At 37.6% G+C, this 144179-nt stretch overlaps 2 protein-coding genes across 6 annotated transcripts; one reads left to right on the top strand and one right to left on the bottom strand.

Annotated features, from left to right (window-relative positions):
* Positions 1-58805: 58805 nt before the first annotated feature.
* Positions 58806-111818, bottom strand: ATP6V1A (ATPase H+ transporting V1 subunit A). 3 transcript variants are annotated; one of them, XM_001362844.4, is made up of 15 exons: positions 111057-111818; positions 83045-83139; positions 77425-77553; positions 74364-74578; positions 73925-74062; positions 73272-73423; positions 72789-72951; positions 70871-70979; positions 68747-68869; positions 68538-68652; positions 65684-65747; positions 64872-65075; positions 63667-63761; positions 62527-62698; positions 58806-61448 (listed from the first exon to the last, which is right to left on the bottom strand). In XM_001362844.4, the coding sequence occupies exons 2-15, from the start codon at positions 83124-83126 to the stop codon at positions 61356-61358; spliced, it is 1854 nt and encodes a 617-aa protein (XP_001362881.1). In that variant the 5' UTR covers positions 83127-83139; positions 111057-111818; the 3' UTR covers positions 58806-61355. The 3 variants fall into 3 exon arrangements, with proteins under 3 accessions (XP_001362881.1, XP_056649464.1, XP_007493764.1); XM_056793486.1 differs by having other exon boundaries at positions 111669-111803; XM_007493702.3 differs by having other exon boundaries at positions 111053-111650.
* NAA50 (N-alpha-acetyltransferase 50, NatE catalytic subunit) lies at positions 111802-136343 on the top strand. Of its 3 annotated transcripts, none has more exons than XM_056793487.1 (5): positions 111802-111857; positions 130354-130490; positions 130838-130957; positions 131788-131854; positions 133133-136343. In XM_056793487.1, the coding sequence occupies exons 1-5, from the start codon at positions 111817-111819 to the stop codon at positions 133311-133313; spliced, it is 546 nt and encodes a 181-aa protein (XP_056649465.1). In that variant the 5' UTR covers positions 111802-111816; the 3' UTR covers positions 133314-136343. The 3 variants fall into 3 exon arrangements, with proteins under 3 accessions (XP_056649465.1, XP_007493763.1, XP_007493762.1); XM_007493701.2 differs by lacking the exon at positions 111802-111857 and adding an exon at positions 111910-112297 and having other exon boundaries at positions 130357-130490; XM_007493700.2 differs by lacking the exon at positions 111802-111857 and adding an exon at positions 112156-112297.
* The last annotated feature ends 7836 nt before the right edge of the window (positions 136344-144179 follow it).

Raw genomic sequence — 144179 nt, 5'->3', positions numbered from 1 at the left:
CAGAGAAGGGGTACTAAGATCTCCAGTGCACCCAGGTGATGTTTCTTTCCATGTTCCATTTTGGCAAGCATTGTAAAGTATAAAATTATGGTTGGACTGAATTTATAAGAGTGTGGTTGCAGAAATCAACTGTTCAAGTTGGAATGACTTTTATGGTAGTTTATTCACAAATAGAAAAAGTGAAAGTAAGGGAGAGAGAGAGAGAGAGAGAGAGAGAGAGAGAGAGAGAGAGAGAGAGAGAGAGAGAGAGAGAGAGAGAGAGAGAGAATTACTTCTGTCTGGTCCAAAGCAGACAGGGCTTCAGAGGCCCCAGCAAAGGGGAGGGGGGGGCAGAGGTAAATTAAACAAAGATTCTAGCCATGAGATCTTCCCCAAGATGAAGGACCTCTCCAGAGGCTAGAGTTATAGTTTAAAATTAATATATCTACCATTTATTATTTTTCATAAAGTTTATTAATAGGAAAGGTAGATAAGCATGGAGTTAAATCTCATTCTTTCTCTAAGTTCTCAGACCATGTGTTCCATTCTATCAGCATCTTTTCTCTCTTGCTGACCTCCCTCCCGGGCAGTTGTCCACACAAAAAGCCCTGGTAGACCCTGTCCCCTCTCTTTTATTGATGTTTAGGAAATAAGTCTCATGCAACCCTCACATGTAAAAAAAATTGATGGAACAGTTCAGCAACCCAGGAGGGGGAGGGGATAAGATCACCTCTGTACAAAACGCCCTGTGATCCTTCGGGAGACCAGTCTCCCCAATGGATAATTTAAACATAACTATTTTAAAACTTGAAATACTTTCTAGCTAAAAGTACATACAATATTGAATTTTCTAAGAGGAAGTTACAAGTTAGAGATAAGAGAGAAATATGAGAAGAAAAATACAAAAACTTATTGATAGACACATTGACAAAATTCCAACTAGGGGGAAGTCCTCATTGGCACAAGAGTTTACATTCAGAATAAGTATGTTCAACCCTCTTCAGTTCAGTTCATTATATCCCAAAGTTCATTCTGCATCTTTTGATGCAGTGTGTGGCTTCTTCAGACATCTTTACAGTACCTTCTTCAGAAGGATCTGCTTTCTTTATTCAGGATGGTGGCAAGTTTCTTTTCCTGAAATTTCTCCACAAAAATTTAAATCTTGGATTTTAGGATCATTACATAACCCCCCCCCCCTCCCAAAGAGGGTGTTGACAAACACCAGAATCACTCTGGGATACATGGCTGAGTTATGAGCTATATGAAACAATTGTCAAATGAAAAAACAAACAACCCACCCACAAAAATCCAAAATAAAAAAAGCAAAAATTAAATTCTGTATAAAAATAATAAGTACAAAAATGATAAAAAATAAAATTCTTATGTGCATAAAATTCTGAGTAAAAAGTAAAATAAACCTGTAACAGTTTCTTGAATCAGTAGCAAGACCCAATTAAAATGACTTTTGTTCCACAAGCCAGTAGGACAATAGCAGCAATACATCACTTTACCTATTTGCAGCCAGGACTACAGAAAATTGCCAAACTATAAGAGAGAAAGGACTAGGTTTCAGCAGCAAATGGGAAAAACCATTCACTGGTTTGATTGTACCTTCACTGTCAGGTATAGGGGGAGCCAGGATAATAGCCAAATGGAAGTATTTGACTTAGAATATTGCACAAGGAGTATGGAACATGGAGTCCCGCATCTTAACATATGTCAAGTGCCACAACCTTGAGTCTCACACTAGGTTCAAGTCTTTTTGCATTGGCACAGATGTACAACAATCCTACCTGGATTTGTTTGGTCCTTTTTGACCTCATTCTCCTTGGCACTAAATAGAGGCTCTTTTGTTCCCTTCTCCTGGAATCAGACACAATGATTAAAGAAAGTCCCACAACATTTATCAATAAATGGCAGGTTTCCATAGACTAAAGCTTTTGGGTATGCATAGTTATTAGGGCTAATAGATACTGTAAACTTATACTGCAAACTTTATCCTTCAAGTCAGAAACATTAATACTGATTTCATGTACTTCAAGTATTACCAAGGATGGGAAAAAAAGAAAAAAATCAAATATTCTATTGTGAATATAAAGAGGAAAGAAAAAAACAAAAAAAATTTACTAACAATAAAAAAATCATTCATTCATAGTTCACATTCCATGTGTCAATGTGTTAACCAGGAAGAGGTACAACACAAAGGCTGCTCATTCAAAAATGAAATCTAATTCCCTCTTATCTTGGTCAGGATCCATAGTGTGAATGTACATGATTTTTCTCTAGGTAAAAGCTTTTTAAAAACAGTAATACAACAACTAATACAGATTCTAATAAGTTCCCAAACCCCCAAAATTACAAGAGTCCATTTTAGGACAATAGCAAACAAACCCACTATTATTAGGATTCACATGACTTGCTATATGACATTTAAAAAAAACTTATAAACTCATGAATATGTGTTACATATTCTACGGATTTAGCCAATCTTTCAAGCTTGGTTGAGATATTGTTTACAAAGTCTAATATTACCATTGTTCCAAAATTTGGTGGGAGAAACCCAGAAAAACCTCTATACTGTTGATGAAAACTCAAAATTTCTAAATTTTAGGTTCTAAAATGTCACCAAGAATCTAAATCATTCTGGTGGAAGGGTAGAATAAGCTGAAGAGGTATATATATAACAAGCACATTTTGAGGCTACTAGACTTCACAGGAAAAAGCCCACTTCCCACTCCCCACTTCTGGAAAATATATAGCTAATGCAGAAATTATTACTGAAGTTCTTTCTGCTCTCCAGCTGCCTGAAGCCCTAGCTGTAGTTCATTGCTCTGCCCATACAGGTGGCACTGACCCTGTCTCTAAAGGAAATGATTGAGCAGATGCCACTGCAAAGCGAACAGCCATAGAAGGACCTGAATTAATTTTAACATTAACAACCACTGATGACTTAAATTTATCACTTTCCTATAATGAAAAAGTGGACAAATGGAAACAAAAATTCAAAGTAAAAATGATCAATGGAGTATGGGTGTCATCTGAAGGAAAACCCCTGATCCCTAGAAGTTTCTATCACTAAATTTGCCAATCTATTCATAAAAATGGTCACTTTGGTACCCAGGGCATCATGGACTCTGTTAAGAGAATATGGATATCCCCTGGTATAACTACTATAGCCTCTAAAGTCTGTTCAGCCTGCTCTACCTGCCAAGCATATAACCAACATGCATTTTGTGGCAAAGCCTTTGGTGGGCATCCTCTGGCTTAAACACCCTTCGAGCATCTACAGATAGATTTCATAACAATTCCAAAGGCTGGACATTATAAATTTTGTCTAATCATAGTAGATCAACTAACCAGATGGCCGGAAGCATTTCCTACGCCACAGCAACTTTTGTTGCTAAGGTGTTTTAAAAAGAAATTATTCCTCGCTTTGGCCTGCCAGCACGTATTGATTCAGATAGAGGAAGTCATTTTACTGATTCTGTCCTAAATCAGATATATTCTTGCTTGGGGATAACTCCCAGATTTCATGTTCCATATCATCCCCAGAGCTCAGGCCAAGTTAAAAGGATGAACAAAGTACTTAAAACTATGATTGGAAAATTATGCACTGAGACATTTAAAATGGCCTGAAATTCTCCCTCTAGCCCTATTTTATCTTAGAAGTAGGCCTAGAGGAGACATACACATCTTACCATTTGAGATGCTTTTTGGACATCCACCTATACAAGCTAAGCCTTTCTCCCTTGCATACACATCACTATTAGGGGGAGATACTACTATTGCTTCTCATATTCAGGAATTACAGCACAAACTGCTTGAACTTTATGAATCTGGAACTGTAGTACAAGCCATACAACTAGATTTTTCTCTTCATGACCTGAACCCAGGAGACAAAGTGTATATTAAGAATTTCAAGTGTACTGGAGCAACTCAGCCATTCCAAATATTGTTAACTACTCCAACATCTATAAAGGTTGGAGGGAAGGACTCTTGGATTCATTGATCACATGTAAAGAGAGCATCTTCTGTTGAGACTGATTGACTGTACCCTATCATGATTTTTTTTCCTTCTTATTTTTATTATTATTGCTTTTCTTTTCTTTTTAGAATATTTGATTTTTTTCCTTTTTCATCATTTCTTATACTAAAGGCACATACAATTAATATTATTTTTCTACAGTAATATAAATTTAATATATATGCTTATGTATGTACTTGCTATAATATCAATGCATACCCAAAAGCTTTAAACTATGGGAACCTGCCATTTATTGATAAAATGTTATGGGACTGTGATTAATGTTTGTGTATGATTCCAGAAAATGGGATAAAAAATAAGGAGCCCAAACTTAACCTGAATAGTTCCAAAAAGAGCACACAGGGAAAACTAGTGTGAGACTTGAGGTTGCGACGCTTTACATACGTTAAGTCGTAGAACTTCCTTGTATCTACACTCTTTTGTGAAGTACTCAGACAAGTACCAAAGTTTGACTATCATGCTGGCTCCCTATATCCCTAAGAATGAAAAAAAAAATTCAGACCAGTGATTGAAACTTCCCTAAAAAAATAAAATTCTAGTTCCTTTTCTTCTTATAATGTGGCAACTTTCTGTAGACTTGGCTGCAAATGGGTAAGTGAAATATTACTGCATTCTGTCCTACAGACTTATGGAGTAGAAATTACTTTAAATTGTACCTATACAGGAGTCTGTTAGAAATTTATTAAAACCAAATAAGGGCCTATTTTGGATATCTTTTTTTTCTTTCCTTATGTTTCTTTGGTTGTTTTTCCTCTTCTTTTGATAATTAACTCATACACCCCCATAACTCAACATTGCATCCTGAGCTGAACTGGATGTTTTTTTAACATCCACTTCAGGGGGGGGATTGTATTTTAATAAAATCCAAGATTCTTGATTTTTTTGTTCAAGAAAGATCTTTAAGGAAGAAGCTTCTAACTCCTAAATCCAGAGAATGAACTGTTGCAGAAAGATGCCAGAAAACCTCACACTACATCAAGAAGATCCAGAATGAACTTTTGGTGTAGTTGATTGAACTGAAGTTTGATTGAACATTTATTTGTAAATGTACACTTTTATGCCAAAGGGAACTGCCCCTAATTTGGCTTTCTGTCAATGTAGCTAGCAAAACATTGATTTTGCTTTCTTTCTTTTCAATTCCTCCCTATCTACTGTAATTTCTTCTTAGAAAATTGAATATTGTATACATCTGTAGTTAGAAGTGCTTCAGGACTACAAGATGATTATGTTGAATGATCAATGGGGAGACTAGTCTCCCAATGATCATTAAGGGGATTGTGAATCTTAAAAACTACTCAGACTGTACCTTAGACGATTTGGTTAAGCTATTCCCCTATTGTAACAATGGAGATACTTGATCAGGAATGTATTGGGAACTTTTAAAATTACTCCACCCTACTCAGACAGTGCCTTAGGGGAAAATAAAGTTGTAAACTCCTGATTGAACTATGAAAGTCCCCAACTCATACCTTATAGTAAAGCTAGAACCTTAAGATAGGTCTATTTTTAGATCTAATACAAAAAGGTGTTAAGTACCTGTAAAGTTTAAATTAGTACCTAAAATGTTCAAGTAACTTACAAAAGGCAAACTTAACAAAGAGGTGTGAAGTACTTAGAAGATTTAATCTAACCAGAGAAGGTGAAAACCAAAGAAGGTGAAAACTAAGAAAGGGAAGTCCTGGAAAAAAGCATCTACTGTGATTGGTAGATGTGAAAATTTAGGGGAGGTGACATAAGAGAAAATTTCTTTAAAAGGAAAGGGTAAAAAGTCAATTGATGTAATTCAGTTTGGAGAGTAATTTCAGTTCAGAGTAGAAGAACCCAGCTTGGAGATGGTCTTGTGGTGAGTGATAAAGACTGACTTGCTCTCCCTTAGGCTCAGGCCTAAGCCATTTTGGCCTAGGCCTTCTCTACTACTTGGATCAGCCTGAGCCAGAGCAGTTTAAATTAATTCTCTCTCTCTCGTTCTCTCTCTCTCTCTCTTGTTCTCTCTCTCTCTCTCTCTCTCTCTCTCTCTCTCTCTCTCTCTCTCTCTCTCTCTCTCTCTCTCTCTCTCTCTCTCTCCTTCCCTTAATTCCTTCTTTCTTTATTAATTAAAATCTCCCTAAATCCCAGCTGACTTCAGTATTTTCATATTTGGGAATTTCCTATGGCGACCACTTATTTTAGATTTAAGTCAAAACACTAAAATTATCCTTATAGTTTTGGCATTACACCCTGGGCCTTATAAACAAGAGAAAGAATCTTATTTCTTTCCCTTTCCATTAACAAGGCCTGGAGCAAATCTTCCACATCAATCCATGTAGGATTATATATGCAGAAAATGCTTTCAACCTTATTTATGAGCACTCTAGGCTTAGATTCAAAGGAAGGTAAATTTTCTTTGAATCTCTCAATGTCTTGTGGAGAGAAATGTGTATGATGTCTAGTGTTTCCTAAATCTTCCTGTCTATTTTAAGTAGGAATATCCCTTAAAAGAAATAGACCTTTATTTGAATCATCTATGGTAATTGCTGCTTGGCCTGTTTTCTGGAGTTCAACGGAGTGGGTTGTAGTCAGGCTAGTAGGGGAATAGAGGGTGAATGGAGAGGGAGGGGCTGGTCAGTGGGTGGGGAGACAGGGCAAAAAGATTGGGGGTGAGGCTGGGGTCATGGTGGAGAGGAACAAGGTGGGGTTGGGGAGGAGATGGAGAGGAACGGGGATTGAGCTGAGGAGGAGAGGAGTAGGATGGGTGAGGTCTAGAGGAGGAGTCTGAATAGTGGGTAGGATTGGTCAGGGGGAGGAGGGTAAGGAAAAGGATAAGGCGGGTAGGGGTGGTACAGGTGGGGATAGTGGAGATGGGAGGGCACTGGGGAGTGAGAAGAAGGAAAATCTCGAGGGTATGAGTAGTTAGAAGGTAAGGGAGGGTAGAGAGATAAATTTGGAGGAAAGGGGTTGGGAGGAGTAGGGAATGAGCAAGATCTGACAGGGAGAGAAGCTGAAGGGTTCAAGTCCTGGTTTGGTTAGAATGAGGAGAAACTTCCTCACCAGCCAGGTAGGATGAGAGTGTGTGTTTCTTGCTATATCTAATCAAGGGTTCAGTAGTTGGAACTGAAGGAGTTAAGTTAGAATGGTCTGGTTCCAAAGAAAGAATGGTTTCCTTATTGGAGGGAATAGTTGATTTATCAATATGGTATGCCCACAAGAGTCAGTATTTATAATCTTTGGATTCTTTATTTTTAATGGCTAACTTCAAATCTTTTAAGATCTTGAAGTCAAAAGAGCCATATTTTGGCCATGTATAAGATATGTCCATCCAGGATTTGCAAAATATTTTATCCTCCTTCTTTGTCATCCAACTCTCCTTAGGAAGATTAGGATCACCCCAACAATTAAAAGGTTTGTGCAGGGGTAAATCTGGAGGAATATTTCCTGATTTCACTTGATTTGTTGTAGCATTTCTCATATTGTCTAGTCTGGCTTAATCTGTCTATTTAAGCTAGTCTGAGTATTATTAAATGATCATTTATATAATGAAATATTTCTAAAATATAAAAAAACGTAGACACAAATTTCTTCAATGTTATTGTGGAAGACTGAGAGTAGGTTTAAAATAATAAGCTAATATAAGGAACTAAATAATTGTTGCAAGCAATAGTACTAATAGTGAATGTGTATTTATTATAATTATAGTTGTTTTTAATACTAATAATATGCATTTATTATACTTGTTGTAATTAACTAATAATAGTAAATACTCATAAATAACAAGTATCACTTATCAATAATAATTATTATTAACAATAATAGTTGTTAGTGAGTAATAGTAGTTATAGAAAATTAATAATTATTGTTATTGACAATATTATTAATACTATTATGTTCTACAATTATTAATATTGCATTTAATTAATTTGATTATAATGTTGGCTTTGCTCAATTTAGAAATTTGGTTTTAATTTTTATTCAGTATTATTAATATTTAACTATTAATAATTCTTTTATTTAAACATCTTCAATTTAATGTTATTTTGGATCACTAGGAGCAGTAGGGAAGGTATTTTCTTTCAAATTTCCTGCAGTTTTACTTTTTGACAGTAAGTGGCACTATAACTACATGTGGAGTGTAAGGTGCTTGAGGGTTTAGGTCTTTTCTAAAAGAAGTTACAGAGATAATAAACCCCAGAAGGAATGTGAGGGGGAAGGGAGAAGAGAAAAGAATCTCAAAAAGCACTTCCATTAGCTCAGTCCTAAGGAATGTTTGAGGGGGATAGGAAGAAAAGAAAATTCAAAAGAGAACTTCCTTATAAAAGTGAAGTCCTTTCCTCTCCCCTAGAGGTTAGTCAGAGGCCACATGTTTTCAAAGTTGGGAGGGTGTTGGGGAGGTAGCTCCTATCTACCAGTGATTTGCTTAATCTGTGTTGGATTTTTTTTAACCCAGGTTTTCCTGTCCAGAGGGCTTAGCTCTCAAGCTACTGAGCTAGCCTGTTATTCCTAAATTGAATCAGGATTTGAAAGCACAGGACTGTAGTCCCCCAAATTCAAAGTCTCTGCTTCAATCCCTCATTGGGTACTGGGTCTTAGGGTCTCCTCACACAAATTGGGGGGGGGGGGGCTAAACATGCCCACTGTACCCTCAGTCCCCATGGACCACACTGTGCTGCACTCAGTGGGAGCAGGTAGGACTGTGTCAGTGTCCCAGCAGCTGTGCTCATAGAAGCCTGCATTTTCTCCCATTGTGGAAAACCAGGCAGACACCAGGCTGGGAAAGACCGGGAGTAGTTCCTGTTGGGTTCTAGTGCCCCTTGGTTCTGTACAGAAAGGCTCAGGCCCCATTTTCTACCACCCCGCCCTCATCTAAGCTAAAGGAATGAGGGGGGTAACCACATGGGAGGGTAGTTCCTTACTGATCTGGGTGATAGACTCGAAAAGAAAACTACAGCTTCTGTGTTCCAGTCAAGGTGTGTTGCATATCAGAGCAGATGACCAGTTGGTTAAAAATCCCCTACCCTTTTCCAAGCACTTACACAAAACTCTTAGAAGAATTTAAGAATCTGAAATAAATCTTTCCAGTGGTTGCCATCTGTTATAATGAAAAATTAATATATCTACCATTTATTATTTTTCATAAAGTTTATTAATAGGAAAGGTAGATAAGTATGGAGTTAAATCTCATTCTTACTCTAAGTTCTCAGACCACATGTTCTATTCTATCAGCATCTTTTCTCTCTTGCTCACCTCCCTCCCAGTCAGTTGTCCATGCAAAAAGCCCTGGTGGGCCCTGCCCCCTCTCTTTTATTAGTCTCTTGGCAAGTTGATGGACCAGTTCAGCAACCCAGGAGGGGGAGGGGATAAGATCCCCTCAGCACACTAGTCCTTCCAGAAAAAACTAGGAAAGGGAGTCAGTCTTTTCACTCACCCAAATGGCAGTCCAAAGGGAAGCAGTCTGAGGTCTCAATCCTGAACTCCTCCAAGGCCAAGTTCAGAGGGGAAAAACCTCATCACAGAAAATTACCACAATTTTTAAAGGTAGTTCTTTGCGTCACTTCCTGTGCCTTCCTTCCACTTATTATGTGGATCAATGGCAGCTTTGAATTTGCTTTGGACTGCCCAGGGGACAGTTAGCTGTTTTTGATTTGTCACTGGCTGGCACACATGGGTCATAGTTCCACACACACACACTTTAAGGAATAAGGGGCTGTATACATTCCTGGTGGCTAAAAATCTAAAGAATAAATAGGGGAGAGTTAGTCCCATCTTCACAGCATTCAAAGTTGTTCTAGTGCTTGAATATAATATCTCAGCCTTCAAACTCTTATCAAAAGATAATAAAGTCATAATGATCAACATGTTAACTCCAGTGCTGTCCTCTTCCCTTCAGGCTTGATCTTGCAAGCTCTTCAGCTGGGGGAAGCTGAGAAAGAGTACAGTTTCTAAAATCTGCTAACTAGTGAAAAGCATAAGATCTAAAAGCACTATCATGAAAAAAAAAAAGATTTCAAAGCACTTCTAGAATTTTAAAGCACCATTTCCCACTACCAGCCCTCATTAATCAGAGAAGAAGAAAAGCACTCCAGGCATGGGGGCCAGTCAGAGGAAAAGGCCCAGAACCTAGAGAAGGAGTTTATTGTTCATGGAAGAGCAAGAGGCCAGTGTCAGTGGATCAGAGTACATGGTAGGAGTAAGAGTTGAGTGCCAGGTGGCCACCAAAGGTGGATAATAAGCCCTGAAAAGGGCTCAGCAAGCTCCCACATGAGAAGTGCTAGTCCTCTTTGAATATACATACACCCTAGCTATAGCATGCACAATGGGCACACCTGGGTAAAATATCTCAGCAAATGGGTCAAGCTAAGTTGAGAATGGTCAATGAGCCACAAACCTGTCTGTGCTTTAGAAGGTGTCTACCCCAAGCATGTGAAGAATTACCCAGGTGGAATGCATATTGAGGAAAGTCCTTTATTCAGCAGCCCATGTGTAGTCATAAAATCCATGAACAGTTGAAGTTATCCAAGACTGAGTCTTGGCTGGACATAAATGGTAATACGATAAGGGCACTAGGGATTCAAGAGAGGAAGATAGTGTATAGTTAAAATAATTTACCAATGAGTCAAGATAGGGAGAAGAAGAGAGAATGGTTAGTGCAGGGGGCTGATGACCTAGGAGAAAATGGAGGGCTGAAGGGATTACAGGTGAGGGTGTGGATAAAGAGTAGGGTTGTACAAAGGAAGGTAGAAGGAGAGGTGAAAAGTCAAAAGATGATGGCTGGATGAAGGGATTTAAAAATTCTTAAGCTGGACATTTAGATGAAAGGGATAGTCATTTTTTAATTAGGTGGAATAGAGTAGTAACTCATGGGAGATGAGTAGTGTATCAGTAGTTGCTGAGTGATGAACTAAATTTGTTCAGTGGATTGTCAGGGATGCTTTTTTGAGTGCTCATCATGATATCAGGAACAAGTTTTCACTTGTCACTATGCTGGGATAAAACAATAGCATTCCTGTGCAACTGAAGCACAGTTAATGTGTCAGGCTGTAAGTGAACACTTTTAAATATATATATATATATATATATATATATATATATATATATATATATATATATATATGTGTGTGTGTGTGTGTGTGTGTGTGTGTGTGTGTGTGTATGTATGTATATATATATATATACACACAAAATCCATAATAATTATATTTTTTCATTTCAATGTATGAAGTTAGAATATCCTTTCTATATATAATGTACTATATACACATATGTAGTGTATTTATAAATACACACATATATATGGAACTATATGGAAGTATAAAGAATATAAACATAAAGAATAGTAGTTTATTATATGCATATATTATATAATAATTTAACTATTATGGATATATGGAGAGACAATATTCGAAATCTTTGAACATTTAAACAATAAAATATACCTATTATGGATTTTGTGTATGTATGTATATGTGTATATATATATATATAATTTTTTAAAGGTTCACGTACAGCCTGGAACATTAAGTGCTTCAGTTGCACAGGAATGCTATTGTTTTATCCCAGCATATTGACAAGTGAAAACTTGTTCCTGATATCATGATGAGTATTTTATAGTTTGACATGGAAAAAGGAGGTTGGTGGTCATTTGTGTCTATCACTTCAATAAGCACCAGAGTGATGATGGCTATGGTTCCATTTATTGCCTACATGGTCAAGTTGTAGTTTGATTTCTGTTCTGCATCAAGAGACCTGGTCACAATGATGGTGCCTATGCCCCTGTCAACATCAAAGTGACTGTCATAATTGCCACCAGTGATGTCAAACCACAGTAATGTGCCAATGGGTTCAATAGAAATAACCCCAATCATGTGAGCAACTGGTTCACTTTCCATTACAATAAAAGAAAAATGAGGTTCTTCAAACAAAATTGGCTCAGGTGACGGTTTCAGCTTGGAGATCCATTCATAATGAAGCTGGGCAGTGGATGACTTTTGAGGGTGACCATTATCAACAACTTTAATTGAAAAAATGTCATATTCTTGTGCTCCTGAAAATTTTAGAAGGAACCACTCCAGTTTTGGGTTCAATAAAGAATTTGTCATGTTCATCTCCATCTTCAATGTTATATGAGATCTCTGCATTGAGGTCTTCATCTTTGTCAATAGCTATAACCCGACAGATGGGTTCTAAAACGGTGATGAGACTGGTGTTGGGATTTATATGGAATCTTCCTTTCCCAGGAGTATTTTTAAAAACATATTTTAAGTGTGAATAATCAGATATGGCTTTTACCATGACCACAGGAGTTTAAGGAGGGACAAATTCACTGATTTCTACTCTATAAATATCCTTTTTGAATTGAACTGGTCCTTCCTTGTACTGTAGAGATGTTGTATAAATTACTTTTACAGAGGAGAACTGCTGAGGATTTTCTTTATCTTACGCCTGAAGAGTGAGATTATACCCAAAGGGATGGTTCTCCCAATTCACATTACCAACAGTTTTGATTTTATAATCCTTGCTGCCTGGGAAAGATCTCACAGTTCAGAACAGCTAAAGAGGGTCTCCAGCCATGATGCTCAAAGAAGCTATTTCCCCTTTGGAACCTTGGTTGTCATTTTCCGTTGTCATGATTGTATAGGTAGGATCCTTCTCCAGTTTAGATGGTGAGACAATCACTGTCATAATCACCGGGGTGAATTCATTGGCCTGTTCTACATGAACCGTCAGTTGGGTCATGCTGCTGATGCCACTGCTGCCATATAATTTCATTCCACAGTCCACAGATAGGATTTCCATCTCATACATTTTGGTTTTTGCATAGTCAAGTCTGCCCATCAAAACCACAACAGCACTGGTGGGATGAATGGCAAACATCTGTTCTTTCTTTGAAACTGTAGTAAAATTTTCCATTGGTTCCTATATCAGCATTTGTCATACTGACCCTAGCGATATTGGTCTTGATGATTATGTTTTCAGGCAGAGAAATACTGTAGGAGGTTGGATAAACAAGGATATTTGAGGAGTATTAGTATGTTAAAATTTCCTAGTATAATGGCAGGAGTTGAAGAAAAGAGAAAAATTATAAACCAGGTTTTAAACTCATTGAGGAAGAAAGGGGAGTGTCATGAGAATCTGTAGACAACAATTACCAGTATTTTCATTGACTGGTGGGAGAGAACAGGGAGGCTCTCTCAGGCTTGAGAAGCCGAAGAGAGAAGGTGGGAAAAGACTTTTTCCTGAGGGTTACCCATTTTTCCTGCTGGTGACTGGAAATCTTTCCCCCCAACTCTTCCTAATTGCAGGGACTTCTGAAGAGAAACCGGAGCAGACTTTACCTCAGCTCCTGTTGCCCAGGGGTGAGTCAACTTGACTTTCTCTCAGGGGGCTAAGGCTGCCAAGGTAAAGTCTTCTCAGGTTTCTCTTCAGAAGTCCCTTCAATTGGGATACAAAACTTCCCTCTTTTATTTTCATCAAAAAAAGGAGAAAGTCTTTTTCCACCTTCTATCTTCAGCTTCTCAAGATTGAGAGAGCCTCTCTGTTCTCTCCCACTAGTCTCCTCTTCCTCTAGAATCCACTCCTGGGGCCCCTCCCCCATTGAGGTGATCAATTTCACATACTCCTCAGCCTTGCACTTTCCTCTAGTGCCAGCCTCTGTCACACTGCTGCCTTGGAAGTCCAGGCGCTTCTTTTAAGCAACAATTAGCTTGTAACCCTTCTGACTCCTTTCACCTGGGGAAGGCAACCCTGATCCCCCAACAAGCTACCATCTTGTAGTCCAGAATCCCGAAGTGTTGGAGGAAGATAATAATTTCAGCTCAGTTTTTTTTTTGTTATTAGAAGGTATTAATTATTGGGCTAAATTAAGAAAGTTAAGCATTGTCTTACTCCTAGAAGTTTGCTCTCTCTTTAAGGCCTTTCCTATACCTCCATGTGGGTCTCAAAGGTGGTAGCTGCTTAAATCCTTTTTGCTCTCCCAGACCAGTTCAGCTAAGCACTGTAGCAAGGGAGTGAATGATTGACAGGTCTTGAGACAGAATCTTGCCTGAGCTGGTTGAATCAGAATTCCAAGGAACAGTTTTGCCAACTGCCACGGTGGAGCTGAAAGGTGAAGGAGGAAGGTGTATAGCTGAGACATCCTGGAAATCCATCCATCAAGCAACTGGCCTTTGAGTATCAACTGGATTTGGTAAGAGGAAATCTCCAGTCTTCTGGTGGACAGTTACTGTGAGCAGACCTCTACTTTGCTGAGATCATCTGAGAACATCATACCTGGGATTCCTGTAATCTGATCAATCATTGACTCTGTGTGTGAGATTTGGGGTTTGCTGTGGGATTTAGTCTTGATAGTATTTAGTTAGATAGGTAGTCAGAGTAAACTTAATTAGATAATTAAATATAGTGGGATAAGAGTCAGATGCTAACCTTTTCCCCTTTATTCCATTCCCAAACCTTTCCCTTAACTGTTAATAAATTCAATTTTATTTCTATGTGCCTTTTTTCCTCTGTATAACCTTTCTTTACCCCTTTCCTAAAAATCATAATAACAGCAGCTCTGAGGAGTTTTTAACTTCACTGTGCCTAAAATAGAAAGCTTTTGTTTTCTCTTACTAACTTAGCCTCAGGCTAAAGCTTTCTGGTTGCCATCCATTCAAAGGTGGATTGGGGAGTGTCTCCATCTACTAGCCTTGTGAGGTCTTTACTCCTAGCAAGTACATACTAGGCTAGGACCACCCACTAAAAGGAAGTAGATTTGCAACAAATTTAATAAGTAGAAGTGCAAGCATGGCCCAGTTTCCTGCCTATCTCAAACAGCTCCCGTTCTGGGAGAGCATTACAGAGTTCACACAGCTCAAAGTTTTGGGGTGTCTTTTCTTACTACTGTTCTTGGGTGCACTTGTCCTTGTGATTAGCTTGAGTAATCCTGGGATTCAGGGGGAAGATTCATCTCCCTATAACCTCTTGCCATTTTTGCCTGCCCAATCTCTGCAACACACCCAATATGGGGTTTGTCCACATTATGCCCAGTGTGGGTATGGGGAACCCCAGAGGTGTGACCAAAGGAATCTAGATGAATGATGATACTGGGGAGGGGAAGGAACCTTAGAGTCTAGAGGTAAAATTTTAGCTTTTCAGACTCCATTACTAACTGTTTCAGTTTATTCCCCTCCAAATAGTGAAGAAGTCTGTGTAATGCAGCTATTGTAATTGGAGTAAAGGACTCTTGAATTCAGTGCCTGTGTGCTGTCACATATATTGTATTTGCTGATTATTTGTTTTAAGATTTGATTTTGTTTGTTAAGTTCACATAATCTAAAATCTTCTGTTACACTATGCCATTTGCAGCTACTGTGTTTTGGCCACTAACTATATGTGCTGTTACATTGTTTTTATTTGTAGTTCCCCCTATGACTGGACTGGAGAAAATACCATTGTAAAAGTCCATAAACATCTTGGACAAACCCTTTTCTGTGGCAAGACCATAGGTCCTTATGGATGCTGGGTTTGTCATCAGATCCACTGAGGTCACATATTGCCTAAATGGCCTTTTGTTCCTTTTTGCCTTTGTTAATTGTCACATAGATGATGACTGATGGACTTCATCAAACTGGTTTCAATTTGTGTACAACCTTTGAAGAATTTAATGACCTAAAAATTTAAATTGATTTTAAGAGGTCTTCATAAGTGATTTTTTTAGATATCTAGGAGCACTAGTACCTCTGACTGATCATTTGCCTGCCTTTGAGTTGTTTATAACAAAAGGTAAGGGTCCATTTAGTAGTTGAAGTGAAGTGCAATGGCACTATTGTATTCCCCACCTTCACATTTACAAAAATGTAATGGATGAGACATCAGAAGTGATTTTCACTGTTGTATTCCTTGCCTCCATATTGCAACATATGGGACATATGAAGATATGCCTTTTACAGCTGTTACAGTCTCATACCAAAGGAGGGAGGGTTTCCCAATGGGCTTGGTTACCGTGATGGGTTATAATCTCATCCACAAGTGGGGAGAATTTCCCAAGGGGCTTTATTTTTTTAACTCTTCAGCTTACTCTACCCTTCTATCAGAATGATCTAGATTCTTTTTTTTTTTTAAACCCTAACCTTCCATCTTGGAATGAATACTGTCTATTGGTTCCAAGGCAGAAGAGTGGCAAGGGCTAGGCAATGGGGGTTAAGTGACTTGCCCAGGGCCACACAGCTGGGAAGTGTCTGCGGCCAGGCTCTCAATCCACTGAGATACCCAGCTGCCCCAGAATGACCTAGATTCTTGGTGACATTTCAGACCCAAAAAGTTTTCAGCAGTAGTATAGAAGTGATTTTTTTTTTTACTCCTCTGCCACATTTTGGAATAATGGCAATAAAGGACTTTCTTAAAAATATATCAGCCAAGGTTGAAAGATTGGCTATATTTGGAGAACTTGTGACAAGTATCCATGAGCTTCTGTGGCTATAGAAACTCATGTGAATCCTAATGATAGTGAGTTTTTTTGCTATTATCATTAGCTGAGCTCTTGTGATTTGGGGGATTTTGATACTTCTTTGAATATGCATTTCCTGTAATACTACTGTTTTATAAAGCTGTTACTTGGTGAAAATAATTTGTACTCACAATGTGTATCATGGCTAAGTTAAATAGGAAATGGATCACATTTTTGAATGAGAAACCTTTGTATTATGCCTCTCTTTGGGTAATACAGTGTGTCACTGATTGTGAACTATACATTAAAAAAAATTTTTTTTAATCCTTATCTTCTGTCTTAGAATAAATACTGTGTATTGATTTCAAGGCAGAAGAGTGGTGAGGGCTAGGCTATTGGGGTTAAGTGACTTGCCCAGGGTCACAGAGCTGGGAAATGTCTGAGGCCAGATTTGAACCCAGGACCTCCCATCTCTAGGCCTGGCTCTCAATCCACTGAGCTACCCAGATGCCTCCTATTTTTATTTTTTTCCCCTTGTATGTGCAAGAGTATTTGAGTTTTCTTTTTTCTCTCATTTTTTGTACTTGAAGCACATGTTACCAGTAGTAATCGTTTTTTGCACTAATATAACCGTCTATATATTTTGAGTCACTTCCTCTCTCCAGATTTTTTGGCAATGGAAAGATGGCTGGCGAAACATGCTGAGCATTTCAGTAACTTGGGAGGCAATTGCTATTGTCCGGGTTTAGCAGTGAGTTTTCTTTGATACCGTACCGGAGGAAGCTGAGTAGCCTAGTTCAGGTGAGGCATCTTTAATAAGCTCTATCAAAGTTTAGGTTGATTCTTTCTCCTTTACCTTCCAAACACTATCCTCTTAAAAAGCCACTAATCTTCAGAGGCCTTGTGGCAAAGGACTTTGAACTCCCCCTGGCACAGGCCAGGCTGGAGAAATCCTAAACCCTTTCCCTCTCCCTTCTCCTTAACTCCTTTCCTCTATATTAATTAGACCACCATAAATTTCCAAACTGACTTGGGTATTTTATTCAGGATATTCCCTGGCGACCAAAAATTAATTTAGATTAGGTCACAACCCTAACATTATCCTTACACTGGCCAGATCAAACTATATGAACTTACAAATAGCTATGGTTTAAATTCATATTCCAATGAAGGAGAAAACATTATACACTCTAATATTAATAAAGATCAGTTAGGAAATGATTTAAGCCAAGAAGACTTACCTGGTCCAACCATACATATGTCATTAGCAATTACTTCAATATCTACACAAAAAACAGAACCATATGTATGGATTTAGGTGGGGAAGAAACAATACAAAACTCTTGTAGATACCGGTGCTTCAAAATCAATCCTAAAGACATTTCCAGGAGTTACAACTCTAGGGAGTATGGTTTCATTGACTGGAGTTATTGGAGAAATACAACAGGTCCCAGAGCACAAAAGCACAATGGTTAAGCTAGGTACTCTCACCATTGATCATACATTCCTATTGATTCCTGGATGTCCAGATAACCTTTTAGGATGAGACTTTTTATGTAAGATTGGGCAACCCTGCAATGCAAATGTTCTGGAAGTATATACCTGCATTTACTCAAGCATTCTTTAAAACATTACCCATTTCTATATCTGGAGCAATTGGAGGAAAACCCAACAAATTCAAATTTTAACATAATTATATGAGATACCAGATGACATTCCACAAGGTTTTTTTTTTTTTTGCTAAACATCAGAATGATGTGGGTAGAATAAAATCAGTTGCACCAGTAAATATAGAAGTCAAGGATGGTGTACACCTCCTAGTATTCCTCAATACAAATTGAGCAGAGAAGCCATAGAAGGCATAACACCAATTATAAACAGCTTACTGGAACAAGGCATTTAAAGACCTACAGTGTCTGAATTTAATAGTCCAATTTTGGCTATTAAGAAAAACAAGTTGAATGCAGATGGAACACAATGCTGGAGATTTGTACAGGATCTTAGGATCTTGGCACACAAGGAATGGTACACTGCCTGAGAAGCATTGTTGCAACTGCTCTCATGGTGAACAACTTTATAAAGAAGACATACACTGTGACACCTTCACCAAATGATATGATTACACAGATACCACCAGATGCCTGGTGGTACACAGTGATAGATCTAAGCAATGCATATTTCACCGTACTATTGCACCCTGACTCTCAAAACATTTTTGCTTTCCAGTGGGGACAAACTCAGCTCTATTATATTAGGCTGGTCCAAGGATGTTGTGAGTCAACCTCTATATTTTGCCAACTTATTCAAAGAGATCTAGCTAACATCAGTTTCAAACATAGCAAGCTGGCACACTATGTAGGTGATTTACTGCTAGGATCACCTGACTCAAAGATGTGTTTAGAAGATTCAAAGAGGTTATTGATAGAGCTTTATAAGAGAAGTCACAAGGTCTCTAAGAAGAAAATTCAGTGGGTATTCCCAAAAGTTGAATATCTTGGATTTATCCTGGAAGGGGGCACCAGGAAAGTAAAAGGAGAGCAGATATACAGAAGCTAGGTATCCCTAGTACCAAGAAACAACTCAGGGCATTTCTAGGGGTTGCTGGTTTCTGAAGGCAGTATACTGCAGGGTATTCCCATATTACCAAGTGTTTGACTGATTTGGCAAAGAATGAAGTTAAAGAACCTATGAAACTAACTAAAGAACATCTACATGCTTTGTCAAAGTTGAAAGAAGCCATTTTGACAGCTCCGGCTTTAGGGATACCAGATGACAAAAAGGAGTTCCACTTGTATGTCCATGAAGCTAAGAGCATACCTCCTGGAATATTGGCACAATATTTTTGTCACACAAGGAATGGTACACTGCCTGAGAAGCATTGTTGCAACTGCTCTCATGGTGAAGAAAGCATATGATATTGTACTGGGATTTAAATTGCATATATATTCTGCACATCAAATTGAAACACTACTATGATCACAGAATATGCATTCTTTCACAAATGAAAGGATATCTCAGTATGAAATCATTTTGCTGGGTTAGGACAATATAACCATTCATACATGTGCACTGTTAAATCCAGCTATTCTGATTCCGGATTTGCCATTAGGTGGAGAACCACTGCATGACTGTAACCAAGTGGTGGAAATGATGTATAAGCCCAGAGAAGATCTTAAAGACATGGCTCTTAGTGATCCTGATATGGAATTATACACTGATGGATCCTCATACATCTATAGAGGACACAAGGTCACAGGGGCAGCTGTAGTAAATAATGACAAAATGCTTTGGTATACATCATTACCAAGTCATGTTAGTGCCCAGGGAGCCAAGTTAAAAGCTGTGCTCAAAGCATTGGAAATGGCAAAAGGCAAGAGAGTGAACATTTACACTGATTTCTCTTGTCTTTTTTCGACTATACACACCACTGGTTTTATTTGGAAGAACAAAGGTTACATAACATCACCTAGAAAACCAGTTGCATATGGCAAACTTATTGACCATCTTATAAAAGCTGTAGAACTTCCAAAAGAGTTGGCTGTAATCCAATGCAAGGCACATACTCATGGAAAAGACAGAATATCCCTTGGGAATGAAAGAGCAGACATAACAGCAAAATACACCACTAGATTTGGTCCCTACTGCATGCTGAATTTTTCTCTGGTAGACAGGCATGATCTTACTGAAGCTTATTACAAAGATGAAATTCAGTCATGGAAAGAGCAACTTGGTGCTAAATTAATCAAAGGCATTTGGGTTGTTCAAGTTGGGAAATCAATTCTTCCCATAAAATTGTACAAACATCTATGCAAAAGGTTATTATGGAGTCCAAGCTATTTTAGATGTAGTACAATGTTTCTAGACAGCATCAGGGATAACAACAAATTCCATTAGAATTTATCAGGCATGTAACACATGTAGGAAATACAATGAAGGACATTTCAAGAACATGGTATTGGGAGGCAGACCTCTAAGTTATATGCCTTTCCAATGTCTACAAATAGACTACATAAACATGCCTGAAGACAAAGGATATAAATATGCATTGGTTATTGTGGATAGACTGACGAGATGGGTTAAAGCATATCCAGCTAAGAAAAATGATACAGCCACACTAGTAAGATCTTTACTGAAAGATATAATTCTTAGGTATGGTATTCCTGATACCATCGACTTGAATAGGGGGTTGCATTTCACTGCTTAGATTTTGCAAGAAATATATAAGAACCTGGGTATTAAAAGCAGTTTCCATGATGTCTATAGGCCACAGAGTTCAGGCCAAGTTGAAAGAATGAATAAAGAATTAAAAACATTAATAGGAAAACTCTGTTCAGAAACACACTTGAAATGGACAAATTTTATTCCACTTGCATTGTTTCAACTAAGAACAAGACCTAGAGGTGACTTGTATGTATCCCCATTTGAAATGTTATATGGTCAACCATTATGGTATGGCAGGACTGCAAAATCATCATATTTGTCTATGCTAAAAGGGGAATGTTTACTTTATGAATACCTAATTGAAATACAAAACAGGCTGGAAAAATTAAGAAAGCTAGGATTACTAGTAAAGAGAATACCATTAGATATTTTGCTGCATTAAAAAAAAAACAGAGAGATAGAGTATACATCAAGAATTTTAATAGAGAATCACCTACAGAACCAAGATGGATAGGTCCTCTAGACATGATTATGGTGACTCCTACTTTGATAAAGGTATCTGGGAAAGATCCATGGTTTCATGCTTCACATGTAAAACTACATTATACCCATAATATTACCAGCAATGAAGAAGAATAAGAAGTAACAACTTAAAGAAAATGCATAAGGAAAATCTGCAGTACTGTCTTTAGCCTTAGCAATGTTTAACAATTGTCCCTACAAATGGAAAGCTATACATGAGAAGACAAGAAGAACTAATATGAAAGCACTGCATATAATAACACAAATGAAAGACATGACAATACAAGTTACAACAGAAATAAGCACTGCAGAAGCAATGATGAAGTAGCCCCATATATGAAGATAATAGCTCCAATAAGAATTTGTCTCTGCTTACAACAATGAAAATAAAACAAAATTACTTAACTAAGAATATACATCTCTGCAAAATACATTTATCATGAATCATTTTATCTACACCAAGAACACAGAAACCCATAGGCTAAAGGAAAATTCTATTTCCTAGTAAAACTTAAAAGTCAAGGTAATTTCCTAATATGAACATCTTAAAGAAGCAACAATACAAAAAAATGAAACCCCTTGTGAAATTAAATATCAAATAATATGACAATATTTTATTTCAAAATCATACATCTTGAAAAATTTATATAGTACAACATATTATATACACTGACACTGTTGTACTGAAAATTTCATTTTTGAAGATTTTTATAATATTAAAACTATGGCCGCCAAGGAATTTACTTATGAAATTCCTAAAATGAAACACTCAAGTCAGAATGGAATTTATGGTGGTTTAATCACAATGGGAGTAAGAAAAGGGAGAGGGAGAGAAGGAGAGAGGATAAAAGGGAAAGGGGTTACTCAACCTCTGGCAGGTAGCCAGAGGGAGTTAGGCCAAAAAGGCCAAGATAGAGAAGGAATCAGTCCTTGACTCACGTGACCAATCTGAAGAGAAGCTGTCTGCGGGCCTCCACCTTGCTCCAGCTTCTAGCATGAACTGGTGTCTCACCCTGTCCACAGGAAGTGAGCGAATCCCAGAGCTGCTTTCTCCATCACTTCCTGTGCCTCACAAGTGCCAATGGTGGCTCAAGCTTGGCTTAGGACAGCCCAGGTGGGCAGTTAGTTCTTTCTAATTTGTCACTGACTAGCACATGCCCATGTAGTGGGGGTGTGCACAATTTTGGGTGCTAGATCAAGCAAGATGGAGATTTTAAAATTCACAACACATGAAGATTATTATATGGAAAAACATACTTCCACGCATGAAGAACCAACTCTCTGCTACCATAAATATCCTAATAGGAGCATCTATTACAATTCCCCCCAAAGAGGGTGTTGAAAAACACAGGGATCACTTAGGAATGCATGGCTGAGTTATGAGGTATATGAATCAATTGGCAAGAGAAATAAAAAACATCAAAAAATCCAAATAAATGAGAAAAATAACTTCTGAATTAAATATAAAGTATCAAAGTCCTTTCTGTAAAAAATCTAAGTAAAATAAAATAAACCTATAGCAGGTCCTTGAATCAGGGCCCCATTAAATTGATTTAAGAAATTATGCACTTACTCAATCAGTAGCCAGGACTACATCTCAGTTCCTGAATTGTGATGTTATCATGTTTTGGGAAATAATTCCTGAAGAAGTTCTTTAGATGAGAGTTACAACCTCTCAGGAATTGTCTCCTAACGCGGACCACTGATTCTTTTATTTTTAATTTGGTCAATTTCAAACATTATTCCTTGATTACAAAAATCATATTCTATTTCTCCCTCCCCTTCCCCCACCCTTCCTGTAGCCGATGCGCAATTCCACTGGGTATCACATGTGCCCTTGATCAGAACCCATTTCCATGCTGTTGATGTTTGCACTAGGATGTTCATTTAGGGTCTACATTCCCAATCCTATCCCCCTCAACCCGTGTAATCAAGCAGTTGTTTTTCTTCGGTGTTTTTACTCCCACAGTTTTTCCTCTGAATGTGGATAGTGTTCTTTCTCATAGATCCTTTCCGGTTGTATGGGCCACTGATTCTAATGAGTCTTGATTTAGACCCATGATAGATTCAACCATCTCAGTAAATCTATAAATATAAACTGCAGGATGCTCTTCTTTTTCCTGGATTAACTCATCGAATTTGCTCCAAGCACTGGGCTTGGAACAAAAAGACTTGATTGCTTTCAGGAGATCTTCCCTGCATTTCCTCAGGTATGCCAAACTAGTGGGATTAGTGAAATCAAAATCTTCTCTTTCCTCCACTGTGGGTCAACTTGTCAGGGAATTGTCCTTTCTGGTCTTTTCAATGAACTGTCTATGCTCATGGGGTCTAAATAATTTGCATAAAAGAAAATCCAAATCCTCAAAATCTGGCTCAAAAAATTTAAAGGCCCTTTTTAGCTCCTTGAATGCTCAGTAAGGTTTGTTTAAAAACTTTGGAAATCTGCGTTTTGTTGAATCTAATTCCTGGGTGGAGAATGGTTTGTGGACTTCTGAAAGAATGACACCAGCCGAGTCAGAAATCTTTGCAATATCTCTAAGAGGCAGAATTTTTTTGGTTTCTGTATTGTCCTTATCTTTTCCCTCTGCCCCTTTCTTAGTTTGGTCTTTTGATTTCTTGTCTTTGTCCTTGTTCTCTGTATCTACCAGCACTTTTGTCTTTTTCTCATTCCCAACTTTAACCTGTCCTTTTCCTTGCTTATCTAAATATTCCTCACACATCTTCCTAACCACTTGTTCCATGTTGTTTTCTACTACTAGAATCTGGACTGCCTTTTCAGGTGCCAAGAATTTGAGGATGTTCCTGATGTATGTTAGTGTCTGGATTGCTGCCATGGCAAATACGTAAGCTTGTGTAATTATTTGCCATACTACCGTATTCTCTGTAAACATCACTGTTGTTATAAATGCAGTTGAGTTGGCTATCAATCCTATAGTTTCCATCACCACTCCAGTAACTGCACTATATAAAATGTTATAAATCCAGTAGCAAGCTTGACAGCTAGTACCATAACTCCAAACAATATTTGCAACATCATTTTCTCACTTTAATCTACATCCAGTAGCCAGGGGTGGTTTAGACCTTTCCTGGGGTGCCAAATTATAGAAGATATTGAAACTTGGTGAATTATAGTAGGGGGAATTTTTTGAAAGGTTGCACCAGGAAGCAAGCCAGGGAAAAGACTGAATCTTGAGCCCCTCCCCTATGCTACTTTCTGTTCCTTTTCAGCTGTCTGGGAAATGGTCTTCTCACAGATTGTAAGGTTTGAATATTTTTCCCCCTAATAATCAAATCCCCCAACCAGTCCTTTAACTAAAGAGATTTTTATTCTTTGAGAAGTGGTAAGAAGAGGTTAGGGGAAGGGAAGACAGAAATTGGGTTCTCCCTAATCTCTAAGTTATCTTATTGATTGAAGATTTGAAATATAGTCAGTTCAGAAACAGAATTATTTTCCCCTAACAGTAGATACTCATAACACTGCTGACAAGTCTCTTTGGGCTAAACCAAATTTCTCTGCAGCTCACAGTCTATGTAGAAGGCAATGACTATAGAGGAGATGAAGAGGTCTGTCTTCCAGCTTCTGGTCAAACAGCCAGAGGAGGAATGACTTCTCAGCCAGCTCAAGCTGCTTAACTACTAATTTCAAGGTTCCATTGGTGTTCCAAAGTTCTGAGCTCCTTGCTTTTTTTTTTTTTCCTGCAGATCCATTTGTCATTGCCCAATATCTTCATTTATACCTGTTACTTATGGGAAGAAAAACAGTTGAATGTTTTCCCCTAACTAATACTACATTGTTTTCAAACAGGTCCTTCCTTCCTAAAAATCTCAATTTCAAGGTTCTAGGCTCTAAATTAATAGAAAAATGGCCAGATTCTCTCCCTCTCAGCTGAAGGCTCTAGCTGAAGTATGTTATTCTCTCCTGCTTCTCCTCCTACTCATATGACTTCTCAGTTTCTTTTGCTTGATCACCATCCGTATCAGGTCCCCTCATTTTTTGAGTGTATCCTAAAGCTCTATTCTTGATCCTCTTCTCTTTTTTTGGTATACTCTATCACATTATAACTCTTACATAAGTTTAACAATTTGTCTGTTCTACAGATAACTTCCAGATGTGTGTACCAACCCCTATCTCTACCCTGGACTCTAGCCTTGAATCACCAACTGCCATGGATATGTCAAACTGTGTCATGAAGAGTTCTCAAACACAATGTGCCCCCAAACAAAATCCATTATCTTTTCCTCCCCAAACCACCTTTCTTTCTTTCTGAATATTTCTACTGATGGTGCCACCATTCTTCTAGTCGCCTAGGTTTACAAACCTCAGCATTATGACTCATGCTCCCTTACCTCACAACACAATTGGGTGCTAAATCTTGACATTTCTATCTATTGCTACCCTTCATCCCCTTCTCACTATTCACATAGTTTCCACCTCATTCTAGACCTTCATCATCTCTCACCTGGTCTATTGCAGTGGGCTCCTAATTGTTTCAAGTCTTTTTTCTACTCCAATTTATTTTTCACATACCTTCTAAAGTGATTTTATTTAAATAGTTTTAGTCATAAATATTGATTAGGCACATATTAACTATCAGGCACTATGCTAAGTGCTGAGGATACAAACACAAAGAAATGAATAGAATGCCTGCCTTCAAGAAGCTTACAATCTAATGGAGAATAGACAACACACAAAAGGAAGCTGAAAAGCAGGATGGGAGGTATCTCCAGCATTGTGTCAGAGAAGTCCCAGAGTAGTGCATTCAGGTGTGAAATGAAATGTTCTGAGCTGAGTTCCCTATTTAAATGGAAGTTCTGGAGTTCTTGACTCTGCCTTTATGCCAGTTGGACAGATGGCAGTGATAAGATTGAGTAGCAAAACTGGGTTTTCCCAATAATGAGCTTCTGGGGCATAGTGAACTCCAGGTGAGAAATGGGATGTTCTGTGCTGAACCTCCTTACATGGAGGTTAATTGCAAATCTTACCTTGACTCTTCTTACTCAACAGACTCCAGGGGCTGGCTTCCTATTGTCCCTTAGATCTAAAATAAATGCCTTTAGGGCATTTAAAGTCCTTTATAATTTATTTTTTTCAGCTTCACTAAATATTATCTCCCTTCCTATTCTTTATAATCTAGTTAAAACGGACCCCCCCCACACCTTTTTTCTCACACACAATGCTCCAGTTTCCATCTTTGTGACTTTGCTTGGAAAGTCTTCCCTTCCTTACCTTTGCCACTCAAGAACCCAGAATATTCCTTTATAACTGAGGACTTCAAGTGCTCATGAATTATCCTCTATACGAAGCTTTTCCTGATCCTCTCAGCTGCTAATGGTCTCTCTTCTTACTTACCTTATATCTTGTATCTTGTAATTATTCTGTGTAAACTTAGCTAAATGCATTTCATTAGCGGAGAACAAAATCTAGAAATGAAATAATTGAGAAAGTTATATTAACTTGGGAGAGGGGAGAGGTGAAAAGCGGTTGGCCCACCCTCCTTGAATGCCTGTAAGTTACACATTATATAGTATCCAAACAAAAGAAAAAGGAAACAATAGATGGTTGACCAGCACAAAGGAAGTTTCTAGATGAGATGGATGGCTTGCTTGAGATGTATAACAAGAGAAAACTCCTTATCTTCCTTCAATTGATCTCTGGATCTGATTGGGTTTCTGGTTGGCATGACCTAGGTCCTGAGTTAAGAAAGAAAAAAATGGGGGGCAGCTGGCTAGCTCAGTGGATTGAGAACCAGGACTAGAGACAGGAGGTCCTAGGTTCAAATCCGGCCTCAGCCACTTCCTAGCTGTGTGACCCTGGGCAAGTCACTTGACCCCCATTGCCTAGCCCTTACCACCCTTCTGCCTTGGTGCCTTGGAGCCAATACATAGTATTGACTCCAAGACGGAAGGTAAGGATTTCAAAAAGAAAGAAAGAAAGGAAAAAATCTGATCTTTAAGTAAAAAGGTCTGGTTTCTCAGCCATGCAGTGCTAAGTTCAAACAACAGACTTAAGTTTTCTCATAATTTTCCCCCTTTAGGGTTTAAAGACCAACATTCATAAATTAAAAGAAGCACAATTACAGAAGCATTTAGCTTAAAAGGCCCTAGTCTTCTCCTTCACTGCTCATCACCCATACTTACTTCAATGTCAATAAAATGGAACAAACTTAGTTAAGCAGTTATAAACTCCTCTATCCCCTTAGGAAACAAACCTAGTTAAACAGACTCTATAGGTAAACTAAGTCAGGTTGTAGAGTCAACTTACATTTAATCAACTTACTTTCACCTTTAATCTTCGCTGTCCCATGTAGCTGTCTGATACTTGGAAACATCTTCCTTTAGAAATTAGAAACTCAGAACAAATTCAAATTACACCAAAAGATATTTTCTCGGATCACTAATCAGAACTTATGTCTAGGTACAATTATTATCACGTTGTTGCAACAACAGTTAAAAATAAACTCATACCACTGTGACTTGGCAATATCATGACTAGGTTTGTATCCTAAAGAGATAAAAAACAAAAAAGGGGAAGGGTCTACTTGTACAAAAATATTTAAAATAGCTTATTTTATGGGGACAAAGAATTGGAAAGTGAGGGGATAACCATCAATTGGGGAAAAGCTAAGTTATAATGTATGATTGTAATGGAGTACTATTGTGCTGTAGGAAATGATGAGTAGGACGCATGTTCCTGGAGAAAAATCTGAAAAAACTTACACCAACTAAAGCAGAGTGAAGTAAGCAGAACCAGAACATTGTACACAGTGACAGCAATACTGTATGATAAACAACTGTAAATATGTTAGCTAATTTCAACAATACAATGATCCAAAATAATACTGAAAGGCTCATGATAAAAAAAATGCCATCTGCTTCCAGAGAAAGAACTGATGAAATCTGAATCCTGATCAAAGCAAACTCTTTTCACTTTCTTAATTTTTTTTGTTCAAGTTTCCTTCTACAAAAAGAATAATATGGAAAAATGTTTTATATGATTGCACATGCAAAATTTATATCAGATTGCTTACCATCTCAGCAGGAAATGGAGTGGGGCTGAGGAAGGGAGAGAATTTGAGATTCAAAAGTTTTTTAAATGTTGGAAACTATTTTTATATGTAATTAGGGCAAAAATAAAATAAAATATATTTCAAATCTTATACTATTAAGTCTCCTTTCTTCACATTAAAAAGACACAAATGAGCTTATACATTCTTTCTTGTTTAAATTCATCTTGAAAGCAGACATCAGTTAATAGAAATTAAGAAAAGAATCACATTCTGTGATTATATGCATATAGTGAATACATGATAATTCATTTAAAGTCCAGAAAGACAAGGGCTATTGTAAGCCTCAAGGCTATCAGATAGCCATATATAAAGGTATTACTTATTAACCCCTAAGGCCAAAATAAAAAATTTTAAACTGGGATCTGTCCATATAAAATTAGGTCAAAGACATAACTTCAATCATATTCTTTTTTTTTTTCAATCTTTACTTTCTGTCTCAGTAACAACTTTAAGATAGAAGGGTAAGGCCTAGGCAATCCAGGAAAAGTGGCTTGCCCAGTGTCACTCAGCTGGGCAATATCTGAAGTCAAATTTGAATCCAGGTCTTTCCAACTCCAAGCCTGGCTCTCTAGCCAATGTATCCCTCAGCTGCCCAAAACATACCATTGCATATACACTTTCATAATTTTCATAAGCAATGGCCAAATGATCAGTCAGATAAAAATTCACTCTTTATAAAATAAATTTGTAGGCTCCTTTACTTCAACTGTAAGAGATCCTGGTTCTCATTAAGCCACTTCAGCGATTTTAGAACTTCACAACATTCTTTCAGCAGCTTCTCTCAAAGAGTTAATAAGACTTTATGACCTTGGGAAAGTTAAAGATCTAAGATGATGAAAATCTGGTAAAAGGCCAAAGAACTCCATAGACATTCACAAAGTTTGTGAGATCTTTCCCAAGATCTAAGCAATTATTATTCATTTTAAGCCCAATATACACAAGTAAATGCTTGACAGTTGTTTCTTTTTATTAATCATAATAACAAAAGTCTATCAAAAAGGAATTAATTTTCTAATATACAATTGTATTGCCTTGTGAGTTTCAGTTTTCAAATTAACAGCATTTCTTATACAATGATTTCCCAAAAATCACAATTAGAAGCCTAACAAAAATATAAACAATATCATGAACTTTTAAAACATACCATAGAACTTATTGCCAGTTAAATAACATCCGTTCAGTTGCTGCACTTCTAAATCATATTACATAGTAAATCATTTCATCCAACCATCAGTTTGGCATTCTATACTGTGAAGATGGGATTAACTCTTCCCAGACCATTTTTAGATTTAATCACCAAAAAGTATACACACTCCACTTAATCCTTAAGTGGGGGAGGTCTGTGACCCATGTGTGCAATAATGGGTGACAAATCAGAACTCACTGACTACCCCTTGGGCAGTACTAAGCAAAGCTTTAGCTGTAATTGATACACATAAAATTGGAGGAAGGCATAGGAAGTGATGCAAAAGAAGCGTCTTTAAAAAGGAGTTACAACTTCCTGTGGAGGGTTCTTTATTCTTTGGAGTTCCAAGTTTGAGTTGAAGGCTGATGAAGAATCTGCTTACTGGACCTAAGACCTTGGACTTGGTGAGACTGTTCTTAAATCTCTCCCTTTGAACTACATGTGGGTGAGTAAAAAAACCTGACTCTTTTCCTTTATTTTCTGAAGGTACTAGCCTCAGGAATGGCCTCCCTTTTTGAGAGAGGCTTCATGACTGAAGCCCTTGCTTAATGGATAATATTGGAGGGGGTATATTTGATGGATACTAGATAACTAATAGATCAGGTAGTTATCTTCTTTTGCGTACCCTCCTGCCTCTATACTTCCTCCCTCTTCCAGCCTCTTCTTCAGCTCTCTCTTCTTCCCCTCCCCCCCTTCTTCTTCAGCCTCCTTCTAAGTCACTCAGGGTGAGCAATGATGTTTCAGAAGAAATACTCTTTTCTCTTCTTAATTTCAAGTAAGGGTTTATTGGGGGGAAAATAGGAAAAGATGGAGGATGGAGGTAAGAGGGTTGAGGTTTCTCTATTATCTACAGTGAGCTTTAGGTTGGAGGATATTGAGAGAAATGGCAATCCAGTCACTACCATGAAAAAGAGCAAGTCAGAAAGAGAGATATAGACTATTATCCTTCTTCTTATGCCTTCAAATCAGCCAGGCCACCTCCAGCTTGATTATCCCAAGTCCCAGAGATAAATCCAGCTTCTTCCTTCAAAGTCACCACCATCTGCCAAGAAGCCCAGAAATCAGTATGTAGTCGGCTCTTGCCTTCAACTCTTTCCCAGTAACATTCCAAATGGAATCTTCCTTTGATTGACGGCTGATCAACCTCCAGCTTCTGTCCTTTTGCTTGCCTTATAATTTCTCTCTTCCACAGTCCTCAGCTCAAGGCTGAGGCTTCTCCAGCTAAGGACTAATTAGCCCTGCCTGGTTGAGTCAGGGGCCAGAGCAAAATACTTAGCGTGTTAGTTTAGATATCTTACCCTATCCTCTCTCTGATTTTCTTGCTTTTTTTCTTTCTTCTTTTTTTCTTACTTTCTTTCTTTCTTTCACTCTTCTATATATTATATTATATATTATATATATATATAATATGTATATATACATTTTATAAATAATTTGTTAAAAATCATTTGTAATTAATTAAATTCCTGGCAACCACACTCTGATAAATCCAGTCCAACCATAATTTTACCCCTTACATTCTGGCCCTTACAATACTAATTGCATTAAAAACCCAATATATAATAATTGTACTTTTAATTCTTTTTCATTCACTTTCTAAGCATATCACCTAAATACCACATATCAAGTGCATTTTCCATTGAGGTCTGATCCACCTAGAGAGGGTCTGACATCATAATTATTGCATTTTAAATGGGACTACATTATAATTTAGTTTTGGTTGAAAGGAAAAATTGTTCTATTGCCTTTATATTACTGATTATGAACAGAGTGGTTCCATAGAATCTTTTAGATAAATAACTGCAATTAGAAGTTTTAGAAAGAGTTATACCCAGTTATTTAACTGTGTATAAGACAATTTTAGTAATATAATTTTAATTATAGGATTAGAAATATAGAGCTTGATGTATTAGAATATCATAGCAGTGGGCAGTTGGGTAGCTCAGTGTATTGAGAGTCAGGCTCAGAGACAGGAGGTGCTGGATTAAAATCTGGATTAGTATCAGATGACCAATTTATCAGGGTTGATCAATCAACTAAACTCATAAAGGATTCTTTCCTTGAAGGTCATGTGGTTCAACTTGTGGCTTTACATTTGCTATTGCCATTAAAGTTCCAGTACCAGCAGTATTTGGTCCATTTTCAAATAGTCACAAGAGAGAAAAAGACAAACCAAAAGAAAAGAATGAGAGAGAAAAAGAGAAAAATCTGCTGAAAGACTAGCTGAATTACCAGATGGTGGATGCACCCCCACAGAACTTTTAGTTGATTAGTCCAAGAGAACTTATTCATTTGCTTATGAGGGTAGTTCCAAATCTTCTTGAATCATTTCCCAGATCAAGATGGCACACAGCTCCCTAATTTTCTAGACACTCAAGAGTCCTCAAGCTTTAGACCTAGTCTGGGATAAAAGATGGCTTGACTATGTTCCACCTGAACCATGTGAGGACTCACCCAATTCTTATTGTGCAGAATCATCCCAACTAGGTCAAATCCCACCTCTCTCATAAACCATTGGAGAATCCACTTCTGGAACCATTTATTAGCTAAGAAAAAAATCTAGAATTGACATAATTTAGAATTATGTTTATTAACTTGTCCATCAGAGGGGAGAGCAGAAAAAGGAGTGGCCATTAGCTCTAAATATCTGTTAAGTTAGGTGTTCTATAGGAATGACTAGCCAGCATAGAGGTAGTTTACAGATGAGTTAACACATGGACCTCTTGAGACATATAACAGGAGAAAAGGGAGAAAACTCCTTACATTCCTTAAATCAGTCTTTGGATCTTACTGGGTTTAGGGTCAATATAACCATAGTCTTGAGTTCACTATTCACATGTTCCACTTGACCTGAACTTTGTGGATGATAAGGAACATGATATTTAGGTGTTATTCCTAGATTCCCATAGACTCTTTTCAGGATATCTTGTGTAAAATGAGATCCTTTATCAGAATTTATGGCAAGTGGTACACCAAACCTAGGAACAATTTCCTTAAGTAACACTTTCACCACAAAGCTAGCTGTATTAGTATTAGTTGGAAAAGCTTCAGGCCATTTTGTTCATCTATCCACAATCCACAAAAAAAGACAAAACTTGTGTTTTCCAGCTTTTGGCATGCTGATATATTCAATTTGCAAACTCTCAAATAGACATATGAATAGTCTCAAAAGACAATATGCCAAAAGTCTACCACTCAAACCTTTCTTTCTGAACATACCTTGATCGAATTTTTGGCAAACAGAACAACTTGTACAGATCTTATTTGCAACAGTACTTATTTCTGGTGCTACCCATTGCCATACAAAGTCTACTACAGCTTGAATACCAAAATGATCTTTTGTGTGAATGGCTTGACACAGATAGGTATATAAATCTTTTGGTAACAGTGGTTTTTCAGTGTCTACAACCTATATTCCACGTTCTTTCCTTGCTCCAAATTACTCCTTCCATTTTTGAATTTCTTATCCTACATAAGCTCTTTCTAAATCATCAGACTCAATAGTTGACAAATTCATTATATACACTGGAGCATTCCAGGCTGCAAACTTAGCAATTATATCAGCTCTATGATTTCCTTTAGAAACTGAATCTCTAAGTATGACTTCTATAATGGATCACCGCTAGCTCTTTAGGTTTTTTGATAGCATCCAACAAATCAGTCATTATTTCTGCATGTGCAATTGGTTTTCCCGCTGTAGTAATAAAGCCTCGTTGTTTCTAGATCTACCCTGTTGCATGACATACTGAAAATGCATAACAAGAGTCTGTAAAAATATTTGCACTTTTACCCTCAGCCAGAAGACTTGCTTGCTTCAATGCCACTAACTGCTCCTTGAACACTAAGATTACTAGGTAATGATCCATACCACAATGTCTCAAATTCTGTTACCACTGCAGCACCAGTATATTGAATTTCATCACACAACTATGAAGAACCATCTGTGAATAATATGAAGTCTGGATTTTCAATAGGAGTGTCTTTCAAATTCCATCCTAGGCATATCCACTAAATCAACTACTTCCACACACTCATGTAATGTTTCACTGTTCTTTGGCAAATCAGGAAGAAGTGTAGTTGGATTTAATACACTATACCTCCTCAACTGGATGTTCTCACTACCCAAGAGAATCATTTCATACTTAGAAATTCTTTGGGAGGCGGAGTCAAGATGGCAGACTAGAAGCAGTAGAAGTTCAGACCTCTGGAGAGGTGGAGTCAAGATGGCTGCATAGAAGGAGCAGAAGTTCAGACCTCTGAATACCATTCCTTACCAATAACAAACTGAATGCTCCCAGGTGACTGAAAATCAAACCTAACAACAAGACAGAACCTAGGAACTTTCCTGCTGGACTTAATTTAAAAGGTATGCCCCCCCCCCAAAAAAAAACCAGAATCCAAGAACACTTGGGTTTAAGGGGAAGGCAGTAGGAAGGCCCTATGACCCATCCCCAACCCCCCACCTAGAGGCTGGGCCTCCAGCAGCAGCAGGAACCTCTGGGCAGGCAAAGGCATTGGTCTGGAGGGTGTACCTTGAAGGCAGGGCAGTGCCAAGCTCAGAGCGTTGAGCACAGATGGTGGGGAAGGAGTTGGAGAGGGAGCTGGCAGCCTGGTCAAAGTGGTTGAGATCTTCCATACTGCTCCAGCCTTCCATGAGGTCTTTGGCCTCAGAGCACACCTAGCCCAATCCAGCTGAACTTAATCCCATCAAAAGTCTTCAGAACTCAGGGAAGTCTAGGCTGCAACACTGACTGCTGGACTTTAATCCAATCAAAAGCCTCCAGAGGACAGAGAAAGGGAAATTCCAACACTCCTCCCTCAGAGACTGCACTGAGAGATATGACAAAGCTCCAAGAGGGGAGACTGACAGAAAGCCCCAAAACAAAAAAAAAAAAAAATTAGAGGAGCAAGAGCACAGACAAATATAGGGAGCAAAGTAGGGGTAAATATGAGCAAACAACAGAAAAAGAAGAAAGAAATTACATTTGACAGCTTCTGCACAGGCAATGAGCCAAGAATAAACAATACACAGGAGGATGTAAGTAATAAAACAGAAATCCCAGCGAATTGGACACAGGCTTTGGCAGAACTCAAAATGCAATTCAAAACACAATTAAGAGAGAGGCTGAAGACAATTGGGACAGGAATTTAAAAACTAAGATAAGTCATCTGGAAACAGGAAATAGTATTTTGAAAACTAAAATCAACCAGCTTGAAAATGAGGCAAAGGAGATGAAAGATGAGGCAAAGAAGATGAAAGATGAGGCAAAAGAGATGAGAGATGAGGTAAAGAGAATGAAAGATGACCTCCAAAGAAAATCAGACCAGAAGGAAAAGGATGACCAAAAAGCAGTGTGAAATCCAATCTTTAAGAACCAGAATACAACAACTAGAATCAAGTGACCTCACAAGGCAGCAGGACACTATAAAACAAAACCAAAAGAATGAAAAAATTGAGGAAATTATGAAGCATCTCATTCACAAAACAGACGATTTAGAAAATTGTTCAAGGAGAGACAATTTAAGAATCATTGGTCTACCAGAAGACCATGACAAGACAAAAAGCCTGAACATAATACTACAAGAAATTATTCAGGAAAACTGCCCAGATATTCTAGATATTCTATTGCAAATTGTAATAACATGGAAATAGGTTTTGAACAATGATACATGTAAAACCCAGAGTAATTGCTCATTGGCTCCAGGAGGAAGGAAAGAGGCGAGTGGAGGGAAAGAACATAAATCATGTAAGCATGGAAAAATTTCTAAATTAATTAATTAAAATTTAAAAAAAGAAAACCCCAATGGACAATATTGTCCATGGGATCACACTGACACAATTGAATGACTGAATTACAATGAATGCAAGAGACCTTTTTATTTGGTGTGTAAAGGAAAGCTCCACAGGGAAGATCATGTAGCTTATTAATGGGTGATGCCCAAGAAAGCTGTAGGCAGATGAGGAAAGGGGTCTAGGAGAGCCTGTTGATCCCCTCTTTAGAACCAGCTATCTCTTCTCTAATTCTTTCCCTGCCAACTCCTCCTTTTTGTTCTTCTCAGGTACAGTTCAGGCACTATTTCTGCCAAGAAATTTTCTGTCATGTTTCCATTTTTAGCATTCTCTTTTGCTCCTGAAATGAGCTATTTATCTACATAGATCTTGATCTCCCAAGGAGAATGGAAAAGCAGAAACAATTTTTGCTTTGGTATTGCAAATGCCTTACACAGAGTAGGTAATTAAAAATGCTTCATGAGTTGAATTGAATCATATGCTACTGCAAAGAGATACAAAGTTAAATATTACACGAAGGTAAGGAAGGAAGTTCAGAAGAGAAAATTCTTTGAAGGGTTCATGGGTAGGGAGTACCTTAACTGGTCCTTAAAGGGTAGCCAGAATTTCAATAGAGAGCAACTGAGGGGTCAGGGGAATCTTGGGGGAAAGTGCATGCAGGTCATTGGACACAGTGGAAACAAGAGGAGAAAGGGAGCAAATTGCAAGTGCTTATACCATTGTTACCAATTACCAAATGGTTATACCAGTGTATTAAGGGAAATCATGAAAGATGATGATATGAATTTTTGAGCCACAGCAACTCTCATATGATCTATTAAGTTACAGAGAGGTTGTGATTGAATCATTGTGAGATTTTATCACTGTAATTTCCTCACATTAACAAACTTACAAAACCGTAAAGGATTGAAATAAGTTTTTATATCAGCTTCTACCAATCCATAATATTTTTTGTCCAAATGAAATTTATTAAAGATTATTCTTATTAAATTAATCTTATTAAAGATACAGGGAAACAGTTCTCAAAATGTGATCTGAGGACTCCTCAGGGTCCCCAAGACACTTTCAGGGAATCCACAAGATCAAAAATATTGCTATAATGGGTGGGGGGCTGGCTCGCAGCCCCTTCCATGAAAGGAAAGATAAAAGGTTGACCTTGAGGGAAGGATTGAAACCAAGGAGATGGATAAGGAAGCAGGCACACACACAATATTTATATATCGAGCTCCACAGAATAACCTCAGCTACTTAGCATTCACTAGGACCTGAACCAGTTAAGTAGCTTCAAACTAACATATGGGAGTAAGCAATGAACATGGAGATTAGCTGAGAGAAAAGCCATGATCCCTTACCGCCTGGGCTGCAGGTATGGATCAGTCCAGCTTGAGGAGAGGAGATCAAGAAAAAAATCACCGGTTCCTTAGAGCTGGTACTCTAAGCATGAACCACTTGAGGATAAGAGATTGAGGAGAAAAGGTCTTTCAGGAAGAGAGAGAGAGATAGAGAGGAAGTTAAAGTTAAGCTTGGCCAGAGGCCAAGCCCCAGGAAAGACACGAGACAGGCGAGGGGTGATAAGGTAAAGAGAGCTGGCTCTCTGTGGAGCTCCTATTTATTATTATTGAGATGCAAATATACACAATACATATTGATGAGTACATAGTGGATTGCCATTGGGTAACTGTAAATTATGACAAGGTATAGGTGTGGTTTGTCTCAGCCAGGTGAGCACAAAGAAACCTAATTTCGTGCCTAAAGCTGGGGAACGCTGGGATCAAGGGTCAAAGGCTTTACTTGCCATGCGCAGGACTGAGCATGCGCTCTCCTAAGGCAATCTTTACATTTTAACTATTTCCCTTGTGTGTAGATAGGTGTGGACTGCTACAATTGTCATAAAAATAAAAAACAAAAAAAATGTTTTTACTTGTGTTGGCCTTCTTCTTGGCTTTTTTCATATTTCTTAGTGATATTAAAATATTCTTTTTGGGGGCAGCTGGGTAGCTCAGTGGATTGAGAACCAGGCCTAGAGACAGGAGGTCCTAGGTTCAAATCCGGCCTCAGCCACTTCCTAGCTGTGTGACCCTGGGCAAGTCACTTGACCCCCATTGCCTAGCCCTTACCACTCTTCTGCCTTGGAGCCAATACACAGTATTGACTCCAAGACAGAAGGTAAGGGTTTAAAAAAAAAAAATTCTTTTTGAGGATTTCTGTTAGTTTTGCTGCTTTTGGGTATTTCTATTGCCCTATTTTTTTTAATCTTTTCTCTCAACCATCTTCCTTGAATCCCTTTTCCTGTTTTTCCATTGACTATCACTATTTTTAGTCTTCTACTTCAGAATGATAACATTTCCCATGTTCAAAGCTGGTACAGGCCAGTACAAAGAAGAATTTAAATAACTAGTCAGGATGAATCATAGAGTAACAGCTGCCTTACTATTAACAAACTGTATCATGTGTTATATTCGTGATAAAACAACTAACAATCTGGGGTATGATATTTCATGGTGTCATGGCTCAATGAAACCTTATTCCAATCTAGGTCATACCTACTTTCAAAAAACTCAGTTTTTGTCACTCGAGAAAGGGTAGGAGGAAAGGCGGGGGGATGCCTTGGTCCTATTAGTGAATCTATTCCTGAAATCTCTTTAATACACCCTGTTCAGGACATGTGTTCTGTACACCTGGCCCTGCTTCTAACCTTTGTTGAGTCATTGCCTATGATCATAAAACCAGTAGGACTAACAGCTCAGTGTCTCAGACCAATGGGATTTGTGTCTGCAGATCCTGGCGTTTGTAACCCACAGCACTTAAAAATGAATCTGATATTGTTCCAAACATCGACCCCCAAACCTCAGTTTTCAAGGACATACAAAATCCAGATGGTTATTTAAAGATGCAAAGTTCTAAGCAAAGACTTTAGAATAAAACAAACAAATGAACTGAATTGAAATAGACCTAAGTCAGAGTCATCAGTGACAATATTATGCAAAGAAATAATTTTGCTTTTATAAAGCAAAGAAGGGCCAGTGACAAAATCTAGGAATTGGAACAATACACAGGAAATAGCCAGGTATTGCTCAAAATACAACCTAAATCAAGGAATTTTAACAGAGTGAACATGCTTTTAAAATCTGAGAACAAACCACCACAACAAATCACTTTGAAGAACTAGAAACTTTGGCATTTTCATGTACTCCGAGGGTGACAAATTGCCATAAAATACATGTGCTATAGGATGTTGCTTCCGGGTTAACAGAGAGGTTCAGTCAAGAAGTCACTGACCCATTCAGGCAAGAAATGACAGTCAGGAATGCAATTAATAAGTTGGATAATAATAAAATCCTGGCAAAAGCTTCTAAAGCTATTACGCTGATTAATCAATGTAATGTATGTGTCTTGGCAAACAATCCTTAGAACAAAGGAAGAGGGGGAAACTGCTTTTTGATGTTACGACAGACCTGCTTCATTTTAGGACTAATCCAAGACATTTGATTTACCAAGTGTTCAACCAAAGTAAGGGCCAATCCTGAGATATCTCAGAATGATCAAAAATGGGATGATGTTTACATTAGCTGACAATGCAAATATTGCATATATCCTTTTTTCCCCTGTTTGATATCTTTATTGAATCAGTCATGATTAGATCAATATTCATTGATATTAATCCATTGTGGTATCTTTGGAGATTACATCCAACTAACAAGTAGTTTCTAGTTAAAAAAATTATTATACACTTTATTATTATTATTTATATTTACATTTATTATTATTATATATATTATATATATTAAGTGTATAAATTATTATGCACTTTTAATAGTCATTGGAAAAACTGACTCTGAATTCTTTCCCTCCTTCCTGGCCTTTTCTCCCTTCCATCGATAAGGCAAGAAATGTGATATTAATTACATATGAAATCACACAAGACATATTTCCATCTTGGTTCTTTGTTTCAGTTGTGTCTGCGTCTCTGTGCCCTCATTTGGGTCTTTCTTGGCAAAGAACTCGAGTGGTTTGCCATTTTCTTCTCCAGTTTGTAGAGACAGAATTATAAAAATAAGAGTGAGAGTTAAGTGAAGTTGAGGGTTGTCTTGCAGAGCTAGGAACTCTGAAGAGAGGATTCTGGAATGCAGGAGGGGGAGGAGGGAGAGTTTTGAAGGTGCAGTGGTCATCTTCGCTCTCTTCCTGTCCTGAAGCCTGAGAGGAAAGAGCTGCCTGTTGGTGAGAGAAGGGAAACCATTTGAATTCTTTTAGAAGTACCTTTTTCACAAAAAAGAAGATCTCTATACTATCAACCCTGACTAAGAAGAAGCCTTATCCAGAGTATTTCGGTGTGTGAGGGCTAGGTGTTCACCTCAGGCCTGGTGCAGTCCGGGGGGTTGGACTCAGTCCATTTGAGTTCACCCTTATCCAACCTGGAGACACTATTAACAACCAGATATACCAGCAAGGGAAGATTTTATTGTCAGGTAGCATAGAGAGGGTTTGGGAATAATTAGTTAGAATCAGGGAATGAGAGGGAGCACCATCTCTCAATGGACTTAGAAGGAATAGGGAAGTAGGAGAACTTAGAGATTAGGGCATCTTCGTTCCTGAATCCTTCCTCCTTATCTTTTTAAACTAATAAACCTTTTACTGATACATCAAGAAGTTTTGGAAGGCTGGTTTGTGCTCTGGCCCAATCTGCCTTACTTCACTAAAGAGGAACTGTGATATTTACAACCAGTTCCCTTGGTTGATAACAATATCCACTCACCACAGCTTACCATAACACTTCAAGTTCATTTGACAGATGAGGAAATGGAGGCAACTGGTTCCCTACATATTTGAGAAAGGTGTTATTTAGGCCAAAAATATTAAAAGAATTAATGAAAAAATATGAAGGAAGGTGGCTTAACTGTACTGTATCTCAAACTGCATCATAAAGTAGCAACTTTCAAAACAATCTGGTATTGGCTAAGAAACAGAGTGGCAGATCAATGGAATAGATTAAGCACTCAAAATACAGTAGTAAACGACTATAGTAATCTAGTTTGGTAGACCCAAAGATTAAAGGTTTTGGAAGAATTACTCACTATTTGACAAAACTGATGGGAAAGGGGGCAGCTGGGTGGCTCAGTGGATTGAGAACCAGGTCTAGAGACAGGAAGTCCTAGGTTCAAATCTTATCTCAGACACTTCCTAGCTGTATGACCCTGGGCAGGACACTTAACCCCCATTGCCTACCCCTTACTGCTGTTCTGCCTTGGAACTGATACATAGTATTGATTCTAAGTTGGAAGGTAAGAGTTTTTAAAAAACAAAACTGATGGAAAAACTGGAAAACAGTATGGCAGAAACGAGGCACAGATCAACATTTCATGCTGTAAACCAATGTAACGTCAAAATGGATACATGATTTAGAAATAAAGGATGAAACCATAAACCAATTAGAGGAACTGGAATACTGTATCTGTTAGTTAGAGGAGCTGGAATACTTTATCTGTTAGATCTATAGATAAGGGAAGAATTAATGCCCAAAAAAGACATGGAGACCATTATGAAATGTAAAATAGATAACTGACATTAAATAAAAATTTTTTTTTTCACAAACAAAACCAATAAAACCAAGATTAGAAGGAAACCATAAACTGGGAAAAAATTTTTTTATAGCAAGCATCTTTGAGAACTGAGTCAAATTTGTAAGAATACAAAACATTCCAAATTGACAAATGATCAAAGGATATGAATAGGAAATTCTCAGATGATGAAATTAAAACTATCTTTATCATGGAAAAATGCTCCAAATCATTAATTAGAGAAATGTGAATTAAAATAACTGAGGTTCCACCTCACACCGATCAGACTGGCTAAAATATGACCAAAAATATGACAATGTTCAAGGGGATGTGGAAAAATTGGTTCTGTAATACATTGTTGGTGATGCTGTAAACCAAAAGAATAATTTTGGAGAGCAATTTGGAACCATGTCCAAATGGTCATAAAACTGTGCATAACCCTGTGGCCCAGAAATACCACTGCTAGGTCTGTATCCAAAAGAGATCAAAGACAGGAACAGGACTTATGTGAATGAAAATATTTAGGGCAGCATTTTATGTGATGGCAAAGGACTGGAAACTGAAGGGATGCCCATTAGATGAGGAATGGGTGAACAAGTTTGCTATGATTTTAATGGAATACTATGTCATAAGAAATAATGAACAAGATGATCACAAAAAAACCTGGAAAGATGTCTATGAAGTGTAATAGAGATGTAAACTGAAGGGAACTATTACTACTTGAAACAGAGAGGATAAACTGTTCTCTGGCTTTTGACTAGAGAGGACTGCTACTGGGACCTGAGGCTGCTTATTGGTAATGGAGGGAGAATGGAGAAATGCTGAGGGATGCTGCCACACAGGGAAGCTGGTACACAGGGGAACTACTTATAAAGGAATGCCCTGGGGTTTACTCTGGGGTTTGCCTATTGATCCCTACTGATTGCTGATGGATCAATCTATTTCCTAACCCCCTTCCACCCTCACTCCCTCCCTTAACCTCTCCCTTTTGCCTCCCTCACCTCCCAAATCTTCTTGAAGCCTTTGCTTCTTCCCTCCCTCCTGAGTGAACTATAAAGATACTCCAGTTGCTTTCTCAGTCAGGGGTTTTATTGGGATAACAGGATGAGAAACTGGGGTACGAGGGATGAGGATTTCCCTAGACTACGGGGATAATTTTAGAAAGGTTTGAGGAAGTATTCCAGTCACAAACTGTGACACTGAGACAGTTAGGGAGATGGAGAACAACAGCAGTTCAAATTCTTCTTTCTTCTTCTTCACAAATCAGTAAGGGCTCTCAGCTTAAACCCAGAAAGAAACAAAGTTCAAAGTCTCTAAATTTTCTCCTGGCCAGCTCAACTCTCAAATGGACCACCAACTCAAAAGCTTCTCCCCTGGTCAGCTTCCACTGCTCAGAACCAGAGAAACAGAGACCCAGTCCAAAAGCCCAGTTTCTCTTCTCTGAGTGTCCAGCAAAAGCCCCCAACTGCCCCTCCTGGGAACATTCCATTGGAATCTTCTCTTGACTGACATCTAGAGCTAGATCTCCAGCCCTGCATCTTGGTCCACGAGTCCTGCAAAACTTCTCTCTCTATCTCATGTTTCTATCACAGAAGCGATGCAAAGTGCAGTGAGCAGAACCAGGAGAATGTTATACACAGTTAATAGCAATAATGTATACTGATCAGCTATGAATGACTTAACTATTATCAGCAATGAAAGAATCTAGGGCAACTCTAAGGGACTCATGACAAGAAAGGCTATCCAATGGAGGCAGCTGGGTAACTCAACGGATTAAGAACCAGGCCTAGATATGGGAAGTCCTGGGTTCCAATTTGACCTCAGACACTTGCTAACTGTGTGACCCTGGACATGTCTCTTAACCCCCATTGCCTAGGATTTATCATTCTTCTGCTTTGAAGTCAATACATAGTACTGATTTCAAGAATGTTGAGATGGATTAAAAAAAAGTCTATCAACCACTACTGAAGAAATTTATCAACTCTGAATTGTAATTGAGGTTAGTTTTGGGGATGAGATTAGATGTTTAATTATAAACCAGTATCATGAAGGATAACTGTTTTGGGAAGGCCAACTGTGGGATGACAGGCTAACAGGTTCAGTCCAGGCAGAGCCTGTCCTGAGGTAACAAACACGATGGATGGTGGATTTATTAAACAAGGGAAGGTGAAAGGGGAATTTGGGATAATCCTAAACTAATGTCAACTACCTAAACCCCCCAGATCTAAATGTCCTGTCCCCAGGATTCCTCACACATTTAAACTATACTGATCCTTACCTATCTGTCTAAAGACCCCAGACCCTAATATAAGTAAACTTACCCTAACCCCAAAGCCCTCCTTTTGATGGTAATAGAGGTAGTGGGTTTTGGCAGTTAGGCAGGTTAGGGCCCAGGAGTGGTGCTGGATCCAGATGGACCCCCAGACCTATCTTACAGACAGATGGCCCAGATTGGTTCAGGACCACACCAGGAAGCTGTAATGGGGAAATTTAAGGCTTCTGGGAGAAGGTTATAATATAGTAATGGTTACAAATGTGGCTACAAGATTTATATAATATTTAACAATGGCCGCCAAGGAATTTACTTATGAAATTCCTAAATGAAACACTCAAGTCAGAATGAGGTTTATGGAGGTTTAATCACACTGGGAGTAGGGAAAAGGTTAGGGAGAGAAGGAGAGAAGAGAAAAGGGAAAGAGGCTACTCAACCTCTGACCAAGGCAGAGGGAGTTTAGGCCTAAAGGCCCAGGTGGAAAGAACCAGTCCTTAACTCACGTGACCGATCTGAAGGAAAGCTGTCTGCGGGCGTCCTCTCTCTCCAAGCTCCTAACACCCACTCCCCCTAGCTCTCTCCACAGGAAGTTCCGCCAATCTCAGAGGCTGTTCCCTACCTCTCTTCCTGTGTCTCACAAATCCAATGGTTGGCTCTAGCTTGGCTTAGGACAGCCCAGGTGGGCAGTTAGTTATTTCTGATTAGTCATTGACTAGCGCATGCCCGTGTAGGTGGGTGTGCACAATTTTTGGGTGCTAGACCAAGATGGAGACTTTTAAAATTCACAATCCCCCCTGATGATGATTGGGAGACTAGTCTCCCCAATTGATCACTAAACATAAGCATACTGCACCCCAAAAATTTCTAACTATATGTGTATACAAAAGTTTTTTTTTACCCACTAAGAGGAAAATTATAATAGTTGTAAATATGGGGAAATAGAGGAGAGAGAAAGACAGCAAACCAATGTTTTGCTGGGCGCATTGACAAAAGCCAATTAGGGGGCAGTCCCCTTTGGCATAAGAGTGTACATTCAAAGAATGTTCAATCAACCACACCCCAAGGTTCATTCTGGATCTTCCTGTAGTGAAAAGGTTTAGATATCTTTCTGCAAACAGTTCATTCTCTGGATTCAGTTAGTTAGCAAGCTTCTTCTCTGGAGATTTCTCTCTCGAACAAAATTTAAATCTTGGAATTGATGAAATACAATCCCCCCTGAAGAAAGTGTTGAAAAAACACTGAGTCCAGCTGAGGATTCAAGTTTTAGTTGTGGGGGTGTGTGAGTTAATTCAAAAGAAAAACAAAACAAAATGAAAATAAAATAAAAACTCAAAATCAAAAGAAGAAAAAGGAAAAAATTAAGGGAAAAGAATATAAACCCTTTATATATGCATATTTAGAGAAGAATTCAAAATCAGTATCAAAATTCAAAAAAAGTCTATGTATACAAAATTTGAGAAAGCAAGAATAAAAAAAAAAATTTTTTTTTTCCACAGGCCCCTGTATTAGGGTCCAGTTAAGTAATTTCTAATCCCACAAGTCTGTAGGACAGAATGCAGCATATTTTACTTCCCCATTTGCAGCCAAGGCTACAGGAAGTTGCCATACTATAGGAGAGAAAAAAAAGGACCAGATTCTTATTTTATATCTAGGGAAGTGTCATTCCCTCGTCTGATTTTACCTTCGTTCTCAGGGATGGATGGAGCCAGGATGGTAGCCAACCTTAGGTACTTGTCTGTAGGTATTTTCACGAAGAGTGTGGATACAGGGAAGGCCTACATCTTAACGTCTGTCAAGTGTCGCAACCCCGAGTCTCACACTAGGTTCAAGTCCTTAGTATTGGCTTAGAAATGCATTAATCCTACCTGGATTGGTCTTTTGATTTTTAGACCTGTGAGCTCTTTTGGCATTATCCAGGTTATATCTGTGCTCCTTGTTTGATCTCATATCTAGAATCAGACATAAACATTAATCATAGTCCCACAACAATTATCAATAAATGGCAGGTTCCCATAGTCTAAAGCTGTTTGGGTGCGTATTAATAATAACAACAAGTATATATATATTTAAACTAATATTGTAGAATAAAAATTAATATTGATCATATGTACCTTAAGTACATAGAAATGAGAAAAAGGGAAAAAAATAAAATAATGTAAAAATAATAATAATAATAAAATAAGGAAAAGAGAAAAAAAGGAAAAAAGGAAAAAAATTAAATTTAGGAATTCAATGTGTCAAAAGCAGAATAAAAACAGTTCCACTTGTCAATGTATAGTTATCTCCAATGCATGTATAGGATAGAGTCAATCAGTCTCAACAGAAGATGCTCTCTTTACATGAGAACAGTGAATCCAAGAGTCCTTTTCTCCAACCTTTATAGATGTTGGAGTAGTTAACAATATTTGGAATGGTCCTTCCCAGGAAGGCTGGGTTGCTCCTGTACGCTGGAAGTTCTTTATATACACGTTGTCTCCTGGGTTCAGGTCGTGAAGTGAGAAGTCTAGTGGTCCAGCTTGTACTGCAGCTCCGGATTCATGTAGCTCACGCAGTTTGTGCTGTAATTCCTGTATATAGGAAGCAATAGTAGTATCTCCCCCTAATAGCGATGTATAAGCCGGGGAGAAAGGCTTAGCCTGTATAGGCGGATGTCCAAAAAGCATCTCAAATGGTGAAATATGTAAGTCTCCTCTAGGCCTGCTTCTAAGATAAAATAGGGCCAAAGGGAGAATTTCAGGCCATTTTAAATGGGTCTCAGTGCATAATTTTCCAATCATAGTTTTAAGTTCTTTGTTCATCCTCTCAACTTGGCCTGAGCTCTGGGGATGATATGGAACATGGAATTTGGGAGTTATCCCCAAGCAAGAATATATCTGGTTTAGAACAGAATCAGTAAAATGACTCCCCCTATCGGAGTCAATACGTGCTGGTAGGCCAAAGCGAGGAATAATTTCTTTTAAAAGCACCTTAGCAACAAAAGCTGCTGTGGCTCGGGCTGTAGGAAATGCTTCTGGCCATCTGGTCAGTTGGTCTACTATGACCAAACAAAATTTATATTGTCCAGCCTTTGGCATCGTTATAAAATCTATCTGCAGGTGCTCAAAAGGTGTGTAAGCCAGAGGACGTCCACCAAAGGCTTTACCACGAAAGGCATGTTGGTTATATGCCTGGCAGGTAGAGCAGGATGAACACACTTTAGAGGCTATGGTAGTTATACCAGGGGCTATCCATACTCTCTTAACAGAGTCCACGATGCCCTGGGTACCAAAGTGGCCATTATTATGAATAGATTGGCAAATTTGGTTATAGAAACTTCTAGGGAGCAGGGGTTTTCCTTCAGATGACACCCATACTCCATTAATTTGTTTTGCTTTAAATTTTTGTTTCCATTTTTCCACTTCCTTTTCATTATAGGAGAGTGATAAATTTAAATTATCAGTGGTTGTTAATGTTAAAATTAATCCAGGTCCTTCTATGGCTGCTAGTTTTGCAGCAGCATCTGCTCGGTCATTTCCTCTAGAGACAGGGTCTGAGCCTCCTGTATGGGCAGAGCAATGAACTACAGCTAGGGCTTTAGGCAGTTTGAGAGCAGAAAGAACTTCATTAATAATTTCTGCATTAGCTATGGATTTTCCAGCTGAGGTTAAAAATCCTCTCTGGAGCCATAGCATCCCGACTGAGTGACAAATGCCAAAAGCATATCTAGAATCCATATAAATTGTTGCCTTTTTATCCTTGGCAATTATACAGGCATGTTTCAGAGCTATGAGCTCTGCTCCTTGAGCGCTAATGTTAGAAGGTAGTGAAGCTGACCATTCAGTGGCAAATTCTGAGACTACGGCAGCTCCAGTGTAACGTATGCCATCCCTCATAAAAGAGGAACCATCGGTAAATAAAATCAGATCTGCATTGTCTAAGGGAGTGTCCAAGAGATTATCTCGAGGCTTTTCTGCCATGGACACTAATGTTTCACAGTTATGTAGTGGTTCTCCTGAAGTAGGTAAATCTGGAAGCAAGGTGGCAGGGTTAAGAGTTGAACAGCGTTTCAAGGTAATATTTTCACTATTTAATAAGGTTATTTCATACCTTGTAATTCTCTGATCCGAGAATGCCTGTGTTCTATGTTTTACCAATAATGCTTCAATCTCATGTGGGCACATTATTGTTAATGGACATCCCAATACTAAATCAACGGTTTTTGTTACTAGTAAGGCTGTAGCAGCTACTCCTCTAAGGCATGGTGGTGCTCCTGCTGCTACTGGGTCTAGTTGGGCAGAATAATAGGCAATTGGGCGCTGAGAAGGTCCCAAAGTCTGAGTTAAAACGCCTGAGGCTACTCCTCTTCGCTCATGTACATATAAAGTAAATGGCTTGTTGTAATTTGGGATGCCTAGAGCAGGGGCAGACATGATAGCCTTTTTTAGCTCTGATAGAGCTGACAGGTGTTCAGGCTCTAATTTGAGGGGTTCAGGGACTACATCCCTTGTTAGTGCTATAAGAGGTTTAGTAATTTCCCCATAACAAGGAATCCATTGTCTGCAAAACCCTGTTGCTCCCAGAATTGCTCTTAACTGTTTTTTAGTAGTAGGAGCACTCAATTTTTGAATATTCTCAATTCGCTTGGGAGAAATAGAGCGGGCACCAGCTGTCAGAATGAACCCCAAATATTCTACTTTGGGGAGACACCACTGAACTTTGTCCTTCGAGATCTTATGACCTCTTTTGTGCAATTCCAAAAGAAGGTGTTTGCTATCTTCTTGACATGTTTTTGCATCTGTTGAAGCCAAGAGTAGATCATCTACATATTTGATTAATTTGCTATTTTTAAATGTTATATTGTCTGTGTCTTGGCTCAAAATTTGCTCAAATAAGCTCGGACTTTCGACATAACCCTGTGGCAGCCGACACCAGGTATATTGTGAGCCCTTCCAGGTGAAAGCAAAAATATGTCTGGAGTTTTCATGTATTGGTATTGAAAAAAAGGCTGAACACAAGTCTACTACTGTAAAGTATGTAGCTGTGCTAGGAATAGATGAAATAATAGTATGTATGTTAGAAACTACGGAGTGTCTCTTTATAACGTGATTATTTACTGCCCTTAGATCCTGTATAAATCTATAGATGTGCTTGCCATCGGGCCCTTTTTTTGGTTTTTTAATTGGTAGGATGGGCGTGTTGTATTCAGATTTGCAAGGGATTATTATTCCCTGTTCTATTAATGAGTTAATAACTGGTGTAATACCCTCAATTGCCTCCTTTGAGAGGGGATACTGAGGGATAGAAGGAGGTGGGCTAGATTTAGTTTTTATCTGCACAGGAACAGCAGATTTAAGTAATCCTACATCAGAAGAAGATGTGGCCCAAAGAGACTCAGGTATATCTTTAGGTATTTCGAAAATGGAAGGCTCTTTTGCGTCCTGGTTTTCCGAGAGAAGTACAGGGAGTAATTTTAAAGATTCCTCTGGTACTTCTAATGATAATGAGCCATCTGGGGAGCAGGTTATTGTGGCTCTGAGTTTGCATAGAAGGTCCCTCCCCAGCAAATTTAAAGGGGAGTCAGGCATCAAAAGGAAAGAGTGTTGTACCTCTAGGGGTCCTACAGACACCATTCTAGGAGGAAGTCTTTTAACTCTTTGGGTTATTCCTGATACTCCCATTACATTCTCTGAGCCAATAGAATAACATTGTAAATCAGGTTTTCTCTTCAATACAGACCAGGAAGCTCCGGTGTCTAATAGACAATCATAATAGGTGTTACCCACCTTTAAGGTAACATGGGGTTCATTAGTATGGGGAGGGCAGTGGATAGGGACAACGGGTAGTAGGACATCAGGGTCCGGGAAATCAAAGGTTGTATCCTCTGATTCCTGTGCCCTAGCCCCCCCCCGGGCACCATCATTGTGTTTGGGATATTCCTTGGGCACCCCCCTGAAGGGCACCTCTCTGAGAGTCATTAGTACCTCGAGTAATTTTTGGACGAGCGCCATTTCTCATATATTGTTGAGTATTATCATTAAAATTTTCTTCAATTTGAGCATTGTCATTAATTTCCCAATTCCTATTTCTATAATTCTGGTTTCTAAAGTTCTTATTTCTATATTCATTATAGTTATTATTTCTAAAACTATTATTAAACTGTGTATTCCTTCCAAACATCTTAAGAAAGGTTCTACATTCCATCATTTTGTGGCCCTTCTTCTCACAGAAGTGGCAAGTAATGGATTGATAATTGGATTTCTGGAGAGGGGCAATTGTCGTTGGTTCATTACCCTGCCCACTTTCTAATTTAGTTATCCTATCTATTAAATATCTCATTTTTTTCTTCATTTCCTCCATGTCATCATCATTTTCTTTCTCCTTTTCTTCGTTTCCCTTTAAAACATATATAGCTGTTTTTCGCAATTCTTCAAGGTCCATATCTGACCATCTTGGGCATTGTGTTTTGAAATAATTTTTAATTGCTTTGCAAGAATTGTTTACAAAGATTCTTCTAACTTGTCTTATACTACTCTCTTTAGTTAAGTCCCAATCTAAGTATCTGTCCCCAAACTCGATAATTCTGTCCATAAATCTGGAGGGTGTTTCGTTTTCCTTTTGCTTAATTTATTCCAGTTCCATCCACTTATCTGTACTGTCCGCACATTCCTTCATGGACGTGAGGATGGCCTCTCTACAACGGTATAGTTGTAGATAATCCTCAGGATTGTTATAGTCCCATTCGGGATCCTGAGATGGCCAATGTGCTGCATTACGCCCCCTGGTTTTGTTGACATGAGCAATTATTTTATTTTTTTCACGTTCACTTAAAAAAGCCTGGAGTAAGCTCTCAACGTCCTTGTAAGACGGATTATACTGAAAAAATATGTCTCCCATCTTTTTTGTTACTAGAAAAGGATCTTGTTCATATGTGGGAATATTTCGTGTAAATTCATTTATTTCTTGGGGAGTAAACGGTATCCTATGTCTTAAAGTCACCACATCCCCATTTCGTCCTATTTCAGGTACTTCTCTTAGAGGAAACAGGCCTCTAGTTGGATTTTGCACCTGTGGGTCAGTTTGACAAGGACAGGTTTTTCTAGGGGGACAAGATCTCTCTTGCATTGGAATTTGGTTTTCTGTAGGAGAAGGAACATGAGAATCTGGGATTGCCGGGGAAGGGTTTTGGGGATTAAATTCAGACAAGATTTGCACTACACGAGAGAAGCAGTCTGTTAACTTGGCTATAGGAAAGGTATTTTCCATCTCTATTTCAGGGAAGGAAATTTCCTCATTCAAAGGTTCAGAAACAGGTCTATTTCTGGTAGAGTGGTTGTTTGTCAATTGATCCTGTAAGAAACTTTTTAGATCTTCTAATTGGGCTTGCATTTTATCCTCAATTTTTCCTATTTTATCTTCCATATTTCCCATTTTATCCTCAATATTTCCTATTTTATTCTCAATATTTCCTATTTTATCCTCAATTTTTTCTATTTTATTCTCAATATTTCCTATTTTATCCTCAATTTTTTCTATTGTATCCTCAATTTTTTCTATTTTATCCTCAACATTTTCTATTTTATCCTCAACATTTTCTATTTTATCCTCATTTTGCTTTATTTCCTCCTCATTTTGTTTTATTTTCTCCTCATTTTGTTTTATTTTATCCTCAATTTTTTTTATTTTTTCATCTCTAAATATAGTATTGAGGAGTACAAAAATGACAGTACCTATTAATATAAAAATTTGGAGGTATCCTTCATTCCTCAATGCCCCTACTTCTTCAGCTGCCTTATAATTGTCAAAGGATATAGTACTCATTTTTATATGTATATTTTGTGATTTCACAAAGCAAGTGGGGAGCAGGGCAAAGCAACAAACTTTCCACAGGCTTTTTCTTTTTACAGTAGGTGGCTCTGAGTCTACAACCCTATACAGGCTAAGGGCCTATTGTATTGTAAATTCTCCTTCTTTACAAAGTGTATGTGGGTGGGTCCCAGCAATCTTCTTTGGCCCTCAGGCTAAAGCCGCTATGACCATGTGCTATCTTCCTTGAGCAAAGCCCACTTAAATTTTTAAGACTAGAAAGGCCAGGAAACAGAAAAAAAAATGGGTTTTAAGTTAGCTCCCTAGCTGTATTCAGCTGTTTTTTGCGGGCTAGGAGCTCCTAAGAGCTCCTTCTCCTGAGGTTCCTCCTTGCTTAGTTGATTAGGTAAGCCTGGCCTGCCTCTCTCTACTGAGCCACCTCCTTAAAGTAAAAGGAGACGGAAATGAGAGACAAAGAGGAGAAGGAAAAAAAAAAATCCTGTTGACCCCAATTTAACTTAAGGGGTAAAGGGAAAAGAGAAAAGGTGTTTTATACTCACCTGTTCTGGCAGCTGTGTCTTTAAGCCAAGGTATTTGGTAACAGGACTGAGGGAGTGAGCAATAAGTGGGTTGAAAAGGCAAGAAAATTCAGGAATTTTATTGAGGTTCTAGAAACCTTCCAAGCACTAAGGCAGGGCCAAGAGCCAGAGGGGGTAGCCGGGGTGGGATTTCTCCCAGGTGATAGTAAGGAGATCAGAAGACTGATAAGGTTCTTTTTTCCCGTAGTGGTTAGCCAAAACTGTAATGGGGAAATTTAAGGCTTCTGGGAGAAGGTTATAATATAGTAATGGTTACAAATGTGGCTACAAGATTTATATAATATTTAACAATGGCCGCCAAGGAATTTACTTATGAAATTCCTAAATGAAACACTCAAGTCAGAATGAGGTTTATGAAGGTTTAATCACACTGGGAGTAGGGAAAAGGTTAGGGAGAGAAGGAGAGAAGAGAAAAGGGAAAGAGGCTACTCAACCTCTGACCAAGGCAGAGGGAGTTTAGGCCTAAAGGCCCAGGTGGAAAGAACCAGTCCTTAACTCACGTGACCGATCTGAAGGAAAGCTGTCTGCGGGCGTCCTCTCTCTCCAAGCTCCTAACACCCACTCCCCCTAGCTCTCTCCACAGGAAGTTCCGCCAATCTCAGAGGCTGTTCCCTACCTCTCTTCCTGTGTCTCACAAATCCAATGGTTGGCTCTAGCTTGGCTTAGGACAGCCCAGGTGGGCAGTTAGTTATTTCTGATTAGTCATTGACTAGCGCATGCCCGTGTAGGTGGGTGTGCACAATTTTTGGGTGCTAGACCAAGATGGAGACTTTTAAAATTCACAAAGCTCAGTAGATGACAACAAGCCAGCAAGTAAGCAGGTAGGATGGGAAAGACAAGATAGAAGCAGCCACCAAAGGAAAGCAGCCAGTCCTTCCTGGTCAAACCAGAGAAAGACCCAGCTCCAACCCGTTAACTGTGTCATACTTTCCCCCCCAAATTCTAGAATCTTTTCTCTGCATCTGCATCTCCCTGTAGACCCACCTTAATTGCTCAAATCTTCCCTCTCTTCCTTACAACAGAATGCAGATTGAAGCATTCTATTTTTATCTTTCCTCCATAGAAATTTTTTCTAGTGTTATATGTCTTCTTTATATTTTATATTTATATATATATCTTTATATTTTATAATATGAAGAACATGGAAATATCTATTGTATAGTAACACATGTACAACTTACATCATATTACCTGCTATCTTGAAGAAGAGGGAGGGAGAGTACATGGATTGTAAAATGTCAGATAACAAAGATTAAAAATTGTATCAATGCAATCTGGGGAAAAAATTAAGCCTTTACTAAGAGAAATCCCACCGATATCCCACCAAGTTTCCTGTTTTCTTTTTAATCTTGGTGGCATTAGGTTTTTTTGGTGCAAAACCTTTTTAATTGAATGTAATTAAAAATATTTTACTTCTCATAGTGCTCTTTATCTTGTTTGGCCATAAATTCTTCCCTTATCCATAGTTCTGAGAGGTAAAAATTTCCATGCTCCTACAATTTACATATAGCCATGCTGGTGAATCTATGGTATACATGCCAGGGGGTAATGCTTCCTTCCCCCTCTCCACCATGTTTGAGGGTATTTCTTACATGACTCTCTCCTCTGTCCAGCAGCCAATGGGAATCCTTCCTTCCCCTGTCTGGGCTAAGGTGGGTGTTCAAATGTGGCTTGAGGGTTCCAATTTGGGCACTTGGTCTCTAAAAAGTTCGCCTTCACTGCCATATAGTAACACCCTTTATGACTAAATTGTGTACCCATTTCAACTATATCTTGTTATATGTTGTGAGATGTTGGTCTATACCTAGTTTCTGCCAAATTGCTTTTCATTTTTTCCAGCAGTTTTTGTCAAACAGTAAGTTCTCATCTCCAAAGCTTGAATATTTGGACTTAACCAACACTGGATTACTATGGTCATTACCTACTGTTTTATGTACCCAATTGATTCTGCTGACTTGATTATTTTCATGATTGACACTTTGTAATATATTTTGAAATTTGGTATTGAGGCCACCTTTCTTTACATTTAAAAAATGAATTCCCTTGATCTTCTTGTCCTTTTTTCAGTTGAATTTTTTATTTTTTTCTAGCTCTATAAAACAATTTCTGATAGTTTAATTCAGACAGCACTAAATAAACTTAGCCAGAATTTGTCATTTTTATTATATTGCCTTGACTTATTCATGAATAAATATTTCTCTAATTGTTTAGAGCCATTTTTGTATGAAAAATGTTTTATAATTGTGCTCTAACTCTTCCTGTTGGACTTTGTTGGTAATATATAGAAATGCTGATTTACATGAGTTTATTTTATATTCTGCAACTTTGCTAATTTTTTTAAAATTTTAGTTGATTCTCTAGAATTTCCCAAGGATATTTTCATGTTGCCTTCAAAGAATGATTTTATTGCATGTATACTTAAAATTGACAGTCACTTGTTAAATCTTTTTAAGAGTAAGACTCTGGATTGAGACATCTAGGCAGGTGAGTCTGATTCTAGTAATGAGGCTTTCTAAAATATGTACCCTGGCTGGGTTTGTTGCACAGATTGACAGGTACAATTGTGCCTCCAATTCAATCTTTGGGGTTTTTGTTGTTGCTATTTCAGTTTATTTGATTGTGTTAAGCGATTTATGCTTTTGGTTACTGTTTGGGCTTATTAATCTTACTCTCTTCAAAGGACATATGTATTCATCTCATTCACATATTTTAGATATGGGGGAAATGTGTGGGGTGAGCGTCTATGAATGTGGTCAGTGCAAAGAATCTTCATTAAAGAAAATAAAAATTCAGTTGTATTTGCTGAGTAGGCTAACATTGTCATCTTCAGAGAAAATAGACAAGAACTTTTAAGAAAATAAACATATGCAACAAGCTTTAAAACAGCATCCACCATTTAAAAAATTACTACTTCAACACTGAAATGTAGCCTTAATGGACTGAGGTTTCATGATTTTTTAAATCATGGATTTCACAGGTTTATAGACCTAGAGTGAGAAGGAACCCCAAAAGCTATCCAGTCCAATCATGTTTTATAGATAAGGAAACTGAGGCCTGGGGATGGGAGTCACACTGCCCAAGGTGACATGGGGAGTGTCAGAGGTGGAATTTGTTTTGAATTTTTTTGTTTAATCAATTTAGAATGTTTTTCCATGGTTAAATGATTCATGTTCTTTCATTCCCCTCCCCTCCTCCCATAACCAATGCACAATTTAATTGGGTTTTACAAGTATCATTGATTGAGATCCATTTCCATATTATTAATATTTGCACTAGAGTGATCATTTAGTCTACATCCCCAATTATATCCCCATCGACCCATGTGATCAAGGAAATGTCTTCCTTTTGTTTCTTTTCCCACAGTTCTTTCTCATAAGTCCCTCAGAATTGTCTTGGATCATTGCATTGCTGCTAGTAGAGATATCCATTACATTGACTGTGCCACAGTGTATCAGTCTCTGTGTACAATGTTTTCCTGGTTCTGCTCCTCTCACTCTGAATCACTTCCTGGAGGTTGTTCCAGTCCCCATGGAATTCCTCCAGTTTATTATTCCTTTGAGCACAATAGTATTCCATCACCAACAGATACCACAGTTTGTTCAGCCATTCCCCAATGGAAGGGCACCAGCCTTCTTCTAAGTCACTCAGGGTGAGCTATGATGCATTAGAAGAAATACTCTTTTTTTCTCTTCTTTATCTCAAGTAAGGGTTTATTGGGGAAAACAGGAAAGATGGAGAACAAGGTAAGAGGGATAGGGTTTTCCCTATTATCTACAATGAGTGTTAGGTTGGAGGGTATTGAGAGAAATGGCAATTCAGTCACTAGCATGAAACAGAGCCAGAGAGTGTTATATGGACTGTTGTCCTTCTGCCTTCAAATCAGCCAGGTCACCTCTAACTTGATTATCCCAAGTCCCAGAGACAAACCCAGCTTCTTCCTTCACTTCAGTAAGAAAGCCCAAAGATCTTCCAAACCAGTCACCGTTGGCTTGGCTCCAAACTGCTTTTCCCGGTCACATTCCAAATGGAATCTTCATTTGACTGATAGATAACCCATCTCCAGCTTTTGTCCTTTGCATGCATTTTCTTATAATTTATCTCTTCTCCATAAGGGTCACACACAGCTAAGAAGTCTCTGAGGCCACATTTGAACCCAGGTCCTCTATTCACTGTGCTACCTAGCTGCTCCATTCTTTTTTTTTTAAACCCTTACCTTACATTTTGGAGTCAATACTGGGTATTGGCTCCAAGGCAGAAGAGCAGTAAGGGCTAGGCTATGGGTGTCAAGTGACTTGCCCAGGGTCACACAGCTGGGAAGTGTCTGAGGCCAGATTTGAACCTAGGATCTCCCGTCTCTAGGCCTGGCTCTCAATCCACTGAGCTACCCAGCTGTCCCCTACAGTTTTTTTAAAAACCAAGAATGGGGTTTTTAAAATGGGGTCTTGCCACTCACAAGCCTGGTTGGAGGAAGTAATGTCAAATTCATAGCAATATATATTAGGAAATATGGCAGGTTAGTGACAAAAAAAAATGTAGGGTCAAAATGGTGCTTACAAGGGCACATTCTTCTGTGTCCTTTCTTTGTCATAAAGATGGGATCTCTGTGTCTATGATTTTGCATGTTCCAACAGTTAAAGGATTAATTCCATTTTTAAAAACCATCTTTGCAATAACTGGATACCAGGATAAGTCCCAAAGTAAAGGAATTATCATTCCTCCTTACACTAAAAAAGACTACCTTTAAAATTAAAGACCTAAAGCAAAACAAAGATCCTATGCTTGCATAGTTAATTTTTTAAATAGGTTTTTATGTCAGTGTTAAAAGGTGGAAGATACCTCACTATTGGATTATTTTAATTAAATTTTTAGCCATAGTAGCTCTTGAAGAAAACTTCCAAGTCACACAGTGAAGTTGCGATCCACTATTGGATAAGGTATCCACAATGATTAAATTCTGTATCTTTAAAATTTATCAGGCCAGGGAATGTTTGCAATGAAAAACGCATCTTAACCGTAATTTGATCTCAAATTCTTGGCAGTTTCTTGCTTAACTCTAACCTTTTTCAGAAGGAATGATTTTAATTGACACCAGGGCTTTCTTAGCTAGTATAAGGAAAGCTAGTTTCCCAAAAATTTCTTTAATATTACTTTTCTTAAAATCTAAATTTATACTTTTTCAACATACATTTTATTTTCTGTCCCATCTCTCCTTCCCCAAGAAAAACAAAATCTTTGCAACAGAAATGTACGATTGAGCAAAAACATTTCCATTAACTATGTCTGAAAACATGTCTAATGGACTTTGACCATATCATCTTTTAAGACCCCCCCCCCAAATTCCTTCTCTTAGAATCAATACTAAATATCAATTCCAAGGCAGAAGAGTGATATTAGGCAATGGGAGTTAAGTGACTTGCCCATCTAGGCAATGTCTGTAGCTAGATTTGAACCCAGGACCTCCCATCTCTAAGCCTGGCTCTCAATCCACAGATCCATCTAACTCCCTAGCTCCATTCACATTTGAACCCGGATCCTCTGCTTCTGGGCCTGGCACCCTATCCAGTGTGCTATCTAGCTGCCCTGTATCACCCCTCTTTCTGGAGATGGAGATTTAGGATATTTATTCTTCATAAAGTCATCTGTAATCACAGTTGGTCATCATTTTGAATAGTTCTTACGTCTTTCAACAATGATTCCTGCTGTTAGAGAAACTGTTCTCCCAGTTGTGCTCTTTCCCCATAGCAGTTCATCACACACAGTCTTCTCAGGCTTCTTTGAAACTTTTTGTCATTACTTACAGCAATTATAAAGCCACTTTCTAGTTCTTTATGTTGTACATATGGGACCTCTTTCTCCTCCTTTAAGCTCTCAGATATAGGGTAGCAGTGGTCTCCCTGGGACAAATGGCATGCAGAATAATTTTTGGGACATTGTTTAGAATTGCAGGATCAATTCACAGCTTCACCAACATGGGTAGTGTGCCAGTTTTCTCACAGCCCCTCCAAAATTTGTCATTTTTTGGTCAGTATTTTCAATCGGATTGTTTTAATTTCAATTTCTCAGAAAATTGCTTGATTGCATGGGTCAAGGGGAATATGGCTGGGGATGTAGACCTTAAATGAACATCCTAATGCAAACCAACAACATGGAAATAGGTTCTGATCAAGGTCACATGTAACACCCAGTGGAATTGTGCATCGGCTATGGGAGGGTGGGGAAGGGGAGGGAGGAATAGAATATGATTTTTGTAACAAAAAAAAAAAATAGATATGAATTTGAATTTCTCTAATATTTAGTAAGCTGAAGAATGCTCTCCCCCTCCCCAAAAGCTTTTCATGGTGTGAATTTCCTTTGGAAATTGCCTGTTTATATTTATTCATTTATCAAATAGGGAATTTTTATCAAATAGAGAATTTTCTTGTTATCTAAAAAAAAAAAGGAAAGTGAATGGAAGAACCTTTGGGCTTGGAATTAAGAATGTAAATAACTAAAGCACTTTAAGGCTTGCTGAGTGATTTGAAAATTTTTTCCTCATAACTCTGGCAGGCGATATTATCTTCATTTAATAGATGAGGAAACTGGGGCAGATAAGAGAGATTAAGTGACTTTCCCAGAGTCAAAGCTATTAAGCATCTGAAACAGCATTTGAACTACTCTCTGACTCTAGAGGTAGCCTTCTGTCCACAGTGCTACTTGGCTGCCTACATTTACCTAGATATAATTTCTATTTCTAACTCTGAAGCCTCGGACAAAAACAAAACATTTTAGGACATTGTTTTTTTAAACCATATGCCTAGCCCTTACCTTCCAATACTGTTTATTGGCTCCAAGGCAGAAGAATGGTAAGGGCTAGGCAATGGGGGTTAAGTGACTTGCCCAGGGTCACACAGCAGGGAAGTGTCTGAGGTCAAATTTGAACCCAGGACCTCCAGTCTCTAGGATTGACTCTCAATCCACTGAGCCACCTAGCTGCCTCCCATTCTAGGACTTCTGTATGTGTAGAATTTGTAAAATGAGGGTGCTAGAGCAGACCATCTGTAAGATGGCCTGTTAGGCCAAAATGTTGGGTACAGCAAATAGTGGTGGGGGGCTTTCCTTACTAGAAAGCCAGAGATATGTGGGGCAGGGCTGCTCCCCTCCTCCTTTGCACATAGTTTGGATACCCAGTCTCTAAAAGGATTACCATCACTGTGCTCTAGGTGACACTTCTTCAAAACCAAAAGAATAGAATTTTTTTTTGGAGGGGGAGAAGGCAGAGTCATTTTGGGACTCTGGGGATCACTGTTCAAATATTTAACTATAAGTCACAAGCTGTGTTCTCATTTCCCGACAACAAGAGTTCACCTGTAAAGTATTCCCAAAAGTATCAATAGAAATTGGCTACAAATTGTAAATATACTTCGTATAGTAGTATTTTAATAAATCTGGTCATAAAAAGAGGAAAACTCAGGATTACTTTAAATCCACTTTTTATTCTCTCATAGATGAACAATTTTACACAAGTTGTAACATAAAGGTAATGAAATCTCAAGGAGAAAAAAGCGATATTTTTGCCTCTAACTCATTCCTGAGATGGGGAGGAAATTTTTTAACGGGCACAATGTGAGTTTAACACTGGAAAAAACACAAATTAAACTGGTTGAACTGGCTCCATTTGGGCCAGGTATAGCACAATAAATATAGAACTGCATTACTTTTTTTTTTTTAAGATTGTTTTAAGTGTACCACACCCCTATGAAAAGAAAGAAGATAGTCCCCTAATCTGAAATTCTACAACACATGGTACAATAGTGAAGGGGCACCAACAGTGAAGGAGCATGGTTTCTCTACAAACTTCTCACACTCACACATCAACATTCTGAAAAGGAGATGCACACACTGGAAATTCAGATAACAATAAAATCTTGGTTACTCTTCATCAGACCATTTATTACTGGCACAATCTCAGTTTGCCTGTTGGTTTGTGGTAGAATACAGAAGAATTTTTGATATGTGGAAAATCCCTTTGAATTTGTTGGTCTTGGGGCCAATGGGTAGAAGGTCGCATTGGAAGCAAACTGATTAAGTGACACCATGAGGTCTCCAGCTCAACAACAATCCAATGAATCATTTCTCTTATCTGGTAGTTTGCTGAAACGGTTTCAAAAAAGATTCATGGGAAGAACACCTTCTTGAGTGGCAGGCCACCACGAGAACATGTATTGTAATGGATAAACAAAACTGCAAGTATAACTTCAACTGACTGCACTACTCCTCCTTTGTAGGCCGACAAAAGAATACCGTCTGAAAATCAAACAATCTATCATGGTATAAAAAAGGTTTCTTTATCTGGGCTATTACATCTTTCTGAGATAGGTTCTCACTTCCAGAACTCCTCCCCCTTTCCCTCTAACATCAATTAATTTTGAAACATTGGTGCCAGAACTTCTGGCAAGTGATGGGAGAGTTGCTCTGGAGTCTTTTTTCCTTATGTATGAGCACATTTTAAAATGTACACTAAGAGACAGGATGAAATGATCTTTTTCAGATGACTCCTAGTTTCTCAGTGGAGTAGGATGTAAAGGCCACCGTCACCAACACCTTCAGGGATTAGCATCAAACACAAGAATCTACTATCCCAATCAGCCCTACAAAATGAAAGGGAACCTTTGATCATGTTGCTATGGCTACAAACAGACAATCTGGGGAAATCTCTTGTGCCAGTAATGGGAAAAACCAGAGCCAGCAATCTCCAATCACAAGAAGGGAAATGCTCTTGGAATAAGTTGTTTTTTTTTCCCCCCCACAAACTAGTGAACAGGAAGTTTAAGTTTTTTTTTTTTTTTTGATTTTTAACTTTTGAACCCAGGACCTCCCATCTCTAGGCCTGGCTCTCAATCCACTGAGCCACCCAGCTGCCCCCTCCCCGCCCAAAAGAAGCATACAATGTGGCAGACAGGCAATCATTTCAAAGAACATGATTCTTGGGGCTGGAGCACATTTTTATAATCAAACTTTTCCTTAATGGTCCCCAAGTAGTTAGTAAGCCACCATTCTCCCTGCATCTCATTACTTGTACACACTCTACATAACTTGGAAGAGCCTACCTAGGTCTCTAAAATGGTTGTCAAGGAAAGAAAGGGAACAAGAGTGGCATGTTATCCCTATCGATCATTTGAAGCACTTAAAAAAAAATCCACCAGCAGTTCAGCACAATAATCCTCAATATAACATTTTTACCTTTGGAAACACAGTGTGTTTCAAGGTATGATGCTAACATGAAGCTGGCAATCTGGCTCCCCTCACCCTTTTCAGTACTGATTCAAATATTTTGCTGAGTCCCAAGACTGCCATTCAATGCACTTACCCTACTTTAGGCACAACTGGAGAAATAGTATAAATTCTCCACACTTTTTTACAAATATTCCTGATTTTTATTAGTAGAAGCAACCATAATTGGAACAATGTTAATCAATCTCATTCCTAAAAAAAGAAACCACTAATTTCCTGCATAGCAGGCAGCTAGCAAAATGCTAAGCTGCAAACACCCTTACCACAGAGAATGGTGAGTCATTTCACATACTGAGTCCCTGTCAAAGATACAAGGGCAAGGCCTTCCATGCCAAAACAACTACTTTAAAAAGGTACCCGTATTACTCCTGTCTGTAACCCGGGGAAAAGGAAAACTAGGAGAAAGGGGGAAAGTCATTCTCTATTCAAGTAATGTTAGTGTAGTCATTCCCACTTTGTACCAGAGATGGTCACATTCACCATATAGTCAACACTTCAGACAAAGAATCAGGGAGACCCATCAAACACTGAAACCACGGAATGTTCACTTTATGTAAAGACCTACCAAATATGAACAGGAAAACAAGTGATCACACACACAACACACACACACCCACACCCACACAAATGTCCTGGTCTCAATACACAGTGAGGAAGCAAAGGGAAAGAAATGTGGAATTTAAGAGAAAAGAAGACATGAGCTGGCTGAAGGAGAGGAAGGTAATCACAGTTCTAATCTTCCAGACTTCGGAATGCATTCTGCATATCTTCAAAAAGTTGAGCATATTCACTCTTGATTTTGGCCTCACCCTCTTTCACTGGGTCCTGAAATCAAGATACATGAATTTAAACAACTTTGGAAAAGTTGTAAGTAATTTAATAAAACTTTGAATTAAGTCAGTAAGTCATAAAATTATCATCCTTGTTGCTTTTCAGTAGGTTGTGAGAAAGACACAAAAGATGTTGGTTTTGACCAAAGAGACAGAAAAATACCTTATTTTTGTCTTGGTTTCTGACTATATACATGCAATGATTCTTATTCTCAACAATACTGCAAAGTACTGATAATAATGGATGTAGCAAATAGAATGCTAATCTGTATCCATCAAAAAAGTAATAATAAATTTAAAGATAGTATAATTCATCACTGAGGCTGTAAAATAGACTGTCTCCAATACAATCTAGAAACATATGAATTAAAAAAGGATTATTTTAAGTTAAAAAAAAAAAAGGATGCAGTTTCACATACTAAAGTTTAAATTCCCTATCTTAGCACTCAAGGTTCCCCACAATCTGATACCAATCTTCCTTTCTAGATTTATTTCACACTACTTTCCTTTATATACTCTGTGTTCTGACCAAAGAGCATCCTCCTATAGTTCTTCTACTTGCTTATTTATCTGTTTAATGAGTGGACAATAATTCATCCCTTAAACTTCAATTTCAATATCACCTCTCCAAAAAAACACGATCTCTATTCCCTGCTCTTTCCCAAACCCATCCAGGCCGGGGCAGCTCTCCAGCCTCATGTCTCCCTCCCTACCACCCAAGAAATCGGTATTTGCTGATCACCCACTCTGAGTAAGTCACTAAGTAGAACACAAAAATAAAATACAGGATAATACTTGTCCTCTAGGAGGTTACAGTCTAATGGAATAAGTAAGACATACCCACACAGCATTTTACATCTCTCATACATCTACTATACATTATTTTATAACCCTTATTTTCACACATTATTTATAACCCTTATTTTCACAGCAGGCACTTAATAAACAGTTGATACCAGCAAGCCACTATCATTCAAAAATGCAAGTTAATTATAATGCAACAGTCAACAACAAAAAAGAAATTTCTTAGTAAAGAATATTGGGAAAATTCTCCAGAATGCCATATAGTGTACCTTGAATTTCATGGAGGTAAGTCTGTAGAGAATTTCCCCCATATTTTCTCGGATAATAGCCCAAGTGATTTTATTATCACTCTGGGCAGTCGTTTCAATAGCTCTTCGTGCCAAATCATAAAAAGCGATCATGTTAGAGAGTATGCCTACAGTCTTGTAGAATGGGCAGAACCTAGGGTAAATGGAATAAGATGATTAAGAGACCTGACTCCAAAGACGCTGGGCTTAAATTTAGTTTAATATGAAACTTAATTCAAATGGCATCACAACTTTCATCATTTAAGTCTCCAGAATAGTAAACATTGTATATTTTTAAAAATCAAGGTGTTGGGAGATGAGATGAAGGAGGAAAAAGAAGGGCCTTTTGACCAAGGTTTTGTTATGGCAAGAAACTCAGATGAATCAATTTCCTTGTCTTTTCTATTGCATAGTAGCACCACATTTGCAGATATTTATTTTTCACAGCTAGAGTCAGATAGGAGGAGAGAGAATAGCACTTGCAAACATTTAATTACTCTCTGGGGGCTTGTTCTTGTGCTCTGCAGTTTAAGTAACTCAAAAGATAATAAATGAGTGGTAAGGACTCCTGTGAGTTAGCTGGACAAGGCTTAATGAATAACAAAGCAGCAGCCCAGCCCTTTAACAAGATAAATAGGTATAGCTCAGTGGGCTCAGTGGATTGAGAGCCAGGCAATCCCAGGTCTGAATCTGGCCTCAGACACTTCCTAGCTTTGTGACTCTAGCCAAGTCATCTAACCTCAACTGCCTAGTCCTTACTGTTCTGCTGCTTTGAAAACAAAACTTAGTATTGATTCTAAAACAGAAGGTAAGAGTTAAAAAAAAAAAACCCAAACCACTCAACCTGACTCCTATAAAATACATAGGAAAGGAAGGTCACATCTTTGGGTTATCTATGCTGGTGGAGGGAGAACACTACACTAGTTAGCATGAAGTGTTCATATCACCCACCTATGCCAACATTCATGGGTCACATACTTATGTATGGCCCCTCCCCTCCCGCATGCTTTCCTGTTAGACACAGTACCACTGATCACTCATTGACTGAAGAAAAGTATCTCACAGAACTAAATTTACACTAAAAAAACAAAAAAAAACACTAAAGAAATCATCATGGCTTACCTGTCATAAGACGAATATCCATTTTGCTGCAGGAAATCATCTTTGAGAAGTTTTGCTACCTCCAGAGTAATTTTATCCCCTTCTGCTAAAGAAGCCTAAAAAATAGCAGGCCCACAACATTTTAAATTTTCGGACAGACAATAGTAAACAAAGATATCATTTCAGTTGGATTTTTACAATACATGTAGTTAGGAACTCAATAAAGGCATTGAGATTGCATTTAAAAGACCCTCCAGGGCTGCTTTATGTTTCTTGCATCTTGGCATACTTATTTATTAAGTAAATAATATTTGGACCTGAAATTTTTTATCTATCTTAGAAATATCCAAGAGTTCTAAATTATGGCTGTCTGAAAATAACAATAGTCGTCTCCAACTAGATAGAAAAAAAAAAGAATGCTGATTCATTATGAACATGGGTAGTATCAGGAAGAAAACGGTCTTTAGTGAAAGGGAATTCAGTATTTTTTCTTTTTTTGAAGTATTTTCATATATAGCATTATTTCTTTAATTGTAAAAGCTGATCCTTATTAGCCTACAGAAAGTTAATAAATATAGTACTTCTCTTAATTGATTATTCCAAAGAACATTCCTGAAAACTGTTAGTTGCAGCTTCTACGTAGTTATGGCAGTTTACCCACTTGAGTTTTCTTAATCAACTTTGTTCTTCATTCTTTCAATAAAAATTTATCAAGAAAAGTTTTGGTTTATTTTTATTCTGAACTAAAATTAAAAAAAAAAAACAAAAACAAAAAAAACCCCACAAAAAACAAAAAAATTCTAAATAAAACAAGCATTTCCATACACAAAATAGAAGACTTGCAAAGCAAATCCCTCAAATAACCCTATCAGAAAATAGATTTCTCTTTCTCCAACAAAGTTCAATTTCCAGCTTCGTGTCTGCCCTTGCTCTCAAGAAAGGTGATATTTACAGAAAGCCTGAAATCATGACTCAGTTCAGCATGATATTAATTCCTAGACCGTAAAAAATATGGGCTATTCAAATCTGTTTCACATGTTAAGTCATACTACTATCTTAAAGAGTGATGCATTCAATAATTATATACTAAATTAATAAGTGAACTGGCATGTGGAAATTTGTAGCAAGTAAATGATGAATGAGATGATATATATAAAGTCCCACCTTTCTTAATAACAATACTAAACTCTCACCCATTTCCTAAAATGTAGATGTTAATAACGAACCTTCCCCACGAGCTGTACAATTTCTGCCAAATCCTCTTCTTCCTGCAGGATCTCCTTGGCCTTGGTCCTCAGAGGAACAAATTCAGCAAAGTGCTTGTCATAGTACTCATCCAAGGCGCGTGTATACTTGCTATAGCTGATCAGCCAGTTTACTGAAGGGAAGTGCTTACGCTGAGCTAATTTCTTATCTAAGCCCCAGAACACCTGTCCAAAAGAACAAACCATGTTGAAGAGTTCTCTTTTTTAAAAAGACATAAAAACCAATTCATTCATATAACTAGACCCCATCCTACATTAATGGTTGTGTTGTGAACTGTAAATTGTATAGTAAAGCCATATTTCTATAACATCATCACTTGGCTCTCTGAAAACATTCAACATAGTCCAAACAATAATAAAGTCCCATTTGATAAGAGTAGTCAATTCCCCATGATGAATCCTTGTAAACATTTTGTATACATACAGAAAATGCTGACATAAAGGCCTTTAAGCAGCAGATACAAATTTTACAACATATTTTATGTGAAAAGAGTAATGTTCCTTCCTAGCTTTTTTCTGCCATTCATAGTAGACCCAAAGAATAAGGGAAAAAATAGGCCATACATTGGTTCAAATATAGATTCTATTATGCATCTCATATGCCCAAGATTAATTCAGAATATTAGTGCTAGTCAATATAAAGAATGCTTCGGAAATGTAGTTAGAACAAAATTTGTTATTCACTAATGTTCAGACTTTATAACTTAATTTGATTTACATCTTTAAAATTAATAGCTCAAAGAAAATTCCAACTCTAATACCAAAGAACATACCTGAACAATACCAAGAGTGGCAGATGTAACAGGGTCAGAGAAGTCACCACCAGGCGGAGAAACACTAAGGAAAAAAAAAAAACCCAAAGAGAAAAACAAATTATTACAAACACCCAATGAAGATTCACACACACTTTAAGGCAGAAACATGGAAACTACTAGGATTATATCTTAACAAGATCTGTATCAAAATAGGCATAATAGCTTTATTTCTTGAAAATTAGAAACAGTTTCTATGTCCAATGATTAGAGAACAAATTAATCTTTATCACTCAATTGGAAGATTATTGCAGAAGGCACATAGAAACATAAGTTGAATAATAGAATGAAAACAATATAAACTACAATCACAAACAAAATCTGATAAAAGATTAAAAGTCATAGAACAATTAAAATTTCATGGCAATTATTTTGACAAGACTACACATATGGATAGTGTGCATTTCCTTTTGGCAACTGGTAAACTGGTTTTACATGTAACTATTCCTTATCTGACATTTTTTTTAAACCCTTACCTTCCATCTTGGAGTCAATACTGGTTATTGGCTCCAAGGCAGAAGAGTGGTAAGGGCTAGGCAATGGGGGTCAAGTGACTTGCCCAGGGTCGCACAGCTGGGAAGTGTCTGAGGCCAGATTTGAACCTAGGACTTCCCGTCTCTAGGACCGGCTTTCAATCCACTGAGCTAGCCAGCGGCCCGGCCCCCCTTCTCTGACATTTTTACTGACATGAGTGTGTGTGTGTATGTATGAATTTTTTGAAGAGAAAACAATCATTTGAAAAATGAATGATATAATTTGAACAGATATCAATAATCAGATTTTGTGATTTTCCCCCTGAGGGCATCCATGAAAAGAATAAAGATCACCTAATATTTTTTAAGTATAAGGTGATTATTTTATTATTTTTCAAAATGCTTGAGGAGATAAAAGGGAAGTCAATGTCACTTTCCTTACCATAAAGGTGAAGGATTTAAGGCATTAAATAATTAAAGAATGACTTTGCTACATGGCATTTCAGTGGTAAAATTGGGGAAAAAAAGCTATAGGCTTACATTTATTTCCCTTTATAATAATATGGCTTTGTTTTAACAGTTCTCTTAAGTTACTTCTAGGATACCTGATGTAAGTATAAGTGGCAACTAAGTGGCACCAAGCACTGGGCTCAAAGTCATGAAGATATGAGTTCAAATTAGCCTCATATATGTATAAGGTGTGTGACCCTTGGGCAAGTCAATTGACATTTGTTGGCCTCAGTTTTCAAAACTGTAAAATGGGGGCAATAGTACCTTTTTGTCGGGGCTCTTGCTGAAGATGAAATGAGAGATTATAAAGCACTTAGCAAAGTGCCCAGCACTTAAGTAGGGGCTTAATAAAAACTTATTCCCTTCTTACTATCTCCCTGTCCAAATCATTCTGCAATGGTTAGGGAAAAAATTACAGTGTGTTCCAGCATTCTGAAGCACCCAAAGAGAGACTCTGCTCTCCGGTAGGTTTAAAAGACAAAAAGTACATGAACAAACTAATTCTGTAAAATCAATTGTGAAATTAAATGAAACATATATTATAGACATTTAGTGGAAAGGGGAAATGAAGAATTTCTCACAAAAGAGAGATAAACACATGGCATGTTTGTGGAACAGTGAAAAGAACAGCCTGAATGAGTAAAAGGTTGGTATTCTAGGTATAAGCAAAGAAGGCTAACCTGAGAGGTCTAGGTTACAGAAGGCCTACCCAGCCTGGAAGAAGAATATGTTGACATCGTGTAGGTTTTTTTTTAAAACTCCTAACTTCTGTCTTGAAATCAATACTATATATCAATTCAAAGGCAGAAGATCAGTAAGGGCTAGGCAATGAGGATTGAGGGACTTGCCCAGGGTCACATAGGTGGAAAGTATCTGGGGCTAGATTTGAATCTAGGATCTTTCATCTCTTTTCATTCGTCATGTACCTTGTTATCCCCTTCTTCCCCCAAATCCTGGCTCTCAATCCAATGGGCCATCTAGCTGCACCCCCTCTTATGGGTTTCTGAGCAGTAAAAAGTATTGTTTAAAGGAACTAAGTCTAACAAAAAGCTCAGAGGCTCATAAATTCAAACCAGCAAGCTATTTTGTCTTCTCTTTTGATTCCAATTTTGAATTGACATTTAGTAAAATACAGTACCTCTTTCCTGAATATATTAAAACCAAAATGTTGAAAATTTAAGGAAATTTAAGAGAAATCTTCAAATTCAAATTGGAAGGCAGAAACCAAGTAACTTCCGTGATATAAACAAATTTTTTAAATAGATCAGACATACTTTCACACATTGGTTTCCATGACTGTAAATAAAGGCTCTTTAGATACCAAGAGAAAATATTTTATTCCACCATTTTCTACTTTAAATTAAGACATGGGTCAAAAAAGAACGAAATCAACACCGAATAAGATACTATCAATACCCAATGGTAAAGTCTGGTATTTTAAGCAAAATCAAGATCTGACAAATTTAGTACATTTTAATTTCAACAATTAGTAGGCATGGTATGTCCAAATTCAAATAACAGTTCCAAAAATCCCAAGTCAGTAACAAGACATAATGTTCAATGGAATGATTTATGGGGCAGCTGAGTGGCTCAGTGGATTGAGACCCAGGCCTGGAGACAAGACATCCTAGGTTCAAATCTGACCTCAGACACTTCCTAGCTGTATAACCCTGGGCAAGTCGCTTAACCCCAAATTGCCTAGCCCTTACTGTTATTCTGCCTTGGATCTAATACTTAGCATTGATTTTAGGACAGAAAGTAAGGGTTAAAAAACTGGAAATGACTATTTAAAAAAAGCCTTTTCATTTGAGAAACATAGATTGTACACTTACGCTCCTACAATGCTGACACTCCCTTCCCTTTCTGGATTTCCAAGACATTTTACTCGGCCGGCTCTTTCATAGAAAGAAGCCAAACGAGCACCAAGATATGCAGGATAACCACTATCTGCAAAAATCAGAAAGAGGGTCAGTTTTTTAAAAAACAGAAGTATATACACCAAAGTGCTTGCACTGAATAAAAAGGCAACATGGTGACTCACCAGCAGGCATTTCAGCTAAGCGCCCTGAGATTTCTCTAAGGGCTTCAGCCCAACGAGAGGTAGAGTCAGCCATCATACTGACATTATAGCCCATGTCACGGAAATATTCAGACAGAGTAATTCCTGGATTTGGGGGAAGAAGGGGATAACAAGTTACATGACGAATGAAAATGATATCCAAGTTCTTTTATCCAAAAACCACAAAAAATTTAAAGCAATAATCCACATTCTTTCTATTAATTCAATGAAAGCCTGGAATGATTTTTATTTAGGAAGGAAACAAGGATTTATTCAGTATCTATGATGTGTTAAGGACTATTCAGTTAACGAGCATCTCATTTGATCCTCACAATAACTGAGGGAGGTGCTGTTATTATCCTCTTTTACAGCTGAGGAAAGGGAGGCAAAAGACTTGCAAGGTCATATAGCTAGAAAATGCCTGAAGCCAGATCTGAATTCAGGCCTTCCTGTCGCCAGGCCAAAAGCTTTATTCTCTGGACCAGGTAGCTCAGTAGACTGTTTATCAACATTTTTTTTTCTTTTGATAACTGTTAAGTATCTCCCAGCCTTTTCTTCTAGATAATAGTTGCTCTCCTGCATATTTATATGCTCAAATGCTAGGGTGAGATCTAATGGAAAGAGAAATGAGTGAAGGCACAGAAAACAAATGGCTCTGACTCTTAATATCTGCACGACCCCAGACAGACCAACTTTTCTGAGTCTTAGTTTTCCCATCTGTGAAACGGGGATCATAAAAATGTCTATAGAGTATTCACTCACAAATGGTCCTCGGAGAAACTTAGGGCAACACTGCTCTAAAAGCCAGTCAGTAGGTGATGCAGAGTCTGAATCCAATTACCTGCTGGGTGACCTTGGGCAAGTCACTTAACTCAAGTTTCCTCAAATGTAAAACAGGGATAATAATAACATCCACCTTCTGTGATTTTTATGAGGATCAAATGAGATAATATTTGTAAAACACTTAATGCTTGGCACATGGCAGAGGCTATAGAAATTTTCCTTTTCTGCTGGCAGTCTCTCAGGAGAGTTTTACATGAAATGATGCTAATTACAGTATAATTTAAATCTCTGTCTTCAGAGAGCATCTGAGAAACCACTTTTCCCTGGGGAAAGGGCTCAAAGAAAATTTGTAAAATAGTTAAATATTATTTTTTCATTTTATACACGAGGAAACTGAGGTACAGTGCATTGGTCACTATCACAAAGCTAGTGTTAAAGAGTTCCTAACCCTTCCATCTTAGAATCAATAGTGTATTGGTTCCAAGGCTGTAAGGGCTAGGCAATGGGGGTTAAGTGACTTGCCTAGCATCACACAGCTAGGAAGCGTTGTGGCCACATTTGAACCCAGGACCTCCTGTCTCGAGGCCTCAATCTCCATCTACTGAGCCACCCAGCTGCCTCCAGCCATATGTTTTTATTTCTTTCTACCTACAGCACAGTACAAAATTTAAAGAAAGTTAATTTTCCTAGAATTTAAAAATATAATTTAATAGAATTTTTGACTATAATAAATTTCTAAGGTTTTTTTTAAATACAAGGTAACCAAAGCTGATCAAACAAATTTCATTTTTGTTTCACCTCCAAATTAAACATGAAGAACATACACAAAAATTCTGAATTACTTATTTCTCAGGTACTATATTTCAATATTTAAAACTGGAGAGGAATGAAAACATCTACCACAGCTGATAAGGGTTAACACCCCCCCCCCCAATATTAAATTATGTTTGTTAGTCTAGAAAAATCAGAAGTTAATCAATGGTTGAATACCAAATGATTAGCTAACCTGTTATTTATCTCTCTTCTAATTGTTCATCATATTCATATGTATTTTGATAGCTTTTAGAATAGCAAGTAGGTCTTTTGGTTACCAAATGTATTGTCAAAAAAATTCCCATATATGTTTATCTCAGAAATCCTATTTTAAACGATTAACACTTAAAAATGTTCCATAAACTAAAAAATAAACACATATGCTGATAACAGACTTTAGATGTAGAGGGATCTAAGGATGAAAGAAAAATAAAAAAGAGAAGCAAAAGCTTAAGGCTTAGCACTAACTCAATCTTTTGAGAAGAGATAAGAATGTGTTATTGGACTCACCAGTGTAAATAGAAGCTTCTCTAGCAGCCACAGGCATGTTGGAAGTATTGGCCACCAAAGCGGTTCTCTTCATTATAGACTCCACCCTCCCATCAACTTCCATTGTTAACTAAAAAGAAAGAATCTGTTTAGAGATCTCCTAATTTCTAAGACAGGTTGCCCAGTAGATAGAGATGCTGAGTCTGGAGTCGGGTCACTTAATCCTGTCTGCCTCAGTTTCCTCATATGTAAAATGAGCTGAAGAAGGAAATGGCAAAGCACTTCAGTATCTTTGCCAAGCAATGGGGTCACACAACAGTCAGACACAACTGAAAATGACAATGTCTAAATCAGATTCAGTCATCCTATTCATCCACTGAAACAGGTTTTAGTTTCTTAGAAAACTTCACTGGTTTATAAAAGCATAAGCATTCATCCAATTCAGAAGACCAAGGTTTGACTCTCAGAGCTCTCCAATCTGGGTAAAGTCAGTGATAACTTTCTGGATCCATTTCCCTAAAATGAGAGCGTTAGAATAGATAGAGTAATCGCTAATGCTAATGCCCCTTTATAGCTCTGGATCTTGTTCTCTGCTCTGCTGCTAGCTGGCTGACCTTAGGCAGGTCTGTCTCTTTCAGCCTTAGCTTCCTCTTTTGTAAAAGTGCTGTGCTAAATGCTGGGGACACAAATAAGAAAAAGAAACACAGTCTCTGCCCTTATAGTCCCTTTTTACAGTTGAATGGTTTTGAACCAATATACATATTGATTCTAAGAGAGAAGATATAGGTTTAAAAAAGAGACAAAAAACAAAGCAAAACAAACAAAAAAATCCACAATCCCACCTGCAGTCCCATGAATTAACAGACATGTGTAGTAACTATTAAATATTCTTCAGATTATTAATGAGATGGTATCAGTGGCCATTCTGGCAGATACTGAAATCAAAGATACTGAATCAAATCCTTCATAGATCTTGTAGGATATCATTCAGGAGCACAATGTCAGGTATACAGCAGGTATAATCCAATACAAGGTACTTTAGCCCTTGGAAAGTTAAAAGAACCTAAGTCACAGCAGTCTTAACTTTCTACATAGTCTGACACAATGGCCACTGACAATATCTCATTAACAATTTTATAGTTACCAAACACCCCTGTTTAAATGGAAATCAAGAAAACATTTTACCAGCCTCTCCTCTCTGATTGGAGGGTGGTAAAGTAGAAGAGTAAACTCATCCCAAAGCCTATCTTTAGAGAAGGCTCACAACTTTCCAAGGGAACTCTCCATTTTCCATCAGCAACTCTGCTTGGTTTTTAGAGCACTGAACATCCCCTCTCCCATACCCCAGACTCCCACCAACTGGTTTCTTTCTTTCTTTTTTTGTCTTTCCCATTCTGCTATAAAAAGGGAATGGCAGAGCAGGGATTGCTTTTCTTTTTATTTGTATCCCCAACCCAACAATGCACAGGGCCTGGCACATAGATATCCACCCTTATAAACATCTTATAATCACCTAGACACAGCCTGGCTATATTAACAGCTTCTTCACAGTACTGCTGTGAAAAATGCAACTGCTCTTTTCACATAATTAAAAAAAATTGATTACTCACCAGAAAATAAATCCACTGAGTCTCACATATTAAACAACACTAAATTTCAACTTTGCCAGTAAAAAAATTGTACTTCTATTCTTTTATCTTTTTCCAAAATACTGAAAAACATCACAAACTCCAGTGTTTGCTAAAATTATTAGAAATATCCATAGTCTTTCCCTTGGACTTATTTGTTAAGTGGAAATTTTTCACTTCCCTGAAAGCCAAGAGGTCTTCTCTAGTCTCTGGTGTCTTTGTAGCTACAATTCTCCTTTAGTCATGACTAACGATCAACAGTGGGGTTTCCTCCCCATTACGAAGTAAAGCTCTGCCTTGTGGATACTAACCTCTGGGAAGTCTCTGAGTACTTCAGACATTTCATTTCCTCTTTCTCCACAACCCACATAGATGATCACATCACTGTTGGAATACTTAGATAAAGACTGGGATATCACAGTTTTTCCACAGCCAAAAGCGCCAGGGATAGCAGTAGTTCCTCCTTGTACACATCTGGACAAAGAAAAGTTTCTAGATTATTCACTTTCTAGTGAAATAGGAAAACCATACACTGCAACCTCTAGGTGAGTCTGAATTCCATTTGTGAAATTTAAAAGCTGTAAAGCTATTAATGAGATATTTTTACCTTTCTCAGTCTCAGTTTCCTAATCAGGCACCACATCACTTAACATCCTCAGGCCCATGTGAGGATCACAAGAAAATACAGGTAAAAGACTCAGAAAGCTTAAAATTACTGAGGGACAATTTTCTATTTTTCTAGTAAAATAATTTGTAGGAAGATAACACAAATAGACCCAACAGAGCATGCTTACGGGAAAAGTGCATCAAGGACTCTCTGGCCAGTTAATAGAGGGTGATTGGCTGGCAGCTTTTCAGTGACAGGACGCACTTGACGGACTGGCCACACTTGGACCATGGTGAACTTTTCTTTTACTCCCTCAAATTCAAGCTCCAAGACAACATCCTACAAGAGGGCAACAAAATTTGCTATCAAATTTGAGTGTTTAGGGCATGCTTTCCAAATGATAATGTAACAATTATCACAAAATGCTAAACTATAACATTTAATCTGATATACCTCAATAAGAATCACATTCAATTTGAACTATATTAAAACTAGCTTGTTCTTTTAAACATTTTATCTTTGTTAGGTATTAATATCATTAGAAAATTAGATATATGAAAGTAGAACAAGGTCTATTGGATTCCTACAGGAGTAGAGCTTCAAAGAAGGCAAAGTTTAAGAGGAAAGACAAACTCAAGAAATTTCTTGTCTCTCAATCAAGCCAAATAAGAATATACTTTGTAGTCCTTATTCTCAACATCAAACCTGTTAATAAAAAGTCCTAATTAAAATGAAAATGAGAATTCTTGTGAAGCCTATGAAGCATTAAGTGTTAATTAAGGAACGGGAACAATAAACACAACAGAGGGTTAAAATTAACTTCCTTTGAAAGATACTTACCGAGGTATCATAGTTGCCAGGTGGAGCAATGTATGACACTGTACCTCGGCTGCGTGGTGGCAACATGATTTTGTGGTCGATGAGGGAATTTTCATGTACTACTCCATAAATATCACCCCCAGTGATATGACTGCCAACCTGGAGAATAAACAATTGTTTTATTAATTTTAAAATGAATCTGTTCACCTCCACTGGCATAATTCTGGGGTCTTGACTAGTTTTTAAGTATGTTACTGCTATTATTTCATAGAATGTGGTTGCTCTAAGAAGCACAGAAACATTCAAAATATGCTTTGTGGTCTATGTGGGATTACACTCTAATAATACAATATCTCCTAATGTCATTTTGTTCACTATGACCTATGCCCCCTTTTAATCATACATTTATGATCTTCTCTGCAGAAACATTAAAAGATTTGGTCACCAAGCCAAAACATACCCGAAAGTTTTTAGAAGGTGTGAAATCCCATTTGATATCTTTACTAAGAGCAGATATATTGACTCCTCTAGGAATGTAGATGCTTTGAGTTTGTGTGCTGATGTCTTTTAAGGGCCTCTGAATTCCATCAAAAATGGATCCCATTATGCCAGGTCCAAGCTCCACTGAGAGAGGTTTACCAGTTCGGAGTACTGGATCACCAACAGATACGCCAGCTAGAAACAGTAAGCTAAGGAAAAACTTAATATGAAAGTAAAAAAGATTTTACAGAACTAAAATACAACAGCTGTAATACATGTGGGGTGTGTGTGTGTGTATATACATACACATTATGAAATGCTGAAGTACCCTATTCCAGAAGAAACACAACTACAAATGAAGAACATGTACTTTATTGTTTAATAATAATGCCTGAAGTAAAGTTTGGTCCTTGGCAATGAGTTTAAAGTTTATTTAGGAATTTTAAGAATTGAGAAGTGATTCATAAGAGGAAAGAGATGAAAATCACAGACAAATGGAGGTAAAAAAAAATTCAAAAACTGGTGATAAAATTCATAGATATTACAATTCCTAGTTTCTCAAACTATTTTCTATGGTATGTTTTCTAAATCATATTTTGAGCTAGTTTCCTAAAAATCCCTCAAATTTATTGTTGTTTGGCCATGTTCCAATCTTTATGCTCCTTTGGGATTTCTTGGGCAAAGATTCTGGAATATTTGCTATCTCCTTCTCCAGTGCATTTTGTGGATGAGACAGAGGCAAAAAGGGTTAAGTGGGTTGCTCAGCATCTGAGATCAGTTTCAAATTAAGATCTTCCTGACTTCAGGCCCAGCACTCACCACCCAACTACACTACTACTATTTCCAAGGCTTTTATTAAGTTTCTTACAAGCATCTGGCTACAAAGAAAAACCAAATGTAACCTCCTGCAGTTATGTATTAATATTTTCGTGGGTGGACACCTGAGAGGAGATTGGAAACTGAAGGAAAATGGATAGAGGAGAGAAAGAGAGGGATAAAGATTCAGAGACAAGGAGTTAAAAAATATGGGCTCCATTGTGCTTGCCCCTCTGATGAAACTGAGAGTGGGCTCTACATCCTCAAACTTTTATTGGAGAGTTTAGGAATATGGAGCGGGAGGTAGTTAATGAACATGTGACATGGCATAGGTTTTAACACTGGCTCAATTGACAATCACGTAATCAAAGAGGAGGAGGTTAATCAAAAATGTGACTTGGTAAGGAATGTGGTCTAACAAGGTGGGAGCTAGGACCCTGTGGCAAATATTGTCCTGCTCAGTAATTCTTTTGTCCCTTGGATTGAAGATTTGGAAATACAATAATCAATAAGTAACATGACCATGAGTCTGGTATATGAACTCATAAGATATAATATCAATACACCAATAATACTTTCAAGATGCTAATATACCCGGTACGCTACACCAAACAAAAGCAGGTCACAACCTCAAGAAGTTGTATTCTAATTATGGGGATACAACATGTAAACACATAAACATGTACTTGGCATCATTTGAAGAATAAGAGAATAAGGCTTTTAATGGAAGGGAGCATGCAAGCTAGACCTTGAAGGAATAATTTTTTAACAGGAAATGCTATGACTTTTAATATATTTCTTCTAAATCCACCATCTTTAGCAATCAATAAAATCATTGGTAAACTAAGACAATTAGAGTGATATGGCTAGAAGCCAGATTACAAGGGGGTAGATTAAATGGAAAGAGACATCTAATCTCATTGTTAAAAAAAAAATTTTTTTTTAAAGCCCATACCTTCGATCTTCAAATCAACACAGGCAGAAGAGCAATAAGGGTTTTAGGTAAGGGGGTTAAGTGACTTTCTCAGGGTCACATGGCAAATCCAGATTTGAACTCAGAATATCCCATCTCCAGACCCGACTGAGCCAATTATCTGCCTCCTCCCCAACATCTAATCTCATTATAAACCAGTCAGAAGTTGAGAGTTAAATTTTCCCATGACCAGGATAATAGTAGCAAGTAGTACAGATGAATGAAGCTTCTCCAGAGGGGTCAAAATGGAAGGGAGAGTAAGCTTCCTGTTCTGGAGGGTACAGATCCTCTTTAAGATTCTCTAAGATTCCTACAACTTGCTGAATAGTCCTAGGGAGGCCTGGGCATAATCATCTCACAGGACTCTGTGGAAAAATAAGTTACATTGTACTGACAGGGGAATCATCCTCTGTGATGATCCCAATTTCAACAAGATTTTTTATGCTGTCATTGCCTGCACTAACCATTATATCGCTGCCCTCCAAACTATTCCTTACTCCACTGTTTTCTGTGCTACCATGATGTTCTCTCTGTAAGGAAGTTCCAGGTGAAATTTTAGTTACTAATGATTTAAGACAATGAGAAACATCCAGCCCAAAGTGTTCATGATGGGCATAAGCAAAACAGGCCACCATTTTAATACATGATATATATATATATATATATCATATACATTATATATATATATATCATATACATGATATATATATCATCCTTGCAGAAGATGAGAAAAATGATAAAGGATCTTATTCAAATTAAGTCCATCTATATCTTGATACTCAATGACTTTAATGAAAAAGTGGTCTTTGCTACAGTTGTCATGCTTTCCCCAGAGAAATGAATATTATTACAGTGTATTACTATACTAACATTAATGTGGATGGTTATTAGTTTGATTGTTTTCCTTAATAGAGTCATCACACCACACCTAGGTTTAGTATACAACTTGAAACCAAGTTTTTTAATTTTAATAAATAAGCAATTCTTACAAATCTTTCTGGAGAAGACAGAAACCACTCTTTTTATTAGGTTTTCCCTTTTCTCTTAGCTATTCCTTTTTTTCTCTGTTCTTCCAATCTATTTTGCTACATGTCAGAGAGGGGGATGTATGTGCATTTTAAAATATCATGCCTCTGTTTTACAAATTAAAATATGATATTATGTAAAAAGTCACATTTGTTGCTTCTGCCTTTGCCATAAAATTATTGATATTGTGAAAAGAGAAGTGTTTTTCTATTAATGAGAAGGATACATGTTTCTTCATACACCTGGATAGTAGCCATTTCACCTTCCAATCGAATAATCTCTCCAACTAGTTCACTATGGCTCACTCTTACCAGTTCATACATTGCTGCACCGGCCATGTTACTGGCAGTGACCACTGTTAAAAGAAAAACAACTGTTAGGGACTTTTATTTAAAATTAAAATATTTGAAGAATACTTAATAATTATAGTTAAATCCAAAATTAAATATGATATAATTTTCTTCCTTGTGTTAAGTAAAGTTACAACTCTGGATCAAGGGACATTCATAATAACTGGACATAAAAACTCACTTTCAAGGGCATTGAGGAAAGGGGCAAATACGTTTGTTTAAAAGATCTCTTAGATAATGTATTTGAAAGTACTCTGAAAAATAAATGATACCAATTATATACACATAATTAGTATTATTAGACTAAAACACCTGGCAATGTTTGGGAAAAGGGTATTCTACTTAATGGAATGGAATTATACACAAGCACTGCTAATTTTCAAAGAATTAAAATATGATAAAAATAGAAATTCAAGCTATTCTATAGTGGTCCAGTTGATGGGATGCTGGACTATCCTATTACCAACATTTGATATGAAATAGGTCCTTTTGATTAAAGCAGTACCTCAACATATTAACCCTATAAGTACCTGGGCAAAGTTTGAATCCGCCACTTAAGAGACATAGGCAAGACAACATTGCCAAGTAAACCAAATTGACAGATTGGTTGTTTTGTTTGTGTGGGAAGAGGTGGGGGGAAATGAGGGAAAGATCTACTTCTCCAGATCTAAATTGAAGCATGATGCATTTGGTGAAAACATAATAACTAATATTCAAGAAGGAATTATGGTCAACCTAGGTTTAATATAAGTATGATTAATTAACTGTCAGGGTAGGATACTACTAGTTATGAAGGCAATCAGAAATGCCAGTAATCAGTACAAATAGCAAGTGAGAAATAAAAAATTAAATGTCAGCCTCTGTTAACCTAGCCACTAATACTCTCATTGGAATGAACAAGAAGCATTTTTTAAAAGTATGAAGCAAACCCCCCAATTTTGAGAGATTAAAAATTGAGAACTGCATGTGAATACAAGAACTTGTTAGGTAGTTTGTTTTTAAGTGTATATTAAAATTTATGAGGTAATCTGTGTCCTTTTCTGAACTTTTTATGTCTCACACCCACTTAATCACTATTCATTAATTCATTCCACTAATAAAATCTGCTCCCCTCTCAACAAATCAACAATATTGGCCATTAGAGAAATATCTCACAAAGCAAAGACATTCATTCATGGGAAAGGATTTGTGAGGATGGACGTGATTATGTAAAATAAATAACTCTATACAACAAAAATGAGTTTATGTACTCTCATAAGAGAACATAAAAAATTTTAAAGTCAATCCTTTACCTACTTAGGAAATAAGAGATATTAAGTTTTCCAGTTTAGTTAAAACATTGTTTGATATATATATATATGTAGTACTGGACCTAATAACATCTATTTTCAGATCTAGCTAGAAATGATTGTCAGGGACCAAAGGAACTTTGAGGATATCTGGTACAATTTCCTCATATAAAAGAGGAAATGAGGCCCAAGAAAGTTAAATGACTTGCCTAAGATCATGAAATGTTGCAACTAAGGGTTGGAAATGGAGATTTAAATCTGGGTCCTCTGCTTAATCAAGCTGGTGTGCTCTTCTTCCCACTGTACTCCCACTCAACTACCTACTTACTTTTTTCCTGTCTTTTATCACCCCTCTCCTCCTTCCCAGGAATCTTACCTTTGATTTTTTTCTATACACAGGATAATCCAGCTGTATGAATGTAAATAGTTATCCCCTATTTAGGAAGGAAGGATTTTATTTCACAGCTATACCAGCCTACTCTGTTATCCCTCAAACACAGTACTTTTCCCCCCACTCCCTACCCAGATGCTAGTGCCATCAATTCATGTCAGGATAGGGCTGCTGATTCCAGTGATGGAGTATTTATTACATTATTTTCTATTTTTCCCAAGTTATTTCATCATCTCTTGAGATCTCTTAGTTGAACTAAATCTTCTTTTATTTTTCTTTTAATAACACCGTTACCATCTATCTTGGAATTGATACCAAGTATTGGTTCCAAGGTAGAAGAGCAGTAAGGGCTAGGTAATTGGGGGCAAGTGACTAGTCTATGGTCACAAAGCGTGCATGAGGACAAATTTGAACTCCTGCCTCCAGGCCTGGCTCTCTATACGCTGAGCCAGCTAGCTGTCCCTCGACTTTTAAAAAGCATCCAAAAAGTCAAATAGATATTATATTTCTGGTGCTGCTTCATCATGTGAATAATGGCATCTTTTGCTTCTGTTTGTAATCTGTGTAATTTAAAATTCTTATCAGAACTTTCTTCAATTTGCCCAATGTCTCTCTAATGAGTTGTTAATAGAAATGTTTCTTTGGTGACATTTCTATAGCCTTTTCAGGGGGAGGTAAGATTGTTGCAAGGAGTTGTATGTATAGGATTTAGCTAAGCACAGAGTATTAGGGAAAGCATGGCAGGCAGTGGAAACAATAACCAGGCAACATTTCATATGTATACGGAAGAGTAAGAGGAACTGAGCCTCAATGGAACAAAAATTCATGTTAGAAGTATAATGGAGCCAATTAAAAACCTTATTTAAAACCATGTTAAAAATGTTATTTCCTTTAAGAGAGAATTAGTTTAATTAAGGCTATTTTGAAAGGTCCTTGACAGTAGAAGTTTTTTCTCTTAAGCACAAAGAATGGTACATTACATTAGGGACTCAAAAATTAGGTTTGTTGAATTAAACAGGCTGGCAGGTCTTTTGAGCTTGGGAGCTTAATTAGCCCATGTCCCTTTGTGGCCTGATCTTGAAATCTAGAAATGGAAACTAAAACCTGCCTTTTAATTAATGAAAACAGACCAGGGTCAGTAAATATATTGTGCCTGTGGCTGAGAGAGACACCTTGGTCTTGAGATGCTTTAATGACAAACAAGCAAGCACAAAGGCAGAGTGTTAGAAAGGGTTTTTAATTCCAAGCTAAAAAGGAATATATTGGTAAGTCACTATTTCAACGGCAAGGCAGTTGGCAGTTTTTCATGATAACCTTGTTATATAATACTGCAGTTAGACTTCCTTTTGTTAAATACATTGGGGAAAATGTAAAGTCCTATATTTTAGAATACTGGCTTCATGATGACTCCTAGGAAGGAGACAATGGGGTAGGGAGTTTTAGCTGACTAACTCAATATAACCCAACAATATGAGTTGTTTCCTCCAAATCTACTAATAAAGTCTTAAAGTCCTGGGGCAATTAGATGGCATAGAGGACAGACTTCCCTGGAGTTAGGAAGACCTCAGTTCAAATCCAGCTTTAGACAGTGTGCGACCATGAGCAAGCAAGTCACTTTACTTTTAAAAACAACAACAACAACAAAACCCTTACCTTCCATCTTAGAATCAATACAGTGTATTGGTTCCAAGGCAGAAGAGCAGTAAGAACTAGGCAATGGAGGTTGAGTGACCTGCCCAGTTTCACACAGCTAGGCCATGTCTGAAGTCATATTTGAACCCAGGACTTCCCATCTCTAGGCCACTGAGTTACCCAGCTGTCCCCAAGCACTTTACTTTGGTTTTCTCCTCTGTAAAGTGGAGATAAAACTTGTGAGGATCAAATGAGATAATATTTGTAAAGCACTTAGCACAGCATTGTGGCACAGGGCAGGAGCTAGACAGATGTCAGTTAAGATCATTACAGTATATTGAATGATAGGTAACAGCCGTATCATTTTTCTAACAGAACATCTCTCCCACATGCTAGAGATGGGACTTTTCTTACACAAAATGGAAAGCAAGGATGTCAGCTTTGGAAAGAGTTGTCATGAAATCACTCCAATATAGATGCAAAAGAATTAGAGGAGCAAAAGAATTCCTGTTTCCATCTAGTTATAAGATCTATCTTCTAAGGATTGTCTTATTCTTTATTAGCTGTATTCCTAGCATCTAGCTGAGTACCTGAAAGTGCCCAGTAAATGCTTGCTGATCAATGGCCATGTTAATCTTGTGAACAGGTATTTTTCTTTCTCATTCTCTACTGTGGACACTGGGTAACAAATTGATCAATTAATACAAGTGGTATTTGCCACTAAATGGAGGAAATGAAGTAGGGTAGAAGAAAACATGTCAAATCCCTATATTTAAAAACTTCTCAAACTCATGGGGCCTTAATTCTAATTGATGTGATGAGTGACTCTTATATTGAACATTTAAATAACTTTGAAGGTTCAAATTTTTATTGAACATCTATTACAGATAAAATTTTGTGAGGAAAAAACTAATAACCTGGTTTCTATCCTCAAGGAAATTTCAACTTTGTTGTGGAGACAATAGTTAAATGATTAAAACTTAAAACAGGTTATAGCTAAAGAAGAAAGGTCAGAATTAGGGGAGGATATCAAAATGCATCTCATAAGGTTTGAAAGGATGTCTCACCATTGCCATTTTCTTCAATGAAATTATTAATTGTTTCTATGATTTGTTCTCTAACTGATTTTGGAGCATCATATTATTTAATTTAATCTTTATTTTTTTTAATTTTTATATTTTAATTTTTAATATAATTTTTGATTTGGCTCTCCATGTACCCTTACTGATCATTATTTTTGTTGCCTTATGATTTGAAAAGGCTGCATTTATTATTTCTGCTTTTCTGCATTTGTATGCCATGTTTCTGTGACCTAGTGTATGGTCAATCTTTGTGAATGTGCCATGTGGTGCTGAGAAGGTGTATTTCTTTTTGTCCCTGTTTATTTTTCTCCATGTCTATTAACTCTAATTTTTCTAAGATTTCATTCACTTCTTTTACCTCTTTCTTATTTATTTTTTGATTTGATTTATCTAAATTTGATAGTGGTTGGTTCAGATCTCCCATTAATATGGTTTTACTAATATGGTCTATTTCCTCCTTCAATTCTCCTAGTTTCTCCATTAAAAATTTGGATGCTATACCATTTGGTGCATACATGTTGATTAGTGATATTTCCTCATTGTCTATATTCCCTTTTAACAGAATATATTTACCTTCCCTATCCCTTTTGATCAGGTCTATTTCTGCTTTGGCTTTGTCAGATATCATAATTGCAACTCCTGTCTTCTTTCTATCTATCAGTTGAGGCCCAAAAGGTCTTATTCCATCCTTTAATTCTGACCTTGTGGGTGTCAACTCGCCTCATGTGTGTTTCTTGAAGACAACATATGGTAGGGTTTTGGATTCTAATCCATTCTGCTATTCGTCTACGTTTTATGGGTGAGTTCATCCCATTCACGTTCAAAGTTATGATCGTGACTTGTGGATTTTTGATATCCTCCCCTAATTCTGACAATAGACAGTAGAAAAAGGTTACATAATTAATGCTATAAAAGTTGAGAGGAATGAGAGAGTGAAGGCTAGGGGTGGTTAGGTTTATCAACAAAGTAAAGATATGGTCTGGTTCTTAAGAAGCATATAGGATTTCAATAGGTAGAGAAGATGTCAAATGGTGGTAGTGATAAAGCAGCCCATGCATTTATATAAGAACTGTCACCACTGAAAGGAAGGAGCAGCACTTACCAGGTCCTGAGACTCCATATACATAGCCAAATGCACATTCATGGTCTTCATCACTGATTTTGGGTAATTGGGAGAAATCCATCTTGTTTGTTCACCTACATAAAACAAAACACAAACAAGTAGGATTTAGTCCTGAAAGACTCTTGAGATATCGTCCAGACCTCATTTTACAGATGAGAAAACTAAGGCTAATAGTGGTAGAACCACTAGTGGTAGGCCAGAGATGAAAGGCACAGACTGAAGAGTTGAATCTAGGTACCCTCACCCCAAATTCAATCTTTTTGCCAGAACACTGCTATTTTGTATAATCAATATTTATCTGCAGATTCCCTCTTTCAAATTTAAAGACAAAGTAGGGCTCTTAAAAGTTACAAATTGCTTATTTTCTGACATAAACATTTTTAGTAATGATGTTTGTTTATGAGTTCTATTTTGTCTTTATCATGGTAATTTCTCAGACATATCTTACCTGATGCTAACCAGCTAACAAATCACTGAACCTCTCTCTTTCAGTCTCAAGTTTCCTAATCTATAAAATAGGAATAACAACAGCATCTACCTCACCTATAATTTTAATTAAAAAATAAAAAAGTTGATGGACCTTGGGTTAAGAACCCATTAGTCATAATTAAGATCCAAGACAAGATTGAAGGAGAAAAGAAATAGAGATGATGTTATAGAATAGAAAATTACGTGTGGAAAGGCAGGTTGCAAGTGATCTCACTGACAGCTCATAGCTTCCTCCCTTTGAGTCTGTTGAATTTACTTTGTGGTGCAATTCTCAGCATAGAATTCCATATAAATAAATGTTCAATTATGCTATAGTCACTAAGTAAGCAAACAGACCAATTCAAACACCCTACACCTATAGTCTCCCTACTTTTCTATAAGAAGAATGTGTTATTTCATTCTCCCTTCTCCAGGGTCATAGGTTAATTTGAGTTCAACTACCTTTCAGTGTTGGATTCACACCATTACCTATGATTGCCATTGTTCTTCTCTTAGTTCTGTTTTCTTTAAATAGAGGTCTCTACATCCTTGTTTCTCTTATTTCTTCATTGCCATTTCTTATGGTGAAAAATATTCTATTAAAGTAGATATGGACCAATATCTCATACTCTATAACAAGATATGGTCAAAATGGATAAATGATTTAGATATAAAGGGTGATACCATAGGTAAATTAGGCAAATACAGAAGTTTACCTGTCAGATCTATAGAAAAGGGAAGAATTTATGACCAAGCAAAAGATAAGAGAACATTAGAAGATATAAAATCAAAGCTATCAATATTCATATGAAAACATGTTCCAAAATCACTTTAGATTAGAGAAATGCAAATCAAAACAACTCACAGCTATCAGATTGGCTAATCTGACAGTAAAGGAAAGTGATAAATGTTGGAAGGGATGTAGCAAAATTAGGACACTAATACTTTGTTGGTGGAATTGTGAACTGATCCAACCACTCTGGAACTATGCCCAAAGGGCTTTAAAACAGTGATCCCATTAATTCAGTAATAAAGATATTTTCAAAAAGGGAGAAAAGATCTATTTGTACAACAATATTTATAGCAGCCCTTTTTGTGGTGGCAAGAATTGGAATTAAAGGGATGTCCATCAACTGGGGAATGGCTGAACAAATTGTAGTATATGATGGTGACGGAATACCATTGTGCTGTAAGAAAGATGAACAGAATGATTTCAGAGAGCTGGAAAGACCTACATGAATTGATGCAAAATGAAACAAGCAGAACCAGGAAAACACTGTACCCAATAATAGCAATATTGTGGAATGATCAACTGTAACAGACTTAGGTACTCTCAGTAAAACAAAGATCCAAAATATTTCTGAAAGACTTATGATAAAGAATATCAACAACCTCCAGAGAAAGAACTGTTGGAGTCAGAAAGCAGATCAAAGCATACATGTGGGCTTTTATTGGTTTTATATATTTTTATATTCCTATAAAATGAACAAAGAAATATATCTTGCATGATGGTATGTGTATTGCCCAGATCAGACTGCTTGGAAAAGGAAGGCAGACAGTTTGGACCATACAACTTAAGAAAACTTACGTGGAAAATTGTTTTTTTCATGCAATTGGTAAAACAAAGTATCTTTATTAACAAAAAAAATTCTATTACACATCATAAATTTATTCATGTAAACTCAGTTAATTAACGCTTCACTTTGTTGCCAATTTTTTCCCATTTCAAAAGATTATGAATATTTTGTTATACATGGGATTCTTCTATGATCAAATGTTTTTAAATCAACAATAACTTTAGTAATGGACACCACAGCATTTTGTAATAAGTTCATTATTACTCAGGAAAGTATTCAAAGCAGACTCCAATCTGAAATTCATCTAAAATATAAGGATAGTGGCTGCCCATGTGATTTCACTGACATAAAGAAATGCCTGGGTGAGGAAACTTCTATTAAAGCAGCTCAGCAACTTCTCTGCAACTAGCCGCCTCTGGTATTGAGAAATTAAGTAACTTCCAGGGGTTATAGAAGCAGCCTGTGTGTCAGAAGCTGGACTTGAACCGTGTCTTCCTGGTTCTATCCACTGCATCAGGGTTGTTCCTAAAATAAGAATGCTTCATGCAATTTTACTACACTCTGCCTATGGGCCTCATTATTTGTACAGAACCATATTTAATGCCATGGAGACCCTAAAGTACATCACAAAGTCCCAATCCCTAGGAAATAATGGTTGAGACTTAGGAAAACCTCCTTGTTTTACACATGAGAAAATTTTGATTTAGAGAACCAGAGATTTTTAAAGAACTAAGAGATCAGGAACAGCTTCATGGATGAAATGTGATTAATATAAAAAAAGAAAGAGAAAATCTGAATTCTTTGAAAGAAGAGGTTTTAGCCAGTTGAGAGGAATCTATTCCAGGCATGACAACTTGTATGATTGGTATACATAAATGTGGAGCCCTGAGAAGACAGGATGAGACTTGGAAATGTTAAGTAGTTTATTTTGGATGAAACACAGTTGTGTGGAATGGAAAATGATAGAGCTTACAGTTTAGAGCCATCTCAGTTCATAGTCCAATGATGCACAGCCACGCCTCTAAAAAAATAGCCTCAATGAAGAAAAATTCACTGTTATCCAAAAAGGTCTATTTAGAGCATTTTCTTTTTATTGTTCCTAAATCTGCCTTTCTACATTTTCAATGTAGTCCTGCTCTCTTGGCCAAATAGAAATTCTAAGAGTTGAATGATATAGAATAATACAAGAATACAAGATATCAGAAAGCCATGTGGCAAAATGCCAGATGAACAGAACAGACAATAAATATTTAAATTTCATAAGAATGAGGGATAAGCTTAGAACCATTAGGGGAGAACTCATGGAAGAGGTATGAATTAAGTTGGATCTGCAGGATGTTTCTTCATTTCTTAGTGAGTTGATAACATGACCTCTAGGGTTACTTCTAGAGAAAGGCATTCTCAGTCAGGAGGGTCATGAATATGAGCATAACAGCAAAGAAAAGCATGGAAATTAGAGTTGGGGATATCCAGAGTAGAAGGTTTGCAAGGATGTATGAAGAAATAATAAGACTGGTATGAGATTTCAGAGGGTCCAGAATACTAGACAGTGCCTGGCTTTTATTTTGCAGTTAACTGGGTGCTCCCAATCAGCAAAAATCTACTCTTTCCTTCCTTCTCTCTCCAAAAATAAATCATGTGCATGATTAATGTAGAAATTTGCTTCACATGACTATACATGTTTTATAATAAGAACTTTCCCCTACCTCTTAATTTATAGATAAATATATTTCTACTATATATTAATATACACACATATATATCTCATTCTTTACTTAGTCCTCTAACTATCAAGAGGTAAATGGCATGTTGTTTCATCAAGAGTTCTCTGGTTGGTCACTGTATGGCTCAGAATTCTTAAGTCTTTCAAAGTTTTTGTCTTTGTACAAATTGTTTCCTTGGTTCTGCTAACTTCACACATTCAAGTTTTCCCAGGTTTCTTTGAAATTATTCTCTTCAAAATTTCTTAAAGAATAACAGTATTCCATTATATTTATATTCCATGACCTGTTCAGTCATATCAATTGATGGACATTCCTTCAATTTCCAACTCTTTCCAAAAGAAAGAGTCCTAAACTTATTTGAACATTCTTAGTTAAGATTTTACTATGCCTAGGACTAATGATCCCCTTTTTATCTACATGTCATTCTTCTTCCCCCTTCTTCCTCTTCAGTCCTGTTTCCCATTTCTTGTTGTTGAGCTGTTTTCAATCAGGAAAGTCTCTTTGTGACCCCTTTTAGGGATTTTTCTTGGTAAAGATACTGGAGTGATTTGCCATTTCCTTCTCCAGTTCATTTTATAGATGAGGAAGTAAGACAAACAGGGGTTAAGTGGCTTGCCCAAGGTCATACAACTGGTAAATGTCTGAGGCCAGAATTAAACTCGGGTCTTCCTGACTCCAGGACCCATGCTCTATCCCCATTTAATAAAAAGTATCTCTGTACCCAGAAATAGAGAGCCTACATGGCAGAGTCAGAATGCCAGGCTTGGATTCAGGAAGACTCCTCTTTCTGAGTTCATTTGGCTTCAGTTACTGAGTAGCTGTGACATTAGGCAAATAATTTAACCCTGTTAATGTCAGTTTCCTCATTTGTATTTTGGGCCTCTTCTCTTTACACTTACTCCAGATGATCTGATCAGATCTCATAGGTTTAACTGCCATCCCTATACAAATGAGTTAAATTTATAGTCTCTTCTGGTATTCATCCTCATAACTCAAACTACCAATTAGCTATCTCTACGTGGTTGTTCCATATACATTTCAAGCTCAATAGGTCCAAAAGAAAACTCATAATTTCCCCCAAATCCATTTCTCCTAACTTCCTCTATTTAATACACTACCATTTTTCTAATAGTCTAGTTTAAAAAAAAAAAATCAAGTCATCCCCTCACTTCCCCATACCAATTAGTGGCCAGATTTTGTTTATTTTCTCTCAACATCTTTCACATCCATTCTTCACTCTACTTCTACACAAGTACATCCATTCTTCACTTCTACTTCTTGTGAGGGGGCAGTAGACAGTAAGGGGTAGTAATAGGAAGAAGACATTCATACTCTGAAATCTTGCATTTCTCACTAGTTAGCATGAGTTAAAGTATCAACTGCAAAACCTGTACTTTCCAGCATTAATCAAGCATAAATTGCAGATTGATTGGTTATCCATCCTGTGACCTGGAGCTGTATTATTCTATATTAGGCTTTGTGCCTAATCTGTTTTATTAATTACTCACATTCTTCTATATTTTAGATTAGAACTGTCTAGAACTATATAATTACCTATAGTGGTCCTCCAATGTACAGACCCCCATATTCTCATTCCAGAAGGGCAGAGAGACTTTCCCCACATAGACAAATGATGACAAGGTGGACAATGGGGAACAAGGAACCTGTGCCCTGGGGACTCTTGATATTCCAGAAGAATCCCCCCAAATCTGTCTGCTCCTTATTCCTTAGGACTTACACCTTAAACCCTTAAACACACTTCCACCTGAATTTGGCCATGCCCATTGTCCAGGGTTTTTGGGAGAGGTGAAGATTTCTCTGGGAGATAACTAGTCCTCAGATCCTAATAAATATGCCAACCTACTACTCAGCTGAAATTGCTATTCCATATTGGGAACTGCTATTCCATCAGCTCCAGAGAGGATACTCTACTAGCCCCTGGACTTATCTATCAGCCCTAAGGCAATCTCATTAGCACCCAGGCTATTATTAGGTAATTATACAACTTCTTTAAACAAAATTCTTTTCTTATTTCTGTGTTGAATGGAGCTTGAGTCTCTCATTCTTTAGGAGAGACCCTTCTACAAACTTGAGTTTCTCCCACTTTTGTTTCCATCTCTTGTCAATTCTGATAGCTCCTAATGAGTTTTGCCAGCTCTCAATTCCTGACATGAGATACCTCTTACAAGAATCATATTGGTCAAGCTATATAGTGATATGAAAAAATGCTCTAAAGCACTACTGATTAGAGTAATGCAAATTGAGGTGCATCTCACACCTATCTGATTGGACAGAAAAGGATAATGATAATGAAGAGGATGTGGGAAAACTTGTTCATTAATGTGCTGTGGTATAATTGTGAACTGATTCATTCATTCTGGAGTACAACTGGGAACTATGTCCAAAGGGTGATAAAACTATGCATACCCTTTGACCTGGCAAAATCACTACTGGGTCTGTATCTCAAAGAGATAAAGAAACCTATGTTTACAAAAATATTTAGAGCAGCTCTTTTTGGGGAGAGTAAGGAATTGGAAAATGAGGAGATACCCATTAACTGGGGAAAGGCTGAACAAGATGCAGGATATGATTATGGTGGAATATTCTGTGCTTTAAGAAATGATGATGAGAGCCAGGCCTAGAGACGGGAGGTCCTAGGTTCAAATCTGGCCTCAGCCACTTCCCAACTGTGTGACCCTGGGCAAGTCGCTTGACCCCCATTGCCTAGCCCTTACCACTCTTCTGCCTTGGAGCCAATACACAGTATTGACTCCAAGATGTAAGGTAAGGGTTTATAAAAAAAAGAAAGAAATGATGAGCACAATGCTCAAGAAAAACTTGGAAAGACTTACACAAACTGATGCAGAATGAAGTGAGAACATTGTACACAGTAATAGCAACACTGTAAAATGATTAATTGTATATGACTTATCAGCAATAAAACGATCTAAGACAATTTCAGAGGATTCACGATGAAAAATTCTATCAACAGTCAGAGAAAGAATTGATGGAGACTGACTGCAGGCAAACAAAAACTTTTGAAAGGAAGCCATTTCATTCAAATAATCTCCTTTGTGTTTTAGATTTCTCCATTTTCTGAATGGTTCAGGTTGGGACTCCACACTCTCAATTTATTTAGATGTAACAATTCATAAAGCCATCTTGAAATTTAGTTCTGCAGGGGTTCATTTGGCCTTGGGATTGTGCCTATGCCCTGACAATATTAGACCTCAAAAAACAAACAAGAAGTCTCAAACTACCGGTGTACTTCTGAGTCAGATGATGACATGACAAGAGAAAACAGAAGGATTCATATATTGCTAAAGCAACAATATGCTTTAATATAGTCAATAACACTGGAAAACTATTATAGGATAGGAAAACACTGTTGTGTGTCCCTTAAATCTTACATAGGAACAAATTCCAAAGATGTTACTGTAAATCTACTCTGAATCAATCATTCAATATTATCAAGTATTTGTAAGTTCCTGTTATGTGCAAAAAAATTTTTGGGGAGAGAAAAAAAGACCATTTATGTAAGTATATACAAAATAAATACCAGGTACTTTTGTGGGGGAGATGGTGAGAGGGACTAGAAGATGTGGCCTCAGACACTTGCTAGCTATGTGACTCAAACAAGTCACTTTTTGCCTCAGTTTTCACAACTATAAATGAGGATAATAGTAACCTTCCAGAGTTTTTATGAGGATCAAATAGGATATTTGTAATCTTAGGCATTTATACATTTGTGGTATTTAATAACTTCTACTTGATACATATGTCCTAGAAGCTTTTTATCTAAAAAAAAAAGTTACCTCTTTAAAAACTGCTTTAAATAAGTAGCAAAATGCATCCAGTGAGATACATAATTCTGCAATGAAAGAAAAATCAACTTGTAATCACAAAAGTTAAACTTTAGTTGTTTTGTAGTGGACAAGATAGGACTCCTTCCTTTTTAGGAGGAAAAACATTTTTAAATCTTTAAAAATAAAAAAATGACAAATAAGAAACCTAGGGTCCACTTAGTCACAAATTATTGTTATGTTTCTATTTTTTTGCTTCTGAAAAAGATTCAAAAAGCCTGCTGCAGAAGGGAAACTTTAGCAACACTCAGGATCACCTGATTTAGTGAATCATCCATCAGTCTCTCCCTCACAAAAACTGAGAAAACTCTGCAGTGACAAATCAGAGTCAGAAGTCTACTTTATTTCCATTTTGCTATGTCTGTTCCAGACACCATGTATCCTCTAACTGAGTCATCTCAAACTCAAATAGAGAAGCCTTGAAGGCCACACCATGCCTCAGAAACATCAAATTAACATTATCCATGTTAAAACACTTCTGAATTACATTTTAATCGTCTGGGAGTTTTGTGGCACAGATTGATTCTTTCTAGATATTCTTTTTACTGGCAAATTCTCAGATGATATAGGCTGCAGGACAAAAGAAAACTGGCATAGTATAATGGAAAGATCACATTAGACTTGGAATTACCAAAGGATACCAGAACTCTTGGACTACAAGAGAAATTCTGTTTGTAAATACATAAGAAATTTAAAAATAAAGTAAAATGTGCATAGTAGCAATTTCACAGGTTGTAGTGAAAACGGAAATTAATACTGTATTTAAGTTGCTTGGAAAACTTTAATGTCATATGAATTTTGGATATTAAAACAATAAATGTTTGAAACAAACATCCCTTTGTCAGTTCAGTTGTGTCTATCTCTTCTCATGACCCCATTTGGGATTTTCTTGGCAGAAATATTGAATCAGTTTGCCATTTCCTTCTCTAACTCATTTTACACATGAGAAAACTGATGCAAACAGGGTTAAGTGGCTTGCCTACAGTCACACAGTTAAGAAGTGTCTGAGATGACATTTGAACCCAAGTCTCCCCGATTCCAGGACCACAGCTCTATCTATCCCAACACCATGCTGACTCTCATCTATTTACTCACAAAATCCTTAATCCAATAAAGTAATTAATTTGGCATACTTAATTAATATTGCTTCTAAAGAACCTTCTTTTTAGGAGTTTGAAGAGATCCTAAGTCAGTCAATAAACATCAAGTGACTAATATGTACTAGCATTCTGCTAAGAGTTGGGGATACAAAGGAAGGCAAGAGAGTCTCTAATCTCAAGCTGCTCATAAAAGCTGAAGAAGGTATGGGGGCGAAGAGGCCAATGAAGAAAACTCTGGCCTGGTGAGAAATGATGAGATGGCTGCCCTGTGTGTCCTCCTTAAATGGAGGATCTGGGAGGACCTCTCTAGATGTCTACCCTCCCCCTCTCCAATCAGAGGAAGAGACAGGCTTCAGGAGCAGAGGGTTTCAGAGTTCATGAAATCTTGTGGGAAGATGGGTTACTGCTTGGAGAAAATAATGCAATCAGGTCAGCTGAGGAGAAACAAAAGGGGAAGAAGTGTAATTTCTATGAAAAGAATGCTAGATTGAGGTTGGAAGACTCAAATCCCACCTCTGTTCCTTAATACCTATTAAACTGTCTGGTGAAAGAAAGACTAGATTTTTTTTTCCTTTTGGCCTCAACAAGCAAATTTAGGTTTCATTGGTAGCTAGGGGGGAAGAGAAGAGTAGAAATCAGACAAAACTAACCACTGTAGTTAGCCCAAGTGGAGGCCCAGTAAGGGTTTAAATAGCACTACTCTGGGAGGAACAATCAGCATAGTTTGTAGTTTTCAAAATTGAATTCAAATCAGTAAGTATTTGTTTAAGCACAAATATGTGTCGAAGTGGGGCCAGATAATAGAATGCTTGGACCTTAAATCAGGAAGACTCATCTTCCTGAGTTAGAATGTAGCAGCAGACACTTACTAGCTATGAGTCCCTGGGCAAGTTATCTTTTGCCTCTGTTTCCTCATCTGTAAAATAAGCAGGAGAAGGAAATGACAAATCTTTGTCAAGAAAACCGCAAATGGGGTCACAAAAAAGCAGGCATGACCTGTAGTTTGGTCAAATATGCCAGATACTCAGTGTTAGGTACTTTAGATATAAAATTTAAAAAGGAAGGAATTCCTGTCCCAAAGCAGCAGATATTCTGTAAAGTCAGGTGATCGGGCAGACAAAAAGATATAAAAATAAGTGTAAAGGGTGTGGTGCACTAAGTGTGTGTATGTGTATGCAGGCGTGCATAGAAGAACAGTTTGAAGAAACCAGGGGCTACAAGTGATGTTGGTGAGAAGAGTTATTGCAGGCACAGGGATGGTCATTAGAAAGGCCTGGAGGCCAGAAGTGCAGGAATAGTAGGCAGGGGAGCCAGTCTGGAATGTGAAGAAAGATATGATAGAGCCTTATTGTGAAGAGCTATAAAGGCCAAAAATGATTAGCAAGGGCACAGTAAGTATAGGTCATCTATAAAAGCAAAGATAACATTAACAAGGGGAATGTTTCAAACCAACTATTCAACAACTTGTACTAAAACAAAAGGGATCCTCCCACTGAATAAAACTGTTATCTAATATCTGGAAGGACAGCATTTACAAAGCCCCGCCCCCCATATAATTTATGTGAGGTTTCTCCACAATTCACATATCACCCAGGCAGCAGTGTAAGAGAAATTTTGTTGTTATTCAGTCATTTCAATTGTGTCCAACTCTGAAGGACTCCATTGAGGTTTTTTTTTTTGTGTGTGTGGCAAAAATACTGGAGTAGTTTGCCATTTCCTTTCCCAGCTCATTTTACAAATAAGAAAACAGAGGCAAACAAGGTTAAATGAATTGGCCAGGGTCACACAGCTACTACGAAATGTCCGAGGCCACATCTGACTCCAGGTCCAAGCAATCTATTCTCGGTCTCACTTAACTGCCCTTAGCCATCTAACACATATTTGTGCTTAAACAAATACTTGCTGAATTGAATTAAATTCAGAGCCACCTAGCTGCCTACAAGAGAAATTTAACAAGGGTGCTTCTAGGATGAAATGAAGCAAAATATAGAAAGTACTTGGCAATCTTTAAAATAATATGTAAATATTATTTTACTAAATTACTTTGGGGTCAGTAAAGAATTAATTGAACCTACATCATCTTGTAAATCACACTTGAACTTTTAAATAATGCTAAAACTAGAAGAACCAAGATTAATTCTGTGGGGACTCAGAACAATCTGAACAATTTTGGAAAAATAGTGTTTTTAGAAAATGTCTTCAGGGGCAGTTAGGTGAGTCCAGCTTAAAGATGTGATTGTTTGGTTTCAAATCTGGCCTCAGATATTCCTAGCTGTGTGAGCCAGAGCAAGTCATGTAACCCCAATTGTCTAGCCCTTGCCACTCTGCTGCCTTAGAATTGATACTAAGAGAGGTCAGGGTTTAAAAAAAAAAGGAAATGCCTGCAGTTATAGTCTAATGTAGAAATACATCAAGTTCAACAGGAAATTTTTTGCAAAAGGGTTTTTGCAGTGGCTAGCAGTGATCTAAATTATTTATGAGCAGTTTTCCCACACTATGATTGTGAACCTAATTATAACTGTCATTTTACACCATACAGTTGTAGAGAAGGTAGGTCTCCCACTACACTGACCATAACAAAGAAGGGTTGTGGTACTAAATATTAAAAGTCAATGGCAAAAACTTTTCCTGGTAAAATTTACATACACATAGGTAAAAAATGTCAAAACTTGCTTATCATTTGACCCTACTCTATGTGTACCTAATATATTAGAAAGTAGCATTGATTTTGGAGTTAAAATGTTGGTCTTGCTGTTTGCTTCACTATTTGGATAAGGGAGCCCATTTCTTTCCACATAAAGATATGATGGTGGTGTCACTTCAGATAAAATGGATCCCTGCAGGGATGTGCACATTGATTTCAAATACCACAAATGAACACTATCTATGTTTTATTGTCTTTTCTTTCTTTTTTTTTTTTACATCTCCCAATTACAGTTTAATCTGCTTCAGGCATCACTTGTGAATTTTATGGACCTTGAGTTTGAAGCCTCTAGATAAGACCTCTAAAATCCCTTCTAATTTTAAATCTATGAACTTATTAAGGCAGCAGTTGAAAAACAGGATGTATCATCAGTACCTTATGACTGGATACAGAAATTACCAAGTCATTTAGGCAGTGAATTTCCAAACTCTTAACTTCCTTTTCCAACAGCTATAAGCTTTTAGAATATGGAAGAATATATGAGTTCCTGATTTAAAGGGTATTCTTTCTCCCTCCATATATACATATCTACTTTGTTGTTGTTCAGTTGTTTTAATAGCATCTGACTCTTTGTGACCCCATTTGTTGTCTTCTTGGCAAAGATCGAGAGTGGCTTGCCATTTCCTTTTTCAGCTCATTTTACAGATGAGGAAACAGGCAAAACAGTTAAGTGACTTGCCTAGGGTCACACAACTAGTTAGTATGAGGCTGGAATTGAACTCACCATGTCTTCCTGATTCCAGGCCTAGTACTCTACTCACTGTGTTTCCTCAATAGCCTCATATATGTAATTAGTAATTTAAAAATATAAACATATGTATTTCAATTAAAGGTGCATATCAATCACCTGAGGGGAACATAAGTCCAAATGAACAAAAATGGTATTTGATTACAGTAAATAGCTCAAAATGCTTTTTAGATATTTAAGATTCTTGGGAGGTAAAGAAGACGAACACATCTTTCCCTTAAGGGAAAATTGGTTAGAAAAGTGATCTACCAAGATCACTTAATGATTACCAACTGGGTATAGAGAAATTCAAATTGGATTCTGAGCCAGGAGGAGATCTAGGTTCTAACTCTTTAGGACCTGTTAAGACAATGCCATTTTATAGTATTTGACTTGTGGTCTCAATGACTTTCCTTCTTACATGTTTAAAGCTCTAATTTTGCTTTTAAGAATCCCATAATTTCAAGTATTATCCTCCAGTCTGAGCAGTATAATTCAATATATGTATACAGATATTCTTATTCCTTTATTATCTTGGTAGAAATTGAGTTTCTCTCTCCCTCTCCCCTGGAATCTGAACATTTCACATGTATTAACATTTCACATATAGAACACCAAGGGGGAGGGAAGGGAGAAACCTCTGATGTCTTTGATCCTTAGCTCAAAACAATAACCTAAAGCCAATCTTCAGGCATTTCCCTGATAATTTAAGACAGGGTTGTCAAACTGGAGGGAAGCTGACCTAGAAAACCATGAATTTAACATTATCTATATAGTATTAGTATTATATTTTTATTTATTTTGTTTAAACATTTACCTTATACATTCTAATCTGGTTCAAGTCACACTCAATTATAGAGAGAATTCTCTAATTAGGTTATTTGGGCTCTTTACCATATGCACCCTCTTCCCCAAATCCTCTTGATAAAAACGAGTAAAAAAATTTTCTAAGTCATGACTATGACATTTATATTGAAGCTATGGATTATGCTACCTGGCCCATATAATAAAGGTATTTTCTATAAGTAACCGAATCCAATAAGCAGTTATTAAGCTTCCACTTTGTTCCAGGAGCCACACCAAGGAGTTGTGAATACACATAGCAAAAAAAAAAAGTAATAAACTTTGCTTTACATTCTAGCAAATTCTAATTATTTACTGACTTGATTTTTGAGATTTAGTTATCTAAAAAGCTGATTTATAGCAATGCTGGCAATTATTTAACATTAAATAAATACTATGTAGTGATTTTATTTTAACTTTCTACAGATATTCAAACTTACACAACTCTACTTGGATTGCCTCTCCTAAATAAAATAGGATAGGGATGGGGTGGAGTGTGATTTCAATGGCCAAGTGAATTCTCAGATAAGGAAACTCCCTCTGACAATATGGGTCTCTTCAATTTATATCCTTGTGAATATCTGTCTTCCAGACCACTGAAAGCTTAAGTATTTGCTTAGGATTCTACAAATAATGTGTCTTGAATTTAGGTCTTTTTAAGCTTTGAGGCTGTCTTTTAAAGGCACATAGTTCTAAATGTATATAGTGAAAGATTAACTTAAAGGTCTGATCATCCAATTACTTTTCATTGCCTGGTCTTAATGCCAATTGGGATCTTTTATTCTTTTTTCTTTATGGCTAACTGAATAAAAAAAAAAAACAGGCTGGTTCACATTTGTGAAAAAACATTTGAAAGGTTTCCAGAGATGAACTGTGAGCAGCCAGTAGCTTAAAGATAACATGGAGGAAATGTATCAATGACAAAGGTGTGCCAGCCACATGAAGACAGGAGAGCTGCCTAAGAAGGGGTGAACTGGCCCAGGGACTGAAATAGAGCAGTCAAACTTCCCATGACATTTTGCAATGGGATTGGACATTTCTGCTCTACTTCCAGCCAGGTAGAAAAACCCAGTCTCTCTTGTCCCCTCCTCAAAAAGAATTAAGTTTACTGGGTAAGGTTTTGATTCTTAAGGCTTCATTTTTTACAAAAAGGTTAGAAAGAAGAAACAATGTAATTATCATAGTAGGTGTTATATGTTTATAGAAAGCAAAAGATTTTTTAAAATACTAATAAAAATGCCAAAAATTCAGTCCTCTTTATAAAAATGCAATTCTCAAGTAGGGATAGAGCAATAAATCAGGAAGCTTGTCAAGGGGTAAGTATTACCTTATCTTTGAGACTGCTACAAATAAGAGGTAAAGTCAATATTGTTTAAGAAGAAATGTTTGAAAAAATGTTTTTATTGTAAAAGGATACTTAAGAAAACTAGTTTAAGTACAATACGAAAAAGGACTGCCCCAAAAAATCTTCACTCAAGATCCTTAGGGGTAGATTTCATTAACTAAAGCTATTAATTCCCACAATTTTCCCTAATAAAACCACTGTATTAGAATAAATTAATGTTTATTGATCTTCCATAGGGTATATCATAAATAGTAATCTATAAGAGATCATTTAAAAATTCAACTTTTACATTTCTTAATTTTGCAATGCTTAAAAAAAAAAAGATGAAATCTTCATTTTAAATAATTGCTGATTTCTCTTTCTTCTAAATATAGTCTAATTTGATACTACACTTAATTTGAGGGAAACATCCATTATCCAATTTTAAAAGTTTACAGAAACTTTTCAAGAACTTTTCAGAAGGTTATTCAAACCTTCACACTTCCTGATGTTAATCCTGTCATATGATTAGAAGTCAGGTGACTGAGGCCAAACTTGTGCAAAGTCTCTATACCTCAAGGGCAAAAACCATTTCTCAAAAGCTTCTGAGAGTTACTAGATTAGAAAGTAAATTATTTAGTATTTGTTTCAATTCTTCTGGTATTTTAAATGTTAATATCCTACTAACCTAAGATTGTATTTTATATACAAAACTATGTAGAGAATCTATGTAATTATCTAGAGGGTTTTTTTTTTTTAAATTCAGCATGTTTTTTAAAATTCAGCATGTTTTAAACCAAATAACTGGAAAAAATGAAACAGATCATTTAAGTGGCTATTTTGTATGTGAAAGTAGCTTGAGACAGTCTGATAAGACTCCAAAAGGGGTAGTTGGACAGGCAGACCCTGAAGTCTGAAAGAAAGACCTGAATCTATTATTAAGTCCAGCTTTATATACATTATTCAATCTACAAATTTTTAATCCTAATCTACTATGTGCCAGCCACTGTGGCTACAAAGACAATAAATAAAGCAATACCTACTTGCCAAAAGCTTATATGCTTGATGTGAAACTGAACAGGATGAGACAGGTATAACACTTCAGTTTCCCAGGCAAATAATTTTCTAAGACAAATTAAAGAATTCCCCAAATTGCTTGAAACTACAGATCTAGACCCAAAGAAACAAAACCCAATTTGCTATTTTTGACAAATTAGAATTGATATTTGTTGTGTGAACCTGTCATGCTATGGGGAATTCTGTTTGGAAATTCTTGTAGAGTGGTAGTTTTTGGATGTCTCAAGTTTGGGGTGGTAGGTGAGCTTATCAAAGAGATCCAAGTTGGAGATAGTTTTAGGAGCCAACTCCAGTTAATACTGGAAACTCGTGGAATTTGGGGAAATTTTGGAAATATGGTTGCAGAGAAGAAAGTTTGGCGGAGAATAGATTAGCCAGCAAAGGGACAGAAAAGAAAGAGGCTTTCAGAGAACTTAATTCAACTCAACTTTCAAAGGAGGAAAATCAAGCCCACTGAGGTAATATTATCTGTATATCGCAATATGAACGAATTAGTGGTAGAACTCACATCAGAACTCCTAACATCCAGTTCAAAGCTCTATCCATTAAACATGGTGGCACTAAATCCTCTAAGAATTTTTAATAATCAGGAGATTGCTATAGGTTTACTTTGATTTTACCAAAGCATTAGATAAAACACTTTATGCTATTCTTGTGAAAAAGGTAGGCAGATAAGGTTTAGATAATAATACAATGAGGTGGATTTAGAACTGACTGAAGGGTTTGCCTTTATCTGATTTATCTTTAATTCTTCAAGGTCACCTCTATCAGGGGGTTTTAGCAGAGTATCACAGTCTGTCAACATACTTTTTCATACCCAGAGATATCCAGGGTGACTGCTCAACAAATCTGTAGATGATAGAATGCTAGGGACAGCTATACCCAAGAAGACAAAGGATCTCAGTAGCTTAGAAATCTGTTGATTCTAATAAATAAAATTTGACAGGGATAATGTAGTCTTACATTTGGCTCAAGGACCCCCACCCCCCTTAAAGTATAGGATGGTTTCTAGCTGTAAGACACTGAGTAAGTCATTCAATTCCATTGTCTAGCCCTTACAACAATTTTGGTTTGGAACTTAAGCTAGAAGGTAAGGGTTTAAAAATAAAACAAAGGGGAAAAAACCTTAAGTACAGGAATTTAAAACACTGCTAATAAATCATATTTCAACAACACGTTTCCTTTATACATTTTAAGTATTTCATGCCTTCAGAAACATTTTTTTCTGAGAAGGAGTTCCCATAGGCTTCACCAGACTGCCCAGGCCACAAGAATAAGCAGTTCTAACCTGGTTTAAGCCCTGCAATTTGCAGCAAAGGCAAAAGAAGATTCCTCATTCTATTACTCATTTCTTTAGCCACTAACAGGGCAGTCTAATGTTACAGGCTGTTTTGATATTCTAAATAATTACTCTTTAATTAAATGAGATGCACAGACAGGGAATAAGCTTGGAATTTAAATTTCTTTAGTATAGGGAACCCAATCCAAAGAGGACACACATTTCCTAAAATTTCAAGTCTCAGGGGGTTTAGGGGGCTGAGAGGTGAAATGACTGGCCCAGGGCAAGATGTCACAGGCATCTTCACTACTCCTAGTTGCCTCTCAGTATGCACTCTAATTGCCTAAAAAACGTTAATGTAATTATGCCCTTTGCAGAAGAAAAAAAAAAACAGGTTTGAAATACAACATAACACCCAATATTTCCAATTAATCTTTATTTAATGCCATCTACCCATTTGGTACAGTTCTTGTCCTTTTCCACTGCAAATTCAGTACAAAGAATTCACCCTATGTAGTGTGTGGGCTGCTCTTGAAATTAAAGACACCAATTGAACCTAGTAGCTACCTAATAGGTTGTCTCTTGATCTCGGTATTTGTTCATCTTTTTTCTGGTCATACAGTTTTCCAATGACAGCCTTTACCCTACTTTTCCTGGGTAGTAATTCCTCAATTATAACTTATTGCAGCCTAATCATATCTACCAGCTGACTTTCCAAAGATAATGTGAATAATCTTCAATTTTGTTTCCTTTAATAAACTGCAAGATTAACTTGAAGAGTTAAGTCCTTTACAGCTCTAAGTCCTACATGATCATTTTAGGAATAAAATGAATAAACAAGGCATAATTCAAAGCAATTAATGATAGTAATATAATTAATAAACATTTACCAAACCTCAAAAATACCAGAATACAAATAGCTGACATTTACAGAGTACTTTTAAGCTTTGCGAGTGCTTTACACTGATTATGCCATTTGATCTTTACAACAACTTTGTGAGGTAGGGAGCTAAGACACAAATGCTCTGCATTTAAAGCCCACTATGGTATGACTTCCATCCCACACTATTCCCTGTCATCAGAAAGGCTGAATGGTACAATGGAAAGGCCAGTACTGGTATGGAAGATATAGGTTCAAGTCTAATAACATAGTATCTGTGTGACCAGACCTCGGCAGCCTCAGACAATTCTCTAGACTGTCAGTTACAAATTAATTGCCAATTTGCAATTGTGGAAAGTTTTCATAGCAGGCTTCCCACTCATTTTTTACTAGGTTGTATTCTGGAGCAGCTAGGCAGTACACTGGATAGAGCACTGGGTCTTAAGCACAGGAAGACTTAAGTTCAAATCCAGCCACAGATATTTACTATTTGAGTGACCCTGGGCAAGTCCTTTACCCAGTTTCCGTACTAATAAAATGGAAATAGTAAAAGCAGCTATCTCTCAGAGCTGATATGAGGAACAAATGAGATACTTGTAAAGCACCTAGCAATAAAGTGTCCAGCGAAGGTGCTATATAAATGCATGGAAACAGTCTGTGCCCAAGAAAGAGCTTAGGAGCTGAGAGCAGCTTGCTTGGATTTGGCATTAGAAAAGGCCTTTAAGGGGTTCAATCTTCTTGCAGATACTTTCTAGCAGTGTGACCCTGGGCAAATCATGCCACCTCTCAGCCTCAGTTTTCCCCTCTGAAAGTGGCAATAACAACTCCCCCTATTTCATGCCATGTGCATAAATACTGAGATAAAAGAGGCTGAGGGGCCCAAGCTGGAAGAGCTACTTTAGAACCAGAAGATGCCTTATAGACCATCAAGTCGAAGCCTTTCAATTCAAAGGTGATTTTGGTAATTTCCTGGGGTCACTGGGCTGGTGAGGGTCTGAGAGAGGATTCAAACTGGGGTCTGTCCTTCTTCACCTCTCAAAGTACGCAAAGAGTGTCTATGACTTCGGCCTCCCTCTGAGTATCTAAGATTCTTCCTATGTAAAACCGAGGTAAAATTAGATTATCTTCAAGGTTCTCTTTTTAACTTGGACATTTTGTAATTCTCTAAGTACAGCATTTGCTATAGCCAAAATGCTTCCTGGGGACACGGGGCAGAAACCAGAGTTATAAGAATTTGGGAAGGAATACATCTGAGACACAAGGAAGAAAGCACTAGCTCAGGGATACAGCCTGGGCATGGGATAAGTGAAGGGACCAGTCCATTAGCAAAGAAGTTACATATTGAAAAATATAAAGGAGTAACATTAGATCAGTTATCTGTGGGACAAATTACAGGGCCTGGAAATCCAGGAAGCTAAATATGTTTAGTGAAATAAAAGAACAATGGATTTGGAGTTTAAATCCAAGCTCTGACTCTTACTACCTGTGACCCAGGCAAATTACTTAATCTTTCTCATTTCATCTATAAAATGGGTATAATACTTGTAGTACTAACTTGACAAGATTGTTTTGAGGACAAAATGCACAAAAATATTTATTTACCTTTTAAACGCCAATTAAATGCAAACTATTATTTTAGAGATTCTTGAGAAGAGTGAAATAATGAAAGCAATGTTATGAAGATGGATTCATAAAAGTCATGAGTACAATATTGTAAGATTGTAGTCACTTTAAAACATTTTATAATGTGAATAATTCAAGTCAACAAAATTTCAAGTTCCTATGTCTGTGGTGGTGAACCTATGGCATATGTGCCAGAGGGGGCATCAGAGCCCCCCCTGTCACCCCAGCACATAGTTAACCAGAGTTTGTTACTAGAAAGCCAGAGGGACAGGGACAGGCTGCCCCCCTCCCCCTCTTCATGGGCACCTGAGGACATTGCCTTTAAAAGGTTCACTATCGCTGTCCTATAACATCCAATACACTAGGTTATTCTTCAGGGAACATGAAGATTTAAAAAAGATAGTTCCAGGGGGCAGCTGGCTGGCTCAGTGGACAGAGAGCCAGGCCTAGAGACAGGAGGTCCTGAGTTCAAATATGACCTCAGACACTTCCTAGCTGTGTGATCCTGAGCAAGTCACTTAACCTCTACTGCTTAGCCCACACTACTCTTCTGTCTTGGAACCAATATACAGTATTGATTCCAAGATTCAAGGTAAGGGTTTTAATAAAAATAATTTTAAAAAATAGTTTCCACCTTTAAGGAGTTTACACTTTCTTGGGAGTGATGGTAGAGTTTTGACATAAAAGCCTAATACAAAGTAGGGAGGTCCAGAGAGGCAAAAATAGGCATCTAAACAAGAGGCTTTAGACAAATCTGGGAAAGGATCATGACATGGCTGCCTATTAATTTTACTTAATGTCATCCATCAAAGTTTTGTTAAAATAAAAAAGGGGCCTCTTCCTAAGGCTTAGGAGTAATTTTGAAACTTTCTTTTAATTAGGAATGAAAAATGACTCTAATCTAGGAAATATATTCCAGAGAGGAAAGATCAGATTATTAATCATATTTGATTTGAACATAATTTTCAAAATCGTGCCAACAAATGATATATTTTTTATTGCTAGTAAAAGTATACCGCCCTCTGCCTCTGAGTGAGGATATCCTGAATAGATGTCAAGGGCACATTGTCCAATATAGAACTGGGAAGAACCTTAAAGGTGTCAAACTCTTGGGAGCAAAATGTAATTGAGAAACTTTCAACAAAATAAACAACATGATTGCCTAAGGTCCTTTGCCCAGGTCTCTGGATTCCAAACTCTGCCCCTTTCCTACTATGCTTCAATGATTTCTCAAAGGCTTCCTCTCTACCAGAAGTGGGAATGTTCTTTTCCACCAGATTCTTAAACCTATCAGTTGCCTTAAAGGTTATGCTAAGTTTCCAATTCTTCTATAAAGTCCTTCCAGGCATTCCCCAGGTGCTATAATCTCTCCATTCCAATATAATATTGTCTCTTATTGTGCATTTCCTTATTTGTGTATCTGTAGTTTTGCCCAGAAGAAATTGTAAACCTGAGTGCAGGCTATTCCTTTAATTTTTGCCTAGCATAGCAAGTGCTTAATAAATGCTTATTTAATTGAATAAAGGAAGGTATAGGGGCAGCTGGGTGGACTGGTAGATAAGAGAGCCAGGACTAGAACTGGGAGATCCTGGGTTCAAATATAACCTGAAATACTTCTTAGTTGTGCAACCCTGGGCAAGTCATTTAACCCCCATTACCTAGCCTTTACCTTGGTACTTCTTCTGCCTTGGTACTAATACTTAGTATGGAGTCTAAGAAAGAAGGAAAGAGTTATAGAAAAAAAATAAAGTTAGTCAACACTAAAAAGAACAATACTAAAATCATTCTTTTATTGGAATAAATTACTAATACTTTTCTCAGGAATATGGTGAAACATAAACATGTGATAGTTCATTTTAAACTAACTTGACCTAAATTCAACAATTTTCCAACTCTCCCTCCCCACCATCCTAAACCCATATAGACTAATCCATTTTCAGGAAATGGAAAAATCTACTTTGTTTCAAGTAGTTCATTTTTCTTATTTCTGCCTCATACAGTGGTTGTATTAAAAAAGAGACTATTTGTGAACACCTTATGAGATGAAAAAGACCAATTTAATATAAAGTTTGTACTTTCCTTGCCACACAACATTAGAGCTTAGTTTACGTAGTACCTTCTTTACTCAAAAATTGAGGACTTCTGTAAAATGTCCAGTTAGTATTTATCAAAGTTAACCTAGCTACTCAGAAAACTTGTTTTGCTATTCCTCAGATCACTCTGGAGTTCCTGGGTGTGACATACATAAAAAACACAAAAGAAAATTCATACATATGTACATATATACATCATTCCCAACACCACCCTGCCTCCAGAGGTTTAATTCCAAATTCCTCCATGATTCAGTGTCCAAAGCCACAATCTCCCCCCAGGAAATGAGACCCATTTTTCAGTTTCAAAGAACACTAAAATGCTATCATCAAATGCACATCTGTATTGTTTGATATTAATAAATTACTTTAAACACTACAAAATGCTTTATACATTATATTTAGTTTGATCACAAAATGCAGTGGTCTCTATTTTATAGATGTAGTGCACAGAAGTTAAAGTGAATTGTCTAAGATCAAAGTTAAGCATGGCTGGGGTTCAAACTCAAGGTCTCTTGATTTTAAGTCCCATATGCTCTTTTCACTGCTTATAAATCTACTTCCCCAAAACAAATGGCTTGATAATGTGAATTTTCTTTACTGAGAAGCATATTCTTGTTTAACATGTATGATTTTTTTTAAACCCTTACCTTCCATCTTGGAGTCAATACTGTGTATTGGCTCCAAGGCAGAAGAGTGGTAAGGGCTAGGCAATGGGGGTCAAGTGACTTGCCCAGGGTCACACAGCTGGGAAGTGGCTGAGGCCAGATTTGAACCTAGGACCTCCCGTCTCTAGGCCTAGCTCTCAATCCACTGAGCTACCCAGCTGCCCCCCATGTATAATCTTTTAAAAACTTTCCAATTAGTTTTCCTGTCGTGTCTCAAACAGTAGCATAAATTTTCACAATGTTTCTATTAAGCTCAATAGCCAAATCAATATTTGAAGAGTATTCTTAGTTAATACCAAACAGTGAAACACCCAGAAGGTTGTTTTTATGGCTCCAACCTAGTATATTTTAGATTTTTTCCCCTAAATACTTTCAGGTTCAAACTCATATATTTGTGGGCTAATAGCTGTTATACAATTCTTCAATTATGTTTGTTTTAATTGACTACTATATGCTTTCTGTACTTGTTACTTTATCACAAGGAAAAACTTGTTTCTAGTTCAGAAATTCCACACCCCTAATTCCAATCAATTGTTTTAGAAAACAAGCTACTTATTACAAGGTGAGAAAAGGTGAATGTCTCAAGCCAACAATGCAAGAAAATCAAGTTTAACCACCCCCTGAGTCAGCACAGCACACCTTACATAGGAAATCTTTAGCAATTAATGTTAATTCTAATACTTCACCCCTACAAGCTTTTTTTCTTGGCACTTACAGTGTGATTGTAGGCATGTCTCAATTATCTCATCTGTAAACTGAGGAGGCAGAAAATGAGGGACATTCTAACACTAAATCAAGAAGAATTAGACCTAAAAGACAAACTCAAAATCTGACCCCAGAAAACTGCCAAACTGGATCCCAATTATGCCACAAAGAATTTCACTGGAAGAGATCTTGCATGTGTGTGTGTGTGCATGCATGTGCTTATATTTAAATGCTTTTAGTAAACACACCTTTTGGTCAGAAGGACAAAACCCTATGTAGCCATATTTAAGGGAAAGTTTTAGGTATCTATATCCTTGGGAAATAGGGATGATATACCCTTAAGTCACATAAATACTGATCTATAAAAATAGTTGTTTGGCTGGGAGTGGTGGTGGACATTTGCAATCTCTGCTAGCCTGGAGGCTGAGTACAGTGGATAGCTAATTCAGGAGTTCTCAGCCACAGTGGGCTAAAAATGCTGATTAGGGGATCTGCTCTAAGTTCCACATTAATAATAGAACTCTAAAGAGGGGTTGCTTGTAGGGTTAAATGCAATCAGTTTGGACAAGTATCAGTTTAAAGTTCCTACTGATCAGAGAGAAGTAGGATTGGGTCTATGAGTGGCCCCAGCACTTCCAATCTGGTAGAGATAGTCCAATGTTTAAAAAACAAACAATAAAATTTAAAATAAAATAGATTGTTGCATAAAGTCTCCTGGCAGTGTGCTTTCATGTACTAGGGTGATGGTTCACATTGGCAAATAAATCAGTCCCTCTTGGATATACGGCACAAGATTTACAAAGAAATTAATTAAGCATTATATCTTATTATATTATTATTATTATATTATTATTATATCTTTTCCAGTAAAGGATTTTCATATTCTCATACCAGATACTTGAGGGAAGAAGTAGAAGGTAAGTGAATGAGTTCTGTTAATAGTCAACTCTGGGAAGTAACTAGTTAACTTTCCAGTGCCTAATATTTCAACCTGAATTTAAACAATCATTTATTAAGTACCTACTATGTGCAAGATAATTCTCCAGTGCTCTAAGTTGCAGAACAGAAGCTTATCTGCATGGAGAAAGGAGGGAATTTCTTCAGGTTCCCCACACCAATGAAATCACAGGGGCTGGTTAAAAAAAAAATGCTTGTGTTGGGTCTGGAATAGACACAAGAAAAAAAAAAAACCTCATAGCCCCTTCACCTTCAAGGAAATTAGTTTTCTACTGGTGTAAAGAAGGAATGAAGGAAAAGGTGACACTTGAGCAGAGATGAATAAGCTTATTCCAGGCATAGGGAATAGCTTGTAAGAATGAATGTTCAAGTGATGACTTCTTCAATTTTACTAAGTTCAGTACAATTTGGGGGTGTTATAGAAATCAAATGGAAGGACTCTTCCCTAGTGCTGTATTTCTTACACAAAAATCCTTTTCCTCATTTCTCTATCCTAATTAAATTCAACACAACAAACATTATACATAATCCCAATGACATCAGCCAGATTGAAATGGCTTTTCCTGGTCATACTGCTTTTGTCTCACTCACTCTGGACTACCTGGACTGCCTCAGACCTTTCCGAAACCTTGAGGAAATCATCTTTATTTGTTGGAGACTCAACTGAAGAGGTTTTTTGTCCTCTATTTAGAGGTCAGAAGAGACTCACTAATTGATAGGTTCTATCTCTTGCACATACCAGAAGAGTCCTTTTCATACCTGTGGGAAGTTTGGTTATAGAAGCCAGGGCACTAATTTTACTTGCCAGTGCAGGTTATCTGGCTGAAAGGGAGCTTGCCATAATATTAAGAGTGAAGAACACCGGTGTCCAAGTCATACTGGTTGTGTGGCCACAGTCAAGTCACTTTAATCTTTTGGAGCCCCAGGCAATTCTAAAACTCCACCTATATTAATTTCACTTGGTAATGCCCTCAGGTCCCATAGATTTAATTATCACCCCTATGCCCAAGATTCAGGAATCTATTTAACTATACCTAACCCCTTCACTGACCTCCAGTATAGCATTTCCAATGGCCTCATAGTCATCTTGAGCTGAATATTCAGTAGCCATCTTAAATCTAACATCTAAAATGGATTTCATCATTTCCCCCCTAAATATTCTCTCTCTTCCCAGTTGCAGCAACCTCATTCTCCCAGGTCAGAACCTCACAACCTTGCTGTCACCCTTGCCATCCTTCATATCCAAGCTGTTGCCAAGGCCTGATTTCACCTTTGCAATATTTTCCCTTTCTGTCCTCTAACTACCATCAATCTAGTGCAGGACCAATTTCTAACATTTTAGGCCTGGACAATTCTAATACCCTGATGGTGCATCTGTCTGCCACAAGTCTTTCTCCATTCACTCAGTTGTCAAGTGTGGATTGATCATGCCACTGCCAAACTCAAAACTCCAGTGATTTTTAATCACCTCAAGGATTAAATACTACATCTTGTGTTTAATATCCAAAACCCTTAGTAATCTTGCCTCCCCATGTCTCCACTCAGTCTTACACTTTATATCCCCTGACATGCATTCTCTGATCCAGTGACACTTGCAGTTCTTCAAAGGAGACACTCCACTGGCTCCACCCATGCATTTTCTCTGGCTGCTCAAATACCTGGAATGCTTGACCTCCTCATCTCAGCCTCCCAACTTTCTTCTAGAAGTCCCAAATAAAATTCCACCATCTACAAGAATTCTTTCTCTGATCCTCTTAACTTTAGTACCTATCTTCAGTAAATTATTTTCTATTTATCTTGTATGTAACTTGTTTATACATATTTGTTTGCTTGTCTCCTCCATTAGGTTGTCAGCTCCTAGAGGGCAAGAGACTGTTTCTTTGTAGTCCCAGTGTGTGGTGTGGGATCTGGGAGCTTAATAAATGCTTAGCTGCTCACTTTTGTCCATGGTATAAGTTTAAATATAAGTAATTCCCCAGAGTGAGATTACAGGTGTGATCTAATGTGTCAGGCACAATCAGAAAATATAAAATGCTGGAAGTTAGGGGAGAAGGGATCAAGTCTGACCTTTCAACTTTTTGGTGAGACCTGATTATTCAACATGGCAAGTTTTTTCTTCTTTTGGCTTTAATTTTTCAGGAATACTTTTTATTTTTAAAAACCCTTCTGTCTTAGAATTGAGACAGAGGAGTAGTAAGGCTACGCAATTGGGGTTAAGTGACTTGTCCAGAGTCACACCACTAGGAAATATCAGAGGTAAAATTTGAACCCAGGACCGCCTATTTCCAGGCTTTGCTCTTTCCACTGAGCCACCTAGTTTGCTACCCTCCTACCCTGCCAAAGAAAAAACCCAACCCTGCTGTATACTAGTCACCCATGAATAGATACTCCATCTAGTACTGTAAGCTATAAGTAGACTGCTTCCTAGAATGTACAGAAAGTAGGAGATCTTGATCTAACTCCCAAATATACATATATGTCGGCTCATAGGCTCTGTTCCAGATAATACTGCTGTGGTTTCTTCTTGAGATTCTTGTGATGTTTGTTGAATACCAGAAGATATTGCCTATAATGAACTCTTTTGTCACTTGTGCAATTCACAATAAAAACATCACTCTAAGAGGTGACCCATGTAGACAAGAAAACAAAACCATTTGGTAGAGATAAATATTTCCTTAACAAAAGTAATCTATTAAAAATGATATTCAATCCTAGCTGTGTGACCCTGGGTGAGTCACTTAACCCTCATTGCCTAACCCTTACCACTTTTCTGCAAGTCACTTAACTCCAATTGGAACCATTACCTGATACTGCTTCTAAGGCAGAAGGTAAGGATTTTAAAAAAAATGTTCAGGTTGAGCCAAACCCAAATTATATTTTCTCCCTCTTTTCAATTTTTTGCACACCTGTTCTTAAATATTGGTTAGATCATTTCATAATCAAGATTATGTGACAGATTTTACAGTTGTATCACATCATAGTTACATTAAGATAAATGAATTGGCTTCTAAATTTCAAAATCGAATTATTAATTTTCATAGCACAATCTCAGGGATGGGGTGGGAGAAATTCAAGGGACTAAGCTTGCTATTATTTCATGGCCATAGTTTATCCACAAACTAAAACACACCCATGGTTAAGGTGGCCCTGTTTGGGGAATAACATTCCAAAAGAAGTAGCAGTACTATGGTCAAAATTCCTGGTTATTCAGAAATGAAGGCTGCACGTGTTTTGTAAATAAAATGCTTTGAATTTCTGTAGATTTACAAAATACCAACCCTGATAATCTGACCAGGTCACCTGGAATTTACAGCAAGGAAACCCAAAAGTGTGACTAGGGTTAAATACAAATTACCCAAAAAAGAAAAATAAAGTAAAACCATAAGACTGGATTCCTTTAAATGCCAATGGTAAGAAGCAGCTATTAAGGTCTGGATTAAATGGAGAGAGCTAAAGGTTGGAGTGGGAAAAAAACAACGTAAAAATGTCCAGCAACTTAAAAAACCTAATATATCAGAAAGGTGTGATAGGAAGGAAGCAACATGAACATATAAGCACATTTGGTTTATACTCTAAGTCTGGCCCCAGCAAATTAGTATTACCTTCCCTTTCAGATTCGAGATAAATCTATGGCAATTCACTTTTCCATGGGTTAATATAGGCCTCCTACAGACCAAGATGCTGCAATACCATATTCTCCAACTCCTCCCCATCCCATCTGGACTGACGCATCACTACCTCCTACTTAAGGATGCAGTTTAATATACACATATAAAACCGTATATTACATATACACACAGATTCACAAACACACATATACAAATGTTTATAAATTAAGCCCTTGTTTTCGAGGCTGGGAAATAAAAGGTTTGAATTTCTAATGACTTCACGCTATCGTTCCCCGCGGTTCCTAATGACTAAAAATACCGTAATATTCTTCCTCCTTTTCCATACAAGTTTAAAACCCGTTCGTTACAGAAAAATTCCACTAACAGCCTCCAAAACGAGGACCTACCTAGTCGCTCTCTCAGCCAGGTGACTCCCCCCACCCTACCCCACCCCCCAACGGCCATAAAGCCCCAGCCCAGCTAGGAGCGCGCTGACAGGGCCGAGAGACAGACCCAAATCCATTCTTCCAAGCCTCGGAGAGTTCCTAACGAAGTCATAACGGTTGACCGAGTACGCCTCCGCCCCCGGGGAAAGCCCGATACCGTGACCGTTCCGAGCAGCTCTGCAGCGGACATGGAAGACTCGTTGCGCGGCTAAGGGATGGTAAGCCCTTCGCAGGTGCGAAAATGACATCTCCCTCCGCTGCCAACCCCGTCGGGGCCTCGTTCGACACGCCCGTCCACCCGCCCTCCCTCCACCCGGTGCTCACCTACCGCGAAGCGAGCTGTAAAGGACTGAGCAGGCGGCCGGGGTGAGAGGAAGCCCTTCAGCTCTGTCACTGCGGACCTCCGAGACGCCAGCAGCAGCAGAAGGGGAGGGGCCTCGCGAGTCATATGATCTCTCCAAGCCCCGCCCCTTCTTTCCAAATCACCTCCTCAGGCGCATTGCATTTTGGGAATTTCTCTTTTAATTGAGATCATTTAAGAAACTGACTTCCTTGCTACTTGGGTCGGTTTAGTTGTTTTTAGCTGTCCAGAACAACACATGCTGTAAGGAATGGAAAACAACCCCTTTCCATTCATAGGGTGTGTGCGGGAGGGACGGGGTCAAAGGGCCAAGGAAATGACGTTTCTCATTGATAAACGGAAATGGCGGTGGGGATTCCATCCCGCGGATCTGGTTTTAAGAACCCCCAATCCTTAGGGTCTCACAGACCACGTGACCGAAAAGACTCGCTCGGGCTGGGGGCAGGCAAAATCTGAATGCAAGATTTTTATTAACTTTTAGAAAGGGACCTCGTTATTTCGCGTTAATGAATTTCGCATTATCAAGAAAAGCCAGCAGCAAATAGGTCATTCGGACTAATAGTAAAGTTCGAAGGTCACCTTATTAAAAGACAGAACAATCCAAACGTCCGGGAAAAGCAGGGGTGGACTAGATAGATCCAGTCTTAGATAGAGCAGAAAGAAGGAAAGGTAAGGGTGGGGCAGAGAAATCCGGATTCCACCTCTCGGAGTGCGGCGGACCAGTCCAATGAAAGGAATCCGAAGGGGAAGAAGGGATGATTACAGATGGTACAATCCAGGAGGCGGACGGTTTCCTAAGGGACCTGGACTGGGGCGGGGAGAAGAGCGAGCTAGAGGAGGCGGGAGCAGCGAGGCTGCGTGCGCGCCGGCGCGCGGAGGGGGCGGGGTGAAGGGTCACGGCAGCGCGGCGGCGGGTCTTGGCTGGCTGGCGGGCAGGCGGGCTGGAGCGCTGCGAGCGGCCCCGTGTGCACATGTGGAGGAGCGGCGGCAGCCCCAGCCCCAGGGCAGCGGCCTGAGACGCTCCTGAAGGCCGCGGCAGTCCCTAGCGAATCGTGCCCGGCCTCCAACCCCGAGGCGGTGGCGGCGACGACGGCTGAGGAGGCGGAGGCCGGTGTGTGGAGTAGGGTCGCTCCCGGGCTCGGGGCGCGGCGGCGACGGCGGCGGGATCGGCGGTAAAGACGGCCACGGCAGGCGGGGAAGATGAAAGGGTGAGGCAGGGGCACCCAGGCAGCTCGTGTGGGGATGGCGAGGAGTGCGGCGAGTGCGAGATATGCCTCCCTCTGCCTCCGGGGCGAGGAAGACAGCCTCGATGGCGGGGAAGGAGGGAAGACGGCCTGGCCCCGGTGCCCAGAGGGGCTTCGGGCGCGGAGCGAGGGGAGACGAGAGGCCGAGGCGGGAAGCGGGGCCTGGGCCTGGGACGAGACAGGGTCTCGGGGTGTGCTGTTGGGGCCCTCCGAGAAGAGGGGTCGCAGGCTGCTTTCTGAAGGAGGGAGAGAGCGAGCGAGTCAGTGAGTCGTGGCCGCTTCTTCGTCGTCTCGGTGCGGGCCAGGGACAGCTGGCGTTGACTTCTCTTGTGTGCCCTACACCGGACAGCCGAGAGGCAGTTGTGAGCAATGGCCCACTGGGTAAAGAACTTGGGCAGGAAGGGGAGCTCGTGGTTCGACCAGAGATTCGGGTGTCCGAGGCCAGCCCGGGGGGGGGGGGGCGGGAGGGGGATGAGAGGCCGGAGGGAGGATTGCCAAGTACTTGAGGAAGTGGAGCGGGCGCTTCAGTAGGTGGAGCTCTTACCTCTTGCTGTTTGACCACTCTCTTTACCTAACGCAGGGCCATGGGGGCACCGGCTTTGTCTGAGCATAAACCAAAGTTCGAACTCGGCCTTTTTCAAGCTTCTGGCTAGAGTGGCTTCAGTAGTTGCAGTTGGACAAAATGTTCCAAATTTTGTGGGCCTGATTTAAATGTTGCTGTAGTTTTTTTTTTTATTACATGGCATAGGGTCCATTCTAGAAGAGGTAGAATTTTTAAAAAATTTGAATGAAGTTCTTCCTTTGGAAGCAAAACTTAGTAACATGAAAGTTTGTTCATTTTTTTATTCAAGGTCGTGGACCTGTGCTTTTCTGAATCGTAATCTAAGCAGACTGATCCAAATCTATGATTAAGATGAGGCACTAACTTTTAGCCCATTGTTGAAATTGGCCTTTCAGGAGTTATCAGAAGGTTCACTGATTTAATTTAGCTTCAGTTTTGCTACATTTAACTTTTTTCTTTATAAACATTCTAACTCTGAAATTAGTTGTGATGGTAATTCGTTGATTCCTAATCGACTTTTATAACAAAGTTAAACATTTTGTCCTTATGCAGAAATTTTTCAGAGGATGTTTAATACAATTACTGTCGCTGCCTCCTGCTGTTTGTCCATATTATCAGCATATGGTCAAATGAACAAAATCATATGTTAAGCATTTTTCAAGCCTTAAAGCTGTTATGATTAATCAGGGAACTTCATTCTTGACAATTAAACTTGCCGGCACATTTATTCCTGCCATGAAAATTTAACAAAGACATTGTGGTGAGATGGTACTATTAATGTCTTTTATCCCAAGAGATGGATTTGTTTGTTTTGTTTAAAGTATCTGAAACCACTAATTAGCATGAAAAGTATGGGGAAAGATGGTGAATTTTGTATATGGCACTTCCCTGCAAAGGAACTATGTATGGTTCCCAATCCTGTTTTGATTATTATCATATTATCATAGATTTAGAACTGGAACAGATCTTAGAGGCCTTCTAGTCCAATTCTCCTGTTTTTTTTAGGTGACAAACAAGCCCTCTGGAGGCTGACTTGCCAAATTTCACACTAATAGTAAGTGACAGAAGAGGGATTTGAATTCTTGATTTAAATACTTCATTCCCTACATTATTCTTTGCCTTCTCTCCATTTAACATCATAGACTTATACCTGGAAAAAGAGTTTAAAAATCATCTAGTGCAGGAGTGCTTAACTTTTTTGTATTCTGGAACCCTTTGTCAGTTTGAAGCTTATGTACCCCTTCAAAATCATGTTTGTTGCCTAAATTCATAACTGACTAAATTTCAGTTAAGAGTTTAGTAAAAGTAAATATTTTTTGTCTATCAAAATTCACAGAATCTCCAAAATTGATCCATCCAATTAGGGACCTAGCTTAAGAACCTGTAATTTAGTCCAACTCTGGTCCCTGGTTGATTCTTCTCAGTTTTTAGTCTCTCTTTTAGTATGTGTATGTGAATATTCTTTTTCCCCATTAGGCTAAACACATCAATTCCCTAGTGGATGGAGTAGGTACTTAATAAATGCTTGTTGATTGATGGAATTCAATTCAACAAGTGTTTGTTAAGCCCCCTTTGGTGCTGGGTGATGGGAATAGGGAATACAGAGTCAAAAATGAAACATTTTCTGCTCTTAAGGAATTATCTTGGGAAGAAGAGTACAAGGTAAGTGCAAATAATTCAGCACCAACAGGAAGGACCTCTTTTTAGGAGATAGAACTTGAAACTGAAGCCCATGGAGGTTAAGTGACTTGCCCACAAGTCACACAAGTAGTGACATAGGTGGGATGTGTCAACCAAAGGCCTTTGACACTAAATCCAATGTCAGAAAGTACTCTTTCAGTTGTACCATGCTGCCTTTTAGGAACTAAGCCCACAATTTTATAGTGAGACTTTATTCTAGATACCTGATTCATCTGAATTTTAATAAGTATCTGGAAAGTTTCTATTAAATAATTACATGAACCTGTTTCAAGATTCTTTAGATTTGTGCATAGTCCTGATAAGTATATATGATTTACTATGTACAGTTTTCTAATACCTTCCTTTTCACCTAAGCCTTGTCTTAGCAGCCTGTCACCCAATCCCAGTTCAGAAAAATGCTAAATACCACCTGCTGAACTATGTTGTAAACCTGTTTTATTGTAAAGTCATGCCTAACCCTCATGACCTAATAAAGGTTTTCCTGGCAATGATGCTGGAATTAGTTTGCTATTTCCTTCTCCATCGGGTCAAGGCAAATAGATTGTGACTTGCCTAAGAGCACACAGTTCAGTGAGGTACTGAGGCTGGATTTGAACAAATTTTCCTGACTCTAGACCCAGTTCTAACTGTTCACTGAGGCATACAGGGTTAAGTGACTTGCCTAGGGTTGTACAGCTAGTATATGAGGCCAAATTTGAACTCAAGGCTGGCACTATCCATTGTATCACCTAAGTGCCCCAAATCTGCTGTAAACAATAGCATAATAGTTTGTATATAAAGCTCTTACTGGCTTTTGGTCAGGTCTAGGCTAGTACTTCACTTCTGGGACTCTCAAACCTAATTATAGCTGTTTATCAGTATCCGTGTTACTATATTCATGAAGTAAGAGTAAATAACATCTATATTGTACTCCTTAGCCAATTTTGCTCATGGGAACTTGGTACTGTTTGTGAGGAATACCCATAAAACTAGGAAAAGGAAGAAGTACTGATATTTATTGGAAAAGGGCCCATAACTCACAGAAACTAGCCTTATGTTTTATACCCAAACTAATGAGGGAAATCGGTTTTTTAAAAACCCTGTTTCTAAAAAGATGATTTGTTTTGTTCTACATACAAGATAAATTAATATCTTTTTGTACTGTACACAGTATGTTTTTCTATTTGTACCTAAACTTTCTGTCTATACTGTCTGAGACTAAAATAAGGAGAAATCATCTTCTCACTTCAACACACTTTCTCTTGAAGCAACCTTAATGCTATCAGAGACTTCTCCAAACAGAACATATTTTGCTTTTACTAGAGCAAAAAGGGTTCAGTTTAAAGAAGTGGGGATTGGTGAGAAAGTGAGAACTAGTCAGCATTCTTCTATCTGCTTCACTATCTCACTCTTTTCTCCCTTAATCTTTTGGGGGTAGGCTTGAGATACAAACTGGTCATTCTTTCCTAAATGATAAACACCAATTCCTCACCCCACCCTCACTGTGTGCCATGCCCTCTGGGGGTGGTGGCATGTCAGACTCCCAGCCTCCTGCACGGGTCCAGTGTGAGGGGGCTGCTACATAAGGGGGTGGGGTGCGGGGGGGGGGGGTGGCTCAGAGACCAAGTGACTGACCCCTCCCCTGGGTTCAGGGCAGGCCCTGGGCTCCCAACTGACTAGCACCCAGGAGGAAGGGGTGGGAGAAGTTGTCTCCTGCAACTCAGGCTGAGGGAGGAGGCTGTTGCCAGGCTTCCATCTGTGGTGGGGGTTGGGGGGGGCACTCAGACTGAGCACCCCCCTTGTTTGGGTGTGGGGCTTGATTGAGCCTGTGGGGTGGGACAGCCAGCCTCTTGGGGTTGCTTATTGGGCTGTGACCCACATGGGGTGGGGTGGGAGTAGGGGGGGTCACCCCCAGACTAGGGGCTGTAGGGAAGGAAGTGGAGATCTTTTAGGGGATGGGGCCAGGCTAAGTGGTAGGAGAGGAGATCCCCCTGTGGCCCTTAGTCCCAGACAGGGGAAGGAGAAAAGGAGGGGAGTGGCCTGAGTGCTCTGCTCTGGGCTTGGGAGTTAGTGCAGAAGGCCAGAGGGGTGAGGAGGTGGGATGGAGAGGGGGAAAGGGAGCAACCTCTGATAGGCGGCTGCCTAACTGTGTGCCATAGGTTCACCATCACACCTATACACCATGCTCCTGTGCTTCGATGTCTATTTTATACATTTGTAAACATTTGCTAAAGAGAGAAAGGCTGGATGGAGAGTTCATTTGATATTGGTAAAAATTTCTGATTTAATGATAAACTTCTTGGAACATAGTTGTCATTTTCTTTTCCTTTTTTTAAACCTCGACTTTCTGTACTAGTAACAATTCTAAGAAGGGCAAAGGTTAGGCCAATAGGGTTAAGTGATTTGTTCTGGGTTACATGACTAGGAAGTGTCTGAGGTCAAATTTGAACACAAATCCAGCTATTCACTGTGCAACTTAGCTGTCTTTTAGTTGCCATTTTCTAACTCCATCCCAAACAGGAAATACAGAAATGCAATAGGGAATATATGTCCTCATCTCCACATCACTGTTAATAACCTTCCCAAGTGAGATCCTAGAAAAACATAATGAAATATGCTATTTAATTCAGTGCAGACAATAATTCCTAAATATATAGTGCCATCAATGTAATCTTCATGTGCCAAAGCTTTGTTTTCTATAATGAGGTTCAAGAAAGTATTTTGTTAGAGATATTTCTCCTCCCCCCTCCACACTCCCTTAGAAAACACTTTGAAATATATATTTGAGAAAAGGATGAACAAAAAGGTCATACCTAATATTTTTTAGCCCTAATGCCTTACTCCTCCATTTACTGAAAGGAGAGAATAAATTGTTCAATATTTAGCACTCATCCAATTGAGATGTATTAGTCTGGGATCTATTTTTTTTTTCCTTGTACACACTTAGTGTTAATAGATAAAACTCTCCTGACTTTTCCTTGTCTACTCAGGCTCAAACTGTATTTCAGTATGGTGGGCTATTGAGTGTGAGGTAGACAGGAGATACAGATATTGTAGGGAAGGGAAGGGCACTAACATGTCTTTTAACTTTTATTATAACTTAATTGGAATCTTAATAGTACTATGTCATAAGCTCCAAAATTTTATATGAAAAAATGTTAAAAGCAAGTTAAAATAAGCAGCAACATTGTTTAAAAATCTGAAAATCATTTTCATGTAGACTGTAGTATGAAACTGGACAGATAAAGGAAATTCACAGTTAGTTAAAGCTGAGAAAAAATTTTATTAGCCATATATGTTCTTTGTTCCATATGCAGAGAGAGCTAATTTTCTTGGCTTATTCAGCTTCAGCTTTTATGACCATAGTTGGTGGAGAGAAGCAAAGGTACCCAATTCTTTCAGTTAATTACAAAGTACATGTGGAGAAGTATGATTTCTTGGACATTAATAAGAAAATTTACTTGTTCAGTTTTTTTTACCCAATTTTAGTGGCTTCTATGAGGAAAAGACAATGTATGGGCTTCATCACTACTAAACTTAAGGATTGGATTGTAGGAATTTATATTTTTCATTTTATAGATGAGACTGGTGTAAAGAGGTAAAGTGACTTTGCTATTTTTTTATGGGGAGGAGAGAGAATACTTGCAGAAGCAAGGGAGGAAGTATTGAAAGTATTTTTATTCCTTTGAGGTAATTTTTTAATGGGGGGGTACTTTTATTTGCTAAATTATACCTCAAGGTTTGGCAGAAAAAATTTAGGTGCTGAACACTGAGATAGTCTCACATGGTTTAAGTCATTGCTACTATGATTTTGCTATTTCTGCTGCCTGAAGAAGACATGATTTAAAATATCTTAGGAAACAGTGTATGGCCAAAATTAGGTCAGATAGTTCAACTGACTGAATCGAACTCAATAACCTAGGGAGATGGGAAAGGAAAGATAACTATTACTAGGGGGTACATATATATAACTAATTTAGGTCACACTGTTAACACCTATAAATATTAACAGTCTTACTGTTGTCTAGTGTTCTGCTTTTTGGTACAGCTTATTTTCTGGACAACATACACCATCAAGTTTTACCATAGGATCATAGATGGAGAGCTGGAAGAGAACTCATAGGCCTATATCTAGTTCAACTTCCTCGTTTACATATGAGGATACTGAAGCCCAGAAAAGTGATTTTTTCCAAGATTACTCAGCTTAGTCAGAGGCAGAATTTGAGCCCAAGTACTCTGACTATAAATCCACTAGCTTTTCTGCTTTATTGTACCTCTTACATACTTTTTGTTGGTGTTAAAATTACTTTCTTCACTTAGTTTTCCTCTTAAAATTAATCTCAAGCAACAAACTATATTATGGATAAACAGAAGTAAGGAAAGTTCTGTGATTCCCTGATGATAATAAGAAATGTGGATTGGTCAGAGCCAAAAAAGCAGACATACCAGGGCATTTATTCTTTTTGTTACTTATGACAAGTGTTATCACACAATAAATACTTTAAAATATATTTCTATAATAATCTTAAAATTACATATTTAAGCTCTAAATGAAGAAACTTGATTTTAACACATTTGAGAGAATTAATTGCAGAGTATCCTTTTTTGGGCTTACTCAAAAAGAACAGCCCATTTTTGCTGAGAGTTCCTGAAAGGATGATATTTTAAGGAAAATAAAGTAACTAAACAATTAACTTCATATTTAATTTATTGTCTAAGTTGGGGAATTCCATCAAATAGCATTGAAGTAAGAATCTCAGATTAGTAGAAGCAGATAAAGACTCTGAAATCAGATTAGGAATTACAAATAATTTATTTTCTTCAACTTTCCAGTGAGCTTAAAAGGGGGGGGGGGGGGGAGAAAGAAGAGGAGGTTGGGAAAATACTATCCAGGCAAATAGACTTGTTAATAAAAGAATCTTGGACCTCTTAGACAAAAATTTAAAATTTCTCTCGACTTTCAGGAAAAGCTATATTTAAACACAAAAAAGGGTATGCGTATTGAGTAGCTTTTCTCAAGTAGAAATGTCATTATCTGAAGTGTACTTTCAAGAAAAGCCCAAGACATTTAAAATTAGCTATAGAAGTATTCCTTTGATATTACACTTAAGTCTTACAGTGTTCTGAGTTCAACTTAGAACTAAAATTTGGTTTAAAAATTTTGCTTTTTCTGCTTCAGATTTTTCTAGTGTATAAAAATCCATGATATAATCTACTTATATTGCTCTTCTAAAAATCTAAGTAGGTTTGCATAATTAATTAAATTTAAACAATAAAAATGCATTACTTTTATATGGTGTTTTAGTCTGTCTCATTTTAGGTTCACTTAGGTGGACCACAACAGACTGAGAGTCAATAATGTTATATATAACAAGACATTCTTTATAAAGAATGTATTTTGAGTTTAATCTTTGTTTGGACTTGGTCTTTATAAAGTCAATATTTGCAATAAAGAGTATATGGTTCAACACTTACAAAGTAGTAAAGATATCTTATTGATATAGAAGATACATCCTATCAAGTACACTGATCTATAACCCTGAGTTGAGCTCTTAAGATCCTTGCACATCTTCTAAATAAGCTACTTTTTTGCACTTAAAAACCTCTAAATTCTGTAGAGGTGCCAAAAATGCTGCCAGGCACAGCATTCTGCCCACAACACTCAACTGTAGCCTGAACCTATCTGATTTTTAGTGTTGATGTAGGAATTAAAAAGAAAAAGAAAAATAGGGTTTCTTTTCTAAGTCAACATGTAGCCTGCAGAAGTTGATTTTTAGGCTATAAAAATTATTTCTTGAAATAGAGACTCATTGGGTTAGAACTGTTCTAAACAGTTTTATTTATAATTTTATGTATCCTAATATATAAATCATTAGAATGTTGCCATATTTAGGAATACCAGGAGAACTTTATTCCTTTTGAGTAACAAAATTTCCAGTGCAGCTCAGTGGATTGAAAGCCAGGTTTAGAGACAGGAGTTCAAATATGGCCTCAGACACTTCCTGGGCAAGTCACCCAACCCTCATTGGTTAGCCCAGGGTCCTCAAACTACATGCCCCAGAAGGAGCACCTCTTTCTTTGGTGGTCAGTGAGAGGAGTGTACTGTATGTGGTCACACTTGCTCAGGTACAGTACTACTTCCGGTGACATAATCCTTTTTGTGGCGCTTTGTTCTGAGAGTAACTTCTGCACAAATGATTATGTGGCTGCAAAGTGGAAGACATGGTGCGGTCTGTGGGAGGGGTTTTCGAACTGTGTATACTGCTGCCCACTATAGGGTTAGGGTGATGGGCCTCTGCAAGGTGTGACAGGCCCATCACAGCCAGCACTGCAGCCTCCACTATCCCAGACAGCAGTATACAGATTTGTTCATAGTTTTTTTTTTTTTATAGTCTGGCCCTCCACCAATCTGAGGGACAGTGAACTGGCCCCCTGTGTAAAAAGTTTGGGGACCCCTGGGCTCCCCACTCTTCTGCCTTGGAATCAATATACAGTATTGATTCTAAGAAGGTATGGGTTAAAAAAAATTCCAGTGCCAATTGTGGTAGACTGTAAGTTTCATCTACCAGTAGGTGGCATCTGATATTTTACCATTCAAAGATTATTAGAGTTGAGGATTGTTATTATTTTTAAAGTACATTGATTGCTTAGGAAAGATTTAGTTTGCAAATCATAAGCAAACTTTTTACATAGCTTTGTGCCCTTTTCTATGAGTGCTTCTGTATATAATATACTACTTAATTTATCTGAATCAGAATTTAGCTTTTTTTTCTAGTCTGTATACTTTTTATATTTTTCTATAAGGTAAGAATGTTAGGAAAGAAGACTTATTATTACAAGTAACAGTTAGCAATTAAGTTTAACCATAAACAATACACTTCATGCCACTTTCTTATTAAAAAAAATAAATAAAAATTAAAAAAAAATTTTAAAGTCTTTATGTAGAAATAATTCTTGTACCCACTATATAGAGTACAGGTGTGTTGATCTTTCTAGCTACTCGGTTATTTAGCAGATCTGGTCCTTCCTGCTGTGTAGGCAAGAATACTACCCCATGTCTTCCTAGCTTTGCATTTATTCCTCTCATGAATGATTTCAGGGCTAATTTAGGAGTTTACAGTGTTCTATGAAAATTGGAAAAGAAGCATTATTGATTAGTAGTTATTTTTCTGTTTTGATGAAGTACATTATTCCTCAAACATCTGTTTTCCTATGCTCATTTAGAAATATATAAATATCCCCCAATTGATAAATCAGCAAAGGATAGGAACAAGTTTTGGATGAAGAAATCAAAGCCATATATAGGTATTTGAAAAAATGTTCCAGTTCACTGCTGATTAAGTTCCAACTAAAACAAGTCTGAGAAATTATCACATACCTATCCAGTTGACTAAAGTGATGTGTTAAGAGGGGATGTGGGAAAATGGGGATACTAATACACTATCCGTGAAACTGAACAGATCCAACCATTTTGGAGAGAGCAATTTGGAATTATGTCCAGAGAGTTTTAAAACTGTATACCCATAGACCCAGCAGTGTTTATTGCTAGGTAAGTGATGTCCATCAATTGGGGAATGTCTAAACAAATGGTGACATATGATTGCAGTGGAATATTACTGCACCAGTGAGCAAATAAAATTTTAAAACTTAGAAGTTGTACATGAGATAATGAAGAATGAATTGAGTCGAACCAAGAGAACATATATAGCTACAGATTTAATATATGAAGGATAATTTCTGAATGTTCAACTTCAGAGAATGAGCTGAAAAATGAAACTGGAAAGACAATCTGTGTTTGCTGGATGATGCCTTCTATGGTGTGGGGAGGGGGGAAAAGGGCTGAGATATCTGGAAATAAATCCTAAGAAGATAAAAAAAAACATACAAAAGAACTAAGAAATATTGACAATTGATTCTTTAATGCCCTTCCAGTTGTCTTCTTCATCATAGAGCACTCTATGTATACTTGTATTCGTCTAATTGCAGTTTCTATCAGGTTTTCTTGAGTGCCATTTGTCCTTTCTTGTAGATAGGCATAAGAGCCCTGGGAGTGATGGCACCCCCAGACCATTGGTTTTCTTTTATCTCAACCCTCACAGTCATCTGGGGAGTCGGCTCCTGTAGAGAAGGGATCAGCCATCCCCACCAACTGCCACCTAACTGCCACCCAACTGCCACACATGAGACAGCTGAAGCCACAGGGCAACCTGAGAGAGACTGGAGGCAGCAAGTGTCAGGCAAGTCAAACTACCACAACCACCTTGACTGCTGTCTCCTTCCTCTGGGAGCCTGATGGAAACAGCGCAGGACCCTGAACCCAAGAGGCTTGGAAATACTAATGCTTCCAGCTCAGCCATCATCCTGGGAAGCAACCCCTGGGGAGATGCAGCCTGGCAACTGTGCCTGTAGGTGCTCCAGCCACAGCTACCGAAGACCCAGAAAAGAAAGTTTTTGTCACCAAAGTCCTTGGCACTATTAAATAGTTCAACATCAGAAACTGATGTTATTTTATCAGTGGAAATGACATTAAAGAAGAGGCATTACCATCTGCTTTGCTGTATCCTAAGATCCATGGGATCTTTCCATCTGACTTGCAACTTAAACCTTCCATCTGTGTTGTCTCCCTCATTAGAATGTGAGTTCCTTGAGAGCAGGGACCAATCTGCTTTTCTATCCTCAGCACTTGCCTCAGTGCTTTACTTATTTATTGATAGCATATTAGGGATTGTGATGTTAAAGTCCATATATGGTAGTGGAAAGATGTTACTGACATTTTTAAAGTGTCTCTTTTCCTTTTGGTCTCAGTCTTCACTATCCACTTACTGTTGATCTTAGTTGAGTCTCTAATCAAATTTTCTACAATTATGTTTTTCCCTTCAAGGAATATTATTTTGAGGTGATATTATTCATAATCTTCCACTATTATCTTTGGGATTCTACAAACAGGGTCGAATTCTAAGCTAGCATTGCCCTTGGCTTTCAGATCTCTTCTTTGCAAGGATTGAGATGTTTCTAGACTCTTTTGGTCTTCTCAACAGGGTGAATGATTTATCAGTTAAACTTTTTAGGAAATGATGCTAGTTTTTGTCATCATCTTTATTCATTTTCCATTTTTCTCCAGTAGTTATTTAAAATGCTTCAGTTATATGCCGTATCTGTTTTGTTTTTCCCCCCCTCTTGTAGTCTGATATTTGACCTAGCTCTAGCAGTGTACATGGATAAACATAAACATGGAACCAAACAAGTGACTGGCTTTTCCTTCAGTAGCCAGCCACTTTGGTCTTGAGATAGTGTCAGTTTTTATTTTTTTTACAATGTTATTTTATTGAACCTTTCTTGACTGTCATCTTGAAGAATGAAAGTATTCATTATGTATGCAGTTTCTTTGTAGTTTGCAAGTGTTTGGACTTTTTCCTAGACTTATTTTTGGCCATTCCTCCCACTTTTAGCATTTACCTTACTGAGAATTAAAGCATTTGTCAATTTTTGTTTGGGGTGTCTTTTTAGAATGTCTTTATCTCTGCAACAAATGCTTGGTCATAAGCTAGAATTATCTTGATGGTGCTGTGGTCTTTTTTTACCATTGAACATCATGGGTTGTACTTAAATATGAGGTGGCAAATTATCCCATGAAATGATGTTTCTTGTTGCCTTTTGAAGCACCTTCAAGTCTACTATAACTGACTTCTTACATGTTTCTCCATAGAAAGTGAGCAAACTTTACATTTGGCTGCAACTTTTCTCATAGCACAATTGTGACATAATTCAGATCCTACAATAAAATGCTCACTTGGTCAGTGATCAAGATCCTAGATTTGTAGTACCAACAGTTAAAATGATGTTTAAAGATGGACCAAAAAAACATGCTTTTTTAGCATTCTCTGTCCCATTTCTATCATTTAGCCAATCACTATAGAATTGGACCTTGGTTACCCAGGACCAAGAGCCATTTTATAGTTTTAAAATGTTTGTTGCAAAGGTTGTCATGGCCTAAGAATTCATTACTTGGTGTCTTGTCTTGTGTTGATGAATCTTTCTGTTCTGGTCTAAACTAGTCCTTGATAGAGAGATCATCTGTTATTACATGTACTAAAACCTTTCTGGAATGGTAGAACCCAATAGTTCCGCACTTGACCTACAATAGCCTTAGAAAACTCAATCACCTCTATCCTATGAGCCATCAGAGTAGGACTTTGTGATCACAGTTACACCTATGCTAAATAAATAGCTTTAGGGAAATGATGGGCCCCAATCCAACAGACTCTTCTCAGTAGGAGAGTCAGATTTCTGACTAGATTATATCTGCTGTTCATAATTCCAGCAGAACAGAAAGAGGAGGGGGACTGTGGGAGGCAACCCACACATTCTAATCTTTCTCCATTTACTTCTGTGAGGATAGTGACATTTTTAACTCCTTGGACTTTTAATCCTTTACAGCAAATTTAAACATAATTTGGTAATCCTAATCTAAAAGTTGAGCTATTTTTAGTTTGAGATTGATGTCAGTGTCCTAAAGAGTCTCTTCTGTTTATTTTCGCAAATGTCTTCAAAGGAGAAGATTTAAAGTCATTTGCCAGTATTATCTGTAAGACTTTGTGCATTATTTTGGATTCTTAGCAATTTAAAATTAGAAAGCATAGCTAATGAAATTTTTTGGTTGCTTATTGCCAGTTAATGCTTTCTTAAGATTATTTTCAAACTTTTCATTTACCTTCTTGTTTGTGCCTTTAATGTAGTATGATCTCTTTTGCTGAGGAATATTTACAAGTGTTGATGATACTGCTCTGCTATATTTAAAATACCCATGGGCTTAAATTTGAGCCAAGTGATCAGTTACAGAAGTATCTATTTCAATCAGATCTCACTCTAAGGGAACTATATTTGAAGATGAATTTTGCTGACAAGATTCCATGTAATACTCATGTCTAAACAACTTCTGGTATTCTAGTGATGATAATAAGGCTTTAATATTGTCTGCCTTCTACAAATACCTATTTTATACAGTTAAAACATCGTTCTGCCTTCAGAGTTACTTTGGCCCTTTTTTGTTCAACTTCTTGATAAGCCTCTATTGATGCTTTAATCACTACCTGTCTAGTTCTAAACTAGAATACTCTTAATTATAAATTAAACTTTCTCCTTCCCCAAATATCTCAATAGAAAAGGAGAATAGCTAGTTGTCTTCTGTAATATTTCATGTAAAGTCTGGTTAGGTATGTAATGATTGACCTAACAACTAGACTATGACTTTGCTTTATTTCTTTTGAATCATAATGGTGGTAAGAAAGCCATGGGTACAAAGCAATGTATTTATTGTCAGAAGAGACCTAGGTTTAGATGCTAGCTCTGCAGTCATGAATAAGTCATGTAACCCTTTTGAGTTTGTTTCCTCCTGTAAAATGCTTACTATATATATAGGTCACTGGATTACAAATCTTAAGATTATATGAGGGCAGTTAGGTGGCACAGTGGATAGAGCACCAGGCTTGGAATAAAGAGGACCTGGGTTCAGATCAGGCTTCAGCAAAAGTAGCCAGGATTCGAAGGAAAGTAGAAAGCTGGGAGGAAAATTTTTGCAAGTATCTTTGATAAATGATTTTTTGGTCATATTTGTCATATATAAAAGTCATTCTAAATGGTTGCTAAATTCAAACAAACAGGCAGTTTTCAGATGAAGAAATCAAAGGTATCTAGAGTCATGAAAAAATTCTCTGTTACTCTTGATTAAAGAAATGCAAATTAAAACAACTCTGAGCTACCACATTATACCTATCAGATTGGCTAATATGAAGGAAAAGAAAAATGAGATATGTTGGAGGGTTTGTAGGAAAATTGGGAAAATAACACACTCTTAGTGAAATTGCAATCTGATTCAACCATTTTGCTATAAATTTTTTTCATAATGATTTGGTTTTATCAATTCTGTAATACCAATATATTCCACTTATACGATCCAAATTATCTCCCTCTGTTTCTTCCTGCCTCCTTCCTGGAGCTCGTAAACAATTTGATCTGGGTTATACATATCATTGTGCAAAACATTTCCATATTCTTCATTTTTGTAAGAGAATATTCATGTGAAACCCAAACCACAAAATAAAAATTCATAAACTAAAGTGAAAAATCTTTTGTTTTTTTTTTCTGCATTCTGACTCCAACAGTTCTTAGGTGTATAGCATTCTTTGTCATGAGATCTTCAAAGTGTCCTGTGATCCAACCATTCTGGAGAGCAATTTGGAACTATGATCAAAGGACTCTTAACATTATGCATACCCTTTGACCTGACCCATCAATACTATTGCTAGGTCTGTATCCCAAAGAGATTTTTTTTTTAAAGGGAAAAGGACTTATTTGTACAAAAATTTATTGCAGCTCTTTTTGTGGTGGCAAAGAATTTAAAATCGAGGGCTTGCCGTCGGTTGAGGAATGGCTGAACAAGTTGTGGTATATGGTAATTATGGAATACTATCGTGCGATAAGAAATGATAAGCAGGGTAACATGTACTGATGATGCAAAGTGAAGTAAGCAGAACCATAACATAGTTACAGTAATATTTCTTGTTGAACAACTGTGAATGACTTAGTTATTATTCTCAGCAATACAGTGATTTAAGATAATCCCAAAGACTCATGAAAAATGCCATCTATCCTTTGACAAAGAATTGGAGTCAGAATGCAGACTGAAATATACCATATTTAATTTTTTTCTTTTTCCATTTGAGATTTCTTCTACAAAATAACTAATGTGGGAAAACATTTTATATAATTACATTATAAAATTGATATCTGATTGCTTGCCCTGAGGGAGAGGGCAGTGAGGGAGTGAGGATCAGAAGAAGGGACAGAATTTGGAACTCGAAACTTAAAAAAAAATTTTTTTTAATAGGAGTGGAAAATGAATTTTCTTTTAAATCTGGCTTAAGACACTTCTAGCAGGCAAGTCACTGAACCCTGTTTGCCTAGTCATTGCCCTTAGAGTTGTTATTAAGATAGCAAGGAAGAATTGGCTCTTGTGGAAAATTAGTTGGGGAGGGTAGAAAGATGAATACAACAGGATTTTGTTGCAGTGTATTCATAACATTGATAGAAGGCAACATTTTGTTGTAGTTTGTCTGTACGTAATAACAAAGTCATCCTACTTTAGTGACCCTTGGTTTGTCAAAGAATGTACCAGATCACAAGCTTTAGCAGAATCTACTGCCTCAGAAAATCTTTTAAGTATAATACTGGCAACAGTTTTTCTGCTTTTAGAAAACTGTCTTGGTTATTAGTACAGAGAGACTTGGTACTAGTTAATAGACTATTTGATGATTTGTTTTTTGGCCATGGTACCCTCAAAATTTCTCATTCTATGCAACTATTTATCTGCATCTGCAATGATGAGTTGAATTTTATACATTCCTAGCTTTGAATGCTGAGGCTTAATGAGGCTTCTTAATAAATGAAATTAGTCTCATGATGAGAAATTAATGTCATATGATGTTATTTTGAAGGATTTTTGAGCTGCTACTTCAAAAAAAGGTCCCCTTCCTACCTTATCCTTAACCAGTAATCAAAAACTAATTATATTCAAGTAAAGGGTAATTTGTTTGGGGATAAGGTGATGAGAATGAGGTGTAAAGAAAAGTAGAACAGGTTTAAAGCTTGACTTATTTTAAGGGAAATGAGCACATACGGTTGGATTAAATATATGTAGCTGATTTTTAATGTGTGGTTTTTGTAATTCTTATTTGATGTTTGACATATGATTGTAGTCTAAAATCTAGAAAAAGACTCAGGAAGTTGTCTGGCTCAAACTCTCCTTGCTACCTTTTACTACTTACTGATCAGGAAAATCAGGCACAGAAATTGTGGATTTTCAACATTTGTTAAGTGCATAGATAACTTAATGTTTGCAGCCATTAAAGGATTATGAGCACAGGAATGACACAGGAACTTGTGTACAATAGATTAATTTAGGGCACTATGAAGGGATGGATTGTGGAGATAGGAGAGGATAAAAGTGCAAAAGACCTTTTAAGTTATTGCAGTAATACAGGAGAGTTGTAATGAGAGCTTATGAGTGGCGTTAAGAATTTAAGGATAGGAGTTATTTTAAAGGTAAAATACACAGATTTTGATATTTAAATAACGAAGAGAAAGATCAAGATGCTAATGTCAAGGTTTGGGAAGATTGAATGAGTGGTGATGCCACTGAAGTCAGATTCTGGGGGAAATGCTTAGTTTAGAAGTGTTAGGTAGGGCAGCTAGGTAGCACAGTGGTTAGAGCACCAGGTCTGGAGTCTGAAGGATCTGGGCCCAAATGTGGTCCCAGACACTACCCAGCTGTATGACCCCATGTTACCAAGCTTCACTGCTCTTTTGATTTAGGATAGAGACTTGGCATTAATTCTAAGAGAGAAAAGTAAGGGTTTAAGATAGAAAGAAAAAAGTCTTAGACCATCAAGTTTTAGACATTTTTTTGAAGAGCTAAAATTTGACAAAGTTTTAGTTTCTTTGAAAGGTTAGCTTGCTATGAAATTTGAAATATCTTGCTGTCTACTTTTTTGTAATTCTGTTTATTAGCATTTGAGAAGCAACGGTATGGCTACTAAGTGAAGATGAAGAAAGGCAATTTTTGATCATGAAAAAAAAAACATAAAATCTTTGAGTAGAATAGATCTTAGAGGTCATCTAATCCAACCTCCTTCCCAGTTCAAGAATTTTCTTTTTCAGCATTCTGTGTTCATCTGTTCTATGATTCCAGTGGCTGAGCAATCTGTAGTCAGTTCAGTTTCTTGTTGGGCTGGTTTGATTTTCATCAAGTTGTAATGTTTACTCCTGAATTTACTACCCACTGGTACTTTAGATATCCAAGTTCACTCATCAAGAAGCCCTTGAGGAATTTTCATGTTGTCACATTTTGGGTAAAGAATTCTATTGTTGTCTTTTTTTTTTTAAACAATATATAGGGCAGCTAGGTTTGGTACAGTAGATAGAAGGCTGGAGCGTGGAGTTAGGCAGACCTGACTGGTCAAACATGGCCTCACACTTATTGGCTATGACCCTAGTTAAGTCATTTAACCTTATTTGCCTCAGTTTCTTTATTTTTAAAATGAGCTGGAGAAAGAATGGCAAACCACTCTAGTTTTTTGTGTTGTTTTTTCTTTTTGCAAAGAGGTCACACAATAGAGTGGGACTTGACTGTGAATGCCTGAACAGCAACAAAAAATATTTCAGCAATATTCCTTCTCTAGGGTTTATCACTTATTGGCTGCAGGGTAACAAATTTTATTTGGCCATAACAACCCTCAAAGTCTCTTATTATCTACTAAGTTATATAGGGATATGATCTATACCAAATATTCCTTCCTAGCTTAGATTTTTATGTTCACTTGGTTGCTGAAAGTTGCAGCTTTATTCAATAAACTGCCTTCTGTTTTCAGTTATGTTAATTATGTCCTGTTATAGTGGTAACTTTGTGAAGTAGATGAATATTTGGTTGGTTTTGTCTTAGATTTAAAATTAGACTAAAAATTGTTTTACCAAATACAAAATGTTACCAGGCTGTTTTCCAGAACAATATTTGCTTTTTATAACAACAGTTATATTTGATTGTGAGGCCTTTATTACTTAACCATGATTACTTGTAAAAAGTTTATGTTAAATATTATTCTTATTGAGGAATATAGGAATGTAAATTCATTCATATGGAATTCACTACTTTTTGGTATAGTATTAAAGTGATACTAGTAGTTGTCATTTGTGGGGGTATTGAGCACATTTTGGTTTGTTCCAGTAGCCGGATCGAGCTGGGAGATGTGACACCACACAATATTAAGCAGCTGAAGAGGTTAAACCAGGTCATCTTTCCAGTCAGCTACAATGACAAGTTCTACAAGGATGTGCTGGAGGTTGGCGAACTAGCAAAACTTGGTATGAGGCATATGTTTTGTTGATGTTTTTGACACTGAAATCTTAGCATGTGCACTTTGATAATACAAGATAGAATCCATTGTGATTAAGTTTGACAAAGATTCACTTTGGTAACAACTAAGAGGCAACATGGTTTAGTGTGTAATGAGAACCTTGGAGTCAGGAAGACTTCCTGTGTCTACCAAATGTGTCAATCATGGGCATGTTACTCATTCACACAGAAATTCCCCACAATGAGGAAATCATGGCTTCTAACCAAGAAAATCAAATCTCAGGGGAGGCGGGTAATAAAGATTTACCTATTGTGTCTGTTGAGCTTCAAACCTTCTTTGTATCCTTTCTTGCAGCTTATTTCAATGATATTGCAGTGGGTGCAGTATGCTGTAGAGTGGATCATTCACAGAATCAGAAGAGACTTTACATCATGACACTAGGATGTCTGGCACCTTACCGAAGGCTAGGAATAGGTAACATTTTTTTTTCCTTCTTCTGAAAGATATTTGAACAGAATTGCCTTCTTTTGGCCTCCTCGTCTTGGTATGGGGTTAGGATGGTATTTGTAAAAACATTCTTTCTCCCCTTCTGGACAAATTATCAAAGAGAAAAATGACCAGTGTTGAGAGTTCAGAATGAACTATAACCAGTGTTGTCAACATATAACTTTAAGGTTTAATGCTTTGTATTATGCTCTTAAAATCCACATTCATAGGATCTCATTTTGAAATCATTGCTTTAATTAGTCAGCTGGTGGCTATGCATTTTGTTCATTCTTAATGGAAATTTTACTATTGGAGAATGGCTATAACATCTCAGACATCAGTTGGGCCTTTTTCTCTTTTTTGTGATGATTTCCCCATTAGGATAGGGTGTCCCAGTTCTTTAATATACTTAGTCCCCCGGGATGCAAATCTAAGATCCTGAAATAGAAATATCTGTGGCATTTTTCTTATTAAATGTAGGTGTTTATCTTATTGGTTTTATTAGAAGGTATGTTTATACCTGTTATCATAGAAAAATTGGATACCCATTATTGAGTTCTTGAACTCAAGTTTAAATACAGTTCAGGGTTTGGGGAATTGGCTAAAATGTGATTAATTTTTGAGGGAGTTAACACGTTTTAGAGGAAAGTCAAGATTGGAACTCAAATCTGAACTCTTAAAATCTGTTTGCACTAACTATTAGTATCACTTCCATTTCCCCAAAGTGAAAGTGTTTATGCATTCGAGGAGGGTATGGGGGGGGTAGAATTGTGGTTTTTGTTATAATAGATTTTAAATTGTATCTTGCTTATTTATAGGAACTAAAATGTTGAATCATGTCTTAAACATCTGTGAAAAAGATGGCACTTTTGACAACATCTATCTGTAAGTAAACAACTAATGTATCCTTTTTTTAAAGAATTACTACCATGTTGGAAATAGTAGTTTAGTATTTATGTAATACTTTTCATATCTCAGAAGTTCTTTTACATCTGTTTTCTTATTCCTGTTTTAATAGATTAGAGAACTGAGATACAGTGGAGAAGTTCTTAATAGGCCATGTTGGAGTGGTATATATGTTTCATTCAAGATTGCCAATGACCTTGAACTATTAATGATCGAAAAGATTTGGGGATATTTAGATAGTAAGAATAAATATTTGAGCTTGAGGACTCGGCTTGCTTGCTTTTTCCAGCTTCCAATGTTCTTCCTCTCATTAATGAAGTTATATTATTGGTTTGTAGTCTATGTGAACCTCTAGTTCTGCCCTTTTCCATGGCTGAACTTTTAAAGAATTGTATTGGTACTTTTGAAAGAAAATAAAACTATCACTTCCTAGTACCCTTCTGTATCACCTTTTTTTCAGAATTATTTGCCAAATCTGATTGTATACAGTGTCCCACACTTTTAAGTGCAAAGAACGGAGAGATGTATATTCTGTTTTTTTCTTTGCACATATTGTTGTCACTATATATGTTGTTTTCTTGGTTCTGCTTATGTTACTCTGCATCAGCTCATAAATTCATCCCAGAATTCTCTGAATTCATCATTTCTTATAATTCAGTAGTATTCTATTACATTTCTGTACTGTTTAATAATTCCGCTGCCATGTGGGTAGCTTTTGTTTCTAGTTGGTACTGCAAAAGACACTGCTGTGGATATTTTGCTGCCCATTGCATATCTTTTTCTCTTTTTTTGACCTCCTTAGCTTATATTCCTAGCAGTGAGGAATCTGGGACATTATGGTCACTTTTTTGCCACAATTCCAAAATGCTTTCCACAATGGTTGGTCAAATCCACAGTTCCACTAGTAGTACCCTGTTGTAGATTAGTATTCTGTTGCACTCAGTGTCAACATTGGATTCTAGGCTCCCTTCTTAAACTGAAATTTTCTCTAGGGTTGACTGCAGAATAGAGAGATTATGTTGCATCCCCTAACCTCAACAAGCCTGTGCAAATTCACCATCATTCTTACTAAAAAATATAAACTTAAGTCTTAGTAATGGTGAGTTTATGTAACTTAAGATTATGGTTACATGCCAGTGTTTTTACCTTTTTGACTTTGAGATGGTTTTATAGACATCTGTGGACTAGCAGATATTACTTACTGTTCATGGAATCTGTGCCTGTGGGTGTTTTTCATGATATCCTTTTCTACTTCAGGCATGTCCAGATCAGCAATGAGTCAGCAATTGACTTCTACAGGAAATTTGGCTTTGAGATCATTGAGACGAAGAAAAACTATTACAAGAGGATAGAGCCAGCGGATGCTCATGTGCTGCAGAAAAACCTCAAAGTTCCTTCTCTTGGCCAGAATGCAGATGTGCAAAAGACCGACAACTGAACAAATTAGGAATGAACTTTCTTGCACTTGCTTGTCGCCAAATAAAAGAGAGGCCCTTTGATTTCTCTCCCCTCCCCCTTTTAGAAGCTTTTTTTCCCCCCTTCCTTAACCATATTTCTCTTCCTGTCCTTTGTTCCCGTCCCTCCAAAATTTTAATACTTCTTCCAAGGACTGTAAAATTAATCATGTTTGGGTTTTTTGTTTGTTCTTTTTATTTTATTTTATTTTTTTTTTTTGTGAGGGTGGGGTGGGTAAAGGGTGGAAGAGGTATCTTATCTCTTTAGTTTTACAGTTGGAGGGGATAGGTGGTCCTAAAAAAATTGGATGTCATAATTTCAGATTTACTTTTGAGTGATTTATGTCCTGCTTTCACATTGAAGGGCAGATATTAACAAATTGTTTGTGTATTCTCTTTTCTCCTCCACCCCCCAAAAAATAGCAATATCTTGTCCTCTAATTCACAGACAAGTTTTGTGTGTTTGTGGTGTTTGGGATTAAAAAACAATCTGTGGGATACTTTATCCCCTGAAACATTGCCTTGCACTCCACCTTTCAACCCTTCTGAGATATTTCTCAGGAGTTTGGAGCATTGTGACCCTGTAAGAAATATTAAGGTTGATCCTTTTTTTTTTTTTTAAGCAAAATTTTTCCTCCTGATCCTTGAAAGGGGGGGTGAAAAGTGTTATATCCCTTTTGGTCTCAGTATTTTTGAGTTAAGCTTCTCTGCTTTTGCTGATGAGTGGACCGGTTGTCTTGCAGGCTTATTTTACCTGCTGCTGATTGTTAATAGTGGTATTATTTTGGTGTATGTGGGCTGGTAAGATGTTAATGAAATCCTTACATCCCAGCTAGTGCTGTTCCTTAATTGATCTGAAAGGTTTGGTGTGACTTACTTACTCCTGTTTTCTGCAAACACCTTGTCTGCTTTTGGAATTCTTAACAATGGTTAGTCCCAGCCTTGCAAGTAAGTGGACACCCTTATATAAGTCAATCCTCCTAAATTAATCTGGATGCAAGTACTTAGGTTTTTAAGGAGATTGCTTATCATTTTATTCAAAGCATCTGAAGTGAGGCTTAGATGGGCTTATACATGATGATTTGTGCATTTGTCAGCTGGCTCCTTTCCCCCTTCCCCCCATTCAGCTGATGCAGACTCCTAAACCTGTGGCCACTGGAATTTGAGGTACAGGGCAAAGAATGTGTGCAAATTATTGTTCTGAGAATTCTATCACAGGGATCCTATGTTTCCCCATAACCTACCAAGAAACATCCCAAATTTGCTTACACCATGTGCCTGCCTTGTTTTTTTTACAGGACATTAGGAACTGGAGGTGTTAAACATGTTTCTACTCTTGAAAATTATTCTCCCAGAAGGTGTTAAATAATGCAAATGTCACTGTGACTGCTTCTGCCCACTGAACTAGATTTATGCCATATCATTTTATGGTGTTGTAAAAAGAGGGAATTGACTGGTTGACTAATACGTAACTTCTGTTCTAACCAAGATCTCTAGGAAAGAAGTCCTTAAAAGTTAGAAATGCACATGATTTCATGCTTCCCTCATGATCATACCCCCTGCATATTTTAATTTTAGAGTTGCCAATGTTGATGCCTAATAATGCAAATGTTATTTAGACTCTTGGAGATATAATACATAGGATTTGAACTGTCTGTCCTTTGTTTTTAAGGATGCAGTTGAATTATATTTTTTGTCCTTTTATGTAAAGTTTTTACACATTTGAAGATGTGACAAGATTCTGCAGGTCGTTTGTCACACATTTCATAGCCATTTTACTTTTCAAGAGAGACTGTATGAAATCATAACTTTCTTCATCTAGGATCATTTTGGGTGCCATAATAAAATGCTACCAAAAAGGGAGGTCCTTAATGAGTGTAGTGATTCTAGCCATTGACCACATTGGATATCTACAAATTGATTCCTGATCCACAGGCTGCAGCAACTTAAAGTGAAGCTGTGAATAGAAGAAGAGGCCATAATTTTCATATCTACTTGAAATTCAGATTATGGTTACTAAGAAAACAGAATGTTTTGAGTTTTTGGAAAAAAAATACAACAAAACATTTAGATGGGAGAATTTCAGGTTTTTTGTAAGCTTCCAGAATTTGGTATAGGTTGTAATGTGTATATGACTAATCTGAGATCACTTCCAATTTCTAAAACCATTTATAATTCACCACCATTATTCTTAATGAATTTGCCCCTAAAAGTGGGTATTGAAAACCTGTATCAAAGAGTAGCTATCTCACTGTCAATCACAAGTACATATCATATAATGGGAGAAGAAAAAACCCAATATGCATAAGTAATCTCTTGTAGGGACACATTGTGGTCCCCATCCCCCAAACCCCTTCCTCAACAGAAAGTTTAATCTGAAAGCTCTTATAGAAAATTTTGAGGGAAAGTAATCTTTGTGGGACTGGTGTTGATAGCAAAATTGCCCACTGAGGAAGAGATCAAAAAGAAAGTGAAGAATGGTTCTTATGTCTCAGTGAGGTCAGCAGGAAAGTGAAATACAGTATCCAGTATAGAACAGCTATCTGGGAATGTACTAAGGTTTCATTACTTCTTTGTTTTAGGAAATGAGGAATCTCATTAATTTTGGAAAACCACAAGAGAAAACAGTCATTAGTGCTACTATACCAGCTGAAAATTTAGATAGGACCCTAATCAACAAAGTTTCCAGTGGGGGGAAGAGCATGCAAAGAAAATCTATGCAAATAACATTTATCCAGATAAGAGGTTGTCTGTGGGGAAAGTTGTTCTCAAAATTTTCCCAGCATCTTGGTCACCAGTTGATACATATGTTGTCCATAAACAGAAATACCAGGAAACTGTGCTGCAGGGCAGTGGGAAAGAAAAAGCTCCCTCATTTTTGGGGAGGGAATAACTTTTTAAAAATACTTAAGTGGCTGAGTTTACTTGGTGCAGTTAAGGATTAAAACCTGTCAATTTTAACATGACATTGCTGTTACATCTGAAATAAACTTAAGTGATGTTTTGTTCTGGTAGTGCCCTGTGATGTCTGATAAACTAAATTGAAAATCTTCCATTATACAATCTGGGCCCATTCAGTGTTTTTGTAACCAGTTTCCTGAGTTTGTTATTCCTTTAAAATTTCAGCTAGAGAAACTACTCGTTTTAAATGAACCAGGTTTGATTGTGAACTCCTAATTGAGATTTATTTTTGCAATATTTATATATGTGTGTACATATATAAAACTTTAACGTTGGGAGGGAGTGACATAACAAATGGAAACATTTAGATAAACATTAAACTATGTACAAATATTGCTACATAATTTTTTATCAAGAATGTTTTTGGTGGTTTCCCCCTTCAGAGTTCAAACCACAAAATTTAGCTCAGTCAGAATAAATCTGCTCTGGGGCATGTTTTGCTATATGTATGGCTTTTCTCTCCCTCCATCTGTGCCAGATTTTTATTTTTCATTTTTAAAGCCCTTTCTGTCTTAGAATAGACACTAAGTATCTAGTTCCAAGGTAGAAAAGCAGTAAGGACAGGCAATTAGGATTATGTGATTTGCTCAGGGTCAAGTGTGCATGTCACACGGTTCCAGTGTAAGAAACATAATTTAGACTCTTGCATGTTATCTTAAGAGTTTTATTTTACTCTCAAAAATATTCAGCCATCTTTATGTGGACCCTTTGCCCAGTACTACTTGCTGTGCCTTTGAACTGCAAATCTAATTGAATTCAAAGTTGTCTTGCTTTGGATATGAATGAATCTAAAAATGTTCAAGTTAGGGGAGAGAAGGGGAAATTCATGCACTATCAAGAGTGTCATGTTTTCATTATGTGGAAGTTCAAACCTTAAAGATGACAAACAAAAAAAAAGTGATAGTTCTTTTTAAAAGTTTTTTTAAAAGTATTCTTAGGTCTATCAAAACTTCAATTTTATTCCACACTTAAAATTTGGTCTCTAGTGGAATGAATAAATGTGAAGATGTTTTTCTTGCTGCTTTAAGATAATACAAATACCTAATTTTCAAAAGCACAGTCCTTCCTACTTAGTTTTAGGAGAATCTTATAACCCTGTGTAATATTGGAGTCATTCTAGTTGGAATTCTACCTCATCTTTTTATTTTGGTAGAGGCTCTTGACAAGTTAATTGTTACTGTGTTTATAAAAAGGAGTTCTCAGTATAATTTGTTAAATGTCTGCTGTGTTGTAGGCACTATTAACTAGTAGGGACACAAAGACAAAAAAAGCTATCCCTTGCTCTGAAATAGCTCACTAGGAAATGCTCATGATCAATCTACTTGCTATTGCTATTTTTAACCTGGGAAGTACTTATTTTAAATAGTCTTGGTCTTTTAACTTTGTTATGGACAGACTTCTTCAGATGATTTTAGGGACTTGTTTTGCAGAAATTTTGTAGGATAACATGTTAATTTGGGGACAAAAAAACAGTAAAAGCTTCATCTAATTTTACTGTAGTGACGACTGATAATTTTTTATTAGGGATTTGAATTCATCTCCCTCAGTTAATTCCCCCATATCATAGAGCACTATGTAAATTGAGCTTTTCTTTTTTGAAACCCATATCTTCTGTCTATTCAAGGTATTGAATCTAAGGCAGAGGACAGGTAAGATCTAGGCAACTGGGGTTAAGTGGTTTGTCCAGAGTCACACAACTGGGATGAATGTGGAGGCCACATTTGAAACCAGGTCCTCCTGACCCCAGCCTACCACTGTGCTGCATAGCTGCTCCTTGAGCTATTTGAAGAATGTTTGTACTTCTGAGCTGGGCTGTAAGATAGCAAATATAAGAAGTTGGCTCAAGTATATAGTGCAGTCTCTTTCATCATTTTAAGTCCTTACTTTGATTAACAGGTAGGTAGGAAGTTGGATTTTTATTCACAGAATTTGGATTTGGTACTTAAATCCCATATTGCTGACAAACTTAATCTCCTAGATCTGTGCTGGAATAATAGCCTACATTTAACTTTCACTTTTCAGGTTTAGTAGGCAAGATCTGAACTTAAAAATTCATTTTGCACCACAAGAGAATATAAAATACTAATTAGTGTCTTCCCAAACCCAGAAGAAAGCTGCAGGTTCAGCTCTTGTAAATGCCAAAGGTAAATTTGTGATTTGTTCAAAGCAATGATTTTTTCCCCCTTTAAAGAATATGTAAAATAAATATGGTCATTAAAATATAAATGGGCCTGGCAGGAAGATTTTAGATCATTGAAGCCTGGCAGTGGTCCTGGAGGTAATCAAAATGTAGGAAGTGATCTGAGATCAATCTAGACCTAACAATGGATTTTACATTGTCTTGAAGAGCTGTGACTTGCCTATGGCCAGGAAGAGGCAGATCTTGTTTTCTGATTTCTAATCCAGTGCTTTTTTGTAATTCAAGTTTGGCTTGATACGTTGTCATTTTATGATTCTGTGAACTACCAATGTAGCCATGAAAAAGTAATGGATATTGTAGAACAGCAAGAGGTTAAGAGGAAGCTATGAAGGTACTGAGAAATAAGACATAATTGACTGATCAATTTATCACTCAGTATTTGAATCTGGCAAAGATGGTTAAAAGATAAAACGGATTGCTTATGCTTTTATCCTGTTTGTGGCAGTGGCTTAAAATGATATGCTCTTAAGTCTAAAACATCTGGCAAACCTACTATATAAAAGACTGACATGCTAGGACAATCTGGTTCACAAAAGTTCCGTTTGAAAGCATTGTCACTTGAAGTTCTGTAGTGAAATAATGTGATTTTACTTTACTCAGGTGATTTTAGGAGTACAGAATGAATTGAAAAACAAGCAGTTGGTACTGAAAACCCTCAAGTATCAGGTGCTGGGGACCATAAGTCACATTTTGATGTAAACTTAATTGTTAGGTTTAGGACACTAACACATAGGATGGAATGTTTGCCGGTATGCTTAATCTTGAGTTGTGATTAGATTTCACCTATTTTTTTGAAAAGCAATACTTTGTGTCTTAGAATCAGTACTAAGTGTGGGTAAGATGGTGAGGGCTAGATGACTGGGGTTGAGAGATTTGTCCAGGGTTACATGATAGGAAGTATCTGAGGTTAGGTTTGAATATAGGACCTCTTCTCCAGGCCTGGTTCTATCTACCGAGCCACTTATCTGCCTTAGTTTTAGAGTATTTTAATAATAGCAAAAATCTTCAATGCTCAAAAATAATTTGAATGTTATCACTTTAGAGATGGTAGAGACTATTCCCAAACTACCATTGAAACCTAAGGAAACTGAAGATATGTATAAAAGCAATTGAAAACCATGGCTATAACTCCCAGTCCTTCATTTTTGATCCTTCAGTTTTGTTGGTACATAACACCACAAATGAAGGCTTGGAACTGATCTCTTTCTGAGCCTATAAATATATAACCCCAAGAGTATAAAACGGGCAAAACCACTCCCAAGTCCCCAGTTAATTGTTGATTTTAAACAGCAGTTGAACATAATGATTTCCACAGAATCTCTTCAATCCCATTATAGAATTTAATCCACAATATACTAAATTCATCTCAGTAGCAATTTGCTATGGTAACCTGTGATGAATCTATAAGGAATGTGCATATTATATAAACATGCATATATATGTACTTAAAGCATTTGTTTTGAATATGCTAAGAACCTAATTTTGGCATTGAAAATTAGGTAATTTCCAATATTGTTCAGTCATGTCCAACTTAACGACCCTATGGAGTTTTCTTGGCAAAGATACTGAAGTTTTCCATTTCATTCTTGAGTAGATGGGGATAAACAGATTAAATGACTTGCCATGGGGCACAGCAGCAAGAGTGTCTGATGTGACATTTGAAAGGGGGGGGGAGTTCCTGACTCCTGGACCAGTGAGCCTGGATCCACTGAGCCATCCAACTGCCATACTTTTACTTTTTTTTTTAAACCCTTACCTTCTATCTTAGAATCAATACTAAGAATTTGTTCCAACACAGAAGAGGGGCAAGGGCTAGGCAAATGGGATTAAGTGTCTTGCCTAGGGTAATGGCTAGGAAGTATGAGATCAAATTTAAACCCAGGACCTCCTGTCTCTAGGCCTGACTTTATCCATTGAATCCTCTAGTTGCCCCCTCTCCCCCATGTTTTCAGTACTGTTCATCAAAGTGATGCATCTGTTTCCAAGACCTGATAGCCCATCTGTTACTTCTGATTTTTAATTAATATCAATGTAAAGTGACCAATGGATGAGAGAAAAGTGGGTTAGAGGCTGTGATTTGCTCATGACAGATTCTACAGTTAACAGTAGAACATTGGTTGACTCTATGAACAACTTCATAGGTTTCTGTCATAACCCACTGCCATTCTCTTAACTTTTTTCTTTAAATCACTGTAGTGTTAGTGTTGAATTGTATAATTCAATATTAAACCCTAGATAGCTTTTGTGTAAGTTGGAATACTATTTGAAGCAGTGGAGTTACCCAATTACATCAAATTACCTTTAATAGCACGGGTGAGACCTGTTAGAATGTTGTGGATTGTGAGGGGTCTGGCTTGGGCTGGGCTTTCTACACTAGGACTAATAGCTATGCTGGTTATGTGGAGCCCTAGGAAGGAGCTGTGGAGATGATGATCCTATGACTTGCCTCTTCAGAGTAAAAAGGAACAAAGACCCTTTGATTTATAAAGAACTATAAAGAATTGGACGACTTCATTTTAGAGACAAACTGGCCCAGAGAAGTGAAGATTTGATTGAGGCCTCACAGCTAGAGTTATATGAGAATAAGGATTAGGACCCAGGTACCAGGTGCCTGCAATGATGATCCTGGGGCACTGAAAACCTGGCTTCCCTATCTTATATACAGTAAGATTTTACAGGTGTGCAGTAAATTTTTTTTAAAAAAGCTTTGTGGCAATCTACATAGTGTATAGTCTGTATTGTGAACCTGAAAAGCCACGTTGGTATTGGTGGATAAAGAACTAATGTTAAGTCCTGGAAGACAAGATTTCAAGGTCTACTCTGATGGCATCTTGGCTCTGACTGGGCAAGTCACCTGCATTGGGAGAGGCATTTTTCCTTGACTGATCAGGAACAGACCTTATTTCTACACTGAATGTAGCTATAAGATGAGGATACTAAGGGCATTTCTATGCAGATTGTCTTACAGGAAATATTTTGGAAACCTCAACACTACATAAAAGCAAATTGTAGCTTCTCCACTTCATATCCCTTATCTCATTTCAACTTGAAATACCTTTGAGATTTAGCATTGTATGTATATACTTAATTATGTATTAGAATACTGCAATTGAAGTGAAGTTATTGTCACAGGGTCACACAGGATAAGGACTCTTACCTTTGACTCAAGTTCAGCATTCTAGTATGATAGTACTGATAGAAGCTGATCTGCTAGTAGCGGGTACTATGCTAAATGTCTTAAGAGTTTTTTTTAAAAACAGACTTGGGATTTTATTGGTTATGGGAATCTCACTATATTCAAATTCTGACTGAAACATCTTTGTGGCAAGTAACTTCACTGACTTGGTTCCTCATTTGTTTAGAAGAAAAAAGGCAATTGGTTTTAATGAACTTTGAGGTCCCTGCTTTATTTTGTGATTATATGTAGAATAATTTTGAGGGAATGATAAAATACATTAAAGCTGGGAAAGACCAAGATCATTAGACTGAAGCAGTGAGAATGAGAATGGTGTGAAATAGAGCTGGAAAGGTATGTTTCAACTAAAGTGCAATGGACCTTGAACACTGGGTATAAATGACTTCCCTGAACAAGTGGGAGCCATGGATTAATACTCTTGGAGTAATGTGAAAGATAATTGGGAAGGGTGAGAGACTCAACTGGGAAACTAGTCAGAAGACGAGTACAGCAGAACAAAGCAAAAGGCGACTTCAAGGAGAAAGGATGGAGTTATTGTTTTGTGTGTGTGTGTGTGTTTTTTCCCCATTCAACGAGCTTGTATTAAGCATATGCTATTGTGCAATTGCTAATGTTAGGCAATGGAGATTCAGATGTAAAAAATGAAACATTCCTTGTCCTCAAGGAGTTAGAATACCCATTTATCTAGGAAAAGAGGCTTTGAGGTTCATTCTCCCATATTACACTTAGATAAGATGGTTCATTCTACAAAGGCTGGCTACTGCACCTGTCTGGGTTCTGGTGAAACTGATAGAGGTGTCTAATGCTATTGCCCATAATTCTCAGAGATGAGGCAAGTTAGATATAATCGGGTACAAGGCATAAAATTCCCTTTACAGATGGGAAATTTGTGAAATGAGAGGTTAGTGAGTTGGCTCTCTGGCTTAGCAAGCAGCAATTGGAGGTTCAAATCAAAAAAATCAATTTAACCCATATCTATTAAACCCTACTATGTGGTAGGCTGTAGAACTACAAATAAAGAACCAATCCCTACTGGGCGTGAGCATGATAGTCTTCATCTACCTATCTGCTGCAATGATTCATCTATTCAAAATTAGTGAAAGTTATCCATCGCTTAGCAATACAATAAACTACATACATATGTGGCCTGGGGAGAGCCTGAATCTGATTTCATTGGTTTAGAGAACTTCCAGAAGAAACGCCCTCTCTCAATATAGGTTGACACTTCCAAAAACTGAGTCATTGAAGGCTTCTCAGAGCAAGAGAGGTTAATGTGAAGAAATTCCTTCAAGGGGCAGCTGGGTGGCTCAGTGGATCTAGAGCTAGAACTAGAAGTCCTAGGTTCAAATTTGGCCTCAGACACTGCCTTGCTGAGTGACCCTGGCCAAGTCACTTAACCCTCATTGCCTAGCCCTTACTGCTCTTCTGCCTTGCAACCAATATATAGTATTGACTCCAAGATGGAAGGTAAGGATTAAAAAAAAAGTTCCTTCAATTTATCAAGCTCTGCACCTTTTCTGTAACTTTAAAGCTTTAGGAGACAGCTAGGTAGTGCAATGGATAAGCACAGGGTCCGGAGTCGGGGAGAACTAAGTTAAAATCTGAACTCAAGGCTTAATAGATTATGTGATCTTTGGACAAGTTGCTTGACCGTGTTAGCCTCAATTTACTCATCTGTAAAAAGGGCTGGAGAGGGAAATAATAAACTCCAGTATCCCTGCCAAGGAAAACCCAAAGGTGGTCAAGAAGAGTTGAACACGCCTGAACAACAATAAAACTTTAGAGTTGCCCAAGGCTGTGAGAGATTTAAGTTATTTGACAAGGGTCACCTAGTCAATATGCTGGAGTCGAGATTTGAAGCCAGGTGTTCCAGATTCTAGACCCCAAGACACTACATACACCTCTTCCCCTAACCAACTAACAAGCATTTATTAATTGCACCCTATGCTCACACTGGTTATACTCACTGGATAGGCAGACGGATGGCTGTAGCTTCTCATATACACGTATGTATGTATATATATATATATATATATATAAGTTCGGCATGCCCGTTCTATGGGGTGACCTTGGTGCCTGCCCTTGCTGAGGCAATTTTCTTGCTTCAGGATCCAGATAAGCTCTCTCTGCTCCCCGCTATCCATCAGGACTCGGAGGAGCCTCATTGTTCGAACTCCATTTCCGCGACGATGCCGCCCAAGGACAATGACAGCTGCAGCATCAGCATTAAAAGCAGAGAGATTTTCCCAGCAGTCTTTTCCTTTCCCGGCGAAGATGAAAGGTAGCAAACAGCTTCACAAAAACACTTCCCAACACTTCGTCCCTAACGGTAACTTCCCCTTCACCTACTCCTTGGTCCTCTAGTCCATTTTCATTACTGAATACATTACTATATTGTGCATAAGGCAATTTAAAAAGGCGGGGTATGGGGGGAATAGAGGAAACCCGGCAAGTTTCTTACACTACATTCTTTGAGCGTCCCCTTTAAGAGAT

Source organism: Monodelphis domestica, chromosome 4 (genome assembly GCF_027887165.1).
Source record: "Monodelphis domestica isolate mMonDom1 chromosome 4, mMonDom1.pri, whole genome shotgun sequence".
Lineage (NCBI taxonomy): Eukaryota > Metazoa > Chordata > Mammalia > Didelphimorphia > Didelphidae > Monodelphis > Monodelphis domestica.
Note: the sequence above shows the minus strand (reverse complement) of the source record. Positions and strands in the feature narration are given on the sequence as shown.

Coding starts and splice junctions, on each gene's coding strand:
- ATP6V1A (XM_001362844.4), bottom strand. CDS start 83,126: ATGGATTTCTCCCAATTACCCAAAATCAGTGATGAAGACCATGAATGT. Junction 68,653..68,746: donor CTTAGCTGAAATGCCTGCTG/GTGAGTCACCAT, acceptor TGATTTTTGCAG/ATAGTGGTTATCCTGCATAT. Junction 65,076..65,683: donor CCACTCTTGGTATTGTTCAG/GTATGTTCTTTG, acceptor TCTTTTGGACAG/GTGTTCTGGGGCTTAGATAA.
- NAA50 (XM_056793487.1), top strand. CDS start 111,817: ATGAAAGGAATCCGAAGGGGAAGAAGGGATGATTACAGATG. Junction 130,491..130,837: donor TGGCGAACTAGCAAAACTTG/GTATGAGGCATA, acceptor CCTTTCTTGCAG/CTTATTTCAATGATATTGCA. Junction 130,958..131,787: donor TTACCGAAGGCTAGGAATAG/GTAACATTTTTT, acceptor GCTTATTTATAG/GAACTAAAATGTTGAATCAT.